Below are 144,179 nucleotides of genomic sequence, written 5' to 3' on the forward strand. Positions count from 1 at the left end.
CCCGCCCTAATTACAGGAAAAAAAAGTTCTCAATTTTTGTTAATATTTTCTTGTTGCTGGTTTTTTTTTGTTTTGTCTTGGCAATACTGTTTATAGACCCACTTTCATTTTTTTCCTCCTGCACAGCAGTTCTCTTCAGAGACAAGTCAAAAGCAAAATCAAGCTTAAAAAAACCCCAACTCTCAAACGATTTTTAAATAGAACTCATTATATTTAAAGAGATGGCTTAAAAACAATGGCTTTAAATGTCTTATTAATCAATGTAAACCAACTTTTTTTAAAAGGAAGAGCTACATTTCATAACATTACACATACCTTGCAGAAGCACAGATACTGAAGATGGAATCCCATCACATAAATTATTAATTCTCTGCCAAGATAGTTCCCTTAATGTAAGTTTCAAATAGTTGAAAAGTTAAAAAGGTTTTAAAGTTAGAAAAGTTTAGAAGTTAGAAAGGTTTTAAGTCCTTGTAAATAGATGACAGAAATCGAGCTTTCCCTAGCTTCTCAGCAAGAGAAACCATATAGATATTAAAGCACTATTCTAGTCTCCCTGTTTACGTTTCTGTCTTGGACTGTTTCCTTTTGCTAAAATATAGTCTTTACTCAGAATGACTAAGATTAATTTATGTTTCTTTTCTCATAACAATATAAATGAAATATTTGTATGGGATAGATTTGTGCCACCTTCTAAAAAGGACAGGTAGTTTGGATGTAGAACCTGAATACAGGAAATGGAAAAAACCCAAACTAGATGGCAGACTTTCCTATTTCTGACAAAGACACACATCATCGGCAGAGCAGACCTGCAGTTTCCTGTTTGTTTCAGACAAAAAAGACATTAGCAAACATATTTATTCATATAATAGCATAATGTTAGTCATCTTCTATTATTAAATTATTAAGTCACACGACAATATAAAGGCAAAAAAATTAAGCTTGTACATTTGAATAATCAATCAGAAGAAATGATACCAATCTGACATTTCCTTGCTACCTGCACCCTTTGTATATATATCCATAGCTTTTGCTCCCTCTTTATAACATGCATTTCTGCATTGCAAAGACCGTTTGCTTAATAAAATTCAAATATCTGTGCAGTGAATAATAAAACTGCATGTTCACACATCATGCAACACAGTGACCAAAGAAATTCAGTTTGGGTAGCAACATTATTAAAAACTAAACCATAGATTTGCTAGGGGTCTGTGAAATTATGTACATGAAGAATGTTTCTGAAAAATTTCTGAGTGTAGATTTTGAAACTGTGCTGTAAAGAATCCATTCCTCTGGTAAAGAACTAATAGTCTAAGAACAAAGCACAAACCACTTTTATTTGGCAAATATCACTTAGGGATGTATTCTAAGGTAGACCAAATTAATTCCTATACATATACTACTGATAAACAATGTACACTTGATGTACTGTTCTTTCAGCAGAGGCCATGTCTGCTGCACAACAGTGCAGCCTGCATAAGCATTTGCATTTTATATGTTGAAAAGTTTCAGAAAATAACGTCCCTGAGGCCAATATTAATTTCAATTGGAGAAAACCCCCCAGAAGTTTCAAGGCAAGAGGAAGGAAAAAAAAAAGGTTATTCCATTCCTTAAAAACTTTGAAGCCGCACAGCTTTTTAACATCACATTTTCTAGTGTGTGAGAAATCCTGAGCAACAAGTAAAAGTCAGTTTCTACCTCATCTGTACCTTGGTGCATAACTAAGGAGATTGTTTTCAGAAGAGTCTATGCAAAGGCCAGAGCAAAAACTGTCATATTTGGACTTCTTCCTGACAGCTATAGCCAAATATACTCCTCCCTCTTTTTCCATGCAGGGAAAACAGGTTTGATCTACCTGTCTAGCCTCATCTATACAAGCTAGAATCAAAAGTCTGCTTCAATACCCTGTAAAACAAACGATGAGAGAAAAGCTGGCAGTGTTGAACATTTCTCCCATTAAATATTTCACATTGCAGTGAAGGTGAGGCTGCATGGCTGCCCCTCTGCCTCGCCGGGCGTTTGGTCAACGCAGAGCTAGGTACAAGGTGCACCCCTCTCAAGCAGTACAGCAGGCGACCAACTCCTGTCTTCCCATACCCATCATTCTTCTGCTCTAGCCAGGAACTGAAACTTTTCCTTCATTCAATTTATACGCGATATCAGGGTTTATTTCTTTTGTTTTTCTTAACTCTTCACTGTTCTGTTTAGAATAGCAACACGGAGACTGTATGTCTGACATTAATTATGCAGTAGAATTTAATGGCCTTCTCAGACTTATTATGTGACTGTTATCATGATAGAGAATTTTACGTTTGCAGCCTTGTGAAGACTGAAGAAAACTATAGATTAGGTAAAATAGAACGTTTGTTTTAGATAACTTCTTTCATGACTTTCCAGCATCAGTGAGCATGCTCAAATATGTCCAATCAATTCCCTTGAATTCTCACTAGGGTGAAGATGAGTCTACATGTAAATGTAATGGTTAAAACACATAAAAGATGCTTGATGTCTGTCAGAAAAGACAGCAAGTTTCTTTTGTGGATTTTCCTTTTCAGGCTATTTATAATTCAGAAGTACTTTCTGTATTCACTTATTTAAAAAGAGAGGCACTAGCAAAAGGAAACAACGTATTACAAAGAGGTACTGTGCTAGATAATAAGTTTTCAGCTGAGACTTTATTTACCATACTGAACTAGTTTCACACAGTAAGACAACCTTAAGACCAAACTAGACAAAAGCAAATCCCTTGTGGGGATGTAGCACTGATCAAGGGAACTTTTTTTGCCAGAAAAGACAGTTTCATCATGGCAGTTAGGGGTTTTCTGACTAGAAAGAATATTGTGTTGGACAAATAATTCTGCTAGAATTGCATATACCACATTGTTATGACAGGGACTTTAATTTATTTTGTACTATGCTGTAGTGTAGCTCTACATAACAAAAGAAAATATTATGGGATATACTTATATTCTAGTACTGAAAGGAAAGGACATCTTTACATGAAATGCTTTCCACTTTAAATGTGTATTTTGATTCCACTTTAATAAAATAGTGCTATAAATTATCCTTTTATTTGAAAAAGTCTTTCAGTCCTTCGTCTTAAAATTCTATATTTAAATAGATCCAGACACTAAGACTCACAAAAATCTAAGTGATTCCAAGCTCTGTGACAGAATCCTCCCTCACAACATTCCCATGGTAGAAAACAGACACATGTTGAGGATTTATAATTTGACTGCTTCAACCTTTGCTGAAAATTTTAATAAATATTCAGTTAAGTTAGTAAAGATTTCTAATTGTAAAACTTTCTAACTGTAACAGAAACACTAGCCTGCACCACAAAATAAAATCCATGAAAGAGAATGTACATATTTTATTGTAGGTCCCATATTGTTTCTATAGTTATATCACAACAACGGACTCTGTATTTCTCTCATCACAGCATATTATCATGCTAGTCTTAGCTCTTGGGAAAAGAGGATTGCAGAACACACATGTGAAATAAAAGAAAACACATATGTTTTAGATTAAGCCAATCTCAATATGTTAAATCCCAGACCTGCTCCATAGAAGAGCAAAATGGATATTAACACCATATGATAATTATTCAGTTTAGGACTAGACTGTAAATTGTAACATAGTGTTTTATCTAGATAATACATCCTAATTTGGTTCCATCTTACTTCTCATCAACATTTATTCAGAAGTACATTCACTGCATCAGAAAGAAATGCAGCTATTTTTCTGGCAGCCTGCTGCTCCCTCATTTTATCCAAACCTGAGTGAGATCCTTGTTCTCATTTGTTGAGAGGCAAGGAGTGAGCTACTTATGTATCTTGACCTCAGATAATTCTTGGACTACAGAAGAAGTGGATTCTATAGACACCTTTGGTCTGGGTGTTCAATTCTGATGTGAAAGGTTTAAATATTTGACATGGCCCTAGAAAAGTTTTTGTTTCAATATTACTTTGCCCTATCTATTCTACTTCACTGTAGCTGAAGAACAAAACATATGAGATTTTCATACCTTTTCTTACCATATGGATATCCACCTACAGAAAAGAAAAATATTTACCCTTATTATTGAAATTCTTTTGATAACTTTTTATATTTTTGGTTTGGACTGTAAACTCGCTAGATCACTACAATATTTCTTATATGCTCTTTGGACCACCTGCCCCTCAGCCCAGCTTTGTGTGAATTATAAGAACTAATGTTCCTAAAATAGTTGTGGAATAATATTTTCGTATGTATCTCTTAAGACTGTATTCTGAAGTAACTAACAGACATCCCTAATTAGAATGACATAATTTGCAAGAAATATCATTAAGCAATACTCTACATAGTCAAGAGAGAAAAAGAAACGATAGGACTACATAAGGTCTAATGTTTTCCCCTAACTAGGTCCAGTTGAGTATGGCTGGCAAGAAACCAGGAATTACCAGGTTTACTGTATTTTTTGATGTTCCATAATTTGTTTTTGTTACACATCAAAATAAACCAGACCTTTCACAATCAATTAAAAATACGAGAAGATTAAGAGAAGCAGCTCACTTATTTTCTGGATCAAAGCCTGGACCTTGTGTCACCACATGTCAGGTAATTATCCCAAATACCTGGGTCTTCTGGGCTCCTTTGTTCCCCCTCTCCTTCTTATTCCCAGCATAACTTTCACCAAAGTCAAGAGCTTCCCTGGGGGATTTCTGTTTTCAAGTAACCAAGACTTTTGGACACGGGAATGTTTAGTTAAAATATTTCTGACACAGAATGGTTTAGTTTGGAAAGGAGCTCTAAAGATCATCTGGTCCAACTCCCACCTCAAAGCAAGGCTAACTTACAGCAGCTTGCTATGTCATTGGTTTAAATATAGATGGTGATAGTCTTTTTACAGACTTTCCCTTCCTTAGCGATGTCTGATAATTGTGTACACCTCTTTGCAACAGTAATGATCAGAAATACTCTGGTGACTAACAGTAGACAATTTCAAGCCAGCACCTGTGTAATTCTGATTTTTATATCAGATATCTGTTTCATTTTATTCCCTAAAATGTGTCAGCTAGAAGAAGACCATCCATAGATCTTACAAGACACAGAAACGCACACTAGCTAACACTTTATTAAGACCATGTATAAGTTCTGTGCTTTCCAGAAAAAATCACTCTATTTTTACCAATAAAAAATTAGTGGAAGACAGGAAGAGATTATTTTTCAGGTAATCCTATATCACAAATTTCCCCACTGAGTTTATTAGAACTATTGGTGGATGCCAGCACTTTTCAGTTGCTCAGTAAGTCTCCAACTGCTCTATCAGGGTACTGTAAGGAATGGTTTATACTGTGTTCAAAGGGGTCTGTGTAAGAGGACACACTGGTGAAATTGACCAAAGCCCAACATTGCAGACTTATCTTCTAGCACAAAGCTGGCCTAACTTTTGGTCAGTGATTTACAACATCATTACTCTATGGTATTTATATATCATTAAAATAAATTCAGTCCTTCAAAAAATTTCACCATTTGTACTGGAAATATTCAGAATTTTAGTGAGGTGTGTATATTTTCCAACAGATCCAAGTGTGAACAGGGAACATCCACAAAACAAATTACACAGTTTATGAACAGTTTGCAAACAATACAATAAGAAAACCTTTGTCCTGTCCATTCAGTGAAACTAAGGAATAATAAATATATGTGCAGAAGTAAAACTCCTTTCCAAAGCAGGCCCTTTTATATTATTTTTTTGTTTAAGGCTAATTAACAAGTTCTTTAATGCTATCTGAAGTGACTTTAACAAATGAGTATCAGCAGTTCAAACTGAATAGTCTGCCTGACAGCCTAGCTACTCAGAATTTGGATTTTAACATAACCTGCATATAATTTAAAAAATTAAAATTAGAAAAGCTTCAACTACTAAAATGTTGTCATTGTTGTTTTAAATGACAAATTAGTGGGATAGAATTCAAGACATTAATTATCACATTAGTTAGCCAGATGGTTTATTTGAAATCCCAGCAGATGAGTATCTGATTTTTGCTTTAAGTTGGGCTCAGTGAACTAGCAGAGGCAAAGGACAGCAAGGGTATGCGACTCTTTCTTTTACTGCTTTAACAAATAAAATTTTGTCTGCTCATCCCCCTGAGCAATGTTTTAAAAAAAATTTATAGAAACAGTGGTAGCCAAAAGAATATGAAAGTTCCATGACCCTTCAGATATCTTTGGTCACTTACCAGTCTTGTTACCTCTCTGACACATACTTTCCACTAACTTTTTCAAATGTAGAAGCAAACTTCGATAAAAATTGACACTTTTTTCAAAATCTGAAAATTTAAATAGCCTGCACCATCCTTTTTCTCTCCCCTAAACATTTTGGCAACAAATAAGATTCCTTGCTGGATGACTTCGGGGTGGCGGTGGGAAGAGGAGTCATGCATCAATAGTCACAGAATAAGAACTGGTAGTATGACTTGGTTTAAGTATGCTGTATGAGCAGTTAGCTCTCTAGTGGCTTGTTTAAATGGTCTCAGCACATTCACCAGAGTTTCCATCAGTATCTGCTCCAGATGTGAGAAGAATCCATCAATTTCATTTTCAAAATATTATAGCATGTAATAACTTCCTTTGCTCAAACAGCTTCTCTTAATAGAGAATGTTGAATTCTGTCTGGTAACTGCATCCTGAATAAGTTTGTCTTGGGGAACAAGCCATTATTCTTGGAAGAGTGTCAGAAGTTTTTTGGCTTTCACAGGCTGCCTGAACTATGGACAGATACCATCTGCTCTTACAAGAATATACATCCCTAGTGTATCATCGTACTCATGTATGAGGTATAGAGACATAGAAGGGCAATATCTTTAATCCCATCCCCACTATGAAAGTAAGTGGCAAAAAGCTTGGTACTTGTTTTCTCTTTGTGGTTGAATTAAAGGAGTTGAAACATTAGCAGCACAGCAATTCATTGCCTCTAAATATTTCTCGGACAACCCTTTGAGAACAGAAGCAGCACCTGATGCACCACTTACGTGAAGTCCTGGATAGGGCTCTGTTCTCTAAAGTTAGAATATTAGTACAACATGTGGGAACAGGGTATCTGGCAAATCAAGCAACCAAAGATATTTTACATACCTCCTTAACTAGACTACTGTTTGTAAGGTGATACGTCGAAGCAGAGAAATACCACAATTTTCCTTTCCTTAGTGGATATGTGAGGAACAGAAATATTAAATGACTTGTTCAAAATGATATAGGTATCTGTTGCATAGAAGAGAGTCATGCCTTGTTTCCCATGTTTCAGACCACATACCTTTTGGATATCTGCCCAAAGAAGTTAAAACCCTTGTTTTATGCATTGCTCTGATGTAGTAATTGGTGGAACCTGAAAAAAAAACCAAAACAATCAACATCAAAAATTCAAACCCCAATGATTTGCAACAAGACTAAAATTTTTTAGTGGTGAAATACAAATACTTTGAGGTGGTGCCCGAGAGGATCAGCACATGGAAATATTAACACAAGCAAAAAATTAACTAGGATTTCCAGTAAAGACAGCACAGTTGATTCAGCTCTTAGTATCAAATAGCAACATCTGTACTACAGTAGGTGTATACGACCCCCATCACTTTCCTGCTTCACACAGAATGCAGATTTTCAGTATGAGAGAGAGTATTTCTGGATCAGAACATTGAAGTCAAGCTAATGCATACTAAATGCATCATCTATGTATTTTTAGAGTTCTGAGGCTGCCTGCCTAGTAGAAAAGTTTCTTTTCCTAAGGTTATTCTTGCAGAAGCTAGACATCGTGTAGACTATACTGTGTCCTTCTCTTTCTCAACCTGGGGTAGCTGACATACAGGTGTTCAGATTTGCCTAGTCATGACAAAGTTTTTTGCATCACCATCACCCTTCAGGAGTTTTTTTCTGACTGACTGGACCATGGTCTCCTCCACCAAAGAACAATAACCCCGTAAAAGCTATATTGTCTAAAATCCACATGTGAATTACTTATTATGACCATAGTTTGGGAATGAACAAAGTAATCTACAGTAGAGCTACAGATTATTTGCAATCAAAATTCCCTATAAGGCTCCTGTCTATTATTGCCTTGAGATCCTGAATTCATCCACAGATGGTCACAATACTGTCTGGCATCATTCAATTTTCCTTTCTCAGTTAGGCCTCTCAACTCCTGACTGTAGCACAGTTGCAACTTTGCACCTCTAAGTAGGTGTGAACTATGATGTCTCTCTCTACCTTCTTTGTCACCCTTTAGCATATGAAATTATGAAGATTACCCCTAGATAAAATCTATACCTGTTAAATTAGAAACATGCATCAATACAGGATGTCACAAGTATCTCAAAACCAACTATTATAAATTAAGTTATGGAAAGAATTAATGCACAGAGAAACCTGAAGTTTGCACTATAGAAGGAGCAAGAAAAAAAAAAATCCAGTTCTGTTTGATACTTAAGACTGCTATAAACCTTAGAGGACAGTTAAATAATACTTTGGAGAATATTTTTGAACTGTGATTTTTTTTCAGAATGCCTCTATAAACATGCCACCCCAAGCGCAGCTTGGTTTTGCTGTCACTGGAGAGGAGAAGCTCACCTGTGTGCTTGAGAGACACCTTGATTTGGGTGTCCCCGGGGAGCAATGGGACATGGCTTCTATGTGGGGGTGGGGGGAAGCAGGCTGTCATTTATAGAAAAATTTCAATCTAAGATGTTACTGGAAAAACCCTTTTTACATTCTGCAAAACAATGACCAAAGATAGGACTGCACGTCTTTCCATCCTACATACACAAACACACATTCTCTACATGAGACACAATTTACTAAATGCTGCTTCAAAATATATAGACCAAAAAAATTAGTGACCACCCTTGTCTTGGAAAGGACAAAAGCTGAGATGAAATATCTTGCCTATGATGATGTAACAGGTCAGCAACAGAAGTAGGACTATAAAATGCACCATCAGTTAAGGGAATCATGTACTACTCTTATAAACTATCATATTGCTTCCCTTAAATCTTACTTGAAAGAAAAATATTGGCTTAAAGCGCATGCTGGTCTGCTTTGTCTCCAAATACATACTTCAAAGAAAAGTTGCAAATATTTATTCCAAGGGTGCTAGTGGGCAATCTTTTAGAAGCGGAATAACTACCAACAATATGTCATGTGAAATAAGTGTTGAAGTTACTTAATGGCAGAACACTGGACATTTATATGGGAAAAATAATCTCTCCAGCTTTTGAGACAGACTAAGAGGAGCGGGTGAAGAAAGAGGGACTCCAAGCTGTCAGCTCGCAGCCCTTGCAGATAACTGAATGACTCAAAGTCACAGGGAAATCTTGCCCAGCCCCTAAAGCAAAATGTAATAGCTGAAAGAGAAAAGAAATCATATGACTCAGTGAAGAAGAGTTACTTACAGTTATAAATGGTTTTAAATGTCATTTTTGTAGAAGTTTCACTGGCTGTTATTTATTGGCAAAGAGGCTGGTAATAAATTATGGACCTATATTCTCTTTCAAAAATCAAAGATCCACAATTTTTCTTTCATATTTCATGATTTCTTTGCAAAGCTTGGAGGCTATTCTGTATAAATTTGATTACATACTTGCAATTTATTGTTTCCCTACAATTAACCCATCTTTTCTGTTAAAACGCTGAGCTTTTGTAAGAGCTGTTAACCAGCCTTTTTTCTGGAAGGACTCTCTTAGCTAGAAATGAGGTATAAGATCTGCGGCTTTCAAGTTCTACTGTCTAAATTGCTCTTCCGCAACAGCTGGAGAAAACGCTTTCAAGAGTTTTGTGCTTCTTCCTGTGTGGTGATGCAGCTTTCCTCTAACGACTATTTCCCATCAATACCCACAGACACCTACCTTCTTAACCACTGGTTTAACGGTTTCTTACCACTTCCACCTTTCCGAAAAAAAGAGACTCGTTTGGGAGAAGGTTTACAAATATCTGCACACCAGGCTGCTGAGGGAGATAATATCTCGAAGAACTTAAAATTAGGTGTACAATTCTTGTCTAAAGAAAATAAACCAAACCAGTCCTGAATCTGTGCAGGCAGCAGATGTGACCAAAACGAGATGTATAAACTCTTTCCCATGCTAAGACTACAATGGTCTTTACTGAAAAATTCACAGCAAGGAAAAATAAGTGACCTTTTTCCACCCAATATAACTGTTGTAGCTTTGATAGTTAATACAACAAAGGCCACTATTCTGAATTATCCCATATTCTTTCGAATTACAGGAAACTTTAAAAAGTAAATCTTTCTTAAATACAGCAAAACACATGAAAGCTGTTTCTTCCAAGAGCTGCTGTCTACTGACAGAAGTATGCTGACTTTTCTGGGAAGTTTAAGGTTTGCTTCGTCTTCCAGAGGACTCTGGAGACCCACCCAATTGATTTCTTAAACTCATGCCACATTAACAAAGTGCCGTATACTTTATCCTCATTACAGTAAAAGTTTCACCTACACATTTATTCAAAACTGCAGTGAATTATTTAACTAACTGATCTTTCCTTAGATGGTAACTGAGAGTATCGTAACAGCCCAGCAAATCAGTGTGCTTTGATACTGACATATACTCTAAAATACGACAAATATTTTATGCTCTCTCTCACACATCTAGTTTACTTATTTGTTATAAAGAAAAGAACAAGGATAGCTGCAGCAGAAGAGCCTGTATATGACACAGTCTGATAACTGTTCATATAGACCACTATTTCACGGAGCAAGCCCTAACTTCATTTAGCGTAAAAGGTGATTCAAAAATTCTAAACTGTCATCTGATTTTAGACCTGCCTGTAATGAAAATACAAACCAGTTTCCACACAGAATGCTAAGGATTTGTCGTCCCCTCAAAAAAGAAGTGCATTTATTTAAATCAAAACATGTGTAATGTCACAGAAATGCCTTGATGCCTTTATAGAGTCATTCAATAAATAGCTAATTCCAACAAAGAATATAACATAAAGTCATTGCTGATATCCTCTGATCTCATAAAAACACAGACTATTGACATCACTAAAAGAGTGTTAAGTAGATAGTCTGTCAGGACTGAAGTTCAAAATTCCTGAAGAAGTATTTACTGAGTAGTAGGGATACTGTCTGCAATCAAAGGGAAAAGGAACATTAAAATACCTATTTTAAAACTTTTTTTCCAGCTGAAAATGGAAAGCTGTTCACAACCAGCGGATTTCATTCAGTCAGATTAATCATGTAGAGGACTGGATTAAATTTAGATTAAAAAGACATTCTTAATATCCAGAAAGGTCAGTTCTGAGGCATTCATGAACAAGAAGGTAAAATGAATGATCAGGGTTTGTACAGAATCATCTGATCCATGAATCTACATCCATCTAGCCCAGCACTCTGGCACTAAAAAACACGCCCAGACCAGATTTTCAGCTACAGTTTCGTGGCAGCCAGGAGGTTGCTCTCTGTGGCTCTTACGTACTCTGAGAGGGACAAGGGCACTTTAATCTGTCCATGTTTATTAGCATCACTTGATTATGGAATGTTTGTGCCACTGCTTAAACACAACAGTCAGCATCTCCTCTCCCTCAAACAAAATACATTGCAAATGCATTGATAGTAAGATCACTAACACTGCTATGTTAATAATATTACTAAATGTGTTAGTTCATGGGGTTTATTTAATTTAAAATGCAGCAAAACTTTAAAGCAATGTATCTGAACATTAGAATGAGATGATGCAAATTCGGTTTGTCTGGCTAGAGCATGGATTCGATTTTATTAATTTCATTTTTGTAAGAAGCTTCATATTACAGGAATACAGGAAAAATAAAGAACACAATTTATAAAGAAAGAGGACAAGATCAAAAGTTAGGTGAACAGTTCAAATCTAAGTGGACATTCACAATTAATTTAATTCTTAGAAAGATTTTTATGGCCTAAGAATGAGAATCCTTGGGGCTTGCTTGGCTGCTACAGCAGTTCAGAAAGGTGTGTTGTATACTGATTTGGGAGAAGTAGTAAGAGAGAAAGGAATAAAGAACTTGCTGTAGGAGGTAAAAAATACCAGTGCCCAGAATCTCTCACAAAATAGATGCAACAAAGACAATAAGTAGGTGACTGACTGTTTTTATTTCCTCTGCTTGTTCAGGAGGCCATGTCAAAGAAAAATTCTGAAATCCCAGGTTTGTATTTTTCACTAGAATTTTTGAGCTGAAAAATTCTGAAGATAATTATCAGCAATGCTTTTGTAGTATTTATGAAAATAGCTTTACTTTTACTTTCAGTGCATAATTATAATTTTTTAGTAGGATGTCAAGATTGTTCACCTACTGTAATGCTTGTGTTAAAACATCAGACAAGTTCATCCAATTGTTTGTACTTCCTTTTCGCTTTTGTAATTCATAACACTTCTTAATTGTTTTTATGCAAGAAATTAAAATGAGAAGTTCAGTAGAACTGATACAGAATTTTTGTTTTGCAAAAAGTTTATCTGATTTTCTGCATTTACTACTCTCAGAAAAGCAGCTACTTATTTAGTGCTTGCCAGTTTTATACTTTTACATTAACTAAGCTATGGATATGGCCCAAATTAAATTTAAAGTTTTAATTTAGACAATAAGAACTTATTCAAATCTCTAGTTTTAATCAGAAATTTTATTTTGTAATCTTTTTCAGTTAATGAGAACATATGCCAGTTTTAAAAGACTGTTTTTCTTGCAAAAATCTTTAAATTACCACATTTAAATTATACTGTATAAGCAGGCAGACTTATAAAGAAACAGCCATTTTATACAATTTACTTTCATTTTTAAAACAATGAACCTGTAAACTACTAAAATTAGAAATAGCTCATTGTTTCATTGTAGAAACCATACAGTTGTAACAAAACAAGAATCAGGCTTCAACATGCACATTCAACAATGTAGGTAAATATATGCCCTTCTCAGACCATAAGTATTTGATTATTTTTATACATGACCAAGAGCTTGTTTGGAATATTCTCATACGTAGATGTACATGTATTTGTCAGTGCGAACACTAAACACCAGTGTGTTAGCTATCACACTTTCTTTCTCTCTCTCCATGAGAAAATGTGCACAGGAGCAGATGTAGCCCTTCCTCTCTCCAGCTCGCCAATGATATGCCACGACACACTTTGTCAAAGCAGAGAACCTAGCTTTCATTCTGCATTTCCAGACTTCGTGTAAACTCATTTTGCAATATTAAGACAGAGTTAGATACTGTAACAGTATTCATATAAAAAAGTTAAGATTATAAGAATGTAAATCAACCTTTTCTCATTTCTGCACCAGCAACTGCAATAAGAAGAGGAGCTTTCACTGAGACTCCTTTCAGGCCTCATTCTCTGCTCCCATGCACTGTGTTATTCACAATTTATCCCTGCTTTCATGGGTAACAATAGCATCAGCTGATAATATGCCAAACCAATGGAGTCTTATTTCATTCACTTAGGAGTAGCTTAAAGTCTTAAACGTGTTTTTTTTTTTTGTTTTGGACTGAGAAAATGGGGTGGAGGGAAGGCTGGATCCTACTGTTCACATGCTTTCTTTTGTATAAGTGACGGAGCATTAGCAGAGACTGAGATGCACGTGTATTTTGAAAGTAAAAAAATTAACATACATAATCCAAGGAGACAATACAATCTCTTGAATAGCATCCATTCACACTGAAAACTGAGTCAAAATAATCTGTCTAAACTGTAGATATTCTATGCCTCCGTCTGTATCTGGTCTTTCTATAGGTGGCTGATACACTGGCTCCTGTTGCACTTCTCCAAAAACTCATGGCAGAGAGAAAACTTTGCTGTCTGTCTTTCATCTGTCTCACGAAAACAGCCTGCAGACAGCTCCATACCTTCAACACCACTAGAAGATGCCTGACAATACCACTTGTTCTAAGGTGATTTGTCCAAAGGGTACCAGAAGGAACATCCATAAACAAGGTGTGCAGCTGCCCAGGGTACAGGTGCTAATACATCTCACAAGCCTAGTCTCCACTAGGATATAAACATGACAAATTACAAAATAACTTGCCATTCAGCTTGCTTTGAATGCGTAATTTACAGATGAAGAATTCAACCTTCGGTCATTCACACTGGTAGCTGCTACTTTCAGCCCTCACTGTATGAATCAAGTCAGGACTGAAATGTCTCATGTTACTGTCTGACACCACAAGAAGGACTCAAACCCAGAGGCACAAAATTCCTAATAAGGAGGGTCACAAGAGTTTCTGCTATTACACTGTATATTTTATATTAAATTTTCTACCTCACTTAATTTATTCATCTTTGGTGAGACAAGAGGTTGCTGGTAACATTTCACTAATTCTCACTGGTCACCAGGTTGGCATATACAGCTGACAAAATACATAGTTGCTTTTTTTTCTTCCCTTTTTTCTTTCCTTCCCCCCCCCCCCCCCTTTAAACATAAACCAAAAAGTATTACACAAGCAATGCCTTTCCTGCACAGTCTAGAGCTGTAGGCCTTCCATCAGTCTTTTTCACCACACTTCTAAAGCCACTTCAATGTTAAGCAGCTCCATAACTGCATGGCAACTGGCTGGCTGCCAACCAGCTGCAAAATGAACGCCCCTTGTATTAACATTAGAGATTCCTTGATCATATTCAATAAAGCACCTTTGATGTTAGCACTGTTGGCTAATATCATCTTACAGGGTCTTGAGGGAGAGCTGATTGAGTCTGTAAGACAGATCATAAAGCCAGAAAGGACCTTCTAGTGTTAGAATGAAACAAAGTTTGTGTCTCCTGAGGCAAGAATAGTATTTATGGGTGAGATACTGTCAAAACACACACATCATCTATGATTCACAATTTTTTGCATAACATTTGGTGAACCACAGATCCCATCTTGTCTAACAAATACCAACTTTTTTTCTCTTGTTATTCGCCTTAACAGAGAAGTCCCTATGGGACCCTAAACAACCAGCCATACTTGGGGGCCTTTCTGTCACTCTGTATCCTCCTGACTGTCATCCCTCATCCTCCTGGCCTTCCTTTGCTCTAGCCAGGCAGCTGCCTCTCTTCCACTTTCTGGCATGCTCTCAGAGCAAAGTCTGTCAACCCTGCCCACAGTGTGGGACTTCAACACCTGGCAGGTACAAAGCAAAACTTCTAGTGCTCTAACACTGTGAGCTGTCTGGTTTAGCAACACCTCTAAAAAGTAGAGAGACTGACACACCTCCCAAAGGTTTCTGAAACAAAAGGGACACTCACCCATGGAAAAGAAAAAAAAAAAATGCAACTTGCCGTGCCTTGTTTCAGCATCTTCAGTGCTGGGGAGTCACTTCTGGAAGGGTAGAAACCTTTCCACATCCTTTACTGAAATATGGAAGGTGTTCTAGGTTTTGGTGGTGGTGGTTTTGGCTTTTTCTTCCTCTTGCTTCATTGCTCATGCCCAGCCCTGCAGTGGAAATCATCTCCACTGACAATTTGGTGAAGTCATCATCTTTTCCTCTCATCTGCAGTTTTCTGTTCTGCTGTGGGAAATCCCCCAAGCGTACAGGCTTCTTGTCCTCTTTTTCAGCTCTTGCAAAATTTCACCTTTCCCAGCCCCCTAGACCTGGAACAGCATCTGGCTAAAAGTTATGACCTGGAAGATCCCTTCCTGTACTAAGCGGACGAAAAAAAACTTCCCTAACATACTAGCCATCTCATTTGAGTCTGGAACAGGTCTGTTTATAAGCAGGTAAAATGACCCTACTGGAGGAAGGCAGAGTGTTGTGGTACCAGGCCTGCCTCCAGCATTGGCTATCAACAGATGCTAGTGACGTGTGTAAGTACCAGGCTGTCACACAACAATAGTTATTTATCATATTCTTTTAGCTTGCAATAACCAGAGGTTTATTAACTCACAGATCTCTAAAAAGTGCCTTTCCCTCCTTTTCCAACAATAGAAGGAAGAGGCAAACTTCCTCTTTTGGAAGAGACTATCACACATCATTTACCCGAGAAAATAAGATATTTTATTTCAGTTTTGTGAAACCATACACACACAGATTGAGATGATCTTCATCATCTATTAAATGCTGGATTATGCTCTCATATTGGCCTGACTTATTATTCAGCAAGGCATAGTCATTCTATATCATTATTCCTAGCCCCATATGAAATAGCTGGCATTATCCTATTCCTTGGGCCAACTCCTTCCTCTTTCTCCTCCTCTGTCTCCCCAGGGACTGCTGCCTCTTCACTCCTACCACCCGTCCACATCCAGTGACATTTTTCTCTTAGGCTCAGCACCTCATGCACACATGGTTCTGCCACACCTTCTGCTCTGGGAACAGTGGTAGAACAACGCTTTTCCACTTCTGAACATCGTTGAGAAGAACCCGCAGACCTGCAAGCTCTGAAATACAGCATACTCTATGCCACAAAGACACTAGAAATGGACTTTCAACGATAAAAATATTTCCTGATAAATCTGCACACCGGGAATAACACCTGTATGTTTATTTGTCCGCTTCCCAGCTGAGATGTTTAGCCTAAATTTGATGCCATAAGGCAGATACTGTAAACTAAATAACAGATGTATACACTTCCTTCAGACATGAACCATTCAGGTTATCACATTGCACTGAACAAACATCCAAACACTGTCTCATGAAATGATCTTAGTAGTGAGAAATTTCCCAGTGCCGCAGCCTACAAAAGAAGAAATCTATTCTATTCCTGCATTTTTGTATCATTGTGCTCCTTTTACAGCTACATTCTTCAGGTCAACATGTTTTTGTGAGATATTTTACCTTCACTTTGTCCTGGGTTTGGCCAGGACAGGGTTAATTTTCACCAGACTCCAGGAAGGGGCACAGCCAGGGGTTGGGGGCTGACCCCACCTGGCCAAACAGAGACCGGTATTCCATACCATGTGCCGTCACGCTGGGTTCCGGTGGGGGGGGCGGCGCGGCGGGAACTCTCTCGCGGCTTGGGGGGACGCGGCGCCGGTGCTGTTCGCGAGAGCGGCTGTCTGGGTCGTACGGTTCGTTGTTGTGTTTTTCTCCTTATTTGTATCGTTGTTGTTCCTGTTTCCCTCTGTTTGCTGTTCTGTTAAACTGCCCTTATCCCGACCCACCGGTTTCTGCCTTTTTCTTTTCGTTCTCCTCCGCACGCCGGCGGGGGGAGGGGCGGCCGCGTGGAGCTTTTGTTGCCGGCGGCAGCCGAAACCAAAACATTAAATTGGCGCCCGAGCGTGGGGCAGGGATAACGGCAGGGCTGAGCAGCGGGTGTTAAAACTGTTTTCTTAGATTTGCTTAAATTTTGTTATACTCATTTTTCTGTGTTAAGTAGTCGCCGGTAAAAAAGAAAAAAAAATGTTTCTGACTTTGATCAAGTGGCTCTGCTATGTAAATCCGTACTTGCACTATGTGTTCATTGCCATGCTGTTCATCATGGCTGGGAAAAAGATCAGGATGATGATTTTCCTCTACTGTACGATATCGACTTATGACATGATAGCATCACTGTGTATGAAATTAGGCTTGTATTTGCATGCAGCACTGCGGTCATTTCCGTACCTCGGGTCCTATGTCTTAGAATTTGTGAATAATCAAACCCAGTCTGTGGGGAAAACCGGAGGGGATACCTTCCCCCACTCTTTCGCCCCCCCTCTTTCCCTCAGGCTGGTCCTAACGGCTTTTGAGAATTTCGAGTACCCGTGGGATGCTCAGGCCAGCACTCTCCTTTTGTTCTGCCTCCTGAATGGGTTTCAGCTTTTGTTTAGGGTTAAGCAAGTCGTTAAGAACATCGTGCAGAGACCTGCCCCGGGGCCGGATAGCTGTGAGTGGCTGGGTGTGTGGGACAGAATGGGCAAGTACCTAGGGCAGTGGACACCCCCGATGTTTTTTAAACTCACCCCTGAGCAAGTACAGAATCCGGAAAAACTAGTAAAATATCTGCAAAAAGTGTGCTGCCACCCTGGGAACTCCAGAGAGACACAGATCACAGCAATGTGCTGGGGTCTGGCCCACGCCTACCGAGCCCTGTTCAACCTGATTCAGTGCCCTGAAGGGGAAAGGGGGGGAAGCGAAGCGGCAGACGCTGCGACTGGCACTGCCCCCCCAGCCGGCCCTGCAGCCCCTCCAGACCAGCAGGCAGTCACAGTCCCCCCGACCGGCACCACGGCTGCTGCAGCCACAGCTGCAGGGTCTGCCTCGGTTTCCCTGGCAGGTACAGCAGCGGCTCCAGCCCCAGCTCCAGCCGCAGGCAGCGCGGCTGAGCCCAATGACCAACCTGTGCCGGTTGCAGTCGCCCCTGTAAAACTAAAGAAAGACAGAAAGAGAGCAGATCGCTCCGGGAGGGATGACGATGAGCCAGGGTCATCGCGGGAGATAGAGACAGAGATCATCACCCGGTCCCTGTCCCTGGGCGAGCTGCGGGACATGCGGAAAGATTTCAGCCGCCACCCTGGCCAGCACATTGTCACCTGGCTGCTGCGGTGCTGGGATAACGGGGCCAGCAGCTTGGAATTAGAGGGCAAGGAAGCCAAGCAGCTGGGATCCCTGGCCAGGGATGGGGGCATTGACAAGGCCATTGGGAAAAAGGAACAAATCCTCAGCCTCTGGAGGAGACTTCTGTCAGGCGTGAGGGAGAGGTACCCCTTCAGTGACGATTTTGTATGCTATCCTGGCAAGTGGACCAAAATGGAAAGGGGTATTCAGTACTTGAGGGAATTAGCTGTGCGGGAGCTGGTTTACTGTGACACAGACGATGAGCAGGTACCCACAGACCCAGATGAACTCCAGTGCTCACAATCCATGTGGAGGAAGTTTGTGCGGAGTGCACCCTCCTCGCATGCCAACTCACCGGCAGTTGTAAACTGGAAAGGTAAAGACGCACCAACAGTGGATGAGGTGGCTGTCAGACTCCGGCAATATGAGGAAAGTCTCTCTTCCTCCCTTGTCTCAGCCGTGGAGAAACTGGTCAAGCGACTAGACAGGAATATGTCCTACTCCCCACCTGTACGGGCCAGTGTCTCAGCTATTAGGAGCAGGCGTTTCTCTGCTCAGGAGAGGGAATACAGAGGCTATACACCCCGGGGCACCCTGTGGTTCTACTTGAGTGACCACGGAGAGGACATGAGGAAGTGGGATGGAAAACCCACCTCAAGTCTAGAGGCACGAGTACGTGAGTTGCGAGGTAAAACAATCACCAAAGGGGATTCTGTTAGGAAAAGTGCCGCTCCAGTTTCCAGAAGCCAGCTCTCCAGACCAGGTAGGCAGTTTGATCTTGATTCCGATCCTCTGGAAGGGACCTCCAAGTCATTTTTACAGCAGGTGAGCAGCAAATTCTCTGACGAGGATTAGAGGGGCCCTGCCTCCAGCCAGGTGGAGGAAAGGGACAACCGTGTCTATTGGACGGTGTGGATTCGGTGGCCTGGCACGTCAGATCCACAAGAGTATAAAGCTCTAGTGGACACTGGTGCACAGTGTACTTTAATGCCATCAAGTTTCAAAGGGTCAGAGTCCATTTGCATTTCGGGAGTGACAGGGGGGTCCCAAGAGCTGAGTGTACTGGAGGCTGAAGTGAGCCTCACTGGGCAGGAGTGGCAGAAGCACCCCATTGTAACTGGCCCCGAGGCTCCGTGCATCCTTGGGATAGACTGTCTTAGGAGAGGGTATTTCAAGGACCCAAAGGGGTATTGGTGGGCTTTTGGCATAGCTGCTGTGGAGACGGAAGAAATTAAACAGCTGTCCATTTTGCCTGGTCTCTCGGAGGATCCTTCCGTTGTGGGGTTGCTGAGGGTTGAAGAACAACAGGTACCCATCGCAACCACAACGGTGCACCAGCGACAGTATCGTACCAACCGAGACTCCCTTCTCCCCATTCATCAGCTGATCCGCCAGCTGGAGAGTCAAGGAGTGATCACCAAAACTCGCTCACCCTTTAATAGTCCCATATGGCCAGTAAGAAAATCTACTGGAGAGTGGAGACTGACAATAGACTACCGTGGCCTGAATGAAGTCACACCACCGCTGAGTGCTGCCGTGCCAGACATGCTAAAACTTCAATATCAGCTGGAGTCAAAGGCAGCCAAGTGGTATGCCACCACTGACATCGCTAATGCATTCTTCTCCATCCCTTTGGCAGCAGAGTGCAGGCCACAGTTTGCTTTCACCTGGAGGGGCATCCAGTATACCTGGCATCGACTGCCCCAGGGGTGGAAACACAGTCCCACCATTTGCCATGGACTAATCCAGAATGCACTGGAAAAGGGTGAAGCCCCAGAATATCTGCAGTACATCGATGACATCATTGTATGGGGTGACACAGTGGAGGAGGTTTTCGAGAAAGGGGAGAAAATAGTTCAGATCCTTCTGAAAGCCGGTTTCGCCATTAAGCGAAGTAAAGTCAAGGGACCTGCGCAAGAGATCCAGTTTTTGGGAATAAAATGGCAGGATGGGCGCCGTCAAATCCCAATGGATGTCATCAACAAAATAGCAGCTATGTCTCCACCAACCAGCAAAAAGGAAGCACAGACCTGCCTGGGTGTTGTGGGTTTTTGGAGGATGCACATCCCAAATTACAGCCAAATTGTGAGTCCTCTGTACCACGTGACCCGGAAGAAGAATGATTTCGAATGGGGCCCTGAGCAACGACAGGCATTTGAACAGATTAAAAGGGAGATAGTTCATGCTGTAGCCCTTGGTCCAGTCCGGTCAGGGCAAGATGTTAAAAACGTGCTCTACACCGTAGCCGGGGAGAATGGCCCAACCTGGAGTCTCTGGCAGAAAGCACCAGGGGAGACTCGAGGTCGACCCCTGGGGTTCTGGAGCCGGGGATACAAAGGATCCGAGGCCCGCTATACTCCCACTGAAAAAGAGATTCTGGCAGCATATGAAGGCGTTCGAGCTGCTTCAGAAGTGATCGGCACTGAAGCACAGCTCCTCCTAGCTCCACGATTGCCGGTCCTGGGCTCTATGTTCAAAGAGAGGGTCCCCTCTACGCATCATGCCACCGATGCTACGTGGAGTAAGTGGGTCGCTCTGATCACCCAGCGCGCCCGAATGGCAAACCCCAGTCGCCCAGGAATTCTGGAGGTAATCATGGACTGGCCAGAAGGCAAAGATTTTGGAGCATCGCCAGAGGAGGAGGTGACACGTGCTGAAGAGGCCCCACTGTATAACCAGCTGCCAGAAGATAAGAAACAGTATGCCCTGTTCACGGATGGGTCCTGTCGCATTGTGGGGAAGCAGCGGAGGTGGAAGGCTGCTGTATGGAGCCCTACACGACAAGTCGCGGAAACTGCCGAGGGAGAAGGTGAGTCCAGCCAGTTTGCAGAGGTGAAAGCCATCCAGCTGGCTTTAGACATGGCCAGTCGAGAGAAGTGGCCAGTGCTCTATCTTTACACTGACTCTTGGATGGTGGCCAATGCCTTGTGGGGATAGCTGCAGCAATGGAAGAAGAACTGGCAGCGCAGAGGCAAACCTATCTGGGCTGCCCCATTGTGGCAAGATATTGCTGCCCGGCTAGAGCAGTTGGCTGTGAAAGTCCATCACGTGGACACCCACGTCCCTAAGAGTCGGGCCACTGAAGAACATCAAAACAACCACCAGGTAGATCAGGCTGCTAAGATTGAAGTGGCTCAGGTGGATCTGGACTGGCAAAATAAGTGTGAACTGTTTATAGCTTGGTGGGCCCATGACACCTCGGGCCACCAAGGAAGAGACGCGACATACCGATGGGCTCGTGACCGAGGGGTGGACTTGACCATGGATACAATCGCACAGGTTATCCATGAATGTGACACATGCGCTGCAACCAAGCAAGCCAAGCGGGTAAAGCCTCAGTGGTATGGAGGACGATGGCTAAAATATAAATATGGGGAGGCTTGGCAGATTGACTACATCACACTGCCACAAACCCGCCAAGGCAAGCGCTATGTACTCACAATGGTGGAGGCCACCACTGGATGGCTGGAAACCTACCCTGTGCCCCATGCCACTGCCCAGAATACCATCCTGGGCCTGGAAAAACAAGTCCTGTGGTGACATGGCACTCCCGAAAGAATCGAGTCGGACAACGGGACTCACTTTCGCAACAGCCTCATAGACACCTGGGCCAAAGAACACGGTATCGACTGGGTGTATCACATCCCCTACCATGCACCAGCCTCGGGAAAGATCGAACGTTACAATGGGCTGCTAAAAACCACTTTGAGGGCAATGGGGGGTGGGACTTTCAAAAATTGGGATACCCATTTAGCAAAGGCCACCTGGTTGGTTAACACCAGAGGGTCCACCAACCGGGCTGGTCCTGCCCAGTCAAAACCCCAGCGCCCAGTAGAAGGGGATAAAGTCCCTGTAGTGCACATGCGGAACATGTTAGGGAAGACAGTTTGGGTTAGTCCTGCCTCGGGCAAAGGCAAGCCCGTCCGCGGGATTGCCTTTGCTCAAGGACCTGGGTGTACCTGGTGGGTAATGCGGAAGGATGGGGAAGTCCGATGTGTACCTCATGGGGATTTAATTTTGGGCGAGAATAGTCCATAAATAAATTGTATAAAGTTAGTTGTTAAATAACCCTGTCACTGTCTGTTATCACTGTTATAATTGTTATATTTTGTACCAGTAGTAGCATAGTAAGAATCGTCCAGGTTAAAGAAGGATGGACTTTTTCGATGAAAACCTAGCAGAGCACAGCGATGATGGAACTGGACCTGGTTTTCAACAACTGGCATCCAGCAACTTCATCAAGATCAACATCTCCTGCAGACTGTGGTCACGGGCCGCACCAGATGCATCAGCCGTGAGCTCTGGACGCAGCAAGTGACCGCCCATCACCACACATCACCTCTCCTGCCACGGAAGACCATTACGACAGATGGAGCCCGAAGTCATGAATTAAATGAACTCAATGGACACTTTAGAGTGATGATCCATAGACTAAGGGAATGATATCTGGAGACAGGAGAAGTGATGGTGATCAACTGGACAATGGGGGACCTGGGCATGACGTAGATGGTATGGAATAAGGGGTGGATAATGTCCTGGGTTTGGCCAGGACAGGGTTAATTTTCACCAGACTCCAGGAAGGGGCACAGCCAGGGGGTGGGGGCTGACCCCACCTGGCCAAACAGAGACCGGTATTCCATACCATGTGCCGTCACGCTGGGTTCCAGTGGGGGGGGGCGGCGCGGCGGGAACTCTCTCGCGGCTTGGGGGGGCTCGGCGCCAGTGCTGTTCGTGAGAGCGGCTGTCTGGGTCGTACGGTTCGTTGTTGTGTTTTTCTCCTTATTTGTACCGTTGTTGTTCCTGTTTCCCTCTGTTTGCTGTTCTGTTAAACTGCCCTTATCCCGACCCACCGGTTTCTGCCTTTTTCTTTTCATTTTCCTCCGCACACCAGCGGGGGGAGGGGCGGCCACGTGGCGCTTTTGTTGCCGGCGGCAGCCAAAACCAAAACAACTTCAATAAGATTTTCTTAAAATGTCATGCTTCCTTTGAAATAGAAAACTGCAGAATAACATAATCAGAATAAAATATGACCATACTGTAATTAAAAATATTTTTAGCAGAAAAAAAGTGCTGTAAAAGTTTAAAATTTCTAATTTGTGAAAGAACTGATTAGCTGCTCAACTCCACAAAGGAGTTAAAAGTGTAAGACCACCCAAACGTTTTATACCATGACTATGACTCACTTGCCTTTTAACAATGTGCATTCATTAAATCATTAAAATCTGTCAGTTCGGGTTAAAATTCATCTATATCTTTTTTTTTAAAAACAAAGGAATAAAAAACTGCCTGAGATATAAAAGTAAGTTTTTTTAAAAGAAGGGGAAAGGAGATGTTAAGAGTAGCCAGCAAATTATAAAGGTGAAAAGAAAAACAAATGGTACACCCAAAAGTGTTATCTCAACTCTATAAATTAATTTTAACCACCCTTTCCAAATACTCACTTTAGATGTGACTACTTGAGAGGAATGGATTCAGTTGAATGTTCTCAATAACTTAATACTTGGGTGGTGTTTTTATAAAAATTAATCCTTCTAGATTGCATCCATGTCCCCTTGCAATCAGTTCCATAAAAGAGTCTACAAACCTCATAAGCACAAATGATTATGGAAGGCAAGTTCAAAGGCACACGTGTAAGTAAGTGTTCAAGGAAAGTATTCAGGTTCAGGAAAAAATACTTGCAACACAAGTACTCATCCACTCAAAGAACGGAAGCATTGTCATATTGATTAGCTGATCATCCTAATTCCAACAGAACACACCAGTTTCTTGCACAGAACACCTGATGGTTAATTCAGAAAGGCAAGATACTGCTCCCAAACAAGTCTAATGCTCCCCAAATAATTAATATATTTTGATAATCAATTTTCTGAGAACAAGAAAACACTTTCTATAGGGAGGATAACTGTTAGAAGAAGAGAGAGAGGGGTATAGCGGAAATAAAGGGATAAAGAACAGGAACACCTGGAACTGTAATTTTCACTATGTTTAAGAAGGGGTACAGATGCATAAAAAGGGGAAAACCCTATGACAGTATCAAGTTGCTTGGACATGCAATAATAATGAATGATTTTAATTGTAAAAAAAATTCACCTGTACAAAATAATCACATCTCTAATAGTTGGTCGCCTTTCTAAAGGAAATCAATGATAAATAAACTGTATAGCTTAAACAACATTGATTACTACTCCTAATTGTGAAAGCTCATTAGAGATTCAAATCAACAGCTGAAATGTCCAAAGAACCCAAAAAAGGTACTTGTCAAGACAGCCAGTTTCCAGCTGAGTCAGTGTGAGAAGCGAGTTTGAAAGAGTTGAAGTCCTGATACCTGCCAATGACTTCATAGATTTGAGTTGAGCCAAAATAGATCAACCAGCATGCTTTCAATATTGGATGAATAAAATCTGATCTTTTAAAAACACTTTAAGTTTCCTGTATTTTACTCATTTCTAAATCTGACTTCTAGTATATACTGAGCCAATATTTTAATAATTCTGGCTTTACAGATCTGACCTCCACTGCTGCTAAGACAGAAAGAAAACAAAAGGATCCTCCTAATGTTAGACAGGATTTGGATAGAGGGTTAATAGCAGAAAATTCCAAAAAAGTATAACGACATAGCCACATTTTAAGCATTACTGTTCCATGAAATTCAGAGGTGTCTCTAGCTTATATGAGACTTGTATTTTATTGCAGGTATTACATGTTGAGGATAAGATGCCTACTTTCATTTTATTATTAAAGTCTTTACAATTTTTATTTATTGATATTTATAACATTTTTTCCTTTCCTTTCAATAATCCTATAAAATCAAAGGGGCACTAGTGATTTTGCATATTGTTTATATCTGACAAACATTAATACACAAAAAATAAATGGTATTTATTTGAAAACAGAATCACAGAATGTTAGGGGTTGGAAAGGACCTCTGTGGGTCATCTAGTCCAACCCCCCTGCCGAAGCAGGGTCACCTACAGCATGTATAAGTGACAATTTTAAAAACTAGAAGGATGTACGGTGTGGACATCTAGTTTGTCGCACTTCTGTGAAGCAATAAAGTTCCTTTTTCTAGTTGTAAGTTAATATGACAGCCACATTCAAGTTTACAAGGTGCACTTAAATATTAAATACTAAATAATGTTATTAACAGAATTTTAAAAGGTAGCGCCCTTGTGTTTATTAAAATAACTACATTGAAGGTAAGGATTTCTGCTTCTTCAGTGCAAGACCACTTTTTTGTTCACATAATAAAAAAATGAAGCCAAGCAACTTGGGTTTTCTTTTCAAGCATACCATATGTTTTTCTAAAATAACAAATATAACCTTCAAAGATGTGTATGGCATAAAAGAGGCAGTCAACTGGTAGTTTACTTTGCTTTTTATAGCCACATTACTCTTTATTTTCACTGAACAAGGCCACAGATGCTATTTAAAGCCTGATGACTCTGGCCTTTTTAGTGTAAACCCTCAGCCCCTCCCTGCCTCCTCCCCAAATCCTCAGACTGTCTGGTGACTTGAACAAAGTATTGCTTTTTCTGTGCAAGCATCTCTCTCCTAAGTCAACAGCTATATACTGATCCAAGCACCGCAGCCCAGCCTATACCCTGGTGAAGGTAGCTTGTCGTTTCCTGTCACAGGATACCCTTCTAAATTACCCTTTACATTTTCAGAGTTCAGCAAATCATGTTTCAAGAAATGACCATTTGTATTTCCTTTTTGATTTAACATGTTAAAAATAAACACCAGCCATCCTTTTTAAATCCAGAGCCAGATGACAATATTGTAGATCAAAAATAAGCACAAAATTATTTCTTCTCCCAGCTATAACAACTTACATGTGAAGTTACAAAAGAAAGCAATCTTTAGGCTGGATATTTTTAAAGTTATATAGAAAAGTAGAAAAGGGATTTGAAGAAATTGCAGCAAGCTATTTCATCTACTTTTAAGATTTTATGTTGGAGCATGCATTCTTGATTGATAAAAAACAAATGTCCACAAGAATGCTTAATATGCCTCATATTTAAGCGTTAGTAATCTGAAAGGTGTTGAAAGTAAAAGCAGTTAAAGTTACAGGATTTAACACCAAGATGTGTTGCCTTGGAGTTCACAAGGTTTTAGGCTCAGATGAGGAATTGCCACATACGCTGTACAGTTTTCACAATTCTCCTCTCAGAGGAAAAGTTACAGCCTCAAATTCCATGCAATGAAACTGAGAATGGAACTCTGAAAAATGGGTCTCTCAGTTGAGTGGCCAAACCAAAACCTTTTAAGCAATAATAGATTTAGGCCAAATTGTAATAAAATATTTTATTTGCTTTGCAAATTAACTAATCTTTATTAAAACTTCATTTTGATTATGGGCAGTTTCCAACTATGAATGCTCTTTTTTTTTTTTTTTTAATCCAAAAGGCTGAAAATATTTACTTTTCAAAAGAGGTCATTGTTTCCTTACAGTGAATCAGCTATTCTTTCACATTTTCCTTGACAGTGAAGTCAGGATACCTCTTCATCCATCTTATTACCAATTCACAGGTCACTAACAATGCCAGCTTGCTGGAAGACAGCTGGGTAGCATGCTATCCAGCTGGGCAGATGCAGCTGCAGGGGACCGGGTTGAAATTGCCAGGGTACGGGCTGGCCCACACCACGTGGGTCGATGAGCAAACATTGATTTAGGACACGTGCTCACCCAAAACAGACATCTTATACAATTCTAAAAACATTGCCATGGCAAATTGAGGGCTTCAGCGCAACTTCCATATCTCTACATCTCTGGTCATGCAAATACCATGCCCTTGGTAGTGGGTTTGGAACTAGATAATCTTTAAGGTCCATTTCAACCCAAACCATTCTATGATTCTGTGAAATCTGCCAATACATTTAGCCTCGTATATGTAAGCAATCCAGTTTATTTCCAAAGTTAAGCACATGCAGATTATGTTTCACTGATTTCCATACGCAGTTAATTTTATGTCTGTCAAGATAATTTTAGAAATATTTAAGGTTTAAATCAAAGAAAGTCATTAGTAATCATCCACCCAAAATTACAGCTTTAAAATATTTACGTTCTGAGAATTAAAATAAAAACAGTGTTCAAAGTTCTCCCGTTTCTTAACTCTAACCAATGCTGCAAAAATAGTAACATGCAAAAGTCTTTTTTTGTCTACTATCACCCTTAATTTCTGAACTTTGTTTTTTTACATCTGTTTTATATCGACCTTCACTACACTTGAAACGCAAATGTGGTGGTGGGACTAAACAAATAGTCATTCTTCCTTCTCTAAATCATAAGGCAAAGTATCGACTCTGCATATCTTCTTCTGTACTGTTTATATTCCTTTCTTGGTGGAAAAAAAGGACAACAAAAGTTTAAAACCCCTCTAAATCTACTTCAGCAAAACAGCATGAATGTGAAAAGTAGAATGTCTCATACCGATACAAATATGCACATATATTTTAAAACAATAGTGTTCTGCACAGTCCCTAACCTACCTCATTAGCTCATCTAACTTTGACTGTTAGGCCTGCTTTAGTGTTTTAGCCAGTTTCTGAGATCTCTAACAACGTCTCCCATCACAAGAGTGGACTATTTTAATCTTAAATTCGTTGAACATTACTGAACATTACTCTGGGTGTGGAAGATTCCCTGTTTTAGAGAATTACACAGACAATTCTCAAAAAGTAAGAAAAAGCATGCCTTTGCCACATGTTGATTAAGATTAAGGAAATCTGCTAATGTCCTAAAATCAGATCCTGACTACAGCTGTGTTTTCCACCTTTACTGGATCTGTCTAGGTCTCACACATGACAGATCTCCATTACATTGTCTATTCCTTCATTATTAATGAACGTCTCGGGTTTTATCCCCTTTCTTGTATAAGAGAGGCTCATGAATTTGCAGAGACTGCTTTTCTTCTCTGAGGTAACCAAGGTCATTATTAGCACACTCCAGGGAATAATGCAGTGCCCTGTGTACTTACTGCCTTTGCTTATGTTTGATAGCGTTGAGATTTCAGTAAAAGTGCTGCAACACTAAACTCAGCATAGGAAAACATGATCATTGGTGTTTCTTTTTGTTACAAAGTGAAAGAAAAGCTTTAGAGTAAAATATAGCTTTTCCATTAAGCTCCTTTTCCAACTATACAAAAATGATGCTATAAAAACTACAGTGGCTTTTGCTAATTCAGTGGCTGTTAATTTACAGTCAGATCAAAAGATAAGATTAGGTGTTTGAGCTTTCTTTTTCCCCACTGCCGTATTTTAACTAATTCCATCAAACAAAGGATCAACCTTACTTTCTTTAAACAAAACTCACAATTTGCTAAAAGAGAAGTTGAGTATTTTCTATTTGGATCCAAAGTACAGTGAGGTCAGTCAAAATACTCTAATTAAGTTTAAACAGGCCCTGGCTCAGGCATTTGTATGCTAATAATTGGACAACCAAGAAAGATGGATGTCTTTTATAAGGCTAGGAGCATTTTACATCAGCTTTTGCTATTTATCATGTTAACATATGGATATCAATGTCAAACAAGAGGCATTACAGTATTTCACTAAAGGGTTTAATAGCTATTGAAGTTTTTAATTGATTTGATGAGGAGTGTGCATTTTTCAAACTCAGGAAACCTAAACAGGTGAAAATCCTGTTGTAATATATATATGGACGAATATGGACTTAACCTCAGAATAATTGCAAACAGAGACATTCATAAACACCTCATATTTCACCTTTATCTTTAACTGTGCAAAACCCAAATGTTCTGCCAGTTGTTTCTGCCCTTCCCTGTCCCTCCCCTTCCATGTCCTCAGTTTTTCTTCTACACCAGAAGTCAAGCATTAATTCCAATATGGATTAATAAGTCAAAAGTCATAACTTTGTTTTTCTGAAAATTCATGCAAAAAAAAAATTGGATTACAGTCAATTTTTAAATATTAGAAAATTTATCTTTGATTATGAGCATATTTTTTATTTTAATTTTGAATTTCTTGAAGTAAGAAATTTGTAAGAATGTTTCAGTCAAGTAAAAAACTTTGTGTTCCTTAATTTTAATCATGAAAAATGCCTTTGACTTTAACAAAATCCCACATGCAATTAAGACCATTATTGCGCATTATACATCCTAGACTATTTGTCACAAAGTTTCGTCCTAGTACTGCATGTCCACAGTAAGCCGCTTACCCGTGTTTGCATGTCAGGTTACTGTTGGTTGTTTTGCTTTACTCATGCATGCAAGTACGTAATTAGTATTTTAGAATTAGTGCAATCTTCAGTCACAAACATGTAACATTTACCACACTTATTTTAAAGCCAAAGAAGCTGTGAATGCAATGTTAATGAATGCCTTCTAGTGTGGCTAAAATAGTTTCTGAAATTATGGAATGTGCATTAATAGGTATCACTGTGATTGACATGAGATGGCTACAGGAGCCAGCTAGAGTGAGCAGAGACTTGGACTACAAAACTTGCAGCATTTGCCACAGACTAATTCACCTACTGCTAGCCGAATACCAGTAAAAATCACCAACACTGTAACTAGAGTTTCATATACATTGTGGTTCTGCATAATCCACTCTTGCACTGCCAGCGGTGTGCCAAACAAATAAATAAAAAGCTTACTTTGCTTTATGCTACTCAAATGAGAAAGGATACAGAAGAGTGGAAGGGCAGAATTAAAAAACCTTTAGACTTCGAGAAGTTAACTTCAATTTGCAAAGTGAACTTTTTCTTTTGATTGTGGTTTAAAATTACTGTTGGGGAAAAAAAACAAGTTGCCTATTTGCTTCTTCTAGAAGAGTTCCCAGAAAGCACATAAACACTTGCTCTAAAGTCTTCATTCACTGTTGTCCAGATTTCCCTTTCCTGTCATATTCATTTCATACCTCTCCTGCATTTTTTAGGCCTCCCACTTTTCCTCTTTTATGGCTGTAAACCCTCAGTGTCCTGACATGTTCTTCCTAGTCATCACCCTTTTCTACTGAGAGGTTTCTCATTGCCTCTAAGGCTCACTCTTTGCACACGCAACTTCTGTGCCATCCCCCCACCCCAGTGCCAGCCGACTGTGCTAAATCCAGACATTCCAGATGCCACAGATACTTGTCCATTACATTATCTCCCCTCAGCCCATCTGCTAAAATCAAATTTGCTGGATCGGGGACTAAACAAATGCTTCCCCTTCCCTGGCCTCTGGTGGCACTAAGCCAGCTTAGGGTCAGTAATAACAGCAGAACTTTGAACTCAGGATTTTTGGTTTTGCCTGAAGACGATCGACTCAACAAATTAAAATTAAATGAACAAATGAGCTCTCCTGTCATGTTAAATACTGTTACATTGTTGAAAAATATTTCCAAAACCTCATCTTTGCAGTATTTTAGGACCTAAAATCCCTAATGTTCAGGCCCTAGAATGGAATCAGAACTTGTTGCAGATAAATAGTAGCAGTAAGTATTTATCAATGCAGTCTTCTTTGTAGTCCTCAATAACCACACTGCTATTTTGTATACACACGCACTGCATACCATCTGCTGATGTTTATTTTAATTCGCCAGGAAAGGCCTGTGTTTAAGTTGGAATTTAAGTGACAGAATCAGAACAAAAGGAAAAGGGCAGCAGAATAAACTGAATAAATTCCAAATATGACTTGTAAAGGCAGACAATATAAAAGCTATAATCTTAGTTTAATCCCCACACTTTTTAAACACAGTAATTACTAGACATCTGCTGGTAACAGAGTCTTGCTATTGGATAATCTTAATTACCCTGTAATATTTCCTGACACTCCCCAAAATATGCCCTATGGATAATGATTCATTCAGGGTTCAGCCCCATTATTAGCTACTAATTCAAACAATCAAGACAAAGACAACGAACAGATGACCTTGAACAATTACCCGCTCACTGAACAGAATATATTTCATGCTTTTCAAAGACTTTACTGCTTTCCTGGCTTCATGAGCAACACTCAAAAATTAACAAAACACATCAAGAAAAGAGCTGAAGAATAAAAGCAGATTTGCTGGGATACCCCAGCTCCCTGAAACATAATTTTCTTGCATTAACAACATAATGGCTACTGCAATATATTCTATTTTCTAAGATTAAATAGGGACCTAGACAGGCTGGTGAAAAACCCCGTATGGCTGTTTTATTAGACTGGATATGTAAGCTGTTTACTTATCTGCAAGTAAAGTATTGATAATCTTAAAATAAAATAAAAGAATTAAATGCACTTAGGTAAAATGAATGGAATTCATACAACTGTTGCAGAAGTAGATATGCTATCACTGACTTCAGTGCTGAAGCAGATGGCTGCAAACTTCTGAGGCTTCTCTGTGGGCTGCCCAGGAAATATCTCAGGTCACAGATCACACTTCGTCCTCATTGGGCTGCCATAGCCTGATGCCCTTCTTTCTGATTGCACAGGTAAAAACAAGTCCATAAGACGGAACATAGTTGCCCTATAAGCCTAATCTCTACTACTTTGGATTATTATTTTGCTTATTTATTTTGAGAAATTATTGTTGTAATGTACGTGGCTTTTTAAATTGTTAGTACTGTAATCAGTTTTTGGAGTTTTTGTCTTCATATTAGGACAAGGAGAAGGTACACCAAGGCGTATAAAAAGTTATCCTTTTCTCTGTGGCTCGGTTCATTGTCTCTTTGAGAGTCTTAGGAAGTCCTTGCAATCCATCTGAAAGTCAAAACATTCAGGTTGAGCTGGAAACAGGACTGCAATTACTGAACTGGTAGAAAAATAAGATTGAAGCAAAACACAGGAAAAAAAAGAAATTGTAAATGAAAAGTCAAAGTGAAAAGTTAAAGTCAGAATGAAATAATTTTCTGAACTGGTTCTGAAAATTACATCATTGTAGGAATATAGTTGAATTTCTTAAACAACTGTAAAGTGAATGGCAGAAAGAAGATATAAATAAAATAAAAGCATAGAAAAACAGATGCTACAACATTTCCCCATGCCAAAATCAGAGCTATGATAAAAAAACAGCTTCTAAACCATCTTTATTTATTTAATCACGTTGACTATAAAGATGAGATTTTTTAATGTAAAGCTCCTAAGAATGAGCAACCTTGTGAAGTTTAGCGCCAGATACTTAGTCCTAGGTCCAGTCAAATAATCAGAAAGCCATGGGTAAAAGGACAACTATAGTTCTCCTTGATCTTAAAAGGTATGCAATCTGCAAATATAAAGTACTCCAGGAAAGGTGGAGTGGGAAAGGATTTTCTTCTCCAACAAAAAGTACTAGACTGCAGTATCTTCAAAGAAAAATATTTGTGTCGACACAGCTTTACAGACTACTTCAGACTTCTTGTTGATGCTATGGTCTCTGAGCATGCTTTGCTTATCATGAGTGCCTAATAAAACTTCTAAGACTTTAGTACACCTCCCAGAAATCATATATATGTGATGAAGTTTCTCTTCTAGTTCCAAGCAGACTTTTTCCAACTTCTCACTTCCTTCCTGAAAGTCCTTTTCAAGGATGGCATTGAAGTGATAGCACATCTCCCTATAATGTTGTACTTTTCTAGTGTGCTAAGTGTAAGAGTGGCTCCTTCAAGACAGGACATCTTTCCAAAATATAGTTTGGAAGCATTTTGAGTAACAATATAGTGGATTAAATTTGCTATAGTCTCTTCTGGCCTCAAAATTCACTAATTACATCAACATTCCTCCTTAATTTCTTTTCTTTTGGTCACTACACAATCCACAATCCAACATTTGGGATTTTCATTAGGAAATACACTTTTTATATCTAGAACTTCTCTAGAAATGGACATTTGACATTTCCTTTCCCAGATCAAGAGTAGCCTCTCAGGTCATAATCAAGCATCTAGGAAACAAATTTTCTATCAAGCCTTTGTAAGAACAATATGCTCTGTTGATGCTTCAAAAATCACAAATGTAATGTATTGTCAACATATTTTCCTGTGGATAAGCCAACAAAATAATCTTGTGGCCACGGGTCAGGAATGGCCTTTCTTAATACGTAAATATTCAAATTATTATTTTTGAGGGGAAAATTTGAAGTACACTTGTTGTTAGTTTCTATACTGACCAAATTAATGCAACTTGCCTGAAGGTCATGTCTTTGTTCATTTAGGTACTGAAAAGTCATCCACAGCAAGATAGTCTTTTCTTCTAATTAATGTGGTCATGAAACAAATGAAACACAATATGCAAATAAGAGCTATGATGATTTAATAAAATGCTGTCCCTCCAGGAAAAAAACACCAAATAAACTAGTTTCATATAGTTGGTTTTGAAAGGCCCATCTGTTAAAACTGAAAGTATTTTACTTAAATTATATCTGGTTACTAAGAGGTACTGTGTTTCAATTATTTCAGGGAAACTTAAAAGACAAAAGTTGTTGCTAGAGTTCAGGTCCAGAATGAACCACATAGCTGGGTTCTCACGTGTTTAATCTTAGATGTTGGGCCAAGCTCAAAATGAAATTCACATTTCTGTTCACATCTGAGAAGTCTCCTAGAAAGTCAATACGAATCTAAATAATTTCTCATTATAAAAGTTACACAGCCACAAGACATACTAAAGGATATAGTACCTAATTTTTAACCTCTTAATCTTACAATTACTACAGAATGCCATAAAGCCAACACAGAACAACCAAATTTATTTACATAGTGAAGGGTCCTTACAAAAACAAGATTCTACGATTAACTACTGTTTTGCATCAGTGGCTCCGTTATCATTTAGCATGTTTGACCTGATCTCCAGGAGTACACAACAGTGAGTGAGTGTCTTCATGTTTATTTTAGAAAATACCTATTTATTAAATTAATATTACAAAAAGAGTGAAAAAGTGACCAGATTCACTAACAAGAATTCTGATTCAAGCATTTCTTTAGCCAACTACTTCAACAGCAGGTGGTGTCCACTTTCAGGCTGGAGAAGGTCAAGCTGGTTACTAACGTCTTCATAGCAGAAAATAGACCTTCCTTCTTGTTATCTAATGAGAGTTTTGACAATGGATCTACAATGAGTTTCACCTACTGGACCCTTCTGGGGTGGGACACCACATTCTAGAGTCAGTAATTTCCTGTTCCTCATTAAAGCTTCACAGAAAAAGGCTCCATCGTCCTGTGACCCTAGAATTTTTTATGTTTTTCAAAAATATTCCATTCCAGTGATCCCTTTCCAGATGAAAAAAAGACAATGGAGAAGGTGACCATTTCCTCCAGAAATTCCAGATAGCCAGGGCACTTGCCTGACATGTAGGAAACCAACATTTCCTGGAATGAATCAGGTACAACAAGACCTGGCATGCAACTTTCTTTGCCATAAGCAATTGTTCTCACCACCAAACTGTTCTTAATTAGTTTTGTCCATCTGGACACAAAGATCTTTTCCAATACAATCTCCAGCAAAACTGTTATGCTCCCATAAGAAGCTTTAATTTCAAGTTCTTGGTATTTCTCAGTAACAAGTATTTCTGCAGAACTTGATTTTTCAAATGAGAATACGCATTTTAAAGCCCCTTGGAAAGCCACAGGTACAGAAAGCAGTGTTATTAAAGCGACGAATAAATCATCATCTGTATAGGCAAAGAAGATATTCTGACAGAGTAGACCTTTTAGATGCAAGAGAGCTCTCTGGACCCAGAAAGGACTTTGAAAGCAGCAGAATTTTATTTCTTCTCAGTTGCGCTGTTAAGCAATCAAAGCTTCAGAACTACTAAGGCCTAATCCACACAACTCAATGGAAGAGCTGAACTTCATTTGCTACCACCTGCTTTTAATTTTTGTTTTTTTTATTTTTTCTTTTTCCCCAGCTCCCTTTCACATGAAAACTGCTTTTTCTTTCTTTGAATGCTTTTTCCTGCCTATGTTTTCTCTCTCCTTCCTGAAGTCATGACTGTCTGTTTTTATCTTCAATGTAGTCAATTCCTAGTCTATACCTAAGACTTTGACTACAATGGGTATTTTTTTAATGGAAATATACAAACCTGCCTGCTTTTTCTCTTCTCCATGCTTCTGATACCTCCTTAATGCTGCTTAATTTCTTCTGCCTCTTTTCTTAGCTTAATCTCTACTTTTATACTCTGAAAAAATAATTTGCTATATTGTGTATATCTTCAATCTTTATCATCTTTCTCTACCTAACTTTATTTTAACATACTGTATTAAATGTCCAAATCTGGTTTAGATTGCAAAGATTTAAGGATTTTTTTTCCCCAATACTTTCATTCCTTAACGTTATAATGAAGCAAAATATGTTTGGTTGCTTGAAATCAGCAAAGATCATCCCACTTTCTGAGTGGTGGATACCAACTTGAATCATACAATCTTTTCTCTCTGAAGCTAAGTGCTAAATTCCTGAAGCACATTTAGAACTTGCATTTTTAGTTTTACCACAGATGTACTACATCAGTCTATTTTCTAGATTCCTATTCGATGTCAAATGCCCTGTATACTGAACATTCGTAATTTTAACCTACTGCAGTCTGACTTGAAACATTTCTTCTTGATGATTTTTACATCTGTTCACTGCAATATAACCTGTACCAGAGCAAGGGACAGAAATTATCATTGTCCCATTTTTACTTCATACATTTTCTGTGTGAAATAGAAATTATAACCACGTGTAAGAAGCCATTGTTGGTATAAGGAGGCAGTTTTAGCAAAAATGATGGTTTTTCCATTGCTGTGTTGCCCACTGAAGCTCAAACATTGTCTGGCAACTATCCTCAAGGGCAATTGTCTGGCCAGCTTAGCAGTGGGCCCCCTGCCATCCTAACAGATGGGCACCAAGTGTAAGTAGCCATAAGACCGTATAAGTGCATTTAGTATGAAACTTGGGGCATAATTCCCAGCCTTGATCACCATATGGCTTTTCCATACTGAGTTTGTAATAAATGGGATGTGCAGTGCTAACCCAACTTTGAACATGAGCAGCATTAAGGATAATAATGAGAATAGCTCCCACCATCTGATATGCAGGATCTAAGTTTAGATTTAGCAGGAGCAGTATAGGAGTAGAATTATTACACACCAACTTCTTCACACATTTATTTCTGTTGATCCACTAAGCTTTCCATGACAAACTTAACTTCTGAAAAACGTGGAAATCATCTCCTTCTCTCCCTCCATAGTCCTTTACAGGGAAAGAGAAAGCAAAATTATGAAAGCCAGTGCCTTCAACAAAAACCTTGAATTGATTCACTTAGTCTTGTAATTGAACTGAATCTACATTTCACAGTAACTTTGATGTTGAATTCTGCAGGACAGTTTTACAAGAGAGGCTCGGGATTTCACAGAATCATTTACCATACACATATTAGTGCTTTTGCTCTGTATGCTTATTGGATATGGAAAGCATTTCAGATCCCCTCAGCACATGTTGTTTCAGACAACTACCACATCTGATCTAATGCTCAAGGAAAAAGGAACCAATGAGTATGGTTGTGGCTGCCATTGTTTTTCTAAGTTATTCCAAGTAGTATATGCCTCAGTGCCTGTGGATTTTAGTTATTGCAGCAAACTTCATTCAAGTTTGCTGACAGAAATAATTGAAAACAAACAGTGAATACCAAAATAGGGATTTAGTTTCAGGAACGTGAATATTTTAAAAATTCATACACTGGCTTTGAGTATTTTTAGACAGTGCTTCTGAGTTCTAGTTATTGTCAACAAATGATTCTGTCTGTGACTTCTGAAGAGTGAAAACAATCTGATTTTATCAAGTCTCGAGGAAAGTATGAGAACTGTGATGAAATATTTATCTACACTTAAGAGTGTAAGTGGTAGTAAATCAAATGAAAAAGAATTTATCTGGTTGTGTTCTTGCCTTTTCTCTCTATCATACTTTAGGACGGAGTTTGTGGTTGATTTACACCAACAAAAGGAAAAGTCCCGCCTCTTCCATCCCCAGCTACTTATTTCTACTGGAAAGTGCAATGCTGCCCTTCAGTGAGGCATGATATGAGTAATTTAAGGTATTTACAGAACCATAGTCTTAGAGTAAAGAAAGAGGGAGACTTAATCTGGTATACACTAATATGAGTTTTGCTAGAAACAGTTATAGATGTGCAGCTGAAAGTCTAACACAATATATCTCTCTAGGTATAGTTCCTAGATCTGAAGGAGCAACACCTTTCATGAATACTCATTTGAATTTACTTGCTTTCCAACAGTATTCAAGTAATCAGCTCTGCTGGCATGAACACTTGCAGAAAGCAAATGTCAAAGTTGCTTATGTGAGCTTTTCTGAAAGCATGATTTAAATCTCATCCTCCAAGAATTTCGGCTGAAATGTTTATCTAATTAGGAAGAGAGATAACTGACAGGCAGTATTTCATCAAAATCCTGAAGCAACTATAATAGAGAATCAAACACAGTCACACTTTTGGTTGACATATACGAACCCTTTCTGAATTAACTTCCTACTAACTGGAAAAAGAAGAGTTAAATTAGTGCCTATTTATATATTGGTTACTTAAGCTACCAATAGCTTTATTCATATATGTTTACATAGGAATAGAGCCCATAGTGTTAATTTCCTCTTAAGAAGATTAGATCCTTTAATTAACATATAGAATCTGAAGCTGAATCAGGTTATGTTTCAAAAATCAGAGAATTAACTAGGCAACATTAAATTGTATATTTCTGCAGACCTATGCATTGACAAGAGGTTTCAAATGCTTATTCAGTTGAGCAGGTGAGGGAGAGACAAACCAAACATACCAATAGAGGAGACGAGAGAGAGAGAAACCAAATATACCAATAGAACATCCTAGTCAGCATTGAAGTATAGTAAATAATGTAAAATCCCCTTGGAAATACAGAATCTACCATAAGTATTAGGACAAATTCACAACAGAGAGAATGCCTTTGTGCTTCAATTGTGCGTCTGTTGAGAAATTAGTCTAAAAGTTGCACAGCTTCCTGTTCATTATCTTTCAGAAGCTTCCAGGTCCAATTCACTCAGTTTATCCGAAACATATTTTTCTCAGTTATCAGCCATGCAAGACTGACCTTAAATATGAGAGTCGAAGTGTGGGCTCTTTCTGATGAGTGCAACTATGAGTGTAGCACTGAAAATCACAGTTGGAATCACCATTGTTTCCCTTTCATGATACAAATCACTCCATAATTTTTCCATTGTGAAGACTTCAACATGCCAAATTCGCAACGCAGAAAGAAAAGAAAAAGGACTTGAGTAAGATGAAACTAGACATGAGTGAAGTAAAAATAAACAGCAAGAAATACTCTAACAGGCATTTATCATCCTATAAATGCAGAAATACTGTACTTCCAGTAAAAATGAAGTTACAAAAGTTAACTCTTTCAGTTACAAATAGAGATACATTTTTACGACATAACTAACCTGCAGAACTCACTATCTACAAGTGATTAGACAAACCAAGGGTTTAATTTGTTTAACAGCTCAGACGTTTTTCCGGATAGTGAAATTCAAGGAGGTCTTTACAACAAGAGAAAAGTGCTCACAAACCCACTGCTTCATGCCACGAATCACAAGCTTGGTTGAGGCCAGGGCTGTGCATAAATTTCCCCAGTGGACAGCTGAGTTGCAGAAGTTTCTGACGTTGACAATTATAACAGCAGTGAAAGCCACGTGCTCCTCGGCTACATTTACAGGGTTTCTTCACATTCTCCACTTAGCTGAGGTGTGCAACTGCACTGCCAGCACAGATTGTCGTACAGAACAACCCAGGAGCAGCCCTCCGCCTGCACCCTGATGGTCCCCTGCAAACCAGCACAGTGCACAGGCAGCTCTCCAACACCCGTGTGGCCTCAGGGCTCCAAACCAGAATAAAAGTTACAAACTTACTACAGAACTAAATTAGACAGTATTGTGTGCATCTTGAAAGGAAATCAATTTTATTTTGCAGCAGGTACATCCAGAATATTAGCCACATTTTCAGAATTAAGAAGCAACCAAGCCTTTTAGAGAAAGCAATATATCTTTGAATGAAACTGCACTGCATTCAAAATTACTGGAAACACATTTATAAAGTTGTGGTCATCGTACAAGTATCAGTAATGCCTTACTTCTGCATGTGTTTTCTGGTGTGGTTTCCACCCTTGTCAGCCAGAACAGAAATGCGTTGTGATGCTAGCTTTCAACTTCTGGGATCCAGTCCATGGCCCAGCTAGCACTGGCTCTGGCTCCCCAGCTTGCCCCCGCTCAGGTCGCAGCTGTACAGAGGGGCTTCTGAGGACCTCTTGCCTGCTCCCCGACACAGCCGGGAGCCGCAGAGCGGAGCCTGGGGTCTCCTGGCCGATGGTGTGGCTGGACCTGGGGCTCTCTCTCCTTCCCTCCCTCCCTCCGTCCGCAGCCCCGCTCCAGTTCACAGTGGCACAGCGCCCCAGAGGCTCACCAACACCCAGAATGCTGCAGGTTGCTACCACTCCTCACAGGCCCTTTGATACAAAATGCAATTCAACTCTCGTCAGCCTTTGCGAGCCCCAGACAGATTCATAATGGAAAGAATACAGGGGTTCTGTTTTTTGTTTGTTTGCTTGTTTTACAGTATTCATCTCAGGTCACGGTTTTAAGAGAGTACTGAATAACCTGGTGTCCATAGTCATTTAAAGCAGGAAAGCAACTGTCTAAAGCACTTTTGGAAAAATAATGTAAGAAAAACTATTTCCTGTTTCGCTACCTTATACTAAATTGGCAATATTTTAAAATGTGTCCAAATTTTTCTCCGAAAGTCCAGCTGTAAAGTATTAACATTAAAGACACTGAATTTAGAAATGAATGCAATAGAAATAAGTTGTTTTAAATTATGTTTCTATTTCAGTTCTTCCCAAAATATTTTATTTTCTAAGGTATTGATCATTTGTTCAAAACTGCAAACTGGACAGTGCAGTGCTCCTTTCAGATTCCACTTTTATAATCCACAGAATCTTTGTCTTTAATCTTTTGTTAGACCCTAAAGTTCTTTGATGCATGCACATTATTTTCTAGTGATTGCCACCACATGAAAAGGGTGTTAATCCTCTGCTAATTAACAACTTGTAGAGGTCAACAGGGGTCAGCACTTTACATTTTTGGATTTAGTGCATTTTTGGTTCATTGGAACTTCTTGTTCTCATCAGTTCAGCTGTTCCATCATTTTTTTATTGGTGTATTTTGTTCCATGTCAGCGATAGCATCCTCTTGCGCTCTTAGTCCAATATGAACATACTAAAAGCTTTTAGTTTGACATGATTCAGTTTGCTCGTTTTTTTTGAGTAGCCATACTACCTACTCTACAACTACTTTCCTTAAAAAGCCTATTGCTTCATGCAGTTTAGGTGTTTTGTCTAGTCAGGTAACGGAGTTTCCACTGCTTTTGACAGCCATACTACATGTTTCATTGCAAACAGCATTCCTCAATAAAAATATAATACTTCCTCAAAATAGTTAACAAATTATAAAGGGTATAAAAATTTTTCCTATTGATAAAAAAATAATTTGAGGAAGGTCTCGACACTTTTATTTATTCAATAAGTAATGTTTATTTATATAAATATTTCTTCATTACCTTATTAGCCTGAAAACCAGCTTAATTTACTCCAAATAATTTTAATTTCATTCACCATTATATTCACTGACTGCAATGGCTATGTAGTTAAAATTCTATTAATCAGATTTAAAGAATAATTTTGTTTCTCTTTTCACCTGATATTAATAATAAAAAATATAGCTTTCTTTAGGGAAAAAATGTGTCAAAAATGTTCTTATCTAAGCAACATTAACAAGTTCCACTTTATTTTTTCAGAGCATGTCAGTGAATTGTGGTTATTTTCTAAATGACATTGTAACAATCTTTCAGAGTACTGGTGAAATATAACTACACTTCCCTATCTGTGTATTTTCTTAAAAAGACTCTGCAATTTGAAGAAAAGTAGATAGCAAGACAGTAGATGTTTTGTTTTGCATTCAGTTCCCACAAACCGGAAAAGGCGCATGAGATAAAGCATCACAGGAACAGATTAGTAGAACTTGATGGGGCTGGGAGAGAATATGAACAAAGGAAAACATGGAAGGGCATCAAAACAGTCCATATCCACACAGTAATTAAGAAACAGGTCTAGCCTTAGTAATCTTTCCAGTGTGCTACACGATTTTATCACACATATTGTGTGAAAAAGTACTTCCCTCCTAACAAAAGAATTTGATTTTTTTCTCTTCAGATTAGATTGAAGACCTCTCTCATCCCTTGTGAGAGAGACACAGAAGACAGGCTTTCCCAGTCTCTCTCCTCTACAAGCTGCAGTACTTTGCGATTTTTTTTCCTCATGACCCATTTAAATTCTTCTGCTTTCTTAAATAATTAATCCCAATCTTTGCAGGCTCTTTCACCCAAACACCCTGCATTTATTTGAATGTTTTCATTACTATTTGAACACCCATATTTCTAAAACACCCTAACAAGGATGAGGAATTTCACTTTGGAAACACTGTTTCTTAGTGTAGGTTAAAATTAAAAGAAACAACTTAGAAAGAAAAAAATACCAGCACCAGTCTGTGGCTGTGACTCATAATTATAATTCCTCCAAAAATTCTCAAAAAAATACAAAACCATCTAAAACTGAAGTGCAGACTTAGCACACACCTGTGTAGACACTGTGATTAATTACATGTTACGTAAACGGTATCTCACAGACAGCACTGTGTAGATGATAGACCAGTTTACAAAGGGAAGTGAGTGATTCTACCCTTTTGAATCTTGATTAAAGGAAAAATAGTTGTATAAATTGCAATGTTTTAAAACGATTTTGTTATCTAAAGCTCAGTAGAATCTTAGCACAACAGTGATTCATGATCCAGGATATGCCTGTTTTTTTGACAAACGAAATGCCTCCAGGGTCCTGAAGTTCTGCAGCTTTTACTCAGCCATTTGGATGCTGGGAGAACAAGGTTTCCCTGAGGTACCCTTATGTCGTTACTGAGTTCACATCTTTGGCTCCCATTACAAAAAGACACTGATTATCTCCATAATTATTTTTGAATTTTTATTTTGACTGTTGAGAAGAAGGAACTTCTGAGATTCCATTTATGTACATATATATTAAAATGAAAATAGCTGAAGACACAACACTCGTCTTTCTTTTCAGTATTCTCTTTTCAGAACTTTGTTAAAGAATTTCGTCTTTTTATTAAATTATTAACATCACTTTTTAGTCTTTCTGTAATTGATTTGTAATTCATAGATTTTCATGGAGATAAATTGAGTTGAAAGTCAATTCTTTTCTTTTACTATTAACCAAATAAGGAATTTCAGTGTAAATCAGGCATTAAAACAGTACTATAATTTTAGCATTTGAAGAATTTTAATTACTTGCGGAAATGAAGTGTTTAGATAAAGTTAAAATAGGCCACAAGAAAAAATATTTTTTTAAAGAGAGGATGACCTAAATGGTGAATTGTGACAGCAGCCAAGTAAATAACTTAACAAGAAAAAGCTTTGCAGAATATTGATTTAATGCATCACTTAAGCAACAGAATATCTCAAGCCCACATTATCCATGCTCTATTTCCCTGTACCTTGGACAGTTTATCTATTCACCTCTCTCAAAGGAACAAGCACATATTTCTACAGGAATTGTTTGTCTATGACATACAGTTTTTAACAGTATGATAAAATTAATTTTCAGTAGAATTCTACTTTTGTGAAAGTTAGTAATTTATAGAAATTTTTGTATAATGGAATTAAAATACTACAGAAGTTTAGCCAAGATATAGTATACATTATCATCTTTACTCTGTGATAATGCAACACTGCGAAATAAGGATTATCACTATGTCAAAGGACTGTAAACTGTGTTTCAAGTTCTTTGCAAAGAGTTTCAGAAAAGCATTAAAAAGATGCCAAAAATCTGATACAAAAGTACACTGATATTAAATTATGGCTTCAAATGTTACATTCAGGACAAAGACTGTAAAGGTAGTGCCATCTCACAGAAGGAGGGACAAAGAGCAGGAAAAAGTACTCATCTTTTTTTTTTTTTTTTGAGAAAAATATGAAAGAATCGATTTTGTTATAACAGTGTCTTATTATCCAAAGTGAAATCTTGTGCTGTAAAGAGTATTTAAGCCAAAATTAGCCTTTATCAGTTTTATGCCATTTAAAATACATGAATGACAGCTTGATGGCTAGAGAGGCAGCCAATTTGAATTCTGAAATTTCCTCTCTGTGCCTACAAAGCTGGAGATACTGCTGCCTGACTCCATGTCACCCAGCTGCCACGTCAGGTTCTGCACGTAGACAGGACTGTTTTTACAGCATACACTTAAATAGTTCTACCAAATTCCCACATGAATGATGAATATTATGAATGAGGCCCTTTCCTACATGCCTGTCCTGAGAAGCATTTAAATGGCCTTTTGTCCAATGGTTTTGGTTTTCCCTGATTAAGCACTCAATTTTATGGAAAATGGGCTAAGAAGATAGAGTTACTCAGCAGGTGGTACAGGAATTACACAAGGTAACAGAAGCAACAGAAGCTGAAAGGAAACTATGATTTTCCATGGCATTTTGCAAAAACATGAACGGTCAGGACTGTCCCCAGAACAGGGTTTGAATCACTATTTGTTTGTAACATCTTCAGAAATTTCCATCACTGTTACCTAGTCTCGTGTATCTCATCAGAGACCAGCAAAGAATATGGAGGTAAATCCAGTACTGACAAAATGAACCACAGCTAAACTCCTTTTTAGCAACACACGTTTCACTAGCAGAAAAACTGTTTTAAATTTTCAAGTCTCTTCTCAGTCTTAGATGAAATAGTCACAAGGTCTTACAGATTCCCCTCCCTCTCTCCATTCTGTGGTAAAAAGCTCCCAAGCTATTTGTAGTGTATCCTTTGTAAGATCTGCAAAGCAGATTTAAGGAATTACAGAAGTTACCTCCTGGCCAGTTTTATTTATCTTTTACAGCTAAAGGATGCTCTAAGATTATCGTTGGAGCCTATTTGACCACCCTTAGTGATCTCTCCAGCTGCGCAAGGCAGGGAATAAGACTCATCTGCTCACCTCATGTTGATTTGTCGTTTGACATCTGTGTCAGAGTAACACCCTGTAAGAGCAGACACTTTGATGCCACTGCAGCTTTATCTCTGTCAGAACTAGAGCTGGGTGGACTATTTACTGCGAATAATTTATTCAGCAGATTTCACCCTTTCTTCAGTTTAAGCATTCTCTATACATGTCCTAATTAAAAGACATAATTGGCTTAATACTCAAGCACTTCATTCTTACTTGTTCCCTTTGTGAAGAGGTGTCCTGAATAAAGGCAGGGGTGAAATCCTGGTGCCACTTAGGACACTGAAACCCACTCTTCTCCTTGATTTCACTAAGGTCAGGATCTCAGTCAAGGTCCCTCAAGCAAGAAACCTCCGGTTTAGATTGTGATATGTCAGAAGCTAGGTCCATAATTAAACAGCGGGAAGAAACAAAAGAAACAGAGCAAGGGACACAGCAATAAGATATTTAGATACCATCATAATGGCTCTATTAAAAAAAAACAAAACAACACAATAGAGATTACTTAAAGTAGAAGGACATTTAGGAGGGCTCAGGGTATGATTTTATTCCCCTACAAGGATCAGACAAATATGTGAACATACTTTGGTGACTGCAATTATTTGAACAAGTGCAGTTTGCATTGACTTCCCCCCTCTGCTCCCTCGCTTTCGTCCCTTCTGCCTATACCTTGTTCTTTAACCAAGATCAAAATCCTCTTGGTAAAGGAATTCTTTGGTCTTTAGTGTATAAGAAATTAATTAATCAATAGAGAATATAGAATACAAAGTATAATTAAAGATAAAATGTCATTACTAGAGTAGCAGTTCTATTCAACTATATAATAGTCTGTTTCTGAAAGCATCTCTACCCTGCATGCACCTAGCAAGGATCAGTGCCTGAAGGCAATATGGAACTATATTCTTTGAAACATCTAGTGTTTTGCTAGCAATTTCAAACTCCTCTGTTCTTCAACATTCAGTCACTAAACTATGCTGCTTAAATTATTAAATCATTTTAATTTAAATTTTCATAAGCTACCAGAGGAAAAATGCACATTCTTAAAGTCACAGGTCTGGCTTCTTGCAAGGAAAACTATGGTATTTGTATTGCTTTTATGCAGTATTTACTTCCCTTAAGAAAAGAACAAAATAAATTATTTCATTAAGGAGTAAAATGAGGAGGGCAGATGGTTTAAAAAAAAATAAATCCTTTTGAAACTGTCTTGGTGTAGGACCACCCAAAACTGGAACAGAAATGGGGTAAACTACCTGCTGTCCTAATCTCTAAAAGACTGAGATATCAGACAAGATTAATGAACACAAAAATGAAAGATCCCTTTAGATCAAAATTATTGAAAAAGAAGAAAAATTATCTCCAAGATATATTATATTGGTCCCCCAAAAAATACATTACTTTGAAAAAAGTTGTAGTATGTTTTAACTTTAATACATTTTTATTGAAAAAGAATTTGCAACTACTAATGACTTGTTTCCTTGAGACACTTTAATCTCACTAATAATACTGCACTTCTGTTGCAGACTGTTCTGTAGAGGTGGGACAATGGAGGGAATGCTTCATTTAATTTTGCTACATATTGTGTGAAACACTTAAACACTCATCTATTTTGTTTGTGAAAAGCGAGATAATTTATTCCAGGGAATGATATATTCAATTAAAAAATTTCAAAATTAGACCATGTATGACTTTTACATCAAAAGACTTCTACATTTGAAACTCAAACTGCTAAATACTATCATTCTTCTCTAAATACTGGATTGCACAAAATTTTTATACATTTCAGATTTTGAAACCAACAGAACATCTTACAGAAGAAGATTAGAATACAAAATGATAGTTGCAGACTTCTGCAAGGAAATGGCAGTTTAGATAATTCATAAAATATATGTGTTTATATTTTACTGTGGGTTAAATAGGGATGAAAGAACTTCACTGAAATCAGAAAAGCTACATAGCCTGGCAAGACTAGTCTGAGGGAAAAACACCTGTTACCGTCACCAAGTCAGACTGCCCCTAGAAAGTCCTTGATTTTTTTTTGTGAAAACGGGGCCAGTGTATTTTAGGAAAAATAATTTGTTTATACTGAAAGGAGTTATGGGAACATGTGACCAAAGAGAAGAGATAGAAATGGGAGGATTCAACAAAAAATGTGGAAATTACACAGGGAAAAAAAAACCCCATAATTTAAAGAAATTGTCAGACTTTCTGGAATATGCAGATGTGGTATAAAAACTGTTCAAGTATCCAGTATCTGCAGGCCTGCAGAGAAAACAGGAATAAGTTCTTCTGACTTTCACTAGTTATGGGATACCAGCTTCCTCTCTGCCTGCTGAAAATCTTCCCAGTATCTCATGGGGTTCCTTCACTTTACCTGCATCAACAGGTATAGGAGACAGAGGAATGAGAAAAGACTTGATTGGAAAAAAAACACAAACAAAACAAAACATAAATCCAAAAAAGCCCTGCAAAATCAGTTATGATATTAACAGCTTTGATGGTGATTTTTCTTTATGTAAAAGGTAGATTCTGCAACCCGGCCAGCTGGTTCACGTACAGCAAAGATGACTGGTTTAGACCACATTTCAGCAAGTTTCATCCCTCCTGGTGCAGAAGATGAGAACAAACCTTCCTTCACAGCCCTCCTATACCAGATGCTTTTGAAAAACTCCTCGTGCTAGCTTACGGCTGTTCTCAACGAGGGTATAAAACCAGTTCCAGATATACGCACACACTGGAAGCAATGTGCATGTTTCCAGGCTCCAATAATTCCTCTCCATGAAATGGCTTTTGGGTGCCCTTTGTCCACTTGCCTGCTCTCAAAGTTTTTCAAAGACTTTGTTTCTTCTCTGCCTTTTTCCTGTTTCTCCAGTATCTCCTGGATTTTTTGACAAATTTCTTCTTTTCTTCTGCATTACCAACATTGAGGGATTTTACGAGCAGTGACTAATACAAGATTTAAAATTTAGCAGATACCACCTACTGTTGAATTATAAAAAGCAAAGGTGTATAGAACAGCAAGAATTCTCTGGCAAAGTTGCAAGCAAATATGCAGTCTACGCACAGTAGAGTTCAGTTATTTTCCACAGAAAGAAAGATGGAAAGGCTTAAAAGTGCTGGGCAACATGAAATCGACATCATGTACACAATACAATTGCATTTGATTTTCTAAGGAAACCATTAAAATGCTTTCAGAAGTACCCATTTATATAATACAACACATCAAGACACAAACTGCATAAGTGCCTTTATTCTGAGCATTTCTGAAAGAAATTTATCGGACACTTTGACTTTTGCCTTGCTAAATGTAGCACACATTGCTAAAAAGAAGCCAAAGGGCAAATCTCCTCCTCCCCCAAATAGTCATTGAACTTAGATTTACACAAGGAAAAATCACTAGCTGTTTTGTAACGTGGTTTAGGAATGCACCCCGTTTGATAGGATCAAGGCCATCCTACTTTTTCCCCCTCACATCATACACTCTCTAAGAATTCCAAAGAATGAAAAAGAGCTATTTCAGTGACTACTATTTCTAACTTACTTCAGTCATCTTTCTTATTTGCTAGAGTTCCTGGCCAGGGGATGGTGAAAATTCTTAGGAAGGGGACCTCTATTAGGCAGGAGTAAACTGTCTTTACCAATCTTTGCTAGATCAGGGATAAAAGCCCCAAACCCAAACAAACCTAACCCAAAACCAGAAAAAGAAGTCCATTCTGTCAGTGGATGGAGTCACAGAGGACCACGTAGCAGTAACAGCATGGTCTCCAGACTCTGACAGCCCTGTTTGTACAGCAACATTTTGTCTCACATCTTAAGCATCATCACAATGACAGCATTTGCAAAGTAATGTTGTTTTCCACCCTGTGGTAATTTTATGATGGTCTCATTCTTCTCTAGTAACCAATAATGGAGAAAGAACCTGTTTGTTATTCAATAAGAGTGAACATGATGTAGCCTAAGTCTTCATTTTGATTTCCTTTAAATGGAGATGATATGGAAAAAAAAAAGTCTGTTGAAATACATGAACACATGTAAAGATGCATTGACTTCTCTCTGTAGACAACAGTGATGCTAAGTATTAAGTTGTTCTCTGCAATACTCCAAGTCACCAAAATATCTGCTTGTACCACCTAAGTCTTTGATTCATGGCTCAAAAAGAGCAGGTAAATAATTGTTGCTCCAGATTTTGTAAATTTTCCTGAAATTCACTCATGATTTGCTAGAGGAAAGAGCTAAACAATACTAAATGAATTCAGATGTTTATTCCGTCTCTTTAAATAGCTTTTAAGCATCTTAAAATCCGAAACTCACATTCATGAAAAAGATGTATTTAAGACAAAACCATGTACTGGTCTTAAAACCAGAGAGTTTACTGCTCTCTGGAGTAAGGTTTCTTTTATTAGTATTTCTTCCCTCTTTAACTGAATTAAACAACAACAAAAAAAAGTAACCAAAATTATGAAGACCACCAGCACTGTGAAAAAAAGAAAATGTCTCCCAGGGTTTTCAGTTCTCTCCCCTCAGTGTTCTGGAGGCCAGATGTGGAAAGCCCAGTGAAGCTGAAAACATTTTTGGAGAGAGGAGAGAAAGTTTTGATGCTACTGCTATAGCTTTATTTTATCCAAACCAGACAATTACCTTTCTTCATGCAGATTAAAAAAAAAAAAACAACACCCACAACAAAATCATACCTCACCTTTTATATATTCTTACTAAACATTATTTTTAAGTGAGCCTGCTAAAGAGAAATATGAGATCTCTGCATCTTCTTAGCACTTACAAAAAAAAGAGGGCTTTACAAGGCCTTCTTCTTAACTCAGAATAGAACATAGAGTGTATTCATCTTCTTTGAAATCCTGTCAGGTGTGTAAGTACATTTTAAAAAATATATATTTTTCCTGCTCACGTATCGAACAAAGACATGTTGATCTGCTGCAGCGATACCAGATTGCAGGCTGTGGAGGAATGTTCCCGTATCTTATGCAGCTACACCTGGATTATGGTGTTCAGCTAAGTGATGACAAGGGTGGTCAGCGAGGTGATGATAAAAGTCTATAAATAGCTTAAGAGGGTGAACTCCAAAGAGGAAGAAGCATTGTTTTAAGGTGGTCTGAATAAGCCTGACTGGTAGAAACAAAGAGGTGTCCCGACACCCAGAGCCAGGCATAAACTGCTGAATAGGAGATAGTACATAGCATAAACGCCAGCAGTGCAGTCTGTCTGTGCTTGGCCTTGCGTACACTACAGGCGTATGTTTAATTTACTATTCCAGAATAACTATTCTGGTAAATTTCCAAGTATAGTTAAACTGTTCAGCTGCTAAATTAGGCCCCAAGTTCAACAGTCCACCAACAGGAGCCACGTGTTGAGAGTATTTAGAAGTACACTAGACAAAGGCCTAGAAACATAGAACAGTAAATAAACCTGCCCAGACAGGAGGACAGACACAAACCCTGACAAATCAGTCATACCTCTACTTTCTGTGATTCTAGGAAAACATGCCTGCGGGAGTTGGGAAAGGTCTTTTTAATAAGGGTTAATTGGAGAAGTATGTCACACATGACTGAGTACCGTTTCAAATTACTGCTCACACTGGCATAACTAAACCAGGCAAATGACAGAACACCAAAATAGGGAATAGTCATTTTTCTTCCCCCCCTATTTAATCTTTATAGTTTCATTATTCTCAAAATGACCAAATATCAGCAACTATAGATTTTATGGATTTCATTGTTTATTTCCAAATAGTTATGACCACATCGTGATATTCCCCAGAGATCTAGTAGTTCTCTGAAATCTAGTTTCTGTTGTCACTCGAATCATTACTCTAGGGTTTACAACTGCTGGATTCATTTGTCTGCCTTCTGTGACGCAAAAGCTCATTAGATGATCCTGATATAGTCCTTTCTGGGCTTAAAAAAAAAAAAAAATCTTGAAAAGAGAAAATAATCACACTTTAGCCGGTCAGAACAGAGCTATTCCCTTACGGTTTCATTGTACAGTTTATAACACTATGTTACACTAAAAGTTAAGTTCCTGAACCCGATGAAAGTCACTTCAGTTTCTCTGTGCTGCCCAAGTTAACTGCAAGCATTTCCTGACACACAGAACGCAGGCAGAAAAAGGAAAAACGTCAACTTGAGAAAAGCACAGCTTCCAATCCCCACCCACCAGCTTCAGTCAAAGGGATGACTTCAGTCCCTTTCTTAACTAATCCTGTCACTGTAAAATCCTACAGTCATTCTTCCACACATAAAGGGAAAACGGACTGACTAGGAGGACCTAGACTCTTTCAGCTTGAACTGTTAACCAATGGTGGAAATGCAAGAATGCTGAAGTTGTGCCTTCGGAGCCAATAGAGTGGATTTGTGTGTCCCACATGACTGTGTTTCCCCTGTCTTTCACATGGGCAGTATTTAGTTCAATTCAGAACTGCAGATAGTATAGCGTGCAGAGCAGCAATGGGATGTGTGAGCACAAGTGGCTGACTTCCAGGCAACTTCAGGAAGCACATTTGTACATTTCTCCTGAATTTAACCGGGATTCTGCACTCTTGACATCCTCCGACCCTCCTTGTCTCTGCAGAAGGAGACAGCGACCTGCACAGCACAACAAAACTGTGAGTATGGGGTCTATTTATTTTATTTTCACCCATAAAAGCAAATATCTTAAAATTGTCAAAATGCTATGTGTGCTAAATGGATGGTTACTGTTTCTTCTGAGATGAACAAGTATCGAAAGCACTATTCAAATTCAGAAATATTTCTTGCACGCTTCAATAAAGGAAAAAAAATAGAACGAGTTCTCCTCCCAGGCAGCGCCTGCATGCATGCTGTATGCCACACTGCTTCCTGACATAGCCAGTGTACTGCTTTGTTCATAAAGAAAAACAAAGACAAAAAGCCCTACACATGTATGTTGTTCACTTTTATTTGTACTCTGTGTCTAATCAGGCCTGATCTGTCCCCAAGGGGAAAAAATAAAGGCAAACTTTAACTCCGCCAGCAAGGGCAGCCCAGACTTTCCAGACATCTGACAGTTATTATAATTAGCTATGAAAGACAGCGAAGACACTTTGGGGGAAATAGCTCTTACATTTGGAACAATGAAGTCGAGCAAGGTTCCCATCCCACCCCTTCCACGGGGGGAGGGGGAGAGGCGAGCCAACGGGGGAGAGTGTTAGAAAAGGGTTACGGCTGGTCTGAAAAAACACAACTAGTATAATATCTAGACTCACTCAGCACGACTAGAAGCTTTTTGATAAACAACTTTAACTACCTCTAGATTGCAGCTTGCATTCACTCAGAGTCCTGGTGGAGTGGGAAAGGGTGTGGGGCTCTTCGCAGCATAACGTCAGAAGGTTGGGGTGGAGGGGGCAGCTGGGACGAAGGGGGCAGAAAGAAGAGAATATCCATAGCAAAAGACATTGCAATTGCTCCCAGAGCTTTGCTGGCCAGATCTCCTTAAGCCCAAGTTGCTTTCTGGGCAAGATTTATGAGAGTTCTCAAACAGAAGCAACAGACAAAGCAGAGCTTTTTCTTTTTCCCTCTTCTGCTTCTCCGGAAAAGAAATTTAACCCGAATGCATGACTGTATAATAAGCAGCACCGATCTGTATTTTTGTCCTCCCCCCCCGCCATGTTCATAATAGTTTTAATAAGATCGCTCCCCCACCCCCTGCCTGCACAGTCCTTCCCACCCCTCCTCCTCTACCAAAAGTTAGATTCTGAAAACTACGATCAGAACGGAAAAAGCAAAGACAATAGAAAGCTGACTCGGTCCTGGCTGGGCTGGATCTCTAATAAAGCATGAAGTGAAAACAGTTTCTAAGTGAAAGATGAGCAGACTTCTTTTAAAAAAAAATTAAGTGCAATAAGGAGAAATTGTTGAAAGACTCCAGACGCTACTAATTACGGCTTAAATAAATCTTCCTGGACAGATGTTTGCTTGCTCCCACTGCGGGGAAAGGAAGGTTAAAAGAAGCATTTTTTAAAAAAGGATTTGATGTGAATTTTTTACGTAGGATTTTATTAAAAGAAAAAAAACAACCCCCCACACCATTTTATTCTTTGTCTGCCCTCCTCTTATCTCCCCCTCCCCCAGCCACCGCCCACTGTGAGCTGAGACACCTGAAGGCTAGACATAATGATCAACAGAGCGCTGCGCTCGCCTGTCTGGATTCCAGCCAGATTTTTTTTCCCCCCCCCTCCACAATCAAGGAGCCTGCACGCAATGCACGGCGAGCCCCTTGCTCTGCTATGCGCAGATCAGACAGGAGTCTGAACCATGCTGCAGAAAGATTAAATACAAACACAAGCTTTTCCTCCTTATGTTGGCCAGGCTTGGTTTCATCTTCATTGAGATTTGCAAAAAATATGAAATAAGAAACTTTGTAAATATATAAGCACATTATTGTACAAAACATGCATATATGTGCACACACTTTCCAACACAGCGTACTAGGGGCATCCACTGTTTCCCATTTTACAGTGGTTTCAACTTTAGCTTTACAGCCAGTGCAGTGTTTTATGTTAAGTTCATGCGTCACCAACATAATCGCCGCGTAGCTCTCAAATATTGTGTAAGATTTTGTATGGGTATACAATATACTACATAAAGGTAAATAGTTAGTGTACAGAGACTCATAACTGAAAGGCAGTCAAACTGAAATACTTGAACGTATTTGGGTTTGGAGAGATTAGCGAGATCTCCTAGGCAGTTTTGCAGCAGTTTTAAACAAGGCAGTAGCGAAAAGCTTTGTGAGTAGGTTGCCTTCAAACCAGAGGAGGGGACCGTGGCAGGGGACTGTTTTAGTTATCTGGCCTTGCAAGCCCCAGCCTCCCGGCTGCCACAGCCCAGAGAAACGCCGACTGGCCCAGTGTCATCGTGCCAGAAAGTTGGTCTTGGGAATGCAGCACTCCCCAAAATAGTTGCTCTCCGTTTGGTGTGGCTATGGGTGGGGTCAGCAGAGACATCCAGGGAAAGAGTATATTCAAAGCATTACTTCTATTTAATTTTTATATGTATACCGTGAAGTTCTATTTTTTAAAAGTTCTTTTGAATTGTATTGGCTTCTGGTACAAATGATGGTATGATACAAATGGTTATTAATTTTTGCTTTTCAATATGGGCTTTCTGTGAAAAAGACTGAAAAGAAAATACATTTTTATACACACATGCACATAAGCACACATACACTGCCTTTAATTTCCTCCCTGGAAAGACTTGAACTATATTTTAGTCACACTAACAGATACTATGGAATTTTTTTAGCTTTTTTTTCTTTAATATTACTAATAAACACTATCAAAAAAGGAATCCAGCATAGATATCCTGTAAATTTAGTCTTAAAAAAACCCTTCCTTTCCAAATAGCAGCAAAGACATACAAACAAAAGGTTGCATGTAGTCATAGGCAAGGTACAGGATATAGAAAAGAGATTTCAGAAAAATGAGGATAATTGAGATCAATGCGGTAAAATTTGTATTCCTGATTTTCTTTTTTTTAAAACAACAGATTTAATACTTTTCTGAAGGAACCTTTTATATACCTTATATGAAATACACAAGCTGACTTGACACAATGGTCATATGTGAGAAGTATGTACTTGTAAATGACATGTATATGTATGTACACAAGTTCACTAGTATTAAGTGCTAAACTCTTTTCTACTTTTCCAGGCATATTATGCTCGAAAAATAAAATTTGTCTCTTATGTTTCATAAACCTATTTCAAAATAAAGCCTGCAGCTACATTTTAAAGTGCTGACTTTTATTTTCTTAAGGTAATGACCATAAGCAATCATATATTTATTCTTTTCCTAAAGGCTGAAATCCTATGCAAATCAATTCCTCTAAACTTTAGAAGGGATTTACACACTACCTTGTATTAGAAGTGATATTTCAACTGGCAATTTATATGTTGTTTGTCAATACAAAAGGAATGACTAATCATGTAAGAGTTAAGAATTAATTTTGAGCATATGAATACAGAGCCCTTGCCTCCATGTTCAGTTCAACACTCTTCCCTTCTCCCAGTAAGGTCTCTTGTTTTTTGCGAATGCTGGGTGTTCAGCAGCTCTGAATAAAGTAGGTAGGAGATAGAGATGCCCAGCGTTTTTGCAAATATGACATTACTCTCCAGCTGCTGTTGTCCAGGCATCAGAGATTTGGAGCTATCTGTTTTAGCTTTTTATGTAAAGAGTTTATTTACCTAAACATGAAAATTTCTGACCTGTGTTTTTCACTGACTTCTTTAAACTTTTAAATAGTTGATGTTGAAACAAAGCAAGCATGGAAACCATGCATATTTATGACTCTATTCCCAAGAAAATTGATGTCGATAACAGCTCATCTCTTAGCCTATGGCCTCCAATTTGTTGTGCAAACTCCGTGGTGCTACTTGCACAAACTTCAAGTTCTAATTTCTTTTTTTAAACTCTCCTCTGCCCTCTTCGCCCCATGTTCCTCTGTTGCATCTGCTTGTTTGAGCCTTTCCTATTTCAAGCAGAAGTGCAAATTTTAGTTATAAGAATAAAATGCTCGGGATTACTTCCAAAACTTTCAAAAGATTGGTTGTTTCATTTACACCTTTACACGGCAGAAGTAACCTGAAAGCCTACCAGAAACATAGGCAGTCTCAATAAGGTAACAGGGTCAAATGAGCTCATGCATTACAGATAGGAAGAGAGCTCTGCATTGCATTTTTATAGATAAAATGCACAGAGTCTTTTAATGTAAACAGATTTCTGTTTGATATTTTGGCAAACTGTTGCAAGGACCAAACTACGGCTGAGCCAAAATGACTTTCGGCATGGTACAGTTAGACCAGATGGCCACGTGTTCTTTTCTTATTTAGATGAGACTTTTCCTTTCAATAACATCTTTCTTCCTGACCTGCTTAAAAATTCCAGCGAATGAAATCAGCACAGGATTTTCAATTCTAATTGACCATGTGCAGAGGAAAGCCCAGTAAAGAAATCAGTAGGGCCATTGTAAGGCACACTGCATCAGTCTCCCCTTTGTCCTGAATCCTTTCTAGCATGAGCTAAAATAATTAAGAATATTTAATTTATATTATTTGTACAGCAGCAAATCTAGTTGCGTTCAGGCAAAAATCATTGCAAGTTCCTCTTTTACAAATCCATGCAACAAGGAATATGTATGTCTACCATACACCAGAAAAATAGGTAGTCAGCATCATTTAATTGCCAAATATTTAAGAAAAAGAAATAAAACCCCGCAAGCAAAGAGTGAACAAAAAAAAAAAAAAGGAAAGGTGTGGGTGAATTAAAGCATGAACTGCTTTGCCTTTTCTAATTAAGTCAGAAAAAATAAAAGATAGGGTACTTCTCAAACTAAAACAGAATTTAAAATGTCAGAAAAATACAATTTTCCAGTGTCCAGAATGCTCAGCCTTAAAAACATCTGTAATCTTCAATCGCTATTAATTTGCCTACAGAGATTTTACACACACATACCCCACCCACACTATGTGGGTTGGTGATCACGGTCTCACTTGTGTCTGTGTGATCTACATGCAAAGTACAGATTGTAAATACTGTATATATCACACACAAACATTATCTACAGAAATATGCACACAGCTGACATCATTACAGTCTTATCTACTCTCTTATTTGGATATAGTGGGATATCTGTGAAGTAATATAACAATATTTATGCAGATTTAGCAAGTAGAACATGCAAAAGATGCACAAGGTCCTACCCATATGTCTACATAGCCCATGAATAAGGTAAGTGGGTTAAATGAATCTTTTAGAAGAAGGGGGGGATGGGAAGACCAATTGAAAGCAATACAGAGCAAGTTTGGTTTTTGGGGGGTTTTTTGGGTGGTTTTGTTGTTTGTTTTGTTTGGTGTTTTATTTTTTTACACAAGGGAAAAGAATCAGCAACGATTTATTCTTTCTGTACTATTTTGTACAAATTCCCTCTGCTATTCACAGTTTCATTTAACATTATGCTTAAGTGGTTGATGGTTTCAGATTGTCACTATAAGCTTGAATCAAGAAACAACAAAACAGCTCTGGAAAATAATTTGTGAAAAATAATTATGAAAAAGGTTTCAATAAGATATCCTTCTTTACTTCTATTGAATCAGGTTTTTATTAAAGTCCAAATCACTTTCAAATGTAAGGTGAAAAACAATCCAGGAGAAAATGCAGTGGGCAGCATGGCCTTTGCTATATGTCAAGCACGCAGGCCAAGTAACATGTGCGTGAAGAAACATGCCTGAAAACATAAAACAAAGCACAGACTTTAGGACTGGCCAGGCAGACGTGGTAAAAGGTCTGGTTTCAGCTCTCCAGTAAGACACTTTTTAGCCTTGGGCAGATCATTTCACTGCGTGGCTTCTCATCTACGTAATATTAATAGAATTCAAGGTTTGAGTTTGTGACTATTATTGTGAGGTTGGCATTGAGATACCACAGCAAAGGGTACTGGAGACACCTCTGACGCCGGAAAAGAATATAAAATTCCAAACAGAACAATAGTCTTTTTTGTTGTTGTTACTAAATCAGGTCATTTTTGGTGTGGTATTTCTGTAACTGGACAAGATAACAAGGCCCATTTCTCAGGAAGTTCATGTAACTCGGTTCTAGGTTAACTTTAATTTTTTCACGTACTTGAACATTCACTTTTTATTTTTTGCTAATATGCGACAAAACATCGGAATATAGGATAAATGGAAGATATTACTCCATCTATATTGATGCTTTCCATTCAACATGAAGTGCTGCAATGCAAGGCCTAACTCTAAGATGCTGACTCCTGTAGAGGGCTTATTTAACAGACTGTCCCATGGTACCAATGAGACTAACTGCAGGCTAAAAGGCTGCACTGCATGACCAGAACTACCAAACCTGAGCCCTAGACATTTACTACCTCCAGTATTTGAGCACCAAGGATCTGATCTTGTAATGATGTGGAATGTATTCTTACTTGTAAAGCCTGAAGGCGATTTAGCACACCACTTCCATGCTTAAAGTTCAGCACAGATTCAAAGCATTATGCTGAAATAGGTCTTTAATTTCTACAGAAACCTCTGCCATGGGAAGTAAATGCTTTTGCTGGATTCTGCCCTCTTCACTGGCAGTCATTAAATTGTGCTCCCAGTTTCACATTTCTGTTTCTATTGACGATTCTTTGATTCCCACCACTGAACAGACCGAGCTAGAAAACCTTGGGCAGAAACTCTAAAAATCACTGCACAGGAATAGAAATCAGTAGGCCTGAAGATGACTGTGAGATTTCACAGAAGATTTTTTCAGACCGCCATTTTGTGACTAACTGAAATGACAGTGTTGGACATGAGGAACTGAAAACTTTGGTTTTCCCCCCTGAGCAAATATGAGGGATCTCTGTGTGAAAGAAAAAAAAAAAAACACCACATTTTCTGATGAATGTTTCTATTAATCAATATTCATGTACAGTATGAAAGAAATACTCAGACTTTCAGCTATCTTTTGTTGATGCTGTTCAGGAATTGTAAACATTAATTAAGAAAAAGGCAATATAACAGATCTGTTGGTAATCTCAGTGGGTTTGCGAAAGGGTTGGGGTAGTGAGAAGCGAGTGAGGGGGAAATATCCTGCGTGGAAGTAAGGCTTTATACAGTCCTCAGAACGAGGAGAGGAAGTCAGCAAAATGTGCATGGTTATTTGCAATTGATAGGCTGTATTTCACCAGCCTATTTTTACTGTCAAGGCTCCAGACTATATTAGGAGTCCATCCAGTCTCTTAAGCCATAGGATGTGGATAATGGGATCAGATAAAATGATTAAAATCAGTTTGGTGTCATGGTTTCAGCTAGTAAGCGTAATAGATCCAAAACTGAAAGACTTAATTTTATGACAAAAGTACAAATGCGTCTGTGTTTTACCTGTACATTTTTCCAGTTTAGGGGAATAACTGATGAGGTGTTGGGATTTTTGTCTGTTTGATTAAAAAGAACCCAACAATGGCAAGTAAGGTGATTACTTTCTTGCGGCATCCCAGTTAAAACTGGTTTCATCTATCCAAATAAATTAGCTCGGAAGAAGTTGTGAAAGGAAGTTCTGTACTACCATCCCATGAAATATTTTACATAAAGTCTCTGGTTAAGAAGCTTCAGAAAAAAGGGTGCATTTAAGTTATTTACAGAGTTTGATAATTGCCTTCATTTTTTAGAAATAAAAATCTGGTTATTTCCCAGAATACCTTATCCATACGAGTTTGTATGAATGCTTTCAAATACTACTTTTTGTTCATTTTAAACCACTTTTCAAAGTAAAAAATTTGCAAAAAAAAGGATTTTAAAAGATGAGATTTCTAGTGAATGAAGACAGAAGAAAAGCAGTTCCCAAGGTTGATTAAAAGACATAGGAAGGGTTAAAATTTCAGATCTTTATGTAAGAATTAAAAATGAAAGGAGAGTTAAAAAGGGGGAGAAAGGGGGGAAGACCTAAGCTGCTGGTGACTTGAGTGTATTTATGGATTACTATGTCCTGAAAAGAAGAAAACCAGAGTTGTAAGATGACCCTGCAGGGGTTGTCTGGACTTTTCACCAAGTGCAAAGTCTGTTTAGTCAGTGTCTTAATGCCTAATGCTGACCTTTGCCCTCGTCACTCCTCTCTGCTCCAGGTGCAACATTTTTGCAAGTGCTTTAACATTACTGGAAGGTTTGTCCAGGTTTCACGTGCTGCAAAGTGCAGAGAGCATTTTACACAACAACATCCATTACACACACCCAATCTCAAGGCTTAGCACACTTTATCCTAAGTACACAAAATTATCTGTTTTACACATTTTCTGTTATTCTTTATTACTGTGTTAAATTAATAAAAATAAAGGCTTCTTTGCAAGGGTATGTCATTTGCATAATTCTATACAACAAGATACAAAATTAAGTTTAAACCCATGTCACATACTCCCCAGCACTGTGAAATATAGCAGGAGTATGCAATGTATGCCAGCAATGCTATTGATCTCTTTTAAATTAATTCTCTTTGCTATGGAAATGGGAGACAAAACCAGAACCCAACGCTACAAAACAACTAAGGCACTTCGGCTGGTTTTTCCCCAGAAAAAAATTGATTTCTTGTAGTTATTAATTACATTGGGACTGATATAAATTTTAAAGAAAAACACGACAGTTTTACAGACTAAGAACTACATAAGGTCTGTATAATTTCAATTTGCTTTACAAATACAAGGAGTGTAGTAAAATGTATATTAAATATGAGATGCTATAAATTCTACAGTTGTCAGTGATGCAGATAGTATAAAAGATGGTACACATATGTAATGTTTATTTATCTATGGTTTATATTTAGTAGATGGTTGCTAAGATTTTTGAGGACTTGCAATTTGACTTCTGGGGAAAAAGTATAAGCTGGGTACCATCATGTTCAAGACCATTATAGAGTTCATGTTTCTGAAAAGCCTACCATGGGCGTTTCCTGCCACTGTGGGCAAGGAACCCATTTTCCCCATTCATATTGTGCTGCAGGACTGACTGCTGCTTCAGGTGTGCACCTGGCATTTAAGATCTGTAAGTTTTCCACCTTATCATACCAGCTACTAAAATGCACTCTGTACAACTGCAGTGTAAAGCTTACTGGAAATACAAGACTGTCCCAGTACAGATTTCCTGCACTTTGTGATCTATACCAGCTAACTATGTCTAAAAAAAATTTTAGACATTATGTTTTAGACATTTAAATGGTTTAAGTAATTGACTTCCCTCACACTCCTTTCTCTCTGAGCTATGCTGCAAAATGTTCATTAAGCTGAAGGAAAAGGAAAGAGAAAAAGTATTGGTTTAAAAGAAGTGATTAGCAACAGGTAGTCTTTATGGAGAACCTTTCTAGTCAGAAATATCTAGCCAAAATAACCCAGGATAACTACTCCTCTAGGTATTACATTACTTCAAGGCAAGACTTGCATAAAAAGAGGTCTGAGGAAGGTTTACGTTTAGGGAACTTCCATAACAGAGATGTGTTTGGATCCCGACTAAAGCATTCATTTTACTAGATTGTCTTTCAGATATGACAAGCATCCTGCAGTATAATGTCTTTCAAAAATAACATTTTGTGGTTTCCCTATGACATCCATATACAAATTAATTTAGGCCATCTTCATTATGTAGTTAGTTTTAAGGAGTATGGTTTCCGAGGTTTTTTCTCTAAAAATATCTTTTACTTCATGGATCTTACTATACTAGTTTATTCTAGGAGTAGGTGCAGGTCAAGGGATCAAAGTATTCTGCAAAGTGACATGAAATAATTTTCTTCTTTAATTTAATTTGTAATATTTGGGCTACAAGAGAATCAAGAAAAGAAAAGTTGTTTATTGCATGACAGACTATTTCTAGAGCTGGGCAGCTTTATCTCAGCACAGAGTGTTCCTGTTCAAGGTGCAGCTGCTAAGAACTCATCACCACTCTTGTTTAAGAGTAGGGTACAATTAGAAGTCAAAACTTTACAGCAACCTGAAATGTTATTATTGTAGTAAGCTATGTAACAGGATTTGATTTCCAGCCAAATTGTATCCCTTTGCTCCTGACTCTGTTTACAAGACATATTTAGTGCAGGTGGTACTCTCCTTAATTTCACTGAAGGTCAAGTGTACTTGTCATAATTGTACTTTTTGCACAGCTGAGAATTCAGCTACTTCTGTAGACTGAAAACAGACATTGTTTCTGTGAAGTAAATACATAGCATTGAAGAGTTGGGCTTGAAATAAACAGAATGGAGTAATTTTTCACACAGTTTTCTCCCACTGTCTCATCAAGAACCTCACTTTTGAGGTTTCTGTGAATCAGTGGAAGCAGCCATTTGGGTACTTACAGAACTTCAGAATCCTTTGTCTGGAAAAAAGCGGTTTCATTTCTCTTGCTTTAGATGGTTATTGAATATTTTTCGGGACTGCAACCTGAGATGAAGTTCTTGTAATGTTTGTAAATGTCTGATTTCACAATGATTTTCAAGTATAAAATTGAATAAAACTTTAATTAGTCAAAGTAGAAAAATAATAGCCAAAAATACAATTCATTTAGTCTTCTGCTGTTTTGGAACATCAAAATCCTGTCTTTCAGAGAAGACTCATATAAAACTTATTCTCTGTAAATTCTAAACTGATTTGTTACAATTGTTACACACCATACCAAATCTGCAGAAGAAATAGCATGGTAGTAATAGGACACAATTCTTGTGTCTTGCTTCATTTACCCCTATGAATTATCAGTCCCTTCTACACACAATAAGTGCACCTAAAATACAGGAAATTGTCCATTGAACTTGCTTTTTCTGTGAGTATGTATTTCCGTCATCCTCTAACTTACAGTCATTCCTAATGACTTCACTACACATTTTACCTGAAGAAAGAAAATTGTCTTTGAGTTGTGCTTGATTTTAAAGTTCTTTTCCACATCAGCTGAAACAAGTCATAACAAAAACCAAAACAACCCAGGTGTCTCCTTCTGTAATTAATATATAATACTTTGGTCTTGCATAAAACTTAAAATACGGTTTTCTTCCAGTAAATGACTTCCTAATATATCATATACATAGAAGAGTAGAAATCTTCCTTTCCAGATCCTATGCACTGTCAGGATCAGAGCTCAGGTGTGCTCCAGAGCATCAGCTCACGAGATTCTAGAACTAGAGACAGATTCCTCTTGTGAAATCCATTTGCTGGTGATCTGGCTCCTTATCCATCTTTTCTACCCTCATCCAACCTGCTTCTTCAAACCACTCTGACCTGAATTTCTGTATTCCTCTGCAAAGAGGGTGTAAGATGTAAAGGTGTAAAAATTGGAACTGATTACCATAAATACGAGAAGTTACTCTAGATAGGATGAGATTTTTAAAATTTTACTGAAGCATAAATGCAAGTAAAGTAGTGCCTTTTTGTAGGGCAGTTAATTTTCAGAGATACAGAAGTATTTTTATTAAATTGACACAAAAAATATTAAGACCTCAAATCTACATTTTCATTAGGAGTGGAAACCTCCAATAAATAACCAGATTGCAATCTGATTAGTATCTTAAATAATTTTCCTGCTTGCAAAATTAGACAAGTTTCCTCAAAATGCAAAATAGCACAATAAAGCAAACTTGTCTCATGAAATTTCAGTAAGTTAAAATAAGGGGCATCATTACTTCAATTTGTGGGCTTCATCTGACATTGTTTCTAAAATTTTGTTGTTTTATATTTTTGTTAAATCCATATTTTAATTCCACAAAGCACATCGTTAAAAAAACACAGAGGAAAAAAGATTCCTCTAACCAATATCCTCTGCCATTTTTACACCTATATTAAGGGAATGTAGTTTACATAACTTCATTTAAAGAGTCATTCATCATGACTACTCTATCAGTATCAGTGTTCTAGCTGAATTTTTCAGGCTCAACTGTAAAATTTGTGTAATTAAGTTCTTTTCCATGGAAAAAAAATAAAATCTATTTGTCATTTTAATGAAGGAAGTGAAACCTGATTTACTTAAAAAGCTGATAAAGTTCATGTCCTTTTCAAAGAGGAATTAAGAAGTTTTCTGCTGAAAGACTGGTTTAAATTTGTACAATACAAAAATTCCTGAACTGTAAGAAAGAAACGGTCAAAGGAAACAAAGGGACTAACATTGAATGTGCACCAGGCTCATGAATATATTTTTGGGTTGCATAACTGTTTGACTTCCATCCCCAAGTGAGATGGCAACACACCTGTACCTACACAGGTTGTTTTGTAGCAACTAGCACAGGGGATCACACTTAGCATCATCCCATCAGGCTTCAGGGGGCTAGGGTTCCAGTGTGTTTCCAACACACCCCTGGTGGAAGAAGGCTGATGCCTTGCATACACAGATTATGAGAACATCAAGGCCATTGAAATCATGAGAGGAACCTGGCTGAATTCACAACATTTTTACTGTATTAAGACCTAGCTGTCTACTCTGTTCTCCTCCAGTTCCTCTCTGCTGGGTCATGCGCTATGTCCTGTCCTTTTCTTCCCTTCTTTGGGATTTACACAGAACAGACAGCAATGATTTCCTGCTGGATGCCCTCAGGATTCACTGCGTGGTTTGGACTTTGCAAAGGGAGAGCAGACAATCAAGAAAATTTGAGACTTTTATGGGAGAGGGGGTTGTGGCCTTTGGCTACAAGATCTTAATGAGCTTCCTGCTCCTTTTTTCCTGAGCTCTCTACAACAAGAGGTGGCAAGCATAATGAAGAATAGATTTGTGCATCCCTCCTTGCCAAAGATTTGTCATCCAGGTTTTTTAAATTTAGAAACTTAACTTGGCTGCCCATTGCTTCTACTGCACAAATGTAAAGTAAGTCAGGTTAACATAGCATGAGAAGAAATGTGGGGGAGACCTACTCCTCAATTATTCTGTTTGAAAACTCACACTTTGTTTCGTGACAAGAAATAAGCATTGACTGAAAAAGACATTCTGCATTGAAGGATATTGGGCACCCTTCATTATAGGAGAATATTTCTGAATGAAGACCTTCTGTGTTGTTTTCCATTTTCTTAAGAAGGCCTCAGACTGTACCAGTTGTCTAAACATATTTACAGTCTCTCCACACTGCTGCAAGCCCACTGTAGTGGAATTTGTGTAAGGGTCAAAGGTAGCATAACTGAAGAGTTTTTGTTTCAGTTTGGTTTTTAAGACAGAAGAAGATAGCCATACATTTTCTGCAAACATAGCTATGCATATAGCTAGCTTATTATAGAAATATTTGTTAATCTAATTTAGAGATACAACTTTTCTGAGTGACTGCTATCCATTTGGTAAACTTTTTTGTTTTAATTTAGTGCTACATTCTGCAGTTTGCATTTGACTTACCTACTTTGTTCTCTACTGCCCTCTTTCTCCATCTCTTTTTTCTTTGTAAGATACTAGTTGAGCCACAAAGGCAAAACCTGTATCTCCCAGTGTACTTGCCAAGTTAATTTTACTTTTACTTACTCATTTAAGTTGGGGGAGGGGTGGAGGAATTAAACATTTTGAATCAGATGATACATCCACATCTGAAGTCAGAAGTTAAGATAAGATCAGATCAAGCTTACCTAAAAGCAGATAAGCAATTATTGAACAACCAATAGAACATATTTATCACTTGAATCTATTGCCCAAAATTTGACAGTTAATATCTCTTTTTAAATTGTTATTTGGAGGATCCCTCCCCCATCCTCTGGGAAAGACATCTGGCTAGCACTGAATAGAGTTTAGTGTTTGAACATCCCATCTGGTTTCATCATGTTAACACATGACTTCAAGTCATTCAAGAAGCATGAACAATGGATATTGTATTCCGTATAGTGCCATGTGGATTCAATCTCTAAAAGATGGTGGCACTGTAGAACTCAACCTTTTAGTTAAAAGTCAAAATATTTAATGTACTGAAAACTTAAGAGTCTTACATTTTATCCTACTCTAAGAATGACAAGCAGACAATGCCTTCCTCATAGTGCCATTCCCATTCTTACCTTTCATAATGCCTATCCTGATAGATCAAGAATATATTTCCTAAACATAACAGTGAAAAACAACATTAAGACAGACTTTTTCAGGAGAATACTCATTATTATCATCCTCAAATTACTTCCAGATTGCTTAAAAATAAACGCAGAGCTTTGCTGTAAGGCAAATGGAAGCTGAGCACCTTTGCCTTCCAGAGCTGGTAACTCTACATTTCACTGAGATTAACAGAATCTACAAACTCTCTCTTCAAAACAAAGGTGAGTAAGCATTTTTTTCAACAGACCAGTACTAATCGGTCTCAGTGATGCTGAAAGAACATCTCATTTCTCTCTCTCCTCTTAAATAAAGATTCAAATTTCAGTTAAAATTTCTTATTCAAAAAATTCTTTTACATTTATTTCTTCATAAGGATGATTGACCCATTGTCCTGTAACACTGATCTTAACAGATATTTTCTCTATTTATTAAAGGATCCCTAGTAGGAGCAAATATTCAATAAGTGGCTTGTTATGAAAAGTTAATAGAACTGATGTCAGACTAAAAGAGAATCATAAAAACTTCAAACATAAGTAGGTATTAAGTATTTGTTAGCTGTCCTTTAAGCCACCTAATAAAGTTAGATTGCTTTATTTGAGCACTTGGGAAAGTGAATGGGTTTTACATGCTAGGGCAACAAGATGCAGAAGGAAATACAGAGATTTGGGAGAGAAACAGCTTTTTAGTGGAGTGAAGCAGGGCAAACATGCTCTAAAATTCTACACAACATGTGATCATGTAATTTTAAAATCAGACTGCTGAATCTTACCTGGAGTTAAGATTCTAAAGTATTTGAGTTCTCATCAGAAATCCCTGGAAATACACCAGGAAAAGGGACTAGTTTATCCTCAAAACTGTGAAGCCAGAATAAGAGCTGTGTAACAATACGTTATAGATTTGGCTGATGAGAAAAGACAAAGAACTCCATGGAGGCTGATAAAGGAGATTAAAATTACATCATCCGACTTTTTCTGAATTCTTGAAATGCATGCTTTCTTTAGAGTCATCATAATTACCAGCCAGCTCACAGGGTGAAGGAAATTAGACAAACATGGGCAAGAAAAGCAAAGTGAAATGCACGACATTTGTTTACCTACTGTGTTGTTTCAGTTGACAAAAGCTATCTAGAGGATCAGGACTACAGTATTTGGAAACAGAAGTGGCAAAGGAGGAAGAAATGTGCTCCAGTTTACTTTATGGAAGCGAATGAGTTCCTTGTGGTAGGAACTGGAAAAGTTCACAGCAAAGCTGGGTTGGAGGTTAGCTATATCAGTCAGAGATTTTATTTAAACCTATGGAGATCATATAGACTGTTAAACCAGTGGATTACAAGGATTCAACAGTGTCACCTCTAGCTGATGATAGCACGGAAGATACAGAACTCCATAAATTAATGATAAGAACTATAAAATGCAAGATTGGAATAGAGATGATCACACTTTGCTGTTTTTAATATAATGTGCAACTGTTTCTATCATCTCTAATGATTAAATCATTAACATATTAATGACTATGTTCATTGATGGCCTTCCTGGTCTTACAGAACTAAGAGAGGATTGTTGGATTCATTTGGCAATACTTCTTATCAATTCTGGTTGAGTACTCATTCAGCACAGATTTATGCAAGCTATAGCAGGCAGCCTGTACCAGAAACTCTTCAGAGTGTTTGTCTAATTCAAGTACTTTGTCTAGAAAGGCATTGCTTTCAAGTACTCAAAACCTATTCATTCAGTTCCTTATGATGGCAGGCACAGAGTCTCCAAAATACACAAAACTTTTCTGTCTGTAATTATTAACACAGAAAATGTTAGGTGTCTCCTTCCATCATCTGTAGCACCTGAATTACTACAAGCACTCGTCATGCCCTAAACAGAGGCTGCGAAAAATGGACTTCAGGAAACTGAAGTCCTAAACTGAGTCTGCCCAAAAGCACTTTTGAAATATTTTAGATTTCTGTGGCCTAAAGACATGAAAAGCATGCAAGATCCTTGCTTAAGAAGAAAAACTAAAAAAAATCGTGTCTTCTATAATTTAGGCAGTTGGTTAAACCTTGCTTGTTCCATATAAGCATTTTGGACAACTTGACTTTTTATAGTGGGATTTTTTGACTTCTCAGACAAGATCTAGAGTTAAGGCTGTTTCTACTTATGATCCGTTTCACTTAAGAAGAAAGAGAAATTGAAATTTGAAGACATAGCAAGAGTTTTCAAAGGAGACAGAATTCATTCAAATGCTTTACTGCAGGTTAGAACGTGCTGGCCTAGCGAGACAACACAAACTTGGTGCCAAAAGATCCTCAAGATTAGCAATACATCCATTTAAGAAGGCAGTAATACAGTGCCTGATAAAAGTTTTTCTACGCCAGTTGTTCTCTGATTTGTGAGAAAGTGTAGGATATTGAAGGTAATTTTTTAGTTTTTAAATGGAGTAAGGAGTATTTACGTTCTAGAACATTGTCTTCAACCATCTTGCTCCTACCTACGATGTTTAACTTAAAAAAAAATCGAATGCCTTCTCTATTCTATTCTGTATTAGCGGGGAGGAGTATCTTAGCAGTTTAAGTTTTAGCATTTAGAGAAAAATAAGTGGCTTTAGTGAATGTATCTGCGCTTCCTGGATATCTACAGAGCTACCAGTATTATCTGAAACTAACAGGTGGTCCTAATATGAAGCCTGGCAAGGGCAGTCTGAATTCTAACTTGGACTTTGATTATTTGTAACTCGTGGCTAGCCTTATGGAGGCTCTGAGTGGATTATGATCCAAATAACTAAATTCAAGATTAAATTTCTTCTCCTTTATTTAATCTAAGTAAGATATTTGTGCACTGCAGATATTTGAAATCTCAGTCTCTCCCTTTTGCTAATACAATGTTGTTTTCCACATACAAATGGCAAGCTGACAATTAAGGAAGAACACGTGCTACTATGTAAAGGAAAATAAGTAGATAGGTCTGTACGTATTAACTACAAGTCAGAGTATTGTCTAGTGTATCTGGAGTGAAAAACACTCCAAAAAAACTAATTACTACTTCAGTCTTTATTATAAGTGAAAGCTTTGGTGAACTAGAGTTACATTCCTCACTACATCTTATTTCTTGGTTTTAAGTCTTGCTTTGTTTTTCTTCTTCCACTGATTCAAACTCTTGAAAATAGAATTGTGTCAAAACTATTTAAACAGCAACAACAAAATGTTATAAAAGGGCAATTTATCAAACTACAGAACAAAGAACAAAATTCTCCTCATTCATTCTGCTACCTATATGGGTGAGCCTTTTAGTTGTTCTTAGCCATATGTAGAACAATTCCAACGTAGACAGTAGAACTTTATTAAAATATCTAATAAACAAGACCTATTAGTATTGATTGAAACATTTTTGTAAAGCTTCCTTTTCCCTTCTTGGGAAAGGAAATATTAAATTACTGCTGAAGCCAGCAGGAGACTCCGGTTCATCTGAGCTCCTGTTCCAGGTTCCAAATAAGAAACTCCACTTATTCCCTGTCAGACTGTGGGAAGACATATTAAGATTCACACATTATTTATTCATTCTACTATAAAACAAAGCAATTTGAGACTATTTTGGACACTGCTACACCGTGACAAAGAAATCTAGGAAATTGTGTATGGTATATCATATACAGATTTGTGTATCACCATGTAAATCTGGGAGTAGTAATCTAGATCAGGATACTGATGAAAACATATGAAGTTAACAAAAATAAAAAAACTCCATGTATTCTCTCTCTATCTGTATTTTCTGTCCAGGTGCTGCAAGTATCTTCACCATCTACAAGGTCACCATATTTGTTGTACCTGCTAAAATAAAAATATAACTATATTGTATTTATCCTCCTCTCTAGTTAAGAATGAGAGACTTAGCTTAACTATATTTTGTGGGCTCTGTAATCTCTGCATGACTGTCCTGCATTCTCTCCTCAAGAAATTCTTGACATCTTCTTGTGACACACTACTCCACATAAGCTGCTTTTCTGTAATTCGTAGAGCACTTCTGTACAGGACAGTTACCATTACAAAAGCAACTATATGAAGTGATAGAACTTTCAGAAATGGAAAAAATGTGTCCTACTTTTAACTCAACAGAAAGTGGCATTTCATCTTATAGCCTTGCCAGTGCACTTGTTAGCAATGTGATGTGATATGTAGGCTGAAGTGAATTTGCTTGCCTCAAGGATCAAGTGCCACTTCTCACTAAAAACATAAGAAGATTTCACTTCATGTTTGATTCCTAATTCACAAGCAGTGCAGACTTTGAATAGCAGCTTTTTTGTCAAGCTGGAAGGTGGTGATTCATGAAGTTAAACTTCTTGTAGGGTTGTACCATTTTTAAAGACAATTCCTTTGGAAAACATTTCTAAGGTGTAAAAGGGAATTTATAGTCAAAAACAGACACACTGATTCCAAAATAGCTGCTTCACATTCAGCAGCAAATTGACTATTTTAGACAGATCTCTTCATTCTTCCTAAATTTCACTGAAATTTAGTGTAGAACAGAACTAGTTTTGAACTAGAAGTTTTGTGGGCTGGAAAAAGTGAGTTCTCTGCTTACATGTGGTCATGAAATATTTATCAGTTTGCCAATTAAATAAATAGCAATAAATGGTATACAGTGATTCATTTCTATATGTGAAGGACTTCACACAAACTAGAAATCTAGCATTCAGCAGACATGTATCAACATATTGAGTCATGTTACTTTATCTCACCCTCACATAAGCAGAACAAGAACGTGGCCGCCCACTAAGTTATTTAGTACTTAATGTAACAGGCCAGAAGTACCTCAAAGTTGCTTGGCATAATTAACAAACCAAGATAGAACTAAATGCACAATTCTTGAGGAATTATTGCAAAGGCTCCCATATACAGCACTACCTACTATATAATTTCTAATAGGTTTTTAGTCCATTTTGGACAAGTGCAACTACTTATGAGAAATTTTCAAATTAAATATCCAGTAAAACCATTTAATAAAACAAAAATGCCCTAATGAATCCTTCAGATAAAGTAGTTAGTTTTATTAGTAGAACTATCACATCTCAGATCCAAACCCATTTTTTAGATATTTTAAAAGAGAATTGGAATTTTTAAGAGGTATGTAAATTTCTTCAGGGGAGGGAAAGGATGACTTTTGGGCTTTGCTTAGTGTAATTTTTGGGGGAAAATGAATGAGGGTCAGTTCTGTATTTAAAATAATTTGTTTTCTGCCAGAAGATTCTGCTGTCACAAAATAAGTGATACCTGGAACAAGTCAGACAAGATGCTGGTCTTCTCAGCCTTTGCTTATTTATGACCAGAGCTAAGCAAATGTGTCGTTGACAGAGGGCACTCCGTAACCTTTTCCCAGGTTGAAATCTTTATCATAGTATTATAGCTAACAAGGCTTAAGAGGTGTTACTCTTGTTGAAAAGCATCTTTAATAATTATCAACATTATGGCAGGCTGCCATTTTCCCAGTTGTGGAACTGTGCTGTTTGGATGTCAGGCATTGCAGGGGACTTCTTACAGAGAAAACCCCATTTTCACAGGAATTCAACAGAATAGCCTAACTGTTACCATAGCCTTCACCCTCCATTTTAAGTCTTTGTAAGAGGGCTAGGTACACACCTGGGAAAAAAACAAATTAAATGGGGAACACTTAAGAGGATGTGTAAAGATTGATCTGTCTGAGGTGTGGAATGAACAAAAAAAATTCTAGTAAGTACCAAACCTGTATGTATTTTGAGCTTCCTTAATATTTAAGGCAAATCCCATAAAAGAAATTTCCCACTGCGAATCATGTATTGGATTCGCTTTCATTGGTTTTTAACACTAAAAGGCTGCCTCAGAAGGTAAAAAATGCTGGCTATTTATTAGTGTCATAAAAAAGAATATTGTTCAGCAAAAGACACAGTTATTTCTTTACAAAGACAAACCCCCATAAAATTAGAAAGGTTTCTATAAGAGAGCTATGCAAATATTTAACAAATATGTACGTTCCTCTATCAAGTGCAAACCAAGCATATGTTATTGTGCTTAGAAATAAAAGGTGCAGATTGACTAAAATTTCTCCTGGGCTCAAATTTGATTTGATGGGAGTCTCATCAAGGGTAGACATCTCCAGATTTTAAAAAAATATCATCAATAAGACTTGAACAGGCTCTACTTTTTATATACTTCGAATACTTCTGATAATTTAGGTAGTTGATTTTTTTTTAATGACATGGATTTTTATAGATGGTTCTCTATGCATTTTAAGGCAGAAAGATCAGTATAACAATTTTGAAGAGATAATTACTAAAAAGATAGAATTATATGTTTAAGAGCAAAAATGTTATTAACAGTCAATCAAATGAAGTAACAAAAGGAACACAGAGCAGGTATCAGTTCACTAAGAGCTACCTGTGTTTGCAGAGAGAAATTTTGTCTAGAAGCATGCAAAATGTAGAGTCATAACACTCTTCTGCCAAGTCAGAACTCAGTGTCATGAGGTACAATATTTTTGCTGGACATAGAATTATTTAAAAATTTTACTACTTAAAAGAAATTAAATGAACTGTTAAAACCTCTTCGGTGAGCCAACATTGCTACAGCAGGCTATAGTATCTGCAGTGACAGTAACATTTGACAGGGCATGCACTGCTCTGCCACCATCATCACAGCAACGTGTTATGGAGGAACAGAATCAAAGACCAAATTCTTTCAAGAAACCAAGACCCAGTGTACAATAGTATATGGTCTCACAGGTTTTTGTTCCCCTCCCAGCTATGGCCTATTGCAGGTGAAGAGCAGATTTAAATTCTGAAGTGAAAAAAGATGGAGAAGAAAAACTAAAAAATATTTCATATCTCAACTTGAAGGCATGGAGCACTTATATGGTAATATCTATATATGCTAATTTAATTTGTAAAATTAAGGGATTACATACCACATTACTCAAAAGCAAGACTCATTATATGCACCAAAATATTATTGACATGCTGTGAAGAAAATTATTTACTAAAAATTTCTTGTTGAATAGTGTGATTTATGTACCCATGAAATGAATTTGTCATATCAGTCCCACTTCTGAAACTAACTTTATGCAAGGAAAAAGTGTTGTACAGAGGTAGGCAAAAAAAAAAGTCTAATATCTCTGGTTCTCTTAGTTAACAAATCTCCCTTTCTGTATCATAAATGAAGGCTTCTAATACACCTGTATCAAGTATACAAGCTAATAAAAGATGAGAACTTAAGAGAAAAAGTGCTGGCTACTTACAAAAGAGAATAGAATTTGCTCTTTTGTGAGAATGGAAAATTATCCCCATTCAGGAAAAACCGCTGTGGAATAGGAAAGTGTCTTTGACCTTTATTCTGTCTCCCTAGATGCTTTAGTATAAAAACAAAAAATCCACTTCAATGGTCACTTTATATTTAGGTTACCTGGGAGAAATAACGCTTCTGGTAAGAAGCGGCTCAAGGTAGTTATAAAAGCCTGTATGAGATCATTTAAGCAAACAAAAAACCAGTTACGTCATCACATATTCTTATCTGCTGGCTTTTCAGAAAAATACAGGCAGTTGTGTTTAAATGAGTAACATCATACACATTATTTTAGTGAATCTGAGCTTAAAACTAGGATATCAAGAAACAATAAAAGCAGCATGTATTCTCTTACTCCTCCATTGCCAAAAAAACATGCAACTCCATACTACGTGTTATTATTTCCTCCTCTGATTGACAGTGTGCATGTCAGTGAGTATCTGATGATTGAAATGGCTATTGCAAGAAATTTTACTTTTGTTTTTAAATTATTGTTGTACTTAAAGCAAAAGTCTTTACTTTAAGGATCAGCATCTGGAGTATTGGCATTGCTCTCTTTTTTTGACGCTACCACTAACTGCCATGGTAGAGAGCACAATGAGGACTCCCAGGGCGTTGCACCTCTTTCTCAACCCCTTCTAAGTTGTATGACAGAGAGAAAGACTTCAGAGAACCAGGAGCCTTCTCCACTTTATAGCATCAGCCAGCTCTTTCTCCTGAAAAAAAACACAGCAATAAGAGTCTGCTACTCTACAAAAAATAATAAATTGTTTAATTTTTTTCATATTAACAGGTGTCTTCTGTTCCATATTTTACAAACAAATAACCAAAGTTTAAAGCATTTTTTAAATTGGATCTCTAAAGTGAACACCTTAGAAAATTATATGCCTGAACTCACATACCTTATTGACAATCCATAGCTTTTATTACCTGCTGGTAGCCCAGAATATTTTTTATTTTGCACTGCTTACTAACAGCCTGGAGAGCTCCTGCACACAGTAGACTGAACTTTCCAAGAGCTGGCCTATATTAGTTGTGGTAAAAAAGCATTTGCCTGAAATGTTACTAAGTCATAATCCATCTGCATGCAGTGCAATGTAAAGTATTTTCACCTATACAATCATTATTTCATTTAAAAGGAATACCTTCGTTAAATTGTGTGCCAAAATTAGATTATTCCTTAAAAGAAATAAGCGGAGCTTCCCAGCTTCTGTCAATTAAAGGGATTTGCAAAACATTTCCTACCCTAATGTGAAGCACTATAAAAATAAACCCTTAAAATACTTAAATAACAGTCTGGAATGTAATTAGAAACTTTAATATTTGAAATGGAATGCAAATGCACTTTTCTTCACTTTTCTTTCTAGTTAGGTTTCTCGTAAGGAGCCTAACGCTGAATCAGAAATAAACTTCTCTTTACCCTTGAGTAAATTAGACAATCAAAAATATTTTAGAATGCTGGAGAAGGAATGCATCACATCCAATCACAAACACACACAAAGAGATATATGCTTAGAGTAATTAAAAATCCTGGAGGACAAAAAGAAATATTTTGTTAAAAGTTGTGGTATAATCAGGGTACCTAGAGTTACTTTGAACCTTGTGGCTTTAACAGAGTGGAACTTGGGTAATGCCCTATAAAAAACAGTCTTCGTCTTGTTGGAAAAAGGCACAAGATGGTAACTCCAATATCACATGAAATAAACAGGAAATCTAGATAATATCCTGGAAACTGCTGGTTATCAAGGGAGTTTCACTTGGAAACCCATGTTTAAAATAACAGAATGCTACTACCAATACCCAGTCCTCTTAGGACTGTAGTTTTCTGTATTAGCATCTTTTAGATTAAACTCTGTCTGTATCCCTGGTCTATATCAGGAACCTTATTTTACACTATTCTACTATTCACTATACTTGATAATCTCTGAAATATTTATTTAATCACCTTGCATGTACCAGTAAAAATACCAGTAATGTATAATCTGACAATTTGAAGAATTCAAGCTGTCCACTGATGGATCACACTTCATTCTAGAAGAAGCACCCTAAACATGAAAATTTCCTCCTGAGTTACACAAAATGTACACCAAAAGCTGAATACAAATATTAGGCTTGATATGAAAATTCTCTCTGGGATGTGCAATTGTGCAATACTTAAATGGTTTATTAAAAAGGCTTGTATATTGTTTTATTTTTAATTAGATAAACTTTTAACCCTAGATCTATTATGTGCAGCATATAAACATCTTTTTTTCAAAGGTCCCAAATAAATGAAAAATTCACACAGTTTTCTTCAAAGCTTTGCTGTGTAATGTAACTTTTTTGTGATAAAAAAAATGCACCTTGTCCACAATAGAACTCCCTCAGGAACTGACTAGTTATTACAGTTCTGAGCTAGGGAAAAAACTTGACATAGCACCTTATAGTTACCCTGAAATCATATCTTCAACAGTTGTCTTTTTTACTTTTTCCTATTCCAGTAGTCATTTGAAGTGACACCTGAGATATTTATTTGTAGTAAGAAAACAAGCACTTGTGTCAAGTAGCACCATATTCCTTAAGCTGTCTTATTTAAAAGCTGTAAGTCTAGCTGGATACTGGCATGTATGATTCAAGGTGGTAGAACTCAGTACTTAGCAGGGAAGGAAAATGCATTTAGAAAATAACAGAAGTTCAATTCTGAACTATGAAAATATATAATCTCATTGAGTTGAATGGAAAAAGCCTATGTTTAAAGTTAGGTACATGTGCTCAAATTTCATTTAATCAGTCAACAGTAAAAGAATACCTGCCAGTAAATATTTTAACCTGACAAGGTATTGTAAATACCGTGTCTTCGCTTTGGATATAATCTATTGCCTGCATAGTATTAGCTACAGTCAGTGGAAAAAAGGAACGAAGTTATGGGATACAATGTTGGGATATCTTCTTTGAATTTACTGAAATGCTTCCAAAATGCCTTATGGATGGACTATTTAGTATTCATCGCCATGCTCCTGTACAGCAACGGCTGTTAATCTTCTAAAACGTACAGAAAAGGAAAAACATTCGCTCTACAAACAGACTTATTTTTGCCTATCTTGTCATTTTTGGTAGATGATCTGTTGGGTTTTCTACAGGAAAAAAAAATTCCAGTAGTTAACTGTAAATTAAATGGCTGAAATAGGAATTCACTGTCTAGTGTATCTAAGAATAAGTGAAACAAATTCACTTTTCTTGTCTTTTCAAGGTCACCACTAAGATGACATACAGTCTGTATTACACAGTTGTATCATACAGTCAACATGCCAGACGATGAACCCATAATTCAATAAGCTCAGACTTCAGGTCCAGCACAAACACAGAGTTAAATGTGCTTTCCAGTGCTTCTGAATATTGAATTCAGTCATTGCTGCTGCCTAGGAAAACAACTGCCCCCCTAGCCACACACACAGAAACGTCCTCCTTTTCCTCCCCCTGCAACCTCTCCCCCCAAAACCCAAAGAAAGTCATCAGTATGGCAAGCAAGGGCAAGACTGAGTTTTTGTCATTGCGATGTGGAGTCACTGAAATGACCTTAACAGCTCAGTGAGATATACAGCATAGCTCTGGTTTTACACTAGTACAGAAGAGATGAGGATCTAACTCCTCTGTTGTTGTATAACTGATTTTTACAATAGGAACTAGAGAGGGGGAGGGAAGGGTTTCCAACTACTTTCTGAAAAGGCACCTTTGAAGGGAAAAGACAATCTTCAAAAAGGAAGAAAACTAAAAGCTTTTCCTCAAGTTTCCTTTCATTTCTTATCTTCCTAAAATATATATATACAGTTTGTTCCCGGAAATGTCTGAAATGCCTTCTGGTAGCTTTTAAATAAACATGAACATCTCCTTTTGAGTTCAAAGTGTTTCAAATAATGACGGGGGAAAAGTTCTTGGACTATAACACAGATGTAAACAAAGGTCAGGAATCACTCTCAATAGTTAAAATGCATTATCGTTACTTTTGGACTTTTAGTCTGCTATCACATAACTGAATTAGACTTCAGCAAAGCTCTAATGTGCTTCCACAGCAATCTTTTCTTGTACACTAAAACCAACAGACCTCAGCTACATTTCTCAGCTAGGAGCTAATGTTTCTGGGTACATGTTACTGTTGCAGTTTCATTTGTCAGTAGAGCCTTATTTACTTGCTTCCTGTTATTAATTATGGGAAACAGGATCTCTTCAAACTGTAAGAGGCCCTTTTAACTCCTGTCTAGACTTTTCAAGACAAAATATTGATGAGCCCTTTAATGTTTGTGAAGAGACACAAAATGAGTGAAAAAACATTGTTACGTCAAACAGTTTAAGACTCCTTATCACACATCCACAAAAAAAAAAAAAAAAAACCAAAAAAACCAACCTTTAAATCACTCAGGCTCACATACTTATTGTTAGTCACTGAAGTAAGGTTTTCTTTCATAGTTGGATACTTTCTTCATCTGTCACACTGATTAATTAGCAGCTCACAGTATGAGCCCTAAGCTTAAATAGCCTACTGAAATGAGGAGAAGAGATGAGCGTTAATATTCCATAAAAAGCTGAAGAGGAAAAATGCTTTCTTTAGTATGAAGGGATCTGTCTTCTAATAAAAAAAAAAATTAACTAATTTCAGTTTGGTTACATTACACAAGGAGATGAAAGCACATGGCCCGAGAAGGAAGATTGCAGTGGAGGATTAGGGCAAAAGTTAGAGGAGACTTCAAAAGTCTTAAATTAAGCTGTTGGTTGGAAACAACCACTGGTCTTGAGCACCAGTGAAATAACTTTCATCACAGTTAAAAAAAGCCAGTTTATCAACATGCAATAAACAAGTCTATAAATACAGTACTGTTGCCTGTACAGATATAAGGGGGATAGGCATAGAATTGCATGAAATGGAGAGTCGCTAAAACCTTAAACCAAAAGCTGTTTTAGCTGAAACATTTGTAGCTTCTCTTTCACACACACACACCTTTCCCAAACTGTTACAGTCCAGCAATTACTTCAAGAGTTTGACTTTCAACAGCTACAAGCTCTCCCCCTCTTCTAAGCCCCTCTAGTAGTGCTGAGTGGACAAAAATTACAGATGCAAGAAAAGCTGACAAATGAGTGCAAGGCCCCTCCTCTCCAGTGCCTCGACAGTCAGAGCTCCTGCCAAAACATGCCTGAAAGCCAGTGAGGAGACAAAGACACAAAGATTCCATTTTCTCAGGGAAAATAGATTTTGTGTAGAAACTACTAGGGAGAAGAATAGCACACTGGCACATGTGTCGTTTCAAAAGCAGAGCAGGAATGAATATTTGAAGAAAAAATGAAATCAGGTTTGATTATTCAGTAAGCTCAGCAAACGCTGTTTAACACACAGCTCTCTTCAAACCGAAAAGTGCTACAGGGGGTGGGAGGGGGGAAGTTCCCATAAAGCTGCAAAAACATTTTCAGTCATGGAGAAGCTTCAGTTCAACACGATCCAAGCTAAGACTTCACCGCTATTGCTCTAAATCTTCTCCTGGTAATGCTGTAGTACACATGCAACCAAAACAAAGTAAATCCAGCTTTTTTAGCTCAAAAGTGTTTGAATGTGTTTACTATTAAAAGATTCTTCCCCCAGGGTGTCATTAATAAATTTGCAATGAGTTTAAATTCCTGGCACCTAACTTCCAAGTTTGCAAGCTTTTCACAGCAAGTGAACAAACTTTTGGCTTGTTATGCTATCATGACTGGCACTCATCACAGGTCTGCCTGTGAGCAGGGTCATCAGCAGTGAGGGGAACACAGGCAAGCAGAGCAGAAGAAAAAGCAAGAACATGATTTCTCTTTGAAACCAGTCATAAAGTTGGGAAAAAGCACAGCTGATGGTGGGAAGAGTTGGGAACATTCAAATTTCTCACTAATTTAAAAATAAAAAGGATATTTACAACAACAGCATGTAAGAATAAAAACTAACAATTATTTTAAGTGTCATTCGAATCCATTAGGACTCAGTGGCAAAATTAGCTACTGTTAAAAATAACATGATCTCCTACCAGACCAGGAATTTGGGAAGCAGAGGTATAAAATGGAGGCTTAGTCATCACTAAGGTTTTCAGAATGCTCCCAGCTCTGATAATTACTGCTCATCTACAGGTAACATTCTTACGAACTCTCTGCTTATAATAGCCCTTTCTTCTTTTATGTGAGGATGCTTCTGCATATCTGGTGACAGAGCCATCCAAATTCAGCTCAAGCCTTCCAGTCTTTCAGCAGAAACACTAATGCAGTGTGAACAGCGCGTATAAAACGTTATGTAATGAAAACACTAAAAATGTGATTAATGTCCTGAATTGACAGGTTTGAGACTGAGGATAAAACATGACTCCTGAGAGCTGTAGGAAAGTACCCCCAGGAACCCCCTGACCTGGGGAGAGCACTGCAGGCAGTGAGCTCTGTTCTCTACCCTCTCCTCACACTCACATTCCCCCTCCCCTCAGCCTGGCCCCGCACCATGGCAGCTCCACTGCCCACCCAGACCCACGCCATGAGTATGTGGCATGGTTCTTGCTCTGAGCCCACATGCTGCCTCACAGCCCTCACTCTTCCCTTCTGTCTGCTCCTGAAGACTGCTCTGATGATAGGCTGAAAAAGAAAAGGATGGTAACCCTTTGACTAACTAATAAAACCCCTTCAGGAGATCAACACTGCTCATCTTACAGGGATTGGGATAGCCAAGAACAATGTACGAAAAAACAAAGGTTGTGCTGAGAAACAATTGTATTGTCCTCATTCTATCTGAGGTGAAGGACAGGGAACACAAGAACAAATGTTGAACACTGCATATTTAGTTACAAGTTTATATTTACTTTTCATTAAATTTATTTTTCTTTACATTTCTTCACATCCCTTTGGATGATCCCACTATTCTCCCACTTACTAAGTCCAGGCGTTTTCTAAGTCTTCATAGCCAGACAGTATTTTAATGCTTTTTGTTCTTTTTATGCATTTTACGATCCAACCATCACTCAGCCCCTCCTCATCTCATGTTCCTGCTGCCACAAAATCCTCTCCAATCATCTGCTCTGATAAAATGCCATCCTCCTCATGCACAGCTATTCCCATTTGGTCTCTGTTCTCAACAAGACCAAACCACCATCATGTTTTCATTTCGTTAGCACAAAGAGATTCTAACTGCTGGCTCACTACAGAGATGCGAAAAAAGCCTGCTTCTACAAGTTTGATCCTCTTACCAATACATTTTTCCTTCAAATTCCCATAAGGTGGATCCCAACCTCCTCCATAGAAAGTAAAATAATTGCTGCACTCTAAGACATAGATCAAGACTGATTTGATTACCTGATTTCCAGAAATACTGCAAGAAAAGGAGACTTAGTTCTGGGATCAAACTCGGGAAGGACTACTAACAGCAGAGCTATTTTAAAAAACAAATAAACAAATGGCTGCAGTTACTGACTAGATGAGAGAATGATATAAGAAATGAGATTCGTGAATAAAGGGTTAAAACACACTTCCTTTTATACAGCTGGTAAACTCATTCTTCAAACTAACATTACAAAGGAATCTTCTGAGAAAAACTCAAGTCATATCAGATTATAGAAACACTGCAGCAGTTGAAAAATATTATCACTTGATTTCACATATATAGTGGCCTGTTCCCTCACTCAGTTAACACTATTCCTATTTGAATGCTTTTACAGATTACTTGAAGACCAAATCCTAGAATTATTTCAACCTATAAAAGCTGTTGAAAGTTAAAATGCATCTTTGTCTAATGCCTGTCTTTGCAACCAAGTTAATTTTAATGGCCGCACGTCCAGGCAATACAAGGCATGGGGTTTGAAAAGGAAGGAGACTTACATTATAGTTGGCACTGGTACGGTATAGGTCTTTAGCATAAAATTTATTAGCATTAATGGGCATTATGCAATTAAAGCTCTGTGCTTTAATTCCCTGAGGGGAAGCAGGGTTTTTTTTTCATGTCCTATAAAATAGACAAATAATAAATGTGATGTTTTTTCAAAGCTATTTGAAGAAATCCAACTTGCATGTACCTCCATTAATTGTAATGGAGAAGGTGTAGCTGAACAAGATGGATCCAAAATTCTCAAAATATCTTCCATGAAGCTGCATGGAGGTTAATACTACAGACCAGTGGTTTTACGAATATGTGGTGTAATTACAGTATATTGCAGACCACAAGCTCTTCGAAAAGTAATCATTAGACAACTAAGAAGTATAGATTTGAAAAGATTTCTTTTTAGATTTAATATACCGTATTTACTTCATACCAGACTTATTCAGATGAGTCCAATTTAATAAAGTGCCTTTAACAAGAAACTCAAATATTTGGTACTTCAGCCCTGGCATTTTCAATCCTGAATACCAAGAATTTAGAAGGTTTTGGGAATCCCATCACCTAACCCACTGCACTTCAGGAATAGAGGACTGTCGTTTATGTAGTTCCTAAGGTGCCTTTGAACATTGCAGGCTAAAGATGGAAAGATTTTCAGAGCTACTGATTAACTCCAGGATTTTTGCAGATTTCATCAGGATTGGTGCACGGTACCAACAAAGATCAGAATGTTCCTTAGACCTGTATTTGAGTATTTAAGTGGGATTATTTTTCTTTAAGAGAGAAAATGGATTCAAAGATACATTACAGAAAAAGACCAATGAATACTGTTTTAATATTTGAGTTTTCAGAGAAAGATCTTATCAACACTTATCTGTAGCACTGAAAAATAAGCCTAGAGCTCATTTTCTGGCAATTTTTTATTGTGTTATATTATAAAACAATATTATATTTCTAAATAATCTCACAAGAACAGCAAACCAGAACAGCATGAAAAAAATACCATAGACCTATGTATTTATGATGTTTAAATTATTGAAAATATAAGGCTTATTCACAGTATTGTGTCTCAGTTTAATATTCTGAATAATCTAAGTTCACTCAGAGCTAATTTGAAGCACAACATATTTTACCAGAATATCCAAAGAACAAGAATTAGTAGAAAAACACTCAGACCTTTATAATGACACTAGCAATTCTTCCTTGGGTAATGTCTACTGAGCAAATCCTAAACTATCACACAAAACCTTTTCTTTCTTTGTCTTCTAGACAAATCATCACAGAGCTGCAGACCAGCAAATGAAGTGAACTGAGGGCAAACTGACCATCATCATCTGTGTCGATCCTCCAGAAGTCGATGAAACATGTTATCATGTCCCGAAGGTACATCCCAGAGATTAGCTGGTTGTGCCACACGATTAGTAAATGATTAAAACAAGCTGTTTTCTTTGATTACGTTAAGGCACTTGCAGTAGTGAGAGTTATTACCTTCTACAGAAGAGTATACTTCCCAAATTATCCTGTTTATTAGCACTTCAGTAACAATGTGCCACCTCAGCCAAATGATCAGGCAGCACAGTGGTCTCAGGTACAAGAAAAAAAATTGTTATGAAACTCCACCTACCTCATTTGGATAAATCAAGTAAGTACATCCAAACCACAGATAGCACAGAAATATTTGAATGCTAGTTTTCATCTCAGGCCTTTGGTATCTTTCATGCCAAACTCATAAGCCTTCTTCAAAGCAATCAACAACACAACGTAGAGACCAAATTAAATAGATGAGTTTTTATATGGCTAAACAGTTTTTCCTTTTCATAAGAACAGGACCCCAGGTAAATGATGCCTTCTAATACAGCACATGAATATCTCAATTATGGAAATCATTATTCTAGGCACTATGTGCCATTTTATATTCCCAGCGGGATGTTTTTCATCTCGTCAAGAGTTTCCAAGGCAGTCGAGTGTTTCTGTACATGCAAAACATATTTAAGGGCCCCCAAAAAGATCTGCTAATTAAAAAAGCCTACTCAAGTGGTCAGACAGACTGGAACTTGAGGATTATAGGTAAGAGGGATGAAATGAAGGCTTGGAAACTATAATTTCTCTTTCTGTGGTAGCAACAGAAGCAGCTGTTATAAACTGGGCAAATTAAAGATGTGGCTGACTAAGACAGCAGTCTGGAAACAAGACATTGCAAAAACATGCAGCAAGTCCTCTGCACCCCACTTTTAAAAAGCCAGAAGTGCTGACCATTTCTTTTCCTCTCTCTCTCTCTCTCTCTTCCTGTTATTCTTTTCTGTCACAAATATCCTCCAGCTGGTACCCTTCCAACCCTTGCTCACGAGTTCTAATTTCCCACCCCTGACTTGGGGAGTTAATAGCAATTCCTGGGACTGTGGACAAGTGCTTCATAGTGGGAGTTATCAGCAAACAAGAAAGGACACTTCTAAAAGAAGAGCAGGTGAAATAACAGAGTTGCAGTTCTACTCTTTTTTTGTATATGAGAGTTGTTTCTCAAACATGTAAAAACAATCTTCCCATACTGAACAATATTTACCATTCCTTGAGAGCAGTTTCATCTGCTATTCTCTGATTAAAAACCATACAGATTGTCACCACATTTTTCAGATACATTGTTTAAGGGTTTTATAATTGACTATTTTCAGAAAAAAACTTTTCTGTCTTCAGTTTCTAGTCTATTTACCCTGACTCTTTTTACAGTCAATTAAAAATCCGTGTGCCATGAACTAATAAGGCTGTATATCGTCTTCCATATCAGAAAGTGACGAAGGATCTATGATTTATTGCAAAAAAAAAAGTTACTTCATAAACAACAAAAACACCCCAAACCAAACCTTTGTCTTTCCTCAACAGCAGGCATGGGCTTCCTGTTAGAAGTAGAAGGAACATTGGTTGACTTACCTTGCCTTCGACAGCTTTTAGGTCAAACAGTGTTGCCAACCTAGAATTTGTCTCAATTTATATTAGCATAAACCTGTGGACTATTTTTGATCTCAGGTTATACACCATGAGTGACTATCACACGATCTGTTTCCCCTGTATTTATTTGTACTCAGAACAAACGCATCAGTTCAGATTTGCAGTAGATGCATTTTTTAAGTGCTGCCATTTCAGCATTACTCTAATGATGTTGTTAATAATGTTGCTGCATTGAAACACTGCATCCGATTTCACACACACGCAAATTCTTTGCAAAGAATTATTCATTAAATACTTTTCGAAAATGTTTAACAAGATTCATACCATAAATCTTTAACAGACACAAAATTGATGCAGGCAAATTAAGTGCCCCATTTCTTATCAGATATTAATTTTAGGTGGCATGGGGCCTTTTTTTGATGCCTTTACTTGAAACAAATCAATTGCCATTTTGCATTTTCATACAAGTCTACGAATATGAGAGAACAGCAATAGAATTCTAAAGGTTAAAACCCATGTTCAGTAGTCATCTGTGTCCCCCCACCCCCTTAGAGTGGGTATTTGAGGACGCTCTTTACGTCTCCTCCCATGCACTTTCTTTGCTTCATAAGCAGAAGCCAGCTGCTGGCTCTTTCAAGTTTGGTGGTTAGTTGACGTTTACCATTAGGTTACGGTTTCCATTCTGTCTTAGCAAAGAAAAGAGCTACAAAATCACTTTTAAAGAGTGAAGATTAAATCTTTATATTTCCAGTTCCCCCCAAAACTGGAGGGGCCTGCAGCCAAGGTTTTTTGGTGGGACATAAGGAAAGGACAAAAAGACGACGCCGTGTACCAGCACAGAGAATAGGACCAATGAGTCCTTGCATTACTGTTGCTATTCTTTCCCCTGGAAAACACCTCACTGCAACTCTTGACAAGCAGTGCTGATTTTGTTGTTTGTTTCCTTTTCAATCTCAGTCTCTGAAAAATGCTGTGTAGAGCGTTGATTACATTTCTGACTCAACAAACTTGACAGCAATATTTAGCAACTGCCATACAAAGAAAAAAAGTCCTGTATATATACCTATGATACAGTGATTTGATGGTAGAGATGGGAGAAACAAGAAAGAGGTCTAGGACGCACCAGAGAACACACTTTACTTTCTCAGGGTAAGGAGAACATTAAAGCCAAATGACATATACACGAAGATAGATATCAAGTCCTGCAAAAAACTGCGTAGTGCACCCACCAAAATTTAACTCCCCCCTCCACATACACACTATGATACTGCCCTAATATTCAACTTAGTTCCCAGATAAGCACACAAATGTAGGTCTGTGAGGTTTGTCTTTCTGAAATTTATCTTGAAAAGAAACTCAATTATGGATTTTATATCTATGCAATTCTTATCGGAATGTACAGATAGAAAATAGTAGTGTCATGGCCACTATTGCAACAGTGGAATACACTTTCTAAAATTATTTTCAGATTAATAGGTATTTTGTACTACTAATAACGAAAACATACTTAGAGATGGCTCTCCTTTACGGCAAGTTCTGATATGAAGGAATCAGGAAAACAGAGATGATCTGATAAGCAAAATTCCCCCCCCACCCCCAAAACAAGAAGTCTAAAAAGCCATACCATTAGTTGTTAACAGTCCACTAAAACCTTCAGTAAAACTAAGCTCGGAAGTCAGTCAGCTGGTAATGATGTGTTTCTTTAATGGACTTTTACAGAACAGAAATCGAGTACTTAGCCTTTTATCTGTTGATATTTACTAACAAAGAGCTTTAAAAGAAGTAATATTAACCAGATAGCTGCAGATATGAAAAGAAACTTGGAATATGCAATTACTGGATGGCTCCAAACTTTATCTGATGTGTTTAAAAGCCACAGAAGAAAACCACCCAAGACAGCTCAGTACAGAGTGCCAGAAAATACCATGCCTTTTTTTTCTGGGTTTAGGTCAGGACATTTGAAGACATCCATGACTGAATATAATTTCTTTTTCCTAAATCAGGGCTTCCATGACTGAACATCTTAGAGACTGTTACAAAAATCATACTGGCTCATAGCATCTGCAGGAACTCAGTAGTGCAGCTGTTCACTCCACACATGTTAAACAGGCAGCACTAAAAGCTGTAGAAACAGGTCAAAGCAAAACCAAAAAGGACCCAAAATGCAGAATTTCACATTGATAACTGGAATAAAATGTAGAAATAACCTTTTCAGCAGGTCAGCAAGCTGAAAGCATTAAGAGAAAAGCAGTTTGCAGCAATCCACACACAATAGGTCTTGAGCATTACTTCCTTTTATTGTGTGTTTCACTTATAGGGCACTAGATTTTTCTGAACAGTATCCAACGCATACTTTCAAGTCCAGCCAACAAACATCTGAATGTCACAGCAGCCTTTCAAGAGAAAGTTACAGTGCAGTGAGTTTTTAAAGACAGACTGAAAGAGATCAAATATAACCCAATGCTACCTTCTCTTCTTCCCTTGAATTAAAAACGAAGAGCAGCTTATCTAGAAAGCAGAACCTAATTGAAAATGATCTTTTCTAAGGAATAAAGGAGAAAAGAACCAATCTTTGAACAAGGTGGAAACACATCTGGAGATTGACGGCAAGGTCTGTTGCTTTTTACAAGGTAATGATGCAGAAACACACCCAAAAACACATTTAAGTGATGAACATTAAAACATTAAGTACCAAAAATTAGGTGCTTCCTATGGGAGCATGATCTAACCATCACCTTTCTTTCCCCACTGATAGATTTAAAGAATTCAGATACACCTGTGTTCAAGTACATAAAAATCTGTAATATCTTAGCATGCATGCTGAACTTTTTGAAAGACACTACTGATTTCAGTTAGAATTTGTACTTGAAAAGAGATGCTGTGTAGCTGACAATAAAATTAAGCTAAGGTTTTGTAGGTTTTTGTATGAGTGGAAGAGAGGTATTCAGATAAGTGAAGACTGATTTTTTTTTTATTCTTCCATAAAGAGTCGCTGACTTTATGAACAGGATTTTTTCCTAACACTTGTTTTTTTCTGTTTGGTTTTGTATTTTTTTAAAGCAGCCCTCACATTGTCAACATTAGTTCTAGTTTTCACTATGCATAAAGTGAAGTGATATGTACACATATGCAAGTGCACAGTCAGCAAGATGCTTCCTTTCAAGACTCAGTGGAGTAAAGGCAAGAAATTTCTATTGCTTTCAAACAGAGGTCTTCAGCCACAGCTACAGCTCCTTTCTCTCCATGCATGTACAGTTGTTTCACTTCATTGCTAAGGGCAAATTCTATATCATTATTGTAGGTTTTTCGTTACTAGACAACATAAACAATGGATCTGTGCATTACTATTAAGACTGATTAGAAAAAATCTCCTCCTCAGAGAGATAAAAAGAGGTTTTGAAATTTTTTGTTCTGTGTTAAACTAAAAAGAGTTATGGATAAGTTATTTCAGTTTTTCGGGGGTGGGAAAGGAAGTCGTAGCAAAGGAAACAGGAGGAGAAAAACTAGGCAGCACGGTCAGTTTCCAGATAGATAGTAGTCTGATCATTAAGACTTTCCCACACAGTATTGGAAACCCAGGTTTTCAGGCCCTTCTCCAACAACAACAGAGCTCTGACATTCCAGAGGCACACCAAAAACATCAGGCTATCAACCTTCTGGGGCAGTAAGGGGTCTTTTTTCTTCTCCTCATGCAAAAGGCTTTCCCAGAACAATGTCCATTGAAAAATATATTCTTCAAAACGCCTTGCATTTTCCCCACAGGGGAAAAAGAAATAGATTAAATTTTCCACCAGATGTAGTAACAGTTTTGTACAAATCTGCAATTGCATGAAAAAACTCCTAACAAAATAAGAAAAAACATTCTTTCTATAAAGTTCTAGTAAAACCTTTAATCATATTACAAGCTTAATGCATTAATTTGTTAAATTAGCACAGTTGGAATTTCAGATCAAACAGAGGAGAGAAGATTGTGAGCCAACAAAACATGTTATAAAAACACTGTTCTTCAGAATGGGCCAACAATTTTCTTGTGCTTGAACCCTAACAAAAGGGTTTTTCCTTAAGGCAGTTATTAGGTGTTTTGTCTTCATTTTTGTTACTTTTTTTAATGGCAACCTATCAGTTCTGCTGCTTTGTTAAGTACACTCTAATCTGTTCTCACTCCTGTGAATAGCAATTTTCTCAGGACACTTTTTTGGTGTTAGTAATAGTTGTGATAGGATTGCTTTCTCTCAAGTTTGCATTTTACAGAAGATGACAAGCGTCAGAAGATCGCTGTGTGGAAGAAACACACTGGACCAACCTATCATGTCGATATTACACAAAGCACAACCTAGTTCAGTATTTTTTCTGCTCTGAAGGAGGCCAATGCCAGGCAGCGGAAGCTTATTTCTTTGCTGTTGAATGATTTTTCCCAGCATACCCCCTTTAAGCACAATTTAAATTTTAAAATTCTGGAGAGATACCTGCTGCAGTCAAAGGGTCACATAGGACGCAGCCATTTCACTGCACTAAGGAGAAAGAAGGGGGCTGGTTACGTGGACCCCTATACCTTCCCTTTCTCACACAGAAAAATAAACTGTATTATAATTGATGCAGTATGCAGAAAACAGAAGAGAGGGCTAATTGAGTTTAAAAGCTATACAGTTGCAGCCTCATTTAGGAAATGCCTCCAGGCTTACTTGAGCATTTAGTACTAAACCCAGACAACAAAGCAAAGTGAATGTTCAACTCTACACGCCCACAAGGGAGAGAAGATCCTTTTTTCATACTCCTAAACCCATGTGAGTCCCTCCAGTCTTTCTCCAACAAAGTAGGATTCTAGGAATCCGGGAATCATCATGTCCATTTTTCTTATCCTGAAGGCGGAGCTATATGCTGTTGACAGTTACTATAATCTTGAATACAAGTGTCTATTACAATAATACATCAGCATCATCACCTGAAATCAAGGCCCTGTTTTGCTACATTCTGTAAAAAAAAAGAAAGCAACTGTTTTCTGGCTAAGAAGATTAGGAAAAGAGAGGTGTCCACACAGACTTTGGGAACAGAACAGAAAAGAAACTCATGTTTGGCTTTCCTCTTCTGCCACAAGTGGCAGTTATAGCTAGTACCCGAGAAGCTTTCTACCCTTCATCAGCTGTTCACTAGGGCATATAAAAATCATTTAAGTGATCAGTAGTGACGATTGAAAACAAGATAATCCACACCCAGAATATCCACAGCAGTTAAAGGAATAATTAGGTGTGGAAGGAATCCAGGATCAGCCCCCAACCTAATCATGAACTTGCTCAAGAACTTTGCACACATGCACGTGGGTAGAACATATTCTGAAATAATATAAAAAAGAGGGAACAACCACATCTGAAGTTTTTCTCACATTCTTTGTTTTTACTGAATCCAAGCTTTATGAATCTTTTAGTGTTCTACAAAAACAGCCCCACAAAAGAGTGGGAGGAACAGCAGAGCTGAAAGTCTAGAAACACTTCCATAGGTAGGTTTTTCTTCTCCCCCTCTATATAGACACTGTAATCATTACTAGAGCAAGCAAGTAGCATGATGAAGATGAAACATCTAGAGAGCAAGTCCTATGATGAGGTGATGAGGGAACTGGGGCTATTTAGTCTGGAGAAAAGGAGGCTCATGGGACACCTTATCACTTCCTAAAACTACCTGAAAGGAGGTTTTAGTGAGGTGGGTGTTAGTCTCTTTTCCCAAGTGACAAGTGATAGGATGAGAGGAAACAGCCTCAAGTTCACCAGGGGAGGTTTAGATTGGATATTAGGAAAAAGTTCACCAAAATTTTGTCAAACATTGGAACAGGCTGCCCAGGGAAGTGGTGGAGTCACCATCTCTGGAGATGTTTAAAAGCCTGGATGTAGCACTTAGGGATGTAGTTTAGTGGTGGTCTTGACAGTGTTAGGATGATGATCTTAAACGTCTTTTCCAACCTAAATGATTCTGTGAAGGACAGGTTCAAATCATTGTCTAGGTTACCTTATATGCTATTTTAGATACTAGTTAATTCCTCCCTTACATGAGATTAGCGACGCCATTATTACATCCTCAAATCTAAGCGCTTCTTGCATTCACTTCAGCAGTATGAATGCATTTAAGGACTGCAATCCGTAACATCGTTTCCTTCATGCTGTGTATACACATCACTACAGCCACAGTGAAAGTACTTCAACAGATACAATGTTATCAGACAGCCAAATCACATCCTTGCTGTCCAACGATTACAGCACCACTCCATACAGCAAAACAGGAACATCTGGAATTCTGCTCTCATGAGGGCAGCTGGGACTGCACCACTACATCAGGAAGTGAACTGTGCTTTCCTCAGGGTTTTAATTGTTACAGAATATACACAGGGCTTTTAGTAGAAAAGTAACAACCGTTTTGGTTACTGAGAGAATTACTCATGTACAAGGCATTTATTAGGAAAAAGTTATCTAAGTGCATAATATGTATGACATTGAGAAATTGTGCACATTCACTCTGTATTTAAAATCCAGTTGAGCATGAAGAATAGTTCCCTTTCATTTCAGAAATTATTTCTTAAGTAGAAAAATAGTGTTATACCTAAGACTGATTTTACTAAATCTGCCACTCACAAGAGTTTTTTCACTAGCTCACGCTGAGATCTTATTTAAAAAAGAGGTTGGGAAAATACTAGCCATTACTTCTCTCAAGTTGTACTTTGGTTTCATGTTATTCCTCACAGAGTGTTTATGGCAACAAGTGTAAGAAAAACTACTCATTTCACTTTAGCCAAGAGGGCCCTTATGGCAGGGGAGTGACCAACTGCAACCTTGATCCATATCAGGCAAATGAAGTCAGGTGAAATTAACTTCTAACCACAACAGCTGTCATGTCCTCTCTAGCTTTTTCCAACACCAATGCACAAGCGCAACTTTACACGTTTTTCTCTCCTGTGCAGGTAAATCACACGACTGTGGCTCACTAAATATTACATTACTTCTCATTTGGCTTCATAAATTCCTGCAGAACTGCAGGCGATAGATACTACTCAAATACTATCTATCTATTCTGTGTGGAGTACATGCAACACCATTGTAGTATCTTCAAGTGTTCTTAACTAAATTGTTAGTTAATCCCTCAGATTTTCAGTTTTTTTCATATTTATTTTTCCATTTCTTTCCACAACTGATTAATTTTTCTGATTATGCCATTACAACAATTTTCAACGTACTGAGAAGGAGGAGGTGCAACATTACTTTAAAGACCCCAAATATTTCTTCCATTCAGAGTCTTTGAAGCAGTGTTAGCAATAATACTACAGTTAAGAGGTCAGTACCAGTCCATCTCCATGAAGTATACATTTTCTGATCTTGAGGGCATAAGTTATGCTGATTAAAAAAAAAAATCAGAATACTGCTGATGTTGTATTCAAGCTGATAGTTTCAAATCTGTTAATAACTCAACATGGGCAAACTTATGATTATTTCTGAAATATTCTACTCAATTTTTTTAATTTCACAGTTTTGTTCTTAAAAATCATCTGATACTTATGCCCAATCCTTTAAGCATTATGAAGAACATTAAGGCCAAGTAAGTGGGGGAAGGTGACACAAATACGATGCAAATTTTTTTAATATTTCCCTTAAATTTCCTACAGGAACATGTTGCTACTTAAAGACCCAAAACTTATGGTTATGCTATTAGAACAGTGGGCTTTTCTTTCAAAGTCTGTGACCCCTCAACCGGCATAGCAATTTGCTTTGTGAGCAGCTGTCACAATACCCCTAAGCTCTTCCTGACTCTTAGTATTCTTACAAACACTTGCACCAGCTTGAAGGAGATTCCAGCATAGGTGATTAAGCTCTAGGTAAATTCTAGTTTTGTGTGGGTTTCAAGAATGAGGGAAAAGAATTTCTACCCTGCTAGGCCAAGCTTTTGTGACAAGGGTACTAAGAAAAAAAAAAAATCATTATTTTTCAAGTCACAAGCAAAATTGTACGCATTTTGAAAGTAGATAGCCCCTTTCAAAACTATTTTCAGCAATTGACATATGTAAACTCTACATTTGCAGTAGAGGCATATCTTGTCATTTTTATCTTGCATGGAAAGACATAATAGAAATTAAAGAAGCAAAACTTTACTCAAAGTTCACACTTGTAGGTTGCACATCTGTGTAAATAGTACATGACAAACCATGAGCTCTGTGTGCAGAAGCACACATAACTGTTCACAAAACACTGAATTTGGAAAGTTCAGCGCAAAAGTCAGATGCCTCTAGTTACTTGAACTACTGGGTTTGTTTAATAGTGGGTACGCAAGAGGTTATTTTAATTGCTGTGACTAAGCATAGTGAGAAAGTGCAGTCACACTAAGCCAAAGGATTTCATAGGTAATGATTCCTTTGAGATAGCAAGGAAAAAATGTGCCATAAGAACTGAAAATAGAAGAAATCACATTTCTGTTTGCATGATTTCTGTTTCACTATAAAGCAGAAAGACGAACTGTAACAAAAATGATGTACTAGTACATTGTCAGGGCAGTGAAAGAAGAAACAAGCAACAAATACAGGAAGAAGAAATAAAGGGAAGCCACGTTTTCTCAGTACTTGTACCCCAAGACCCAGAATTTTGATATCCCAGAATTTTGATATTTTAACTCATGACACTTCCAAATAATGATGAAGAAAACCATGATCTCTACAAGACAGAAGCTAGAAGTGATGCAGTTCCCCAACAAACCCCAAGGTTATATCAGTTGCATTTGCTGTTAGAAGTTGAGAAAACTTAACCTTCTGAAATTTGTAACTTGCAGGCATAATTTCTGATTAAAATTCTTGGACTGCCTGACAACGCAACATTATTTAGAGCCACTAAATGCTTCTTTGAATAACCCCCTCTGCCCCCTGCCGAAACTAAAAAGTTCTGATTGTAGTAGCCAGGCATAACAGTATAAGTGAAATATTTCTCCACTAATATTCAGAAAGTAATAAACACAGACAATTTCTTTCACTAGGCCAATGTTCCTTTCTACATTTTATTGACTGTTCTGATCAAGATTCCTTCCAAAGCCAAAGCAGTCATAAGATTTCTTTTTGCACATTCCAGTACTAGATTTTGGAAGAATTTGAGTTATTATATAAATGCACAGCATCAGTAGAAAACCGTTTTGAAGATCACAGATTTGAAAGACTGCTTCAAAGAGGTAGTTACTCATGACAGATAACAGATAAAGATCATTCTCAGAAAATAACTTCTGCTAAGATCCAAATTCTCTAAATTGATGCAGTAGCTTTATTTTTCTTCATTTCCTTTTACCTTCAGTATAAAGTAGATCTGTGTCATATTTTCTAGCAAAGAAATATGCACTGAATTTTAGGTATAATTTGTTAAGTGAGGAAAGAAAGGCATACATACATGCACACATTTGCCGCACTTTGAACATGAGGCTTGTACTATAAAGAGAGACAGTTTTTCTGAAACCTCTTACCTATCCCTTTAGCAACTATTACTATTTAATTTTCATTTATTCAGAAAACAGTAGTTGGATTTAGACTTTATTAGCGCTGTATGAGTATTTTGAAAAGAGTCCATCTGCTTAGCCAAAACCTGGAAACATCTAGCGTATACATGGTATAGCACCAGACTTATATACAATGAACCACTTTAAAGGAGAAAAAAAAAGTCTATGCACAATTTATAAACACTTCGTGCTTTTGTTTGCATTATGTCAGTATAAAAAAATAATGCAACTATTACAACAGTCTCCTACTAGAAATGGCAGAGCACTTTGAAGAAGTTTCACTTACACAGCATTTCTTCTTTTTTGAAATATGCGCTTTTAAAAAAATCTGCACAATTAGCATATAGTACACATTTTGCAAGGTTCTCAAAGATCAGGGACTGTTTCTGGAAAGACTCAGTCCAATTTGGCAAACAATTACAGCATATGTTACACTAAGGTGCATTAAACATTTAGCTTCTATGAGGGTATGGAAACATGTGCTTACCCACAGTTAAGTTCAATAAGCAAAAGGCAGACAGTTATAATGTAAAATGGGGGTAAAAAAAAGAAAAAGAAAAAAGGAGAGCAAGGGAAAAGACAAGTCTAAAAGGCAGAGAACATTACAACAGCCAAGTGGAAACAAATGAGATATTATAACCAGGATGGAGTCACAGGACTATGTGTAACTCTGTTACAGCTGAACACCAGTAGCTTCTGGTGAAATTAGTTCTGTGTGCTACTTTAGTAAAAATATAAAGAAGCATATTCAAAAGCCAATGAGCACAAAGAAAACATAGTCATGACTATTCACAATAGCGAATTCTGTACTGAATGTGTGAACGGGACACCAGTTAGGCAAAATACAAGCAGCCTCCCTTTGCCTGGGATCTTTGTAATGGCACAAGCCAAGCAATCTAAACAGAAAATGCCTGTCTGTGCTAGGAGGAGAAGAAATAAAACCCCACAAAAACAAAAATTGCTTTCCTCATGGAAGAATGGCAACTTTGGACAACATTTGGCACCACAAGTTCAAAGGGCTATTTTATCTGCATTGTAAGTACAGACTCAGAGGTTTTACAGTATTTTTGTCTCCATGCTATTGCTCTTGGTGCCATTAATGTCATTTAAATTACAGACCTGCTGCAGCCATGTAGTCAAAACACCACATCACTGATGAGACACATAATGTCAGTATGTCTGTGTTTTAACTGTGCTTTCATATACTGTACTTCTTGTCAATCACCCTCTTTCTCTGCCAAAGAATAGATATGAGTCTATCTTTAGACTTCACAGAAATTTCTTACTCAGATGGCTGTGATACTTCATTCATCACATAGCCAAGAGTCCTGTTTACACCAATGAAATTTTTAGAGGTATAAATAGTACATAGCCAGATAAAAAACACTCATGGAGTATTTAAAATGAAAATATCGGATGTGGTTAGGGACTCAGAAATAATGTGCTTTAAACTAACTAAGTTCTAAACTAGATCAGATGTGATTGTTTCTTTTGTTTTTTAAACATTAGGTATTTTTTGTTTCCACTTTCAATAAAATATTCCAGATGTACTGGAACGCTGTTTTCTAGAAGCAGGTACTTATTGACTTGTACATATGTACAGTTTTTCACAATAACAAATACTGATTAAATAAAAATTTACACTTTGACAACATCTTAAAAGAGAATACATTCAAATTTCTAAACAAACATGTGACAAAATCCGACACATATCTTCTTCTAAATTATTCTAGCAAAGAACTTAAACTAGTCATATGAAGTCACTAACAGAGCTAGGTACTGAATTCAGATTTTTGGTCTGCATTTAAAACTTCTTCATCTCAAAAGCCCAAAGAAAGCTGTTTCAAGGTCACAAAACTGCTTTTTGGGGAATACTGCTCCTATAAGCTGATCTGAAGCCCTTGAACAGCAAGCCTCGTTTAAGATGAAAGGAATGACTTACCTAAGAAAGAATTTTCAAGATTTCATGATTTCCTATTCTCTGCAAGGTAATGTACATTGAGTTCATGAGTCTGAACACTCAGACCTCCAAGTTAGTGTTTCAAAGTAGTCACACTAAGAAAAAAATTCATGTTATTAAATTACAGTTAGCTTGTTAGTATTGGTTTATTTCTTATGCCATATGCAAAATAACTGATTTTTGCATATTAAAGGCATAGTCTTATTTCAGAAGAGCTAAATATTAAGAATCTATGAAGATTTTTGAACATGTTCTAAACTTGCCAAGATTATCTAGGGCAACAGAATACATCCACCAGTTTAACTAAACTTTTTAAAATTGTTTCCACCACGTGGGGGTTGGGGGAGAGGAGAAAAATCAACCTAAAATCTTCTTCTGAAATGTTGAAATTATTTTATTTTTCTTAAATGAAAATAATATTTTATATTTTAAGAGTGACCTAGCTGCTTTATTTCTTTTATTTTTCCCCTCAAATGTAGTGTCTTTTATTTCCCCCTGCACTCCATTTTAAATGTCATCCAAAGCTACAATTATTTGGCATTGGATAGGAGAGTATGGAAACAAAACTCTCCCCAGCTATTTGCTCACCCCTTGTTACAGTCAAACAACTGCAACAAAAAACCCACCAGACTATAGACATTGAAGAAAGTTACACACTCACAAAGATTCCAAATGTAATTTTTTTTCTAAAGTATCAGTACTCAAAAAGATATATTTAGTATTCCTGACTTTTAGAACAGAAAGCTCAGAGCATCCTTTGGATATACAAGTTCTTCTTAGACATCTGACAAAAATATGTAGAATTAGATCTACTTCTAAAGTCTTGAGCTGTCTGAAATACACCTTTATCAACCGGGGTGCCTCTGAAGAAGTTGCATCAAGCCTCATTGATGTATACTTAGAATGATTGAAATCAGAGACACTCCTGAAATAAGTGAGGTTGGAAGGGACCTCAGTACCTCACCTAGTCTAATGTCCTGCTCAAACCAGAGCAAAATCTGACATTACCCTGTGCTGGGTGCCTTGTCCAATCAATTTTTCAGTATCAACAAGGATGGAGATACCAGCCTCTGCTGACATGTCCGTAACAATCTGAGGTAAAAATTCAAACATTTATTTAATAACAGCTCATAACATATACATAGGCTTATATCATCAGCAAATGACTAAAGAGGAAGAACATCTACATTTTAGCTGTAGCATTAAACTGTTTTTCATGACTTACAGTTTTCTTTGTAAAAAGAAATAGCTGTGATATATCAGATACTACCCCATGGTAACTTTTCGTAAATGCTCGCAATTTAGTCTAGACCACTAAGCAATGATGCGTTAAAGGACTTAGAAATGAGCACTGAATCTTGCCTCCGATGATCCTTTGAAGAAATTTTTAGTTTTTTCATCATTTTAATCTGACCATATCCATCAATGCTTTACTAATATTTAGTTTTTAAAATTACCATTCGTTAGAACTGCCTCAAATGCTCATCAGAAGCTGTTGCAGCCAGCCTGGACTGGATTCATTGCAAGTACTAATGGTTTGTTCTGATTATTTGATCTGAAAATCCTCCTTGCACAGAACTAATTCGCCTTTCCTAAATTAAACTCAAAATCAGCATAAAAAATCCGATTTAACTTAATTGAGAGCAAAGTAAAGCAGCATTAGGCCCATCTGAAAACTTACTCTGAAGAAATACTGTTTAGCACAAAGCTACCCCTAGAACAATTCACTGTTTATAAGTGAATATGACAAATATCCAGAAGTATCTATTAAAAGGTAGCAGATTTGATTATTTAAGAATCGGAGATCTTCTGCATAGAGTTTGCCTCCTTTAGTTGGTTCAAAGATCTTGATCCCTGGCCTTTAAGTAAAGGTAAAAATACTAGGTATTCTCTTCAGACACCTGTTTGAAAAAGATGTGGTATTACATGACAAAGATTTAATTAATGCTTGACCACTAAAAATGGCTGTAATTTGTGTTTCAGGTATAAAATGAAAGATCTTACTGGGGAAACACTAGAATACCTTGCCCTCTAAGCCTTGCTCGGTACTGGGAAATGAAGTCCATTTTTAAGCTTACTGATAGATCCTTCTTGATCTCATCAATACAAGCCACTGATTATTATGACAGAATAGGGAGAGAACTGCATTTAAATACAAACCAAAATTAAATGAGAATGTTCTTTACCCTCTATATCCCTTCTTACAAATCACAAATCTCAAATTAGACTATGTATTTCCATGATTCTCAGGGATAGTAACAATTAATACATTCCATTTTATACCTTCTTATATACTTAATTTCGTATCTTCTTCCTTTTCAAAACAAAAAAAGTATCAGTTATTATTCAATTTAGGATGCATAAAAGTGAAATAGGTATACTACTTTTCTAATACATGCATTCTTCAATATTTGCGTAGAAAGACACAAAATTAAATTAGGTCAGTACATTTTCAAGCGGATATTATGCTTGATGAAAACAAGCCTTTACAAAAAACTATCCAAAAATATTTTGGTTTGTTTCTCAACTACACAGCAAGTTTTTGCTCTGGGAGGTCCAGCAAACAGAAAAATATTTGACACGGTAAAATTCTTTTTCACTCTAACATCAAAAAAGTCTACTATGCTCGTATCTCAAAGATCCCCCTGTATTCAGACCACCTCGCATTTAGTCATGTTCACAGTGACCAATTTCAGAATTTCCTGATAAAATAAATGAATACATAGAGATACTTTAAGTATTTCAGATGTATTTGTCTGTTTTCTCTAAATAAATTCCTTGCCTTCTTCCATTTTACAACTTGCATGCAAGGGTAGCACAAACTGTCTAATACCTAATTTGTACATTCAAAAATACAGCCATACATATTTAATAATTTCCTTGTACAGTCAAGTGGTAAGCACCTATATTCAGAGACAAGTGATGGGAGCGAAGGGGACAATGAAATAGAAACTATCTGTCCACTCTGGGCTTTTCACTGCCTATCATGACTCAAATGCATAGGGCTGTAGAGATATTTGTAGCAGGGCTACCGTACCTATGATTTTTAAAAACTATTGTAGATTCAATAATATGATATGGTATAGTATACATGCATATTCTTCTTCTCTGGAGTTATTCTAAACCCATGTGGACGAGGTCCTGTGCAATCTGCTCTAGGTGACCCTGCTTTGGCAGAGGGGTTAGACTAGATGATCCACAGAGGTTCCTTCCAACCCTTACCATTCTGTGCAATTCTAGTCCTGAAAAAAACCACCTCTACTGACTGATCTAGGTCAAGCTTTCTGTTTTTTTTTTTCCACCCAACATAAGAATACCAGAAAACAATGTGAATATAGTATGATGAAAAAGCCAAACCTGAATAGAATCACATCTCAAGTGAATATCAGTGACAAGTTTAACAAGAAATTTTATCAACAGTGCACTGAGTTATCTTCAGTTTACATTACCATATTGTCATAAGCCAGACACATAACCCCTTGAGATGCAATCTACATTGACACAGTTCTCCACAGAAGAATAGCTCCCAAGGCTATTATTTCCCTTTTGCCCTTCTTGCAGTGCATTTTTGCCACGTATTTCTGGGTTATATCATTAGAATCCAGCTGGAAGCATGCTTCTGTTGCCAACTAGTATTCCCCCATAATCTCTTCCTCCCCCATGAAGGGAAAATGTAAGACAGTGTTGCAGTGGTGGGAGCAGCAGCAGGGAAGGTGAAGGGACGAAATACACAATCAGAAGCAGTAGCTCTACCAGACCTGTATTAGGCAGCATCCATCTTAGTCATAGCAGCCCTTCAACTGCATCTCATCATAAGCTACTGCACCCCACACCTCTCACACGAATAGGCATGTTTTCCATGTTTCTGCACTCAGTCTCATTTTACATAAGCAACATTTGTTCTCCTTCATTGTCTCAAATTAACAAACGAAAAAAATCAAATGAAACTCCACAAGATTCCTACTACAGCACATTTTCACAACTAGTTTTTCTAAATACTCCTCTCTATATGCGTTTGGGGATAACTAGATTATTTTCAATTACCTGATCTTCTCAACAAGAAACAAAGAATATCAGCATAAAGTTTCAGTAATAAAGCAGTCTAACAACATCCTCAAGCAGGTGAATACAAAAAATGAAGCTCAAAAGAAACAGTTAACTCCTTCCAAAGTCAATTAAAAACGAAAATCCCTTCTTAGAAAATCTCTATCTTTAAACAAGAATCTTGCTTTTTAAGACAGATTAGTTGGCATACTCAGAGTGTAAGAAAACCACACTTTTTAAGGTTTAACTTTGCAGATAAGCAAGGCTTAAGACTTTCATACACTGAAGGTAGATCATAACATCATCAAAATAAAGGTTATAAAAAGTTTCTTGGTTTTGTTTTTTTCTTTTTAAATACACAGGAGAAAAACTGCCTTGAAGGTTATAGGTTACGCCCACTTGTCATTCTCCATATTAATAATCTTAAAAGAAGAAATCTCTCAGAGCTCTTTCCCATCATTTTAACTACCGAAAAGATATAAAAAGCCTTCTGTTTTCATCTGGGCTGTCCAACTTCTTGCTGGCAGGGTAATAAATAGAAGTAAACTCTGCAGTTCAGTACATATGAGTATTTTCTTTTATCTTCTCAGGTTTACTTTCAGTGTGGCTTAGCTAAAAGCTAATTTGCATACTAAAAATCCTTCTCAGGCTCTCAAATACTTATGCTAACATTTTCAGCTATCAAACTCATATAGATAAATACTGGGTTCATACATTAGATGTCTAGAATTAGTAGCTGAAGGTCAACACTTTGATGACGGAAACAGACTTTGCGGCTCTGATTTACCTGCTAAACCACTTCCAAGGAACTATCCAGCTAGAGAAAACACATCCCACTTACAGATTTCTCGACTGTGCTGTGTCACACATCACCCAGGAGCTGTAACCTCAGCAGATAGAGCAATATCAAGTTAGACCTAAGATGAAAACAGAACATCCATCAAAGAGTATATTAGCCTCTTAGTCAAGGACAAGAAGAGTCAACCCAAACCCACAATCATTATATCCATTTCCTAATTGCAGGAGGAAGAGGGAGGGAGTAGGGGAAGCCCTGAAGATAGGTTAAAGCAACCAAAGGACTGAAGTTATAAAAGTAATAAATGTCGCACTTATCTTCCAAGCATCTATACCCAAACTATCCATAGAGACTTGTATTCAGGCAGCTATATATGTCGCTTAAAGAGCTAGGCACATAGGAGAACTCTCAGAAGTCAGCATGTTGAAGAGAGTGCTCCTAAATTAGGCAGGAGAATAGTGAGAGTCACAGGTCTAGAACTGCAGCCTTGAATTAATGTTGCTGCCATTACAGTAATATGACCAGGAACTCTCTCCTGGAGTTTTGCCCTGAAAACACTCCTCGCTCAACTAACAAAGCAGGCAGACATTTTTACTGTTTCCTTCTCAAGCCATAGCTTACCAACTCAGGACATGAAAGACTTAGATTAAAATTCCAACTTTACCAATAGGATTTTGAACCCAAATCCCTCCCCCCTACCTACGACTGGGTATTCTGATTGAGGGATGTTCTCAAATGTCCTCTCAATAAGCTTTCACAATTTGCAAAAAGCGATATTCAGTTGGCAATAGAGAATATGCTCAGCTACAGCTTGGTAATTGAGACACCAACTTCCCCCGTCCTCAGGATTTGCTCCAATGACTGTTCATAAGAGCAGAAAGCACAGGGGAAGGGAACCACATGCTCCTTCCGCCTGTTGTGCAAACCATGCTGAAGCAAGGCCAGCGGGGCACTTCTGCAGAGGGGTGCTTAGCACCAGCCTGGCCTGAGCAACAGGGAATTCATCTGGCAGATACTTTGGTGGCCAAGGGCTTTGGGCACCTCCATAGAGAGACAAGCACTGAACAGGGTGTTTTGAGGATTCAGACTTCGAATGTAAGTACTACATGCTAGTTAAGGACCCCAGCCAACTGTGGAACACATTTAAGCAAAATAATGCAGCTCAATCTGGTTTATACTAGGCTAACTTTGTAATGATTGCTTTAAATGCCTACTAAAAATTATTTTCATATTGTAATTGTAATTGGAAAATTCATTCTATTCTTTCTTATACATTCAAATGGCTCTTGATATTTTTGGGAGGGTCCCTGGATTCTATAAAAACTGGAAATGCCATGAAGATGCATTTAAGATAGTGAAAACCATTTGTTTGCACATTAACTTCAGCATTGCTTTTTTTGATTTTAGCTTTAATATTACACCATTTTAATTTTCAGTATGTCAAATCTGTACAGACATCATCTGGGTGGGGAAAGCTGGGGGCAGCTGAACTGCTTTGTAGGTACTCTGCTGGTTGGCGTTCTGTGCATATGCAAGGCAGTTTGATGTTGCTATTTAGACTTGATTGGCAGAAAAACACTTTGTTTAATATAGAAGAATTTCTAAATTCACTAAAATTAAGTCCTGAGAAGTGAAGAACTGGATGACAAATACCACAGTAGCTGAGCATAAAGGCGTTCCATGTAACAAGACACCAAAAGGAAACAGAACAGGACCTTGTGTCCTGGGTTCTGCTGGCCCAGTCGGCTGTGTCCCCTCCTGGCTTCTGGTGAAAATTAACCCTGTCCTGGCTGAACCTAGGACACCTTGCTGCCATTTGAGACAAGAGACCACTTTAACTTCTTAACCATGCAGGATGGCAAGACGTTTGTTACGCAACAGCAACTTTAGATGGCGTTTTTAAATCCTGCCATCTTTTCACTGAAGAACAGAAGATTAGACTTCTACAGACTCTGAGAGACAGGCAGTGGAACCAGCAGCAATATTTAGCACAGAGTGACTGATTTCTGGCACCATCTAGCTCCTCTGCATCAGGAATCTGGCAGCCTGATGGGTGCTTTTCAGAGACGCTGATAGAATAGTTGATAGTAGTGCTATAGAGAGGCTCGAAACAGCACAAGAAAGAATGAGAAAGAGTAGGTGCTAAGCCCTAAAACTACATTAAATATTTTTTTTTTTTTCTTTTTCTTTTAGTAAAGATAATGGGGGAAAAAATCCTGGGCAGAATGCCAAAGACTTTGTTCATTATTCAGCTTCTGACTATGCATCTCTGACAAACATCTAACTCTAACATTTATCAAACATTTTAGACACAAAGAAGCCATAATGCAAGAAAGACTGACCTTCATTTTCATGAGACATAGTATGATCTGCAAAGTGCAGATTTTTTTTTGATCAATAAAACTATCCCTATTTCCACTCAGATTTGTAAAACTCGAATGAGTCTTTGCAATTATAAAGATGGTGAATTTATACTCATTCACCACATTTGTAAGGAATTTTGAACTATAGAAACTCCAATTCATCACCACCATCTCGGTATGAAAAATGGATGATCATTTGAGAAAAGCAGCCATGTTTTCTTATTGAATGTCAGAATGGAATCAACTGATGAGATGTACAAGCTTTGAATACTTGCGTGCTGTAAAATTTTGTGGAAACAAATTCACTCATCGACATAAAGACATGCTTAAAGATTTACACCTTGGGAAACCAGAAAGGAAGACAAGCAATGTTGGTTTATGTCCTCAGCAGAGGAGCAAAGGATGGGGAAAGAGGAAGAAAAATCTCATTAGACTATACCAGGCTAGCAAGCATACTTTCTCCAATTCGGAACCTTTTTTCAGTTGGCACAGTGAAACTTTCTTTCCATTTGTCCAAAATCACCCAGAATGCACTTTAAGAGCTAATCCCTTCCCATTTTGTTTACTCAACGCAGGCCCAATGAAAGCAAGGATTCTGAAATGCATGACCAACCCACTCTCATTTACTTGGTCTTTTCAACTACATGCATACATAGTACATACAAATTTCCTAATGGAAAGAATGGAACAGTTACATGCTTTTTCCTATAATCCACTTAAAGTGATATTTTTCTGCCTCTCCCTCAGTGTCTTGGCTCAACATACTCCAACTGCATAGACAGATTTTCTCAGTAAAGAGGTCTGGGGTTACTCTGCTGTTGATTTATTCATGATCAGGCTTGGCGTTTTGCAATTTCACCCAGTAACTGAACTGCGAATGTAAAGGAAACATATCTGCCTGTTTGTTTTACTTGTATTTCAAAGGTTTTCCTTTAAAGAATAGTTTTACATTGACTTTTCCCTAGATATTTAGGGTTTTTTAGACTACATATTTTCTACTTCTTTTGATTATACAAGACTATGAAGATCTATTTTCTACAGCATAGGGACAGCTGATGTCTGAACATTAGCAAGTCAATATTTGATGTGGCATGAGTAAGAGTATCCAAGTGGGAAGGAATTTCAAGATTTAGATCTGAGTAAGAACTCAAATGAACCCGATCCGAACTGTAGTCAGAATTCCACACTGAAGTTTGAAACTACTCTCAGAGTCAGTACCTGTTTGAAAACACACAAAGCTCACTGAAAGTTACAGATCAAAATGGAAGAGCAAGTAAAACAAAATTGGGTAATGGGAACAAACCAGAGAACATGTTCATAAAGAGGAAGAGAAAATTGAGACATCTGTCAACAGCATGTATCTTGGATGTCTGTTAATGGTTTTACATTCAGTTATGTGTTATTCAATTGTAATTACTACAAAGTATGTGAGTCTACATAATTTGAATGAACCACAGGTACAAGAACTACAGAATCTTAGGCTATTGCATAGCATTCATCTGCAAGATACATTGCATCAAATTTGACACATTTCTATGCTATTCTCGCACTCACATTGCCTGTTTCAGCACTGCACAAAAAGCACTGCAAATTTCAGCAGAAATTCCACTGAGTGTCAAGGGAAGGAATCTGTCAAAATCCCTTGGCCCTTTTGAAAGCCCCTGAATGCTGTTTCAGGGTAATCTTTTGTTTTTAAAAGCATGAAAGGTAATTTTCTGGAAAGTAGAAAAGAACTTTCACTAAGCACTTCTTCCTTCCTTTCTCATAATGAGCTCTTCTGTATAGCTATCCTAAAGCAGAGTGGCTTGCACATGTCTAAACACACACGCGCACACACACTAGCTCTTGGCTGCCTGTGTTTGTGCTGATTTGCTTTAGTGGCAGCGTGCCCAATCTGAAATTGTCTGCCCCATAGCTCCTCAAGAAAAATGCTATCATGGGTTTGATTGAAGGTGTTATGGCATTGCTCACGTCCTCTTTCTAGAGGGCAGCTCTGCTGTTTTCTTCCACACAAAGTTAGATTTCCTGGCATGCAGATATGCAAACCTCCCCCAAAAAAACTCAGGCATGACCTTCCTCTCTACTGTATTCTCATGTGCCAATAAAATGAGTTGCAAACTTAGCCAAAAAAAGGAAAAAATCCACATCCAGCCATCCAGCAAGTACTGTGTGTATGTGAATATTTTCAGAAGACACTTCTACTATGCAGGTAATTCAATATAATCATAAAGAGAGTAAACATTAGAAAGAAGGCAAAGAACAGCAGAAAGGACAAAGAGTTAAAAGTATTATACAAATGGGATAATGCTACCCTTATTTTTGATATTCAGGAGGAGTTTGTCATGACTACAGTAGCCCACTCCCTTTTTGCACTGAATAATTCCCAATGTTTCTTTATCATCACATCTCAGATACACATATTGAAGTCTTCACTTTCTAATTTTGCAAGTGTGGGTAGAAGGAAGTAAAGGGAGAGCAAGAAATGCCAATAAGTTTCTCCTCCCCTTTGCTCTCATAGTACTGAATGATACTTCTCTCTTTCTCCAAATACTTGAGAAATTCACCACCTCTGCAAGAGACGAAGGCTATAACTGAAAGGAGATGACTAATTTGTATATGCACATAAGAGTTTTTTTTATTTTATAATTTAAAAATATATTTTGTATGTATGTTTCTCAAATAGCAGGGGTGAAATTGCAGTTCCAGAGGAAAAAGTTGACCAGGATTTGTCACTCTGTTATTGCCTCTTTAAATGGACTTCATATATTAGGGAAGAATCTAGATCTCAGAAATAATACATCTTCAATTTCCTTCCAGTTTTTGCCCTAGGAGAGGTGGGGCAAACTGCTCTTTATTCTCCTTCCTCACTTCACTGTTCTTACCTTATATCAGCAGTGCTGTGAACCGCATATGACACTGAGCTCTTGTGCAATACAATTGGCCTAGACCCTGATATGCCAATTAAACATGATCCACATATCACAACACGTAAAATAAGTTCCAGAGACATGAACAGACTGGTTATATCCTGTCTTTGGTCATACTATATTCTTTCTCCCGTCCTATTCACTAATTTATTTCTTCCTCAGTCCCATATTCTGTCTCCCACAGCCTTAAGGGACAGTATTTGGAACTTTAAAACCAGTTTCAATCAATGGGATGAGGTCAACCATCACATCCTTGAGACCAACAAGATTAGAACATTATTTATCCCATGTCCAAGTGCAGTGCCCTATTAAGACAGCTATGCTGCCTGCTAGTTATCAGGTTGAATTGAAAACAAAAGTTATATTAAAAGACAGCAGGATCATTATTTCTCCCTTCTGCCCCTCCTCCTCAAGTGCCTGAGGTAATTTCCCACAACAAAAATGAAAGCCCTTCTTGGAAGTGTTTTTGTGCTAAACAACAGTGGTTAATTTCTTGCAACTAATTAGTTATTCAAGTGAAAGTATAAAGATCCTCCAACATGATTGAAAGTGCTTCAACTGAGTTTCCTGTTAACAGCATACTTCTAGAAAAGATGCAATAAATCAACAGGGTTATGGAAATGTTTAAACAAAGCAAGTCTACGACAGGAACCCATTAAAGATATAGCCATGTAATATTTATGTACCTAGCTGACTTGTGCTTTTAGCCTAGCACTTTCAGCTATAGCTTTTTAGCACCTGGGTCATATTCACTAAGAATGAAATTCACCCTCTCTGCTAAAAGCCAGTATAAAGTCTCTGCATTAGGTGTTCGGAGTATAGAGTTACCACAGGACTGAAGTGGTAGACCCTTCCCACCAAATGGAATTTCATACAGATTTTTCTAAAGAAAAATACAAACAGAATACCTTTAAGCAGCATAGAGCTTTGGATATGTGAGCCTCAAACTCCCTGATTATGCTTAGCAAGAAAATCAGTAGGTAACTAAACAAGTTTTTATAGATCCAGGGAGGTATTGTTGCAGAAACAAAACTTCTTAGAATAGCCAGTGTCACCTACAGTTGTTCAGATTGTGATTTGTGGATTAAGAGTGATTACTGAGATGATTAATAGCAGATCTCTAGATATTGAGAGACGGTACTGACTACATAAAATGCCATCCACTGACTCCAAAAGCTATTAATTTGTTACAGGTTGGTTTAAATAGGTACCACAGAAAAGCAAGACCCATTTGTGTAGAAATACATTTTGATTATGTTTGAGCCTTCTGGATGTTACAGAAGTACAAATCTGATGCCCTTTAATCTCCAAAAGGAAGAGACATTTCCCTTTCTTCCACATCAAACTATGTCTGCATGTGTGTTTATATGTATGTTTAAAACACACATAAGTATATGCGAAGCAAAGGGAATGGTTTAATAATCTCCACTCCCCTTAGCTATACATGCTTTCCTTCATCCCATTCACTCATTTACTTCATTGCCAATCTCCCAGTCAGTCTTCCCACGGTTTCAAGAGACAGAATTTGAATTCACAAGCCAGTTTCAGTCGAAGTCCCAAACATTGCTTTCTTTCCTGGCCTACCTTTCCTGACTGCAGCAGATGGCTGCAAAAAGGGAAATCTCACTGCTGTGGGGCTGGAAAAGGGAAACTTCAGAAAGGACTGTAGGAACTGCAGCTTCCTGGGACACTGAGAGGAGGGGAGGAAGCAAGAGGGTTATAAGAAATCAGCAGGAGGAGAAGACTGAAGGACAGAAAAGAGAGAGACCAAATACCTCTCCCCTTTCCCAATAAAATGATCTTTGCTCTCACCATAGATTTTTGGGCCAATGACCACTTTCAACTCGCACTTTCTGTTGAAAAATAAATTAGGAGTCCAGTTTAATTTTATCAATAGAAAGTTAAAGTGGTCACTGGAGCACAAAGTGCTTTTCAAAGGGCAGCTGAGCTCAACAGGGACAAGGAGAAGGAAGTTGAGAGTGCCACAAAAATACAGTCAGATTAAAAACGTTAAGGGTGCACCATTTTTCAACTATAACGATAAGGCTTTTATAAAAGTTCCTGTAATCTTGTATCTACTTATTGTGGGTTGGTTTTCCTTAGAAGAATATATATTACTTCAAAATTCTTTTGCCAGGGCAGAAAATAAGTAGTTTGTGTGTGTTGGTCTTCATAAAAACAAAAAAACAAAACAGAAAACAGTAAACACATTAGGCATTTTCTCCCTGACTTCATGGGATTATGCTTTGCATTTATGCTGTAAATCATTGGATCTGGTACAAGTAGTTGTGCTGCAATGGGTTTTGCTATGCTAAATATTTAAACTGTGTGCCCAGTCCTTCAAAGTCTGAGCTTATTCTGTGATTTGTAGGTTTGAGTCAATAGCATGTTTGTTTTGAATGGTTGTTCCTAGATAACAGGAACAAAAATCCAAAATTTGTTTACATCATTTAACATGCCTAAAAGCTTAGCTCAAGACACTAAAATAAAGCAAGCAAGCAGAAAAATGCAATTCTTTAGAATGGTCTCTGCCGTTGGAAATAAGAACTTGCACCATCAAAAGCCAAAAAGAATGTTTTGCCAACTCTGGACCAAAAACTGTTCTGTTTTTAAACTGAAGCAATGACTGGCATAAAAAGATTTCAAGGAATTTCCTCTTCTCCCTGAAAATAGTCATGAGCCTTTCTACTACCCCAGACTAAACGTTGCAGTGATTGCAAGATAAGCATGTCTTGTGTGTATTAAGTAGTAGCCTTTATTTATCAGAGCATACGGAATGTCTGATGGAGAGTCAAAATAAAGTAAATCAGGCAATTCCATCAATCCTATGAAAAACTTTGCTCCCCTCTGAGCAGTATCTTCAGCTCTAATAAGCACGTTACACTAGCTGTTTAGCAAGTGACCCTCTACTATTTTCTTAACTTGCATTGATACCTTAAAATGAGATTTCATCAATATTTATACACAGACACCCACGGAATGTTCAACATACTGTCAAATTGCATTTGTGGTCTAACATCTGTAAAGTACGGTATATTTTTAGGAACAAAAATGAAGCATAATCTCTCATCTGTTTCAAATTACATATGAAAAATACTGAGTATGTTAGCAACAAATAGATTGGCAAGCAGAAATTTCACAAAGAAAAAAAAAATGCTAGAATGCCATAATACAATTACAGCAAAGGAAATAACGCAAACAGGTGATGCTTTACCACCTTCACATTTTCAGAATTGCAGTTCTAACTGAATGCTGTCTGCCTTTAGTTAGCATCCAGTATTGTGTAATAAATATGGTAGCTGAAAAAACATACTTTTTTTTCATATCTACATGATGCCTAGAAAGCTCCTGATACTTAATCTGGAAGCAGACACAGAACCCAGAAAAGTGCCTCATTTCCAGGGAAGACATGATTTCCCTTCTAAGGGCCTGGGGCACTGTGCCTCAAATGCTAATAGCTTGAGTTGTGCACAATAGCCCTATATTGTTTATACAGCATTTCACATGTTCAAAGCGCTATAAGATATCAGCCACCACTACACTTTTATGAGGCTGTAAGTATTACCCACTAAACATTAGGGTTCAAATGACTTGCTCTTGATCAAAAGAAACTCTGTGCAGCAGGACCATAATTATATGAATTTGGTAATTCTCAGAGTCTATTCCTATGGTGACTCAGAAAGAAGAGGGGGATGGGATATTAAAGCCAGTTGCTACTGCACTCTGCTCTGGCACTGAGATACAGACACATGGAAAATCGCTAAGATAACTTGCACTCAAATAACACCTTTTCTGATAACTCCTAAAAATAAAAATAAAAAGCAAAAGCACAAATTAAACAGTGTTATATAAGCCCCAAGCATGTTTTTCTGAATATACGTATTTCATACAGACACTGTGAAGAACCTAAAAGACAACACATGAACCATACTGAAGTGCTTCAGAAATCCCAAGTATCCCCATTCATTTTGAGTCAGCTTGTTTTTTTAAAACCAAGAGGATTAGCAGGCAAGTTGAAAATAATCAGCCCATTTTCTGCAGGTAAAGAACTGCAATCTATTGTCTATCACTTGACTACAGTAGGACTCCATAACTTTTAGAAATATAGAATATTTTTATGCTCCATTTTTATACATACTTTATGAAAATTCAATTGCTATGATGACATTTATATGTCTAAAATAGCAAGTGCCCATTCCCATAAAATAAATACAGAGACAAAGGAGATGTTAAAAAACAACTGATGAATCCACAGTCTTGGTACACACAACAACCAAATAAATGCTTGACATAAATGCTAAACAGGACACATCCTGAAGATTCTTCTCTTCACAGCTGAAAACACTTCCTGTAAAAATGCTAACACTACAATTGAAGACAGGCAGAATAAGAAAACTCTTATACTCTGCCTTTCCATCCAGCACCCATTCTATCACACAATATTGTCTTTTCCACATATTACATTTTAATTTGTACACAGTCTTGGTTTCCATGCATGCCATATGCTTTCTGAGTGGAGCTTCACAGTTGCTGGCCTTAGAATCTTGTCTGCAGGATCACATGGGAAACTGATCATACTACTAAGACAAAAATGTAGACCTCTACACATCATTTGGATTCATCAAACAAGAAAAGCATGTCTATTTAAGGCTACCACAGGAAGGGGGAGGGTAAGAAATTCCCTTCAAAAGCCGTAATGAGTACAGAGAATTACTAAAAGAACCTGTACTGTTTTAACAGAGTTGATCATGTTTCTCCTGATATTTACCCCTTCTATCATACAACTTCCATTTGACTTTTTTGGGTATAGGCCACACAGAACTCTACATCCAAGTGTGTTTGCGATTTCTGCTGTTTTGCCTTACATTGCCTGAAAAGTTAAATTACTTAAATATTTGTTAAAAAACTAAAGTTTAAGCATAATTTCAGTAGGTGAGCATTACTTCATGGATACTAATGTAAAAAGCAGTTACGATACTCCATCTACTGATCTAAAGAACACATGTTTATATATGATTTATGGACACAGAAATATGTGCATATCTTCCATAAATAGTCATGTGTTCCAGTAACAAAGAGTGGAGAATTGTCATCCAAGAGGCTGGGAAACTGCAGGCAGTATTAGAATTTATTCAACAGTTTCTTGGCTTTAAATAAAAAGGAGAGCTTATAGGTCCAGTGCCGCAATCCTATGTGTTGGAAAACCTCTTACAATTTCAAACAGGACTAACAATACGAAGTGATAAATTGCAGAGTCAGGTTCAATTGCTCATATATAAAAGTCTATTTAGAACACAACAATGCAACTATAATTTGTTAAATGAGAGTAACAATTTCTATTGATTGAAGTACAATAAGTCTAAAGCAGTAAGCAAAAAGCCAATATTGCCTTGGGTATTTTTACATGAAATTTTGTTTTGGAAGTGTCTTTAATATCAAAATTTATGAAAATACCAATCAGGAAAAATTCTAATGGGCAAAGCATAGTTTTGAACTCTGCAATTAAATTATTTCTGGAAGTGCAATCAAATATCTGATTGAACTAATATCATTGCTGCTCCTCATATTGGTTCTCTTCCCAGATTAGCTTGGCTAATCAGCATCCCACCTCATAGCTTGTGTTGTGGAGGCGTAATATTATCTGACGGGTTTAATTTCAAGAGCACAGTCAATTTTGACAGCTGACTCACTAAAAAACTTAGTCAAAGGCTATGAACACATGAAATAGCATACTTGGAGATGTCCTGGTTTCTGGGACCGCAGAACTCTAATAGGACTCAAGGAACTGCAGATTGTTCTGTGATGGTTATGCATGTCAAAAAAGTTTTGATTTGGTTTAAAAAAAAAAAATCTTGTACTTATTATTTCATCTCAGAAGTGTTTCCTAGTGTGCCAAGATATTCTCCCCCTCTTATTTAATGAGCAAGAACCAGGATGATTCTGCATGACTTTAGATATCTTCGTGCCACAATGGACAAAAAAGCAGCCTTGTAGAATGCAGAACTGAAACAAGGCAATCACAGCTTTCCCCCCCTGTCTCAGCCTGGCAATGCACTAGTGCTTCAAGATGTTATGCAGCTGCTACTTTTCTCCAGAGATAGCTGTACTACATAAAACGGTGAAATACTCCCTGAAACATCTTTTTTCCATCAGAGGTTTACAAAGATGTTTCCGCAGGTTGAAGGCAACATGAAAACATTGTGATTGTCTAGTTGGATATCTTGAAAAATCCTGGCCTTAGAATTATTGAATTAGTAGTTAGGAGCCTATGCTATACTCCAATGCACATCAGAAACAACTGCAGTTAGTGTTTGTAGAATACAGTGAGAGTCTTAGATTACAATGGAGGTTATTGGATTCTGCTCTTGTGGTTTTTAAGGCCACAGAAGAAATAAACACTTTTCATTTTGTCAGAAAAAAAGACTTCCTCTTGGTAGCTGCACAGAGTTTTTACTTTCAGCATCCAAGTCCAAGTCACCCAAGAACAAATTGGATTCATAATAAACTACAGTCAGTTAGATTTAATTCTTTTTGGTGGAAGCACAGCAGTGTCAATAGATGAACACACAACACAAAAAACAGAAAAGGCGGTAAGAACTAGTAACTGATCATTCTACTTCACTTTTTTTCCAGATGAGCATCCACGTGCCAGCTGGTGTAAATGCAGATGCCACTGATGTCAATGGAGCCGTGACAGTTTACACTAGTTGAAATCTGATCCCAAGTGTGCTAGTACTCTTTTTAGACAGTGTTACTGGAATTCACTTTTACTACACAATTAAAAATACACCCATGCATTGCGTTTTTTTCCCATCCCCAAGTGTATAACTGGAAGCCTATTGACAGACTGTGGGAGAGGGCAAGTGGGAGGTGGAAGTAGCCAACAACTGTATCTATGAGATACCTTTGCAATATGAGTATTAATGCTATTGTTCTGTTGTCTTCATTTGATACAAATGAATATTTGTCTTTGAAAAGTCTTAACTCCATGTTTCAGTAAAAATTCAATGCCAGTAATGGAAAAAATGTGCTGTAAACCATGCAGAATATGTACCACATAAATAAGTTAACATACTATTTTAATCAGTTTCCAATCTGAATAGACTGTTCTAATGCATCATTAGGGAAATTGTCTAAAATCGTAAGAAACGCTCCAAATCTGAGATGTGCGTATTCACTGAAGTATTTGTTCCTAAATGATCTCACTGCTGTACAACCAGTAAGATAGATAAAAGTACCAAATCAGCTGTTTGAAGCAGCCTGCAAGCCAGACCTTTCTGACATCTATCCTTTGTATTTCGTCAAGCATTTACGTGGGGGAGGGAGGAGGAAGAAAGGAAGAGGTGGGGCAATAAGCAGGGCAGAGTAGTACTTCAGAGCTCCAGCCACCATTTTTAAGTAGGGAGAGGGAGCTTTTATTATTGTTTTACATAAAGCAGCTGTTAAACATGACTACTGTATAATAGTTGCCAGTATTAACCCATGTAATGAAGTTGAACATTACTCTTTTTATTCAAGATATCAAAGTCAAAATGCAAAAGCTAACTAATTAGAACTGAAGATGCAGTTCACATAGCATTGAAGTAATTGTTTGTGCAACACAACACCCATATCTTCAATTTAGGCCAGGCCATCAAGAGGAAGAAAAGAACTGAAAACTGAAGACGAGATGCTCTACTTCACACAGTTGCCCTCTGGAAGGACTGGCAAAGGCAGTCACTTAAATTAAGTACAGGTCATCAGATAAGTTATCTAATCTATTCCTAAAACAGGCAGCTCTAGCAGTCCAAATCCCTATGGCCTTTACAGTGATACAACAAACTACTTCCTCATGTACCTCTGTCAATTCATGTTACATTCCATTTTTTTAAAAGTGATATTTCTTGTACACCATGACCCTATTGCTCATAGCAAGGAAAGTGCTTTGGTTTATTTATGACCTACTAACCTTAAATAAAAAAACCAAACATACATCCAAAATGAATGTTCATATAAGCCTGAAGATCTGAAATAAAATTTAAAATAAACCTGGCATTTGTAACAGCCAGCTAAGCCCAGTAAGGGATTTAAAAAAAAAAAATTAAAACCAGAGGAAAGAAGGCGAAAAAGCATTTTTACCCTGCATAACCTGCACACATCAGGAATCAAGGCTGGAGCTCAGGAATACTTTTTTTGTGTTTTTGTACTTAAATGTTTCAAACCGTTTCAACAGAGGCTAGGTAACGAAGGAAATACTGAGGTTTTTCCATCATGGTGGAGTGGGGAGGGGATAATAATAACCTGTGAAAGTAATTCCTTCTAAGACTCCATCCACCCAGCCACAAGCTCTACATAGCTTCTCTCCTTCCCCTACACCCTGTATTAACTGCCAGGTATGAGGCAGGCAAGACCCCATATTGAAATATAAAGTGACAGATAGAAGGAAGGAATAAGAGTATAGGAATACGTACGGAAATGGCATACAGAAAGAAAGATTATCATAGAGCTGATGTTAAACGTGAACAACCCTAAACCATGAAGCCAATTCGTTTGGCTCGAACTATGTTGAACAGGTGCAGATGCACAAATGACTACTTAGAGAGCCTTATGCTGTCATCACTTGTACTGGTGTAAGGAACTCCTTTTGTAAAATCCATGGAATTAAACTGGAAAATCCAGTACAAATAAATGGAGGAAAAAAAACCCCAAACTTCAGTGCTAAAGTATTGGCACCAAATATCCCATCCTGCTGTACTGGGGGAAAGGGGGGGAGGAAGGTTAATTGACATTTGGTTAGATTTCAGATATATTCATAATCACAGTGACCTTTCTAGACAAAACACATCTAATGTACCATAAAGGAGAATATTAACTGATTCCATTCTTGTCCAATTCCCCAATAGGCTATATTAATGAGTCTGTCCTTTAGATATACTTGCTAGAAAACGCAGTTGAGTTAAATAATGTAATAAATACCTCTCTATGCAGAGCAATTAGTTGAAAGAAACAGCTAGGACAAAGTCTTTGTCATGGTATTTGTTTACAAAATATGTACAGGCAACACACTTATGACCTGCAGTCTTTTGATATTGGTTCCCTTTATGAAAGTACAAATAAATTTTACAAAACAGAATATTTATAAATGCTGGGGTTAAGTAATCAGAAATGGATAAGAGTATAAGACGTCTTTTAAAAGGATCAGGTAAATAAAGAGCAATTCATAGAAACCAATGAATAAATCACCTAATTTCAGTGCAGCAAGCTACGAGTGGACCTAGCAAAAAAAATTGAGACCAGCTGAGCTGTGACATCACCTTCTGCAGGAGAACTCTACTCACAAATGCAGATAAGGTAAAATTCCTAGGTTACCATGTTTTTCCTTCTGATCCAGCCTCTAAAACCTTCCCCCTACAACATGAAAATTGCAACCCTACGTATATATATTTAAAAAAAAAAAAATTAAGAATGAGGACAAATGAGTTGGAAAGCTCAGAAGATTGGAAAAGTGTGCTGTTCTTGGAAATTCTTAAGAATAAGAATTTTACTGTATGATCATCAAGTTCTGGATACAGACAGCATGCTGCCACCTAAAAAAAATACACGAGCAGAAATCTAGTTCCTCAAACCTCAATGTACATTTACCTTTTTTCTCCTTGAAAACTGTCATAACAGGTTCTGCATGTATGACAATTTGAAAGGTAAAAAAAGTCTCCTGCCTCTAATACACTTCAGAAATTATGACTTCTTAAAAGAAAATACAGTTTTCATCAATCCTACGCAAGTTTAAATCCAATTTAACCATGTCAGAAGAAGAAATTTTACTCAGTTGGGCAATCTGTAACTAGCAACACTGATTTATAAAATTCTTATCCAGCTCTGTTCATATATAAGAACTTGTGTTTTGGTTTGTTATGAAGTTCAGTTTTGTGAAATGACATTGTCACAATGACACTTTTGCCTGGATTTCCAACCTGTATTGTTAAAGCCTGAATAAATGAATTATCTTTTCTTTTCCTAGAAAGAAGTTTGGAAAACTGCCAGCTCTTTGCATACTGAAATAGGATGGGCAGAGAAAGGTGTTGGTAAGAGAAAAATGCCTGAAGTTGCATCATCTGTATGATTAAAAATCATTGTGTGAATTTTGATTTCCCCCCCCCTCCTTTCAGACATTTGAGGATGCTGTCAAGTCAATGGAGTTCTGCTGTAGTGGTTGCTTCAGTGAACATTCAACGCTGTCGGTGAGTTTGGAATTAAAGTGAAAACCATCGACCGTTGATTGTACCCTCCAGCTAACCATCCTCCTCCTTACTTCATGCTTTCAGGCCTTAACAACGAAGATAGCAACCTAACCAGCACATGATGTTTCTCCCTCACCCTGCCAAGCTTTACAAAAAAGGTCACAATCAACATTCATTGCTGTCGGTGGGTTTAACTATGTGGACAAGCTCACTGAACAATGAATGCAACTGTGGCCCCACATTTTACAGTTGCCATTAAGAGGAACATCAGCTCCGAAAGCAGTAGTGAGAAGTAAATACTTCTTTATAGGCTACATTTTTCTGGTCAAAAAAATTCACTTTTGTCTTGCTTGCTTGTTTTTAAGTGTTTTTAACTTAGCTGACTAGAAAAAAAATATCACTGCCTTTTCCTGGAGTATTGTCCTCCCAGGTTTCAGCGTCCTTGAAAGCATAAAAATTCTTATTCAGTATGTATGTAGAAATAAATATCAATACAGAGAACTTTGTATATATCCACTCCTAAGGATTCTGAGCATAAGAATAAAAAAAATATTTAAATCTAATTTTAAATATGTATTGTGGAATACATATAAAAATTTCTTCTATACTTGACACGACAAATACAAATGGGAGCCAGAGTTCAAAGAAACAGATAAAGTATCAAATCAAAGATTAATTTTACGTGAAACTGTTTTTAAGCACCTAAATAAATATTATTAGACAGTAAATGCTATTATATTAGCCTTTTTTAGGGATCTGAAAGATGACAGTGAAATGTATGTCCAGTGATAATAACGAACACCAGTTAAATTGTAATATTACTGTAAACTATGGGTACCTGTGTCACCCTCTCGGCATTGTTGATAGTAATCAGCAAATAAAAGTGTAAATAAAGCTCACAACTTTGTCCTTATTGCCTTACAACATTTATTGACATGGTCAGACACACAGAAGGACCAGTCTACATTTCTCGTATCATACAATCATCCAAGGTAAGTTCAGCCTTTAGACTTAGCACAACTCAGATAATCTGCAGTAGGAGTTGCTTCCAAAAGTCAGGTAAGCACACAGCATTCGTATTGTTCCTCCTTATAATGGGGGTGTGGGTGTCCATTAACAATACTTTAATCTGATTATTTACAAACTTTCCTCAGCACAATTACACAACAGTTGTCTTCTGTACTGTGCTTGCTTGTTTTGTCCATGTTTCACCATGTAGCAACTGAACAGGATACAAGCATAAAGGCTATCACAGGAGGATACATCTGTAATTGCTTCTTGAACTTTGTGTTACCAGTCTACTTAAATAAAGAAAATGTATTTCAATCATGAAATGTATCAGTCCTAAATCCTATGCAAGACTGATATTTATATGAATAAATCAGTTCCTCAAAGACTAACGAGTTAAATCCTGGAATTGTTTGGACATCATTTAAAATTGATGTTTGGGAAAATTATATTTTGTCACTGTAGTGTTTACTAGAGAAGAACCCACAGGGTCTGTTGCTCACTGAACAGCAGAGTTTATTAAAAGGAAGTATTGCTATGGATGTATGCGTTCTTAGCACCACTGTTCAGAGATAAGCCTGTATCTTTAAGTTCACTCATTTCTACAAAAAAGGGAACTTGAATTATTACTGACATACATATTACACATAGATAAAATATCATATTAAAAGCAGGAATCAAAGGTATATACTCTATCTAGAAGGAGAAACTTTCAGATTAAGTTGTAGCTAGTATGTTCTTGCAACACTATGCATCAAGGTTCTTTACCGGAACCTAAAATTCAGGTCTCTTTCTACAACACATTTATTGATACTAGTTATAGTTGTGCTATGTCTTTTTAACAGAGAAAATACTTTCCAAAATAGAAGATTCTGGAATTTGGCAACACTATAAAGAACCAATATCCTGGAACATGAATGGTCTCTGTATTTATGTCTTCTATGCTAACTAATGATGTCTGAATGAGTAGCACTGTGGAGACAGATTCCAGTGCAGGAAGAAGATAAAGCTAGCTATATCCTTTTCTAAGGCAGTACTTTTCCCCAAAATACAAGAGATGCTGGCTTTCACACATCATTTCTTATGCTGTAAATCCACAGAACAATCCCATTTTGGTAACAGTAGTTGTGAAATACCATGGAAAGGTTTCATGGTCATTTTCATTTTTGTTTGTTCATCTGATACGTATGTACTTAGTGCAATGCCCACAGGCCATAGAGACATTCTAGAAAATTGCTCTGTGGTGTCATTGTAAATAATTCACAGCAATATTTTTAGGTCAAGCATATCAAAGTTGCAGTAAATGCGATGGACCTTGACATGATAGGAGCGCTAGTTTTACAGCGGCAGAGGAGGAGAAGGAATATACCTTCCATACACGAGAGGCCAGTCACTGTTCCCCAGCACACACAATTCTATGCTTGAAGACAGCAGAGGTGGTAATAAGGGGTTGTTGTAAGTTTTGAAGTTGAGTTTTTTGTTTAACTCTAAATGTTCAAGTTTTTCCTGACATCTGGCATAAGATGGGTCAAAATACCTAACCCAACAGTTTCTGCATCAAGTCTAACTTCTGTTTAGCAAGTACAGAAAGATGCTTGGTTTCACCCTTAAAATTACAAGTCAAAGAATTGCTACGAGAGAAACAGTCTGTGTTATTTAGGACCATGGTAGGACGACTATGTTAGACTCGCTTTTTGGCACAGCCTAACACCACCACACTAACATCTCTTGCTTCACAGATGGTGAAGTGACACACAGTAAGTTAGAGAGTTAAATATAGAAGTAGTCTATAGATGAACTGGCAGCAGTATCTGGATGATCTTGGACGCCAAACGTGTGTCTTTCTGGAAAAAAAAAAAGAGGGGTCTTGTAATGCTGACTTTTCCCCAATGCAAACATGATGTTTTTCTTGCTGACCACCCCCTTTTTTTTTTCTTTGATATTTATATTTATTACTTGCCAGACTTACAATGAAAACCAATTTTTTTTAAGCTACTTCAGATTAATTTTTATATCTTACCCTTTCTTTTATTAGGTTTGCATAATTTCTTGTTAACTTTCCTTTTTTTTAGTCTTCCTGTGCATCCTCCCTAAATGTAAGTACCAGAAACGCCGACCACATTCTTAACAGCCCAGCCAAGGCTAGCTGAAATAGTCTGATGTCTCTGTTTTACAAGCAACCACTGATCCTTTTCAGCCAAAAATAGCATTTGTAATGGCACCACACAGTTAACACATTTAAATTTATCTAACATTATTCCATAGATACATAAGTGTTCACAAGTTCTTTCTTAGTTTCAAAAAGATTATTTCACACCCTTGAAATGCAGCACTTGCTTTTTTTTTTGAACTTAGAGAATTGTTTTCCAAAATATAGCTCTTCCTCCCCCCCGAAAAAATCACTAAGGTTTTGAAACTTAAAAACCATGGCAGCATGTAGTAGTATGAATGAACTTTGAATACAAGCAGAAGCCTGTCATTATTTAGTAAAAAAAAAAAAAAAAGAAAAAAAAGAAGATTTGCCATTGAATTTCATTTCCCTCACATTATTTTAGTTCTAAAATTACAGACTGAAAATGAGGCAATAGAAAGAATAAATACAAAATCAGCAAGTTTTTCATGAGTTAAAAAAACATTTCCTCTTGCATATGAATGAGATGTATCTTCAAGGTGCATAGACATAAGAGAACCATTAAAATATTTGCTCTTTGTCACTATTGGGAGATATTGCAGATGCTGTTGTATAACTTAGGCAAACAGAATTTCTGGAACGCAATTACAAAAGTTAACTACTGTCCAACAAGAAATGTACTAGAAGTAAAGGGATAGCACTATTTTATATTACTGCATGCTCATTCTTTTTTCATGTAGTAAGCATAATGGTTAACTGCCCCCCTCCTGCTCTCTGCATCCAAAGTGTATTTAGAAGCTCAATATTTTAGATTGCCATGTTAGACCCTTTGCTTTATAACAACCAGTAATCTCAAATTGAGTACACAAATATATGTATTTGTCAGACATAAGACAAGGTTTATGTTTGATCTGAGGAGGAAACAGGGCAAGTATTCAAATTGCATAGATTACAATTATGGCTTTTATAAAAAAAATATAGAATTGCCCAGTTTCTACATCTGTTGGTTATGAGACTGCCTTCACATTGACACTAGAACAAAAAATAGTCTCCGCCTCCTAGATTTGGATCTGAATTGATCCCAAAAATTTAGGTAAAGCTTCAGGTGCAGAAACTCACAAGCCAGGAATTTAAACAGAAACTTTGTCTACATTTCACGGTAAATCAGAAATAACCCCCTTAGCTCTACAGCTAACATATATGCCCATAATACATATAAATACTTTCCTGATTTTGTTTCATGAGATACAGCTGCTTCCAAGATAGCCCTAAAACTTTTGATGTTTTAACAAAGCCATTTTAACCTATCTAAAGTTTCCAAATAGATTGTCATGAGACCTGACGAAAGAAGTTATTGTCATGCACTTTTTTTTGGTGTTTTTTGTTTTTTTTAACTGTCATTATTTTCTCTATTAGAAATCTCACACTAGGTCTTTATGATGAAAAACAAATCTAAAATGGACCAAATGCCACAATTCTAGGATAAGTGTTCAGAAGGCTCAGATACCAGGACAGGGAAAGACGCAAGATAGCTGAAAAGTAACATTCACCTGGCCATTAAAATACTGGAAGTTTCACTGTGCACTCAGGACTAACTGCAATATTCTAATGATCTAAACTACAGTATCACAGTAGTAACAACAAGTTATCCCAATAATCATCTTCTTAAGCTAATTGATTGCATGGATGTATTATTTAGTGATTAAACAGTTAAAATATTTCAATGGCATTTTAAAACATTGAAATCAGCAGAAATACAAAAATATTAATTTTAGCTAGTGAGAGCCGAGTCCAGGTGGTTGCCCTCAAAAGTCAACATCACCATCTGATGTGTAAAGCATTCCTAACTATCATCAAGTACACCCTGTGCTAATTACTGTGTTTGCCTCAAAATAATGAGCCATGGTAAGCCTAGAGTTCATGACGGTAGATTCACATTTAAATGCCATCCAGTTCACCGTCCCAGTATCAGTATGCCACTGGTTACCACACTGACAGACATGATGAAATTACTGTGTTCACTGTCCCTCAGACTAGGGAGGCCACAAACAGGTAGTGGGATACCAAAACTAAAAGAATTTTCAAATAGACTTTCAGGATGTAACTGTAGAAAGACAACAGGAAAAAAGACAGTACTTTAGAGAGAGCAGCCAGCTGTGGCCTACCGAATATCTTAAAGGAAGTCTTTGTAACCTCTCCTGGAAGATCTCTGTACATCCCCAAAGCAATTGTGAGAGATTGTTTCAGAATTTCATGTGGATCATGGTCTGCTAATGAATTCAGATTCTCTGCTGGTTTTAGTCAACACACTTTTGTTGATTTCAGTGGAATTATGCCAATTTGTACAAGCTGAGGATTTGGCAAGCCAACACACAGGAGAAATATAAAAGAAGTATGATCCCACACACCCTACACTAAATAAAAATGTCAGTCAGAGGTAGATGTCACTCTTGGTGGAGGCAAGAGGGAAACAAAAGAATATATACTTGAAAAACACATGTTCCCACGTACAGAGAGAGCATTTCTACCCATAGACAAACTGTGGGTGGCCCTGGACACACAGCACTTGGACACCTAACTACTCCATTTGTGCAGATTACTGCTTTGCAGGTACAAATAAGGAGCTCTGGAACACAACAGGCAGGAGAGCACTTTAGGGCAGAAACGTCATGCCCACATCATGCTAATCTGGCCTTTGCCATCACATGACAGCCTCCTTCACTTCATGAATCTTGAGGTATGTGGGTGGGAAAGAGCTTGCAGCATATTTTTGTCTGACAACAGCTCCCACAGCACAAGTGTACGTACTTGAATCAATGGCAGTTTGTTTCCTCTCTCTCCCTTCACATGGTGTACTTTGCATCATTTCCCATTATTGTGACACAGAGCTAGTAAAAGTAAGCCATTCATTGGCTGCATTTGAGAAAAAGTTAAGCCAAAGCAAAACATCATCACATAATTTTAAATACCTTCTGTCACAATATCCAGGAGCTTCTTCATTTGGTTCACGTATTGGCATCCCTCTCTAGCTTAGAACTACATACTGACATCAGATTTGTATCAGCCTTTTCAAGAGACGATTTATATTCTGCAAAATTTTAGACATTGCAGGTACATGTACAAATGCTTGTACCTGCTGACTAGAAATGCCTGCTAGAACCTGATGACAACATCAAGAATAAGATAACCAAACCACAGGTCTGTTCAAAGTGAATACCACAAACTGACTGTTCAGTATCAATTCTGGAAAAAAGAAAATAGTATCAAAAATATTTCCCCTTCTTCCCCTCTCTCCATCACCACACCACTCATCCCATCAACATCTTTGTTGATGTAGACAGGCACCTAAGACACTTCGTACTTAAAGAAAAATTTAAAAAATATTTAGGTTTCCTTCCTCCTTATAGAGATTTCTCTGTGTGCGAATGTGACTTCTGCTTTAATCCTTGTACTGAGATTTCGGGTGCACTACTGTATCTATTGCTAGGTAACCAGTAGAATTGCTCCAGAGTAATCCAAGTCTGATACATGCATACCTACACAGATTTTTTTTTTTTTGTTAAAGCTTATGTGCATACCAGCTGGTTTTGTCCGGTGTTAGTGGTTCCTCTTCACATAGATGAGGTACCTGAGCTATATTTTCCTGAAACAGTAGTCTTCCTGCCTTATTCATTTTCTGTGAGGACACTATCAGATCAGTTCAGGAAACCCATGATAACATGATTTCCAGGAAGATACAGCAGCCTTTGCTGTACCAAAACTGAAAAGTAATACAATAAAGTGCCTACAAATAATAGAACAAGATTTAAGGACTGTTTGTAGACAATAAAATTAAACTGACTATTATTTTGCCACAAATGAACTGATACAGATCACGTCTACAAAGAAATTCTGACTTGGGTCTCCAAATCAATTACATTACAATTACTACATTAGCAGCTATCTGTACTTGAGCTCACAAGGCACTGGTGCCACTACCCTGCTCATAACAGGAACAGCCACTGGTTTAACAGGCCCTCCTAACTTGTCGAGCAATAAAGTTGGTATCTCTGCATGACACATAGTCAAGACTTGTAGGTTCCCAAGCTGACTAAAGTTTATGTACCTTTATTATCATCAGAAACTGTAACAGTGTTAAAGTGAACACCGAGCCCTCGTACTTACAAGCACAGAATACTGCAATATGTGCTTAGGGTCTATGCTCACTTTAAGGTTGTTGGCTGCTACATTTTATAAGCTCTTCTTAAAATAAGGTTGCTCACTAACTGCTTTCCAAGCTTTCACATATGTATCATTTCCATCAGCTACAAGTGTAAATTTGCAAGCAATGGAAACATACACACACGCGCATAGTCTGATGGAATCTGTGTAGAAGTTAAAGCTGACAGCAGATGGCATTTTTAAGTTTTGTGCGGCCAGATATTCAGAAGCAGCATCTGAATTTTGGATGCTTCAATTTTTTTTTGGTAGTCCCAAAACACAGCATTTTCTCCTAGAAATAAGTCTTGTGATATTTTTTGGATAAACCTCTAACAGCTCATTTTACATGACTATATACCTAGACTATAAGAGCCCTAAATTAGTACTTGGGTAGAGACCGCTCAAAAATTCAGTCCATAATGTCAGTAAATAAACTTTTTACGAATATAATTTTGAGTCAGCCCTAACAGTAGCAAAAATAAGTAGGTTGCATGTTCCTTTCCTACAGGGAAACATTGCCAAAAATATATAACTGTCACTTTTCATCTTCAGAATAATGTTAGCTACTGAAAAAAAGATTCACAATGAGCAATTATGTCTTCAGCTTTCATGTCATTTTACATCATTCCACTATCAGCCATGCTCAAAAGCTTAGAGGCAACATTCTAGGTCAGTGACTTTTGCAGACAGTGTATTTGCTGCTTGGTAATTAAATTACATACACTTTAAATAACTAGATTCTGAAACAGACAGCCGCTTACAAACACATGACCAAATAACTGGCCCTTTTGACACTGGTTGAGGAAAATGATATATGTTAGCAACCATTAACTATTACTGAGGATTATAAATGTTAGGATTATGATATTAAGAATAAGTGGATCAGCAAATCACTGCAGAGAAAAACCTTTAAGATGTAGCTAAAAGCCAGACTGAAGGACTGACCTACTTTTCATCACCCCAAGTTTTACTTATACATGTATAGAATTTCTTATGTTATGGTTATCAAAGTAACTTCTCCTACCAAGAAAGCTCTCAACTATTAACAAAACTAATTAGAGAATGAAACGCTGCAGTGGGTGCCCAGCTTCTACTTTTAATAAGGTTTTAGCCTGCATCTCATGCAAATAGCCACTAGTGCTGTTTCAGATAAAACTTTAAACAGCAAAATAGAGACATTAATTTTTCACTTTCGATATAAAGTTTTTCAGATAAATTGATATTAACTTTTAAGACTTAAAAATGAAACTTTGACAGAATTGTATTTCATATAAAACATGTCTCAGAGGCATCTACTGTGTAAAAACTATTTAGGTTGGCTATATTTTTTAAGCCTTGCATTTGGAAATGAACATTTGAAAAGTCAAAAAGAGATCTGATGGGTGCTACAAGATGTTCTTTGCAAGACCAGTTCTCATAACGTTTCAAGGGACAAATAGACATTTTTAAAAAAAAAACCCTAGGTAATTTAGAGAGGTACTATAAGAAAAAAAGAAGTCAATTGGCCTGCATTTTGTGTGTGTTTAAGGAGTGATGTTAATGGATCAAAGCATGCAAATAACAGAGCACAGAAAGAACACAACTTCAAGCTGAAGTTTGGCAAGTCACGCAAGTGGTTCCACAGCAGAGGCTCTTTGGATTCCCCTGGCTTGGGCATACTTTCTTCAGCCCACCCACAAGGTTCTGCTCAGAGTTTTTGTTAGTTTGACTCCCCTACCATGTTGCCTACAATCAGCATTCAAGTGGAAGTCCTCAATTTACACCAACCGTGCAAAAATGCCCAATTTTAAAACCCCATTTTGTCTTTTCTTCTGGATTCTCACCAACTGACCTTTTATTTCAAGATAGACACAAGCTACAAGGCACAATCAACAGTCACAGGTTATTAAAATATCCTGTCCACCTAACTGTGCCTGCAGACCACCATAAGGACATGGAAGCCAGCCTCACAAACCAACACAACATGATACAATTGTAGCATTTTTGTAGTTACTTTTGAAGTACTGAGCTGGAAAATTAGTCTTAGCATTTGCAGGTATTGCCTTGGCTGAAACACATGGAAAAACTGGCTTCAAGAACGAGGAAAATGCAACCCACCACATGTATATTTCTGACCATGATAAAACACGAGACTGAACAAGGGGTTTCTGTGTCCCTTCCTGTGCCATGGGTAGAGGCTTGCAGTGGTGTCACTCAGCTGCCAGCAGGTGTTGCAACGGGTGGCTGTGTAAAGCGTCTATTCACTGAACCCTGTCACTCCAGTTATGTGCTCTTTATGGCAAGGAAAACAGAGAAAACAAAGAGGCTGTTATGCTTTAACTTCAAAGCCTTCGTATTCCCAAGCTTCATCTCTGTACCTCAGGCAGTGCAGCCCAGAAGTGAGGCAGCATAGTCTCAGGTAAAGATATTTTTCTGCTCCAATAACCTAGTCTCTGTAGTGCTTTCAAAAGAGATCAAATTAAAAAAAACCCAAACTTGGTATAGGCACAGTGATAGCAGAAGGTCATCTGACATATGTGATTTGACAGACAAATAAGTTTTATTCTTAAGCTTTCCAAGTTCACAGCAAGGTTTTTTTTCTGAAAGGTTGTAGAGGAATCATCAGTTTATCCATAAGTGCTGCAAGAATCAATATACAAGAAGTTAGGAGATATTGATCTTCCCAGTTTAAAAGATCCTGTTGGAGTTATGATTCTCCAGTTGCACCAATTTCCTCTTCATCAGGAATAAAGCTTTTATGAGATCCCTAAAGCCTGCATGCAATATTTATTCTGTTAGTCTAATTAAAAGTATTACTACATACATAGTTAGTGGATCTGTCCCCAATGGCACTTTGCATCATAAATAACAGATTTGAAATGTACTCATATTGGGACAAGTGCTAGTACCAATTCTTCTTATGTTATCTCTCTAACCATTACATCATCTCACCATTCTTTATGATTTTTCTTCAGAGGAAAAAAATATCATTAAGATAATATTAGTTTGGATAATTAAATTTTTAGTAAATTTTCATGTGCCCATATGAAGAAACAGTCATTTTGACATGTATTCACTTTACTGTAATGTAAAACAAAAAAGAGTTACACAATGCATAAGTCAGCAGTAAAAAATTTCTGATGTTTAATTACATGGGACTGGCCCAAGATAAAACTACAATTTCAAACATGCATTCAAAAGTTCAAAAAGCTTTAATGTTAGTCTGTGAAAGATTTAGGGAAAAAACATAAGTTTGATCTTCCTCTCCAAACTTTAGATGTATTCAGACTATAGATTTGGATTAACCCACCTACATTAGAAAATGTAAGCATATATTCTTTCAGTGGGAAAGAGAGAAGTTGTGACTAGACAGTTGAATGCTCTTTTGAGATCTATATGGATGCTACATTAGAATACCAAAGTATGTGTTTGCTTAAAACATTAATTCAGCTGCCTAAGACTAAGGCAGTTGCCTAATTGCAGATCATCAGCTGCCACACGTATGTCCAGCTGTACTCCTCATTCACAACGGTTCAATAGGGTTAGTGAGGTATGGTCCAATACAACAATTATATCAGCAACAAAAAAATAATACGAGTTTTTCCCTGTTCTTTACATATATAATGTATATAGTTGTGTTCTCATCTAAGATAATTCTACTTTACCCTATGTTTTTAACAGCATATGGCATTTTGAAACCATAAGGGAATTTGAGGAGTCACATCAAGTCCATCTCATTTCTCATACTATGATTAAGCCTGTAATATCTTTCTGAGAAGAAGTATTTCTCTTCCTATATTAAGGAAGTTTTTATATCTTAAGACATTCCCTTCAGTTTTCTTGTCTTGTGTCAAAGCACTTGAATTCTTCCAGCATAGATACCTGATAATTTTCAATGATCTTTTCAGGAGGGCAGCATTTCTGAAAGTGGCACATCCAAGATTTTATGAAGTAATTTGGAAGATGCTTTATTATTGCTGACTACAATAGATACACTGTCTAACCATCTCCTCAATTTCCCTGACATACTTGCAAGTCCCCCTTTTCCCAACATAATTCTTACTTGTAAAGCTAGTGAAGATGCTCAAGTTCAACACCAGGTTCTTAGTGAAGCTGTTGAATAGCCCTGGACTTGGGACAGAACCTCGCATACCACCATTCCATCGCTTTTCTTTCTGAGAGTGAAAAACTGACAACTACCTTGAACCTTACTAATACAAGGATAACAGTTATTGCTTCTCTGTTTGCTACAAGTCCTATTATCCCATCATAATGGAAATTAATTCAACAGTTTGCTCCTTACAAATCCATGGTGACTCTCATTCTTCTCATGTTTCAAGAGTTTTAAAAACGTTGGACCATTTTTTCCAATATTAATTCAAGAAATTGCACTTCAGCCAGTTGACCAACAATTCTGTGATTCCTCTTACCCTGTTCCCAATTCTTGAAGACGGGAAAGATTGTTTTTCTTTCTAGCCATCATCTGTCATCCACAAAGCTTTCCTTGAAGCATATCTTTCAGGCATTTTTTCAGGAAAAAAACTGGGAGAGAAACCAGGGAGTTTACAGATTATTGGCACTATAAGCACAGGACACTTGGCAGTTAAAGAGAAAAAACACTTCAGCAGAAGTATAGCAGAACCCAAGAAAAACTTGTAGACAAAAATATATGACCCAGTTTCTCACCACAAACCAATAGTAAAATCGAACAAGTGATATTTAGTATGGTGCAAACCTTCAGACTTGCAGAAAGGCATAGTTGCTGGTCTTAGGTAGCCTTGCTTTGGGACAGCACAGATTTCATTGAGTGACTTGGACACTGTGGATACTGGTGACTCAGTTGGATGACAGTGGGGATTAGGTCAGATGGGAATGATAGAAGTAAGAGGCATGATCAGGATGAAGGAAGTGTGGTTCTGACAGATAAAAGAGCACTGTGTAGACAGATTCCAGTGATGAAATTTTGGAAAGGTTGTATGAAATGAAATCCTCAAAAAAAAAAAAAAGACGTAAGAGAGAGACTACAGAAGGGTCATACAATGTCTTGGTATAGATCAAAATATAATTCAACAAGAGGAGGTGAAGCATTTTGCAGGAATGGGGAAAATAAGTCAACCTATGTATCAGAACAAGGACCATGGAAGGACATGCAATAAGTGGCATGCAGCTGTTGTATCCCTCTTCCTGCTCACTTCCATATTTGGTAATAGCCCTTTGCAATCATTAATCCCTTTGAAAGTTTAAAAAATATGACATACTGACATCCATCTGGGCTTACCTCTGCATGGTTAGTTCTACAAAACTAAATATCTACCTTTTCCACCTCATTTCCTAAGTTAGCAATCTGGCAGAGCTGTCTTGATGTGACTCTACAAGTCAGATGCTGGAATGGAGTCCATTGCAAAGGTGAGTTTATATTGGCTCACAGACTGGCGATATCTAGCATGTCATTGACCTTATTCTCTTACTCATAGCTAAAAAGGTCTGTCCTACTCCCCCTGCTCCCCGAGTAAGATATTATTTGATAATGTAGCACATAGAAGAATCTTTCCTAGCTCAGTTTCAGAATAAGCTTTCCTATTTCTAGTATTGCAATAGGAACTCAGAGTTAGAAGGATCAAAGAAGTAATTAAATTTTGCTTGTATAACCACTGGGGTTTTTTCTGTTTGTGGGTATTTTTCAAATTGAAGGATTTAGTTGTTTTGAAGGAAAATATTGTCTCAGAAATGCATTGTGAATTCTGGTAAACAAATACTAGCCCTTTTGTCACCAGACCCAGGACAAAAATCCTCAAATATTTCATTGCTCTATTTATTGAAATATTTTGTTTCTGGGTGGATTTTTTTGAGGATGAACATCCCATTCCTGCCAGCATCTTCAGACAGTTATGCCCATGCACAGCTGCTGATTCAATGTCTCACACTGCAGTTGTCTGCACTGCCACATCAAGACAAATAAACCAAATTTTTGTTCCCCAGTTTGGTTAGTCAATATTTCCTCATTATCTTTTTGCTTTAAGAAATAAGTATCTTTTTGGACTGTGACTGTATTAATCACTGATGTTCACAAGACGCAGTCCCGTGCAGCCTTCTGTAGGTGACCCTGCTTCAGCAGGCGGGTTGGGCCAGATGACCCACAGAGGTCCCTTTCAACCCCGAACATTTTATGATTCAATGATTCTCTTACAGCAACTCTTTACATTGTGATGTTTTTATATGCACAAGAAGATTGGCCTCACACAGAAAGCATACCCTGTGAAACTCCACTGGCTTTAGATATGCTGCACCAGTACCTGGCTAAACTCTTTCATCCGCTTGAAATACTACTTTGAAGTTGCTCTGTCCTATAACATTAGAATTCAGACTGCTGTTGCTTTCTGCTTCAGAACTCAGCAAGAACGTAGAAATACATGAACAATGAAGACATTTGTGATATTCTTGCAAGTGGCAAAAAACTGTTTTCCAGGAGTCATTTTTTTAATCTCATTTTTCTTTTTTTCCAGCCAACTATTTTTTTTTTCCCCAGACTGTTGGAGTTTATAAAAAAAATCTTCTGGCTTCCAGCAAACTTATGTTCGACTTTCATATAGAAAGGCATAAATGAGTTGAGCTGAAACCACGGTATTCACCACTATTTGAAACAATCTGTGGAGCTCTTTTACATCGCTATTTGCAGAGTCCCCTACAAAGTTCAGTACAGTAACCACAGCACTAACATTTCCAACTGCCCACACACATCATCCTCTAGGTAAACAGAGTAAAATATAGCATCAGTCTCTGGAGACTTTATGACTGGGATCAAAATAGCTCTGTCAACTAACAAGTTGTATGAGTTTTGCCTTTATCATCTAACCAAGTCAAGATTCCAAAATTAGAATTACAGTGGGTATTTCTGCTGATCTGAAAGATTGAACTTCTCTCTTCTCATCAAAAATTCTATTTGAAATAAAACATGAATGCTTCCAAATCTAACATTACTGTACACAACGTAGGAAAGAGACAGTAAATTGGTATCTCAATAAATTTTTAAAAAGAATATCGAGGTAAAAAACTCCATTCCCACCAATGAGACACTGGAGAAAATTAAAATAAGGTTGTATGACAGGTTCATTTTTCATATCATTTGACCTGACATTCAGTGCAACTCAAGCTCAGAAATCGTTCTTCTCTCAGATCTCAGTCCTGAGGAACATAAGAGCAGTTAAACAAGCCAAAGCTTTTAGCACAACAACTGGACTTCCCCACCCTGCCCCCCCCCCATAAAATAATAAATTAACCATAAAACACATTTGCTCAGAATAACAAGCCTTTTGTGATTTACAGTCAAATTGCATGATCAATGAGAATCAAAACAGATGGGGAAAAAATGGGAGCTCAGGGCAATTTGTTTCAGTATTCTCAAGCAAAAACATTGAACGTTTTTCATGTAAAAAATAACATCTCTTAATATAGGTTAAACAAATATAAAATAATTCATAAGTTAAAACATTAATTTCAGACTGTATATTTGGGTTCAGCAGGAAGAAATTGACAGGAAATCTAACCTCCACCTTCTCCCATCTGGTTTGGTTTGTCCTGAAACCATTTTCCCTCTCTTCCTTTCAAATGCATTAATTCAGCCATCGAACTGAAAAAGTCCAGCTTTACTTAACATCTGTGCTTTGATGCACATGTATAACTGGAAGATTGCAATGCCTTTTGCTAAGCAGCATTCAATTATATTGCAAGAAACATCTTTAAATTTGTGACAATTTTATTAGATGTTGTCAGGGGTCATACACCAAACTGGTAGGCTGGGGACAGAATCCACACTAGTTCTCTCTGGCCACCACTAAAGAGAAAATTTGGCAGTGGAAAACATCACTTCAGGGAACATGCTGCACAACAAATTCAAACAAAACCGAGTCACTTTCTTGTTCCCGTCGCATTCCTTCCACTCCAGCAGGCTTTACTTTTACTGTCAGGAAGGAGCCCTTGCTGCCACCATGACAGTTCTAAGCCCTAAATTGTCCCTTTCACCCAGAGAGACATGCAGTACCTCCAAAAACACAAGAACCAAAATCCATTTTAAAAGGCAGAACGACTCTCACTTAGACGAATTAAACGTTGTATGGTAAAAGCTGTTTCATTGGATCCGAAGGCTACAACTGAGGAAAGCAGGTGTCTGTTTGCTTTATAAACATTGTATAGAAGCACAGAAGTGCGAGCAAAAAGATGGTGTCAGTGAAGAAAGAATTTCCTGCAATGCTTCAACTTTCCCTCATAACAACGCATTACCAGAATCTATGAATTTTTGGTGTACACACAAAAATAGTATTTACTCATAACAGAGTCCAAGAAAAATGTGCAGGAAAGGGAACAACAACTAAAATGTGAAGACATAATGATAGAATATGGCATTCAATGACCCCCTCCATTACCACGCTTTCCCTTTCTTTTCCAAAAATTTCCAGACATTCTGAGAAGCAAGTTTCTTCTTCCTATATGAAATTTTATTCAAAATCTGAGTAGCCTGTTCCAATTACGTAGTATCTGTTAACTGTGCTATGCGTCTTCAAGGTTTAGGGGAGGTTGCATGGCACAAGGTGATACAGAGCAGCATTTTTATTCACTTGCAGCTTGTCCAAAATTAATTTGTGTTATATATTTGCTAGTTTTAAGAAGACAGAAAAAGTAGGGTCATTATAAGAGTGAGCTAAGCTTTAAGCACGAGAAGCAGCGTAGAAACATACCTCACAAAAACATTTGCAGGCAACCAGGGTTATACTGTGTTAAAGAATGAAATCAAATAATCAAGGGTGGCAAATTATGAAACATCTGTTATTTTAGCTCTGAGGATCCACTGTTTGCTTTTTCCACCTAGGTAATTGCTTGGGTACTGGCAACCTGGCAAGATTCACAGAATCACAGAATGGTAGGGGTTGGAAGGGACCTCTGTGGGTCATCTAGTCCAACCCTCCTGCAGAAGCAGGGTCACCTACAGCAGGCTGCACAGGACCTTGTCCAGGCAGGTCTTGAATATCTCCAGAGAAGGAGACTCCACAACCTCCCTGGGCAGCCTGTTCCAGTGCTCCGTCACCCTCAGAGGGAAGAAGTTCTTCCTCATGTTCAGACGGAACTTCCTGTGCCTCAGTTTGTGCCCATTGCCCCTTGTCCTGTCACTGGGCACCACTGAAAAGAGGTTGGCCCCATCCTTCTGACACTTACCCTTCAGATATCTGTAAGTATATATTAGGTCCCCTAATATACCTGCTTGCTTACCATTATAAAGGCAAAAATATCCTATTCAGTCTCATTCCAGAGCTGTTACTCTAAAAATTGTTTTTTTTCTGGTGCGATTTTTTAGGGGGGTTGGGACTTTTTTTAAGATTAAAGAGTCAATGAACATAGGATTCTAGGCACAGCTTATTTGGCAAATCACAGCACACAATGCTTCAAAAGAAAATTAACCACAAACAATCTTGATTCCTTAACACATCCTGAAAATGAGATGTGCAAAAATTTACAGAAGTCAGACATTAGAAAATTTTCCAGAACCTGGATCGCAATGCAGAATTTATCCTGCATACTTGTTGAATATTATCTTATTACAGTAGCTGTAAAGTTCTCTGAACTTACACAGAACAAGATCTTTTATCTTAGAACACTGTTTTTATTAACTGCCAAAACATAATGGTGGCCGAAGGTATAAGTGAGCATGCCCATACTGGTTTTAACAGAGCCCACTACACCATCTGAGAGTTTGCCCTTAGTGACTGAGAAAGCTAGCACCCAAACACTCTGTGAATTCAGGGGAGTTAAGGACTCAAGTTTGCAGTTTAGGCCACCTTTTTTAAGGTGCAAGAAAAAAAAAGCATCACTGCAAAACCACAGTAAGCAGTGACCTTTTGAAAGTGGAGACCAAAACAACCCGATACAGGATGTTGCTGTAACCAGCATCCATTTGCTATATCTGTCACAGCCCCTAGACAACACAGGAAAGGGTTGTGCAGACCCATTGCTGGAAGACCTCCATTTCTGTTCAGCAGTAATACCACTAGCACTTCAATACATTTGGGTTTGCTAGCCTTCCAGTCAGCTCACAAGCTACAAGAGGTGACAACCTGGCAGCTTGCGTTCTAGAGAGAATCTCAAAGCTTTGTAACGAGAAGTCAAGCAGCCTCTTAACATACATGATATTGGTATGAACTTCAAACATGTAACAGTCCTACTGAAAAAACATCAAATAACTAATTCAGAGTGTTAATTTTGAAAACAGAATAATTGTGCCACATACTGCTCTTATGCCTGTATTTTAACTTGTCTTTGGAGGAGAAAGATATTCCTGAATAGCCTTTCCTTACAGAAGTGGCTGAAAAATGCATATGGTAAGAAAAGTTGAAAAGAGAAAAATAGAGGAAACCTGGGGGTTTTTAAATGTCAGATACAGCAAATTTAATGTTATGCAGGATTCAGAAAAAGTTTAATTTTTAAGTTGAATTAATAATGTTAAGTTCAACAGAGTACAGAAATAAAAGTCTGAAGTCTCAAAATCATACTTCTCATTTAAACTTCCTCTTAGAAAAAATAAATTACTACTCTTTGATAAGAACTTCACAAGCACAGAAGATGACTCTGTTAAAACACAGATATAATACTGATAATCCAGATTTCAAGCATTATCTAAACACATGGTCTGTTGAACTGGTTGAGTGGGAAGCCAGCTCTTTATTGAACTGCCCACCGGACTTCAAAAGAGCATTATTTAAAGTAAATCAAAGAATAAATTAGGTTAAGTCAAAGTACTGCTGATTATTACCAACCCCAGTTATCAGATTATGCAACATTCCAATAAAACTTTATTCAAGAGCTCACAAGTTCCTCATCACTCATCAGGCATGCAGAGTTAGGTGTTAATTATGAAAGTCCTCACACAACAAGATTCCTTACAACTTCAAAAAAAGGTCTTTAAAAAAGAAAGAATTCTCGCTTTGCATCTTTAAGCAGCTGTTAAAGATGAGGATCCCATTTCTAAATCTGTATTCTCAACAGGTCTCAGCAACAGTGATTGATACTTCATATCATACACTAGAAAACTTCACCTCTTAAAGCAATTTTTCACACATTGCTTCTTTGCTTATCTATAAATATAATGAGCAATCAGCTCCCACAGTGGTGCCTTTCTGTCTGTCTAGAACTGCTCTTCTATTATAAAATTTTCAGATAGTGCTTTTGCCCATTAATAAACAAAGCAGTCAAGCTTGCCTCTTTTCACTAGTTTAATCTCAGAATATCTAAGCTGCACAAAACCCCATATACCTTTATGGGCAAATATTTGGCACAGAAACAAACTTTAATAAAGATCCAAATTTCAAGCTACAAATCAGAAATGGAGTTTTTGATGGCCTTTTTTATATACATAGTACAAAGTACACCATTAATAAAAAAGCATATGCCCTAAATTCCCAGAGTCAGCTTTATAGCAAAGCTGTCTTCATGAGCATAACATTAGATCCCCCTCAAAAGACACATTTTCTTAATAAAGACAGCTGTGTGGCATACGACATCTGCATCCATGTTACCAGAATACACATATATAAATTAGCTACTACTGTAAATGTACGTTCAAAAGGATGCCTTGTGATACAACACAATTTCATATCAGTTTAGCCATCTCTGCTATGGGGACATAACTGTGGATCTCTTCTTTCTCTCGAGCTTGTCCATCCATGTTCTAAAACCAGTATCTGCATTAAAATGTTTAGAATTTAATCCACTGTGGGTTAAGAAAGCTTTTAGGAAGAGGCCTTTCCAGTTTTAACCACTGGAGTTCTTACCATGGCACCAGGAACATGGGTGGCATACTACATAGTTACAACACCAGATATGGGACACAATTCCATTTGAGTCAGCTACAGGAAAATGCTAATAGGCAGTCAATGACAACGTCTCTGGATTCAAGCAGGGCAGACATTCAGCAATGTAGCTTTCCACTTCTTGCAGATGCATTTAGGAGAGGCACCACCTGTTTCCCCAGATGTTTACACGCTCCTTTAGAAGACATCTAATCAAACAGCTAATCAACCCTGATTGTGTTAGAAGAAGTTTACAATTAGTGGATACTTCACATGGAAAACAACCCCCAAACTTATTGTATTTCATCCATCCACAGTAGTCCCATGAATTTGTAAAAATTACAATTGCATCCATGCTTAAAAGAAATTATCCTGATGAAGCATGAGAGAAGCCAAACTGAAGTAAAGCTGTTGAAACATTTTCAGGGAATCTGTGCTTTATGCAAGTCATTGTACAGCTTGGTCGTCTTCTTTCCAAAGGGGTTTCTCAACACCAAGTAAGGCAGCTCCCTGTTGGCTTTACAGGTATTACATTTACATATTACACACTATTCTAGTCACACAGCCTGAATACAGTGTCATAATCCAGGCTACATAGCTGCCTATTTTCTTTGTTCCTGCTATTAAAGGCAAACTAAGTGCATGGTATAATGAAGACAGTGGCACATTACTAATTTAAGCAAAAATACCTGAAGAAAATACAAAAAATAAAAATCAGCTAAGTAAATCTTAGATGCATATGCTTAGGCTTACTACAGATACTTCCATTAAAACACCTCTTAGGACCAACTCTGAGAATATTCTGCAGCTTAGGAATCTGTACAAGCATTTCCACCCTGTATGATGAAGTAGGCAACTTAAAAATCAGGTATATCAAGAGCCAGTTGATATATGGGTACTCAGAGTTCATACACATTTGCTAGCTTGTGTTTGAGATCATCTGAACAGATCTAAACCTATTGTTTTTCTTCGTAGCAAACAACAATGTGAAACACTTAATTGGTATTTGGTTTAGGATATTTTCATAAGTATTGATACATTGGTTCAACTCTCTGGTTCCTTTTTTTTTCTTTTATCTTCCTTTACTATAAGGAGCTAACAACTTTTTCTACAGAGATTTTTGTATGCTTGTGTTTATAACCAGTTTCTAGTTGAAGGAAAACTTACAGTAACTATGGAAGAAACATAGCCCATTCTGTCCCAAAAGCACACTTTCAAAAGTATAGGAATACTTATGTTGCTATTTGATTGTTTTATCCATGTCTCCTCTTTTTTCAGAGCCCTTTTTTTGTCCCTCTTCAGGTGCTGAGTCTTGTTCTTTTCTTGAATTTCTCTGAAGTAGGAAACAAATTTATTTTGTTTTGCCTTTGGGTCAGATTTCTAAAGCCATCATTGCTGAACTAGGCTCAACACCAAATACAAGAAGTAGATTGCCATGAACAGAAACTTTTTCAAACACTACATTAAAAAGTCACAGACATAACACAGATAGGCAATTTGTCTTCCATATTACATGGAATGGTTTTTTACGTCCGTTTCATACACTATTTTTTGTTCCCATAGCATAAACACAATGTTTGATGGTCAAGAGCATAAATCATTGCAGTATCCTCAGAATCGGAGTTCACTGTCTATCTCAGTTAACTAATATGTTGCTTTCATTTCTCTAATGTATATAACAATCATTTTATGACTGAATTCTTCTATCAACAAAAAGTGATCTTCCCCGAAAAACAACAAGGAGTGGACAAACACCACCGTATTTAAGTTTTTGATTATTTGCAAGGATAGGTTCCCAAATTTCACTTTATGTTGACCTCCTTGGTGTATAAAAATACCAGAGATAGAATTTAACTTCACAAAATGGAATAAACTTGCTTCCCCCCCCCTTAATCCAAGCAACTGCCAATAGCACATTGAAGGTGCAGATCTGATAGAATGTGAATGCAAACTATGCACTTACTTTATATTTCTTTGCCTGTGCTGCAGAGTTAAACGATAAAAACTCTGGAATCCAAGTAGAACTTCTGATTCTACTGGTAAGGAAAGAAAATCAAAGAAAAATCTTCCTAGTACCAGGAAAGACAAATTATATATAGAATTGGACTGTCAACATCACGTATCTTCCAGAAGGAAAGCCATACTACTGAACATTTTTCCTCCCTAAAAAGCATTAAACTCTTTCACCCACTTTTCAGAGGCCAGCTTAATATAAGAAGAATATTTTACCCAAACTCACAGTCTGTGAAAACACCAGAAAAACGAGTGCTTTTCAGACAACCAGTGATGTGAAGAGCATATACAAGAGATAACGGCTCCATTCAAATTTCCCTCACAAATATTTGTTAGGAATCACATCACCCTGCAGTTAGGGCACAAAGTTCGTCAAAATCTATCCCTAGCTTTGCTAGACATACCATTTAACAGCCCAAAACTCCCCTCCGCCTCACAGCACACGTACATAGCCACAGTGTCCTGAAATTACAAGAGCAGCTGAGTGACACAAAGAGCCTGGGAGCAACAGAGTAGAGACTATATTTACCCAGCGAAGTTCTCACAAGCATACACAATTGCAGCAAGAGCAACCTTACCCTAAATGTGAAGCAAAGGCCTTCAAAATCCGAGACTCCAAGCGATCTCCAGACAAAAAGCAAACCTTCCCATCCTCTTACTCCCACCATCCACACAGCTACTCCAACAGCAGGTCAGGACTGTAAGGGACATTAACACAACCTCTCAACCTCAGAAACAACCCACCTGAGCACATCAGCTCTCTCCCAAGGCACTGCCTGAGCACCTTGCCCAGAGGGTTTGCTGCTGGCTGGAGACTGGCCCTACGCAGCTTCTGCCATGGGGAAGGTGCCGGGCCTGGGCTGGGCCCAGGTGCAGCCCCTCAGCCCAAGCCCAGGTGCAGCCCCTCAGCCCCAGCAGTGCCTACAGAACTGCTGTGCCCTCAGGTCCGTGTAGCGTTGCAAACATTTGCTGAAGCTACTTCTCCAGCTTCCTTGCATAGGGAAAAAAGGCTGGAGGGAGTTAACTGTGTGAGCTACAGCACAGAGTGACCAAGCTGTAAACAGCAGCGGGCAGGTCTGCTTGGTGGGTGCTGGTGAGGGCTCTCTAGGACGTTGCTTTTGACGGCAGGGAGTGCCTCAGTGCTGGGTTCGTGTGTGGGTTTGGCAATGGATCAGTGCTCTGAAATGCCTCCCCAGCCTGGAGCGACCAGAGCAGTAGGCAACATGGTGTGCAAGGCCTTCCCTCGCCACGGCAGCTGCAGGGAGATGGCTGCTGTCAGGGCCTGGGCAGAGTGCGGTTGTGAGGGGGAAATACAGAGAGTGGAATTAGGCCACTTGCCTGAAGCACTTAACGCGACCTGTCTGCAGGAACGGGCTGAGCCACCAGCTCCTAAATCTACTGCCAGCTGGGAGGGGAAAGTGCTCAGAACAGGGCTTGGAAGAAGGTGCTTGCTGTGCCAGCCTTCAGGATGGATCTGTGCACTTTGCCTCATTGGGGACACGTCACACAGAATCACAGAATGGTCGGGGTTGGAAGGGACCTCTGTGGGTCATCTAGTCCAACCCTCCTGCAGAAGCAGGGTCACCTACAGCAGGCTGCACAGGACCTTGTCCAGGCAGGTCTTGAATATCTCCAGAGAAGGAGACTCCACAACCTCCCTGGGCAGCCTGTTCCAGTGCTCCGTCACCCTCAGAGGGAAGAAGTTCTTCCTCATGTTCAGACGGAACTTCCTGTGCCTCAGTTTGTGCCCATTGCCCCTTGTCCTGTCACTGGGCACCACTGAAAAGAGGTTGGCCCCATCCTCCTGACACCCACTCTTCAGATATTTATAAGCATTTATTAGGCCCCCTTGTAGCCTTCTCTTCTTCAGGCTGAATGTCACCGAAGGGGTCGGAGCAGGGCCCTGCCTCTGCAGGCTTGCTTACTCTGCAGAGGGTAAAACAGGCATCAGGGATGTTTCTGCCCTTGATTGACTGCAAGTGATTTGATTTTTTTAAAGGCAGTTACAAAGCCTCATGTCTTCCCTACTGTGAATTATTTAAATGCTGTATTGCTACCTGTGTTCCTCCTGCAACTTCTGCTGGTTTCCCCACCCTTCATCTAACTGTTCTGTGGTGGCCAGCTGATGCGAGCTAATGAGTATGCTTATTCACAAGGGGACTTCCTTCCCGATATTAAACAGCAAAATAATAAATTGCGCACTAGTCTATGGGTATACGGAGTTGTTAAAAGTTTTCAGAGCTTTTTTTGATTCACACAGGCAAAGAACTTCATCTCCTAAAGTCATGCCTGTGGGGTTTTTTTGTGTGGTGTGATCAGTCTTTGACTTGCACAAATTTGTAATTAAGTACATAAAGAATCTGCTTTGCCTGGCAGCTCCGTCCTACTGTGACTTTTAAAAGTACCAATTCAAGATTTTTTGAGCACTGAAAAGAATTCAGAATGTTTCTGCTTCTAATACTCCGCACCTGTCTAGAAAACATATCAATCATATGATCGCAAACAGCTGTTGCATTAGACTTTTAATCAGCCATGATTTTCAAAAGAGGCAAGAGAATGTTGGAAGGGACGATGGAAAGTTATTGCAGAGAATGCCCTACATGAGAACCCAAAAATCCAATTTTAGGGAGACAGAACTTTGCTAAGCACTGTAAAAACTCTTCATGTATAACGTATTATATTGCAGGCAGTATAGCTCTCTGATATAAATAGAAATAAAATACACAGACACAACACACATACAAGCAAAAGCGTAAAAAGTGCTCCAGGTAGGTATTTTGTTATTAAATATAAAGGTATGTATCACTAGCTTGCACAGACTGCAAAGAATAAAGTTGTTGCCCAGCAGTCTGTTTTCTCTTCAAGTTCCATAAATTCCGTTCACGAGGGCTTGTGAATTCTTATTGGAGATACAACATATCCCTTGGCTTAGAAAATGTTGATGTCCAAAAATGGCAAATTTCTCCTCTCAGTAAGGTTAGTATAAATCTGCATTAGCTCTGTTGGATTTAGGAGACATTACAGGGTAGCTCCTAACTCATTTTTAATAGAACATGCCAATCTGAAATAGTAATATGACTACTCCATTTTATCCCTCTGCCATAAAAACACAAGACTGAAGAAAAACTATCTCTGTAATCGTTTTATTTTTTAAAAAAATCCCAAGCTCCTGACATTCAACTATTATAAATAGCTTCATGAAGTACTAGAAGGGATCTGTCATACAATCCCTTTAAAATACTTTTGATTCCAGAGCCTTAGGGCATCCTGAACACATCCACACCGGGAACATCAGGCATGGTGTTTGCTCCACAGTTAGCCTACATAAGCTTTTCTAGTCTTTGACTTGACCCTGACTCATCTCCTGACCCCTGCCTGACTTAGATGTTGCCTGCTGACCCCTCTGTGCCCAGGAACAGGGGCTGGGTGTCCTGCCAGGGCTCTCCTGGACTGCCTGTGCCTGCAGCAGAGGGCTGGTGCAGTTACTTGGGAGCTGTTGTCTCTCTGCGAGGAATAAACGCTGGAGCTAAGGTCCTAGGGCAAACAGTCAACAGACGTAACGCCGATTAGCAAATCATATAAACTTCCTGGCAATTGCCAAAAGCTTTTACTTTTGTCTAGGGTCATGTACTTTTACTTTTCTCACTCTTAGGCAGGCAAGGGCTCTCCTTTGTTTTGGGCTGCCCGGGCTGCTTGAGAGGTTACACTGCAGCCGTTATGAACTCTGACTGCCTCTTGCCTCCTTTTCCAGACAGTTATTCTTGCTATTCCCAACAGCGGTTCAAGCTCAAAACATCATGAACAGCCAAGGCATTTGGTCTGACGAAAGCTTCTGTCAGATGGGCAGGGCAGACTGTCATCGTTTAACCTGGCAGCCGGCAACTATGCGCTAGACAGCCACTCACTTACCACTCCCCTTCCCCCCAGCGGGATGCGGAAGAGAAATGGATGCAAGGGGAAACTCGTGGGTTGAGATAAAGACAGTTTGATCAGTCAACAAAAGAAATACTAATAATGGTTCTACTACTAATAATTATAATAATGAATATGCAAAACAAACTATATACAATACAGTTTTCTCACCACCCAATGACTGATTCACATCCAGTCCCCAAGCAATAATCACAGAATGCCAAACTTCCAGAAAATAAAGTTCAAAGTCCCGGACAAGAGAGAAATGAAACTCCCAGACAAGAGAAGAGCCGAAATCCTCCTACCCCCTGGCCAGCTCCCTTTGGTAAACTGAGCGTGACATCTATGGTATGGAATATTTCCATTGGCTGGCTGAGTTAGCTGTCTGGCTAAGCTCCCTCCCAGCTCCTGCACAGCTGCTGATTAGCTGAATAAGAGAAACTGGAAAAAGTCCTTGATTTCATAGCAAAAACTAAAAGCATCAGTGTTATCAACATTTTTCTCATAGTAACACTTACTGAGATGAAAACTCTATCCCAGCTGCAACCAGGACACAATGCATAAAACTGTATCCTAGGGCAGAAAACAAGATTATTCTGTCACACCATGGCTTGTGCGTACATCTATAAAATAGGCATGGGATCATGAGGTTCTGCAAGCCTGACACGGACACCAGAAACAGTCACTCATGACAAGCATTAACTAGAAAGTATAGTGGAGGAAAGATTAAGACCCAGAAGCCCTCTACTTTCTATCTAGCTGAGACATTAGCAAATTATTTTTATTTAAATGATCAGAGATGCATAGTAGATTATAATTTCATTTCTAATGCCATCTATTCCCCAGAAAGCACCAGATATACAGATTCCAAGCATTGCTTAAATACCTACTGACACTTATTGTACATTGCAAGCCATCATGTGACAGACAGATGGTAAAGTTGTGGAAATGAGCGTTCCCCTGTCCTTCAGAGGTTTTTACATAGGTCCTAAATAAAATGCATTTCCAGTCTGTTTCCAGACTCTATTTTAATTAACACTGTAAGTCAGATTCATAAATCAATAAAACCTGGAGAATTACCTAAGTCTGGAGTACAGAATGATTGTAAAAAACAAAACAAACCACAAAACCACTGTCATTTAAGCCTGATTAACATGGAGCTACATTATGTGATCTGCCTGGCTGGCCAGAGTTCTGGCACCAGCCCCAGTGATTTACAGAACTTTTTCTGGGACCTTCCATTTTCAAGGTCTGAGTGTCACCATTTTCACTGGTCTTGATGCCCTGCTTTGTCAATGAGTCAGCACTTCATAATTATTAGCAAGAATACTTCTTTAATGTGCAAGAAAATGTTTGCTAAAAATCAGTACCATGAATTTCACATCTTTAGATGCCACTGTTGCAGCTGGGAGGGGGCTGCCTGTTGAAAAGAAAGTAGCCAAACTGATGGCAAATTTAATGTTTTCATCATAAACATTGACAATAAAAAGTTAACAGGTAAAATATACACCCTTGAACCCTGTCTTAATTTTTGGCAACAAAAGTTCTCTTCAACCCTTATTCAGAACTCAGACGGAACTTCCAGGTGAAAACAATGAAGTGAAAAAAAAAATCAAACATGAAACAAATTAATGTTTTACTAGCAAAGTACCTAAATTTATTAAATATGCACAAAGATCTACTTTATTATATGTGACTAAATGTACTACCACTGCAGATCATTGGTCACTAGCACAAAGGAGCAGAGCAGTAAAGTTGACAAAAATTCTTGAAAGTCATGCTTAATTCCCACTTCTGCTCTGCAAAACAGCCCCAGTGAAATAAAAAAGTGATTTTCTCAGACATTGATCTATCACATTTGGGAAAGAAAATTCTATCATCTCTTTGGTTTCATTACAGCACAAAACTGATCCATAAATGAAAAACAATGTAGCACTCAGGAAAGAAAAACAATAGAAGAGCATGTGGTTTTTCCCAGTGCAATTAACATTATTCTAAAATATATCAAGAGAAAAGCAAATACAGGAAGATAGGGATTGCCATACCAAAAAGGATCCAAGATCTACTGTCTGAGACAAAAAGCTTGATGTGGAAAACAAAAAAATTCTGCACTAGGAAAGTATGAGGTATCTTTCCACTCTCTCCATTCCTGGTCCTTTTTCTTGAATCACATCACTTGATTTGAACCCCACCATGTCTAGAAGTCATTTGCTTTCCCTGCTAACAGGCATTACTTTCCACATGTATACCAACTGACCTTCACTTCTGCTTACAGTCCCCTGTCCCTCTGAACACTTAAGTCTCTATTTAGCAAGAAATTGGAAATGCTTTTTTAACTGTTAGTACTCACTAATAGTCATCTTGGAAATTTGTTACACCTGGGTTGCCAACACTATGAAACACGTCTCTGACAGCCTCTTAATTTAGGTGTGTTCTCAAGGTAAGCATGTTCCAACTGCTCTTTCACTCTCCACAGTTCCTGCCTGTCCACATTAATGATATGAATCAGGCACTCCTGTTAACATATCTCCCCATTAGTGTTGCTTCTTGTAAAAATGTTTGGGTTTTTCTTTGTCTGGTTTTTTTTCTAACACAAAACATGTACAACACCTTTTCACATGGAAAAATATGGATATTGTCTGCTATCTTCTGAGCTACCTAAATCTTACCTTGTATTTCTCCAGAAATTCCTGGTTGAGATCTTCAGTCTTGGATTTTTGTTCCATTAACTGAATTGAAATAGACACGTAAATTTAATGGATATCTCTGAAAGTCCTGATTCCTGTTCTGTACTCACTGTGCCAAACTACTGCAGCCTCTAGCCCTGAGTACTTTATAATACAACAGCAGCTGCTGTTGCATATATAGCTATACAGAAGTCTCACCTATGAAACATGGACTCTGTTGTAGGGTCAAGATGTAGCTGTACAAGGTGAAGGATATGGGCAGGGATTAGCCTAACAGAGCAACTCCTGTTCACTGATCCCATCAGCTATAAATATGTGTATATAAAACACTTACATTTGTATCCTGCTTCCTCTTTGATTCCCATAAAAATAAGCCACATAACAGTATTGTTTTTTCTAAAATGCTTGGTTGTTCCCCATTACTGAAGATAATTTCACAGTCTTTTAATGCTTTTTTGTCTCACAATAATTTAACAACTTTTCAAAGCATTACATTCCTCACTTTCCAAATAGCTTTTTTGTCTTACTTCCCACAGTGGCTTGCCCAGATTCACAAAGGAAGACAAGGGCAGAGGAGGGAGCTAAGCCTCCACCAGTGTTTCCTGGCGGGTATACACCTCTCCAAGTTAGTCTGCTTTCTTCAAAGCTGGAGTTACAAAGCCTGGCAGTAACGGCTCTGATCCAAGAGAACCCCATTAGATGAAAGGCTCACATTACCTGGAAAGCTCTTAATATCAGATTATGTTCCCAGATTCCTTTCTCCTGGAACCTAATGTATGTGAGTTTATACGCTTAACTGTTACATAGCTATTTAGACTTCAGAAATAAAATATATACATATTGTTTTCCAAATATTTAAAGGATTCTACTAAAATAAAATCTAATTATTATAGATTAGTGAGTGTACAAAGTGATCTTGCAGATCTCTGCTTTGATGCTTTCATACATATCTACCTGTTCCTATTTCTATTTCCATTCAATATCTGTATGTGCCTATGAGATGGGCAAGCGAACTGCTTTACTACAACTTAACATTCTTTGCTGAAGTCATAGAGAGTGACTTTTCAAGCAGTCATACTCAGACTCTTGCTTCTCTTGAAGCCATACCAAAAAGTAAAAGCATAGGAACAAAACTGTTTCAGATGCAGCCTTGTGCGTGTGTCTTGGAGACAGCAGATCTAATAAACAGTGCGATCTGGCACCTATTTAAGTCAGTACAATTTTCTCAGCACTGACAGCTCTTCCGTATTGCTCCAAATAAACTTGCTGAGGTACCAGGCACTATAGCTGCTCTGTCTTTGCTGTCTGCCCAGGCAAATCTGTCCTGCCCCTCAGCCAGGCTAATTAATTCTGACGAGACTGCTGGAATAACATTGCTACGCTGCATCTGATTCATAGCTCCAAGCTCAGAGGTTCAGCATTAGCTGAGGAGCTCCTACACTGCACTCCACTGTACTTTGGACACCTTTATTTTAGTGAACATACATTGTACATAGACTCCTAATAAC

The 144,179-nt window shown here is 37.8% G+C and overlaps 1 long non-coding RNA gene across 2 annotated transcripts; it reads left to right on the top strand.

Moving 5' to 3' along the window:
• The first annotated feature begins 50,753 nt into the window (after positions 1–50,753).
• LOC142361569 (uncharacterized) lies at positions 50,754–115,809 on the top strand. Of its 2 annotated transcripts, XR_012764182.1 has the most exons (8): positions 50,754–51,109; positions 81,423–81,536; positions 111,324–111,414; positions 112,315–112,425; positions 113,923–114,020; positions 114,688–114,751; positions 114,836–114,907; positions 114,992–115,809. It is a non-coding gene; the product is annotated as an uncharacterized LOC142361569 (long non-coding RNA). The 2 variants fall into 2 exon arrangements; XR_012764183.1 differs by lacking the exons at positions 111,324–111,414; positions 112,315–112,425.
• The last annotated feature ends 28,370 nt before the right edge of the window (positions 115,810–144,179 follow it).

This window comes from Opisthocomus hoazin, chromosome 6, assembly GCF_030867145.1.
Source record: "Opisthocomus hoazin isolate bOpiHoa1 chromosome 6, bOpiHoa1.hap1, whole genome shotgun sequence".
NCBI classification, from domain to species: domain Eukaryota; kingdom Metazoa; phylum Chordata; class Aves; order Opisthocomiformes; family Opisthocomidae; genus Opisthocomus; species Opisthocomus hoazin.